Source organism: Canis lupus, chromosome 13 (assembly GCF_048164855.1).
Source record: "Canis lupus baileyi chromosome 13, mCanLup2.hap1, whole genome shotgun sequence".
Classification (NCBI taxonomy): domain Eukaryota; kingdom Metazoa; phylum Chordata; class Mammalia; order Carnivora; family Canidae; genus Canis; species Canis lupus.
This window is the reverse complement of record NC_132850.1, coordinates 18,118,629-18,259,556: the sequence shown is the minus strand read 5'-3', so window position 1 is coordinate 18,259,556 and position 140,928 is coordinate 18,118,629. Positions and strand designations below refer to the sequence as shown.

General features: G+C 47.9%; 5 protein-coding genes across 33 annotated transcripts; 3 read left to right on the top strand and 2 right to left on the bottom strand.

Annotated features, from left to right (window-relative positions):
• The first annotated feature begins 9,261 nt into the window (after window positions 1-9,261).
• Window positions 9,262-18,538, top strand: CFAP144 (cilia and flagella associated protein 144). Of its 8 annotated transcripts, none has more exons than XM_072772627.1 (8): window positions 9,262-9,325; window positions 10,143-10,323; window positions 10,454-10,588; window positions 12,519-13,058; window positions 13,759-13,915; window positions 14,422-14,481; window positions 16,331-16,430; window positions 18,347-18,538. In XM_072772627.1, exons 3-8 carry the CDS (start codon window positions 10,585-10,587, stop codon window positions 18,455-18,457), a joined length of 972 nt encoding a protein of 323 aa, XP_072628728.1. In that variant the 5' UTR covers window positions 9,262-9,325; window positions 10,143-10,323; window positions 10,454-10,584; the 3' UTR covers window positions 18,458-18,538. The 8 variants fall into 8 exon arrangements, with proteins under 8 accessions (XP_072628728.1, XP_072628732.1, XP_072628730.1 ...); XM_072772631.1 differs by lacking the exon at window positions 9,262-9,325 and adding an exon at window positions 11,112-11,228 and having other exon boundaries at window positions 9,332-10,323; XM_072772629.1 differs by lacking the exon at window positions 9,262-9,325 and having other exon boundaries at window positions 9,332-10,323; window positions 10,517-10,588.
• A 4,879-nt stretch (window positions 18,539-23,417) lies between these two features.
• EBNA1BP2 (EBNA1 binding protein 2) lies at window positions 23,418-31,749 on the bottom strand. The gene is made up of 9 exons (XM_072772634.1): window positions 31,545-31,749; window positions 31,379-31,462; window positions 31,039-31,208; window positions 29,900-30,023; window positions 28,729-28,818; window positions 26,791-26,866; window positions 26,222-26,315; window positions 23,708-23,870; window positions 23,418-23,599 (listed from the first exon to the last, which is right to left on the bottom strand). Exons 1-9 carry the CDS (start codon window positions 31,608-31,610, stop codon window positions 23,549-23,551), a joined length of 918 nt encoding a protein of 305 aa, XP_072628735.1. The 5' UTR covers window positions 31,611-31,749; the 3' UTR covers window positions 23,418-23,548.
• CFAP57 (cilia and flagella associated protein 57) lies at window positions 31,748-105,774 on the top strand. 6 transcript variants are annotated; one of them, XM_072772620.1, is made up of 23 exons: window positions 31,751-31,939; window positions 32,160-32,334; window positions 37,319-37,635; window positions 39,012-39,298; window positions 41,002-41,209; window positions 44,291-44,443; window positions 52,151-52,290; window positions 53,068-53,233; window positions 53,937-54,050; window positions 62,145-62,357; window positions 63,605-63,778; window positions 67,273-67,434; window positions 71,672-71,827; window positions 73,181-73,274; window positions 73,847-74,037; window positions 77,212-77,385; window positions 78,222-78,380; window positions 80,716-80,859; window positions 85,937-86,053; window positions 88,083-88,217; window positions 88,304-88,447; window positions 95,538-95,670; window positions 105,396-105,774. In XM_072772620.1, exons 2-23 carry the CDS (start codon window positions 32,178-32,180, stop codon window positions 105,608-105,610), a joined length of 3,753 nt encoding a protein of 1,250 aa, XP_072628721.1. In that variant the 5' UTR covers window positions 31,751-31,939; window positions 32,160-32,177; the 3' UTR covers window positions 105,611-105,774. The 6 variants fall into 6 exon arrangements, 5 of the variants coding, with proteins under 5 accessions (XP_072628725.1, XP_072628721.1, XP_072628722.1 ...); XM_072772621.1 differs by having other exon boundaries at window positions 32,157-32,334; XM_072772622.1 differs by lacking the exon at window positions 44,291-44,443.
• Window positions 105,775-112,081: 6,307 nt separating this feature from the next.
• Window positions 112,082-121,761, top strand: TMEM125 (transmembrane protein 125). 7 transcript variants are annotated; one of them, XR_012005600.1, is made up of 6 exons: window positions 112,924-113,355; window positions 113,794-113,908; window positions 114,696-114,844; window positions 115,082-116,448; window positions 117,227-117,298; window positions 117,771-121,761. XR_012005600.1 is itself a non-coding variant. In XM_072772635.1 (5 exons), the coding sequence occupies exon 5, from the start codon at window positions 115,223-115,225 to the stop codon at window positions 115,868-115,870; it is 648 nt and encodes a 215-aa protein (XP_072628736.1). In that variant the 5' UTR covers window positions 112,082-112,703; window positions 113,135-113,355; window positions 113,794-113,908; window positions 114,696-114,844; window positions 115,082-115,222; the 3' UTR covers window positions 115,871-116,524. The 7 variants fall into 7 exon arrangements, 5 of the variants coding, with proteins under 5 accessions (XP_072628736.1, XP_072628738.1, XP_072628740.1 ...); XM_072772635.1 differs by lacking the exons at window positions 117,227-117,298; window positions 117,771-121,761 and adding an exon at window positions 112,082-112,703 and having other exon boundaries at window positions 113,135-113,355; window positions 115,082-116,524; XM_072772637.1 differs by lacking the exons at window positions 117,227-117,298; window positions 117,771-121,761 and adding an exon at window positions 112,084-112,703 and having other exon boundaries at window positions 113,243-113,355; window positions 115,082-116,524.
• A 2,908-nt stretch (window positions 121,762-124,669) lies between these two features.
• On the bottom strand, window positions 124,670-128,906 carry C13H1orf210 (chromosome 13 C1orf210 homolog). Of its 11 annotated transcripts, none has more exons than XM_072772651.1 (6): window positions 128,771-128,906; window positions 126,929-127,023; window positions 126,626-126,722; window positions 126,194-126,246; window positions 125,945-126,061; window positions 124,670-125,819 (listed from the first exon to the last, which is right to left on the bottom strand). In XM_072772651.1, exons 5-6 carry the CDS (start codon window positions 125,961-125,963, stop codon window positions 125,512-125,514), a joined length of 327 nt encoding a protein of 108 aa, XP_072628752.1. In that variant the 5' UTR covers window positions 125,964-126,061; window positions 126,194-126,246; window positions 126,626-126,722; window positions 126,929-127,023; window positions 128,771-128,906; the 3' UTR covers window positions 124,670-125,511. The 11 variants fall into 11 exon arrangements, with proteins under 11 accessions (XP_072628752.1, XP_072628747.1, XP_072628753.1 ...); XM_072772646.1 differs by lacking the exon at window positions 128,771-128,906 and adding an exon at window positions 128,232-128,368; XM_072772652.1 differs by lacking the exon at window positions 126,626-126,722.
• Window positions 128,907-140,928: the final 12,022 nt, after the last annotated feature.

Genomic DNA, 140,928 nt, shown 5'->3' with positions numbered 1-140,928 from the left:
AACAAAAGGCATCAAACGGGGAGGGGCCCCCGCCCCAGGACAGGTAAGCTTCGTCTTGGAGAAGCAGGAGCTTCCCCAATCTTCCCGGGCGGAAAGATGCTTGCAGGGAGTTAGAGCAGGACCCCAGGAGGGCGGGGATGCCCTCAGGCTCCCTGGGACACTAACAGACACCTGCGCCCCGGGGAGAGTGCGCGGAGCTCCGCATGCATTGACCCGGGAGCAGCTCGGAGGGGCTCGGGCAGCGGCTCCGCAGAGGGGGCTGCGCGGCCGAGAGCCCCAATCCAACAGCGCAGACCGGGAGCACAGGGCGCCGGGACACAGCCCAGGATCCGGCCTCCCCCGGGACAGGCAGAGGCCGGGAGGGCCCAGGACAGCAAGGACGCTCCTGCCCCAAGCTGAGATCAGCGGCCCCGCCCCGGAGCCTCCGGGTCCTGCAGACAGAGTAGTTCCTGCGGGAGCTGAATCCAGGTTTCCAGAGCTGCGGCAACCACTGGGGTTCTTCCTCCTGGGGCCTCACGGGGTAAACAACCCCCACTGAGCCCTGCACCAGGAGGGGGCAGAGCAGCTCCCCCAAGTGCTAACACCTGAAAATCAGCACAACAGGCCCCTCCCCCAGAAGACCAGCTAGAGGGACAAGTTCCAGGGGAAGTGAAGGGACTTAAAGTACACAGAATCAGAAAATACTCCCCGTGGTTTTTTTGTTTGTTTGTTTCTTGTTTTTGTTTTTTTGTTTTTTTTTTCTTTTTTCCTTTTAGATTTCTGCTTGCTTCCCCACCCTTTTTTTTCCTTTCTTTCTTTTTCTCTTTCTTCTCTTTTTTTTCTTCCTTTTTTCTTTTTTCTTTTTCTCTTTTCTTTCCTTCTTTCTCTCCTCTCTTTTTCTCCTTTTCCCAATACAACTTTTTTGGCCACTTTGCACTGAGCAAAATGACTAGAAGGAAAACCTCACCTCAAAAGAAAGAATCAGAAACAGTCCTCTCTCCCACAGAGTTACAAAATCTGGATTACACTTCAATGTCAGAAAGCCAATTCAGAAGCACTATAATAAAGCTACTGGTGGCTCTAGAAAAAAGCATAAAGGACTCAAGAGACTTCATGACTGCAGAATTTAGATCTAATCAGGCAGAAATTAAAAATCAATTGAATGAGATGCAATCCAAACTAGAAGTCCTAACGAGAGGGGAGGGTTAATGAGGTGGAAGAATGAATGAGTGACATAGAAGACAAGTTGATGGCAAAGAGGAAAACTGAGGAAAAAAGAGACAAAAAATTAAAAGACCATGAGGATAGATTAAGGGAAATAAACGACAGCCTGAGGAAGAAAAACCTACATTTAATTGGCATTCCCGAGGGTGCCAAAAGGGATAGAGGTCCAGAATATGTATTTGAACAAATCCTAGCTGAAAACTGTCCTAATCTGGGAAGGGAAACAGGCATTCAGATCCAGGAAATGGAGAGATTCCCCCCTAAAATCAATAAAAACCGTTCAACACCTCGACATTTAATAGTTAAGCTTGCAAATTCCAAAGATAAAGAGAAGATCCTTAAAGCAGCAAGAGACAAGAAATCCCTGACTTTTATGGGGAGGAGTATTAGGGTAACAGCAGACCTCTCCACAGAGACCTGGCAGGCCAGAAAGGGCTGGCACGATATATTCAGGGTCCTAAATGAGAAGAACATGCAACCAAGATTACTTTATCCAGCAAGGCTCTCATTCAGAATGGAAGGAGAGATAAAGAGCTTCCAAGACAGGCAGGAACTAAAAGAATATGTGACCTCCAAACCAGCTCTGCAAGAAATTTTAAGGGGGACTCTTAAAATTCCCCTTTAAGAAGAAGTCCAATGGAACAATCCACAAAAAAAGGGACTGAATAGATATCATGATGACACTAAACTCATATCTTTCAATAGTAACTCTGAACGTGAACGGGCTTAATGACCCCATCAAAAGGCGCAGGGTTTCAGACTGGATAAAAAAGCAGGACCTATCTATTTGCTGTCTACAAGAGCCTCATTTAAGAGAGAAGGACTCCTACAGCCTGAAAATAAAAGGTTGGAGAACCATTTACCATTCAAATGGTCCTCAAAAGAAAGAGGAGTAGCCATCCTTATATCAGATAAACTAAAATTTACCCCGAAGTCTGTAGTGAGAGATGAAGAGGGACACTATATCATACTTAAAGGATCTATCCAACAAGAGGACTTAACAATCCTCAATATATATACCCCGAATGTGGGAGCTCCCAAATATATCAATCAATTAATAACCAAAGTCAAGACATACTTAGATAATAATACACTTATACTTGGTGACTTCAATCTAGCGCTTTCTACACTCGATAGATCTTCTAAACACAACATCTCCAAAGAAAGGAGAGCTTTAAATGATACACTGGACCAGATGGATTTCACAGATATCTACAGAACTTTACATCCAAACTCAACTGAATACACATTCTTCTCAAGTGACATGGAACTTTCTCCAGAATAAACCACATACTGGGTCACAAATCAGGTCTGAACCGATACCAAAAGATTGGGATTGTCCCCTGCATATTCTCAGACCATAATGCCTTGAAATTAGAACTAAATCACAACAAAAAGTTTGGAAGGAAAAAAAAAAAGAAGTTTTGAAGGACCTCAAACACGTGGAGGTTAAGGACCATCCTGCTAAAAGATGAAAGAGTCAACCAGGAAACTAAGGAAGAATTTATTTTTTTATTTTTTTAAGGAAGAATTTAAAAGATTCATTGAAACTAATGAGAATGAAGATACATTCAAAATCTTTGGGATGCAGCAAAAGAAGTACTGAGGGGGAAATACATCACAATACAACCATCCATTCAAAAACTGGAAAGAACTCAAATACAAAAGCTATACTTACACCTAAAGGAGCTAGAGAAAAAACAGAAAATAGATCCTACACCCAGCAGAAGAAGAGAGTTAATAAAGATTCGAGCAGAACTCAATGAAATCGAGACCAGAAGAACTGTGGAACAGATCAACAAAACCAGGAGTTGGTTCTTTGAAAGAATTAATAAGATAGATAAACCATTAGCCAGCCTTATTAAAAAAGAAGAGAGAGAAGACTCAAATTAATAAAATTATGAATGAGAAAGGAGAGATCACTACCAACATCAAGGAAATAAAAACGATTTGTAAAAACATATTATGAACAGCTATCTGCCAATAAATTAGGCAATCTAGAAGAAATGGACGCATTCCTGGAAAGCCACAAACTACCAAAACTGGAACTGGAAGAAATAGAAAACCTGAACAGGCCGATAACCAGGGAGGAAATTGAAGCAGTCATCAAAAACCTCCCAAGACACAAAAGTCCAGGGCCAGATGGCTTCCCTGGGGAATTCTATCAAACGTTTAAAGAAGAAACCATACCTATTCTCCTAAAGCTGTTTGGAAAGAGAAAGAGATGGAGTACTTCCAAATTTGTTGTATGAGGCCAGCATCACCTTAATTCCAAAACCAGACAAAGACCCCACCAAAAAGGAGAATTACAGACCAATATCCCTGATGAACATGGATGCAAAAATTCTCAAGAAGATACTAGCCAATAGGATTCAACAATACATTAAGAAAATTATTCACCATGACCAAGTAGGATTTATCCCTGGGACACAAGGCTGGTTCAACACCCGTAAAACAATCAATGGGATTCATCATATCAGCAAGAGAAAAACCAAGGACCATATGATCCTCTCATTAGATGCAGAGAAAGCATTTGACAAAATACAACATCCATTTCTGATCAAAACTCTTCAGAGTGTAGGGATAGAGGGAACATTCCTTGACATCTTAAAAGCCATCTACGAAAAGCGCACAGCAAATATCATTCTCAATGGGGAAGCACTGGGAGCCTTTCCCCTAAGATCAGGAACAAGACAGGGATGTCCACTCTCACCACTGCTGTTCAACATAGTACTGGAAGTCCTAGCCTCAGCAATCAGACAACAAAAAGACATTAAAGGCATTCAAATTGGCAAAGAAGAAGTCAAACTCTCCATTTTCGCCGATGACATGATACTCTACATAGAAAACCCAAAAGCCTCCACCCCAAGATTGCTAGAACTCATACAGCAATTTGGCAGCATGGCAGGATACAAAACCAATGCCAGAAGTCAGTGGCATTTCTATACACTAACAATGAGACTGAAGAAAGGGAAATTAAGGAGTCAATCCCATTTACAATTGCACACAAAAGCGTAAGATACCTAGGAATAAACCTAACCAAAGAGGTAAAGGATCTCTATACCCTAAAAACTATAGAGCACTTCTGAAAGAAATTGAGGAAGACACAAAGAGATGGAAAAAATATTCCAAGCTCATGGAATGGCAGAATTAATATTGTGAAAATGTCCATGTTACCCAGTGCAATTTACACGTTTAATGCAATCCCTATCAAAATACCATGGACTTTCTTCAGAGTTAGAACAAATTATTTTAAGATTTGTGTGGAATCAGAATAGACTCCGAATAGCCAGGGGAATTTTAAAAAAGAAAACCATATCTGGGGGCATCAAATGCCAGATTTCAGGTTGGACTACAAAGCTGTGGTCATCAAGACAGTGTGGTACTGGCACAAAAACAGACACATAGATCAATGGAACAGAATAGAGAACTGAAGTGGACCCTCAACTTTATGGTCAACTAATATTCGATAAAGGAGGAAAGACTATCCATTGGAAGAAAGACAGTATCTTCAATAAATGGTGCTGGGAAAATTGGACATCCATATGCAGAAAAATGAAACGAGACCACTCTCTTTCACCATACACAAAGATAAACTCAAAATGGATGAAAGACCTGCCCTACGACTCAGCAATTGCACTGCTGGGGTTTTACCCCAAAGATACAGATCCAATGAAATGCCGGGACACCTGCACCCCGATGTGTCTAGCAGCAATGTCCAAAATAGCCAAACTGTGGAAGGATCCTCGGTGTTCATCGAAAGATGAATGGATAAAGAAGATGTGGTTTTTGTATACAATGGAATATTACTCTGACATTAGAAATGACCAATACCCACCATTTGCTTCAACGTGGATGGAACTGGAGGGTATTATGCTGAGTGAAAGGAGTCAATCGGAGAAGGACAAACATTATATGTTCTCATTCATTTTGGGAATATAAATAATAGTTTAAGGGAATAGAAAGGAAGGGAGAAGAAAGGGGTAGGAAATCTCAGAAAAGGAGACAGAACATAAAGACTCCTAACACTGAAAAAAAAAAAAAAAAGACTCCTAACTCTGGGAAACTAACTAGGGTTGGTAGAAGGGGAGGAGGGCGGAGGGTGACGGGCACTGAGGGGGGGCACTTGACAGGATGAGCACTGGGTGTTATTCTGTACGTTGGCAAATTGAACACGAATAAAAACTAAATTTATTATTAAAAAATTAAAAAATTAAAAACAACGATATGAATTTAGTGTCATCATGATATCTATTCAGTCCCTTTTTTTTTGTGGATTGTTCCATTGGACTTCTTCTTAAAGGGGAATTTTAAGAGTCCCCCTTAAAATTTCTTGCAGAGCTGGTTTGGAGGTCACATATTCTTTCAGTTCCTGCCTGTCTTGAAAGCTCTTTATCTCTCCTTCCATTTTGAATGAGAGCCTTGCTGGATAAAATATTCTTGGTTGCATGTTCTTCTCATTTAGGACCCTGAATATATCCTGCCAGCCCTTTCTGGCCTGCCAGGTCTCTGTGGAGAGGTCTGCTGTTACCCTAATACTCCTCCCCATAAAAGTCAGGGATTTCTTGTCTCTTGCTGCTTTAAGGATCTTTTCTTTATCTTTGGAATTTGCAAGCTTAACTATTAAATGTCGAGGTGTTGAACAGTTTTTATTGATTTTAGGGGGGAATCTCTCCATTTCCTGGATCTGAATGCCTGTTTCCCTTCCCCATTAGGACAGTTTTCAGCTAGGATTTGTTCAAATACATATTCTGGGCCTCTGTCCCTTTCGGCACCCTCGGGAACACCAATTAAAAGTAGGTTTTTCTTCCTCAGGCTGTCACTTATTTCCTTTAATATATCCTCATGGTCTTTTAATTGTTTGTCTCTTTTTTCCTCAGTTTTCCTCTTTGCCATCAACTTGTCTTCTATGTCACTCACTCGTTCTTCCACCTCGTTAACCCTCATCATTAGGACTTCTAGTTTGGATTGCATCTCATTCAATTGATTTTTAATTTCTGCCTGATTGGATCTAAATTCTGCAGTCATGAAGTCTCTTGAGTCCTTTATGCTTTTTTTCTAGAGCCACCAGTAGTTTTATAATAGTGCTTCTGAATTGGCTTTCTGACATCGAATTGTAATCCAATTTTGGAACTCTGGGAGAGCGGAGTGTTTCTGATTCTTTCTTTTGAGGTGAGGTTTTCCTTCTAGTCATTTTGCTCAGTGCAGAGTGGCCAAAAACAAGTTGTGTTGGGAAGGGGAAAAAGAGAGAAGAGAAAGAAGAAAAAAAAAAGAAAAAAAGAAAAAAGGAAGAAAAAATGGAAAAAAAGAAAAAAGGACAAGAAGAGAAAAAAAGAAAAAAAAGTGTGGGGGAAGCAAACAGAAATCAGAAAGCAAAAAAAAGGGGGGGGGGAGTATCGTCTGATTCTGTATACTGTAAGTCCCTTCACTTCCCCTGGAACTTTACAGTGTTGCTTGGTCAATAATTTGCTTTTCCCCTATCCGTCCTGCTGGTCTTCTGTGGGAGGGGCCTGTTGTGCTGATTTTCAGGAGTTAGCACTGGGGGAGCTGCTCTGCCCCCTGCGTGGTGCAGGGCTCAGTGGGGGTTGTTTACCCCGTGAGTCCCCAGGAGGAACAACCCCAGTAGCGGCGGCCAGCTCTGGAGCCCTGGAGTCAGCTCCCACTGTAACTATGGAGCTCTCAGTCTGCAGGGGCCTGGATGCTCTGGGGGCGGGGCCGCTGATCTGCTCAGCTCGGGGCAAGAGCATCCTTGCTGTCCTGGGCCCTCCTCGCCTCTGCCTGTCCCGGGGGGAGGCCGGATCCTGGGCTGTGTCCCGGCGCCCTGTGCTCCCGGCCAGGGCGGGATTCGCGCTACCGGCCGCAGTCCCTTCCGCGAGCCTCTTCCTCTGCTGGAGCCGCCTCTGAGTTTATCCTGGAGGGATATCACCTGCACACCGATGTTTCTCGCAGCAGTGTCCACAATAGCCAAACTGTGGAAGGAGCCTCGGTGTCCACCGAAAGACGAATGGATAAAGAAGATGTGGTTTATGTATACAATGGAATATTACTCAGCCATTAGAAATGACAAATACCCACCATTTGCATCAACGTGGATGGAACCGGAGGGTATTATGCTGAGTGAAATAAGTCAATCGGAGAAGGACAAATATTATATGGTCTCAATCATTTGGGGAATATAAATAATAGTGAAAGGGAATATAAGGGAAGGGAGAAGAAGTGTGCGGGAAATATCAGAAAGGGAGACAGAACATAAAGATGCCTAACTCTGGGATCCCTGGGTGGCGCAGCGGTTTGGCGCCTGCCTTTGGCCCAGGGCGCGATCCTGGAGACCCGGGATCGAGTCCCATGTCGGGCTCCCGGTGCATGGAGCCTGCTTCTCCCTCTCCCTGTGTCTCTGCCTCTCTCTCTCTCTATGTGACTATCATAAAAAAAAAAAAAAAAGACTCCTAACTCTGGGAAACGAACTAGGGGTGGTGGAAGGGGAGGAGGGTGGGGGAGGGGGTGAATGGGTGACAGGCACTGAGGGGGGCACTTGACGGGACGAGCACTGGGTGTTATTCTGTAGGTTGGCAAATTGAACACCAATAAAAAATAAATTTATTAAAAAAAAAAAAAGAAACAAAAGGCATCAAGGGGGAGGGGCCCCAGGAGGAGCCAGTCTGAGGCCGGGGCGAGTGCCCCCAGGACAGGAGAGCCCCGTCCCGGGGCAGCACGAGCTTAACCAATCTTCCTAGAAGTATAGGCACCGGCAGGGAGTTACAGCGGGACCCCAGGAGGGCGGGGATGCCCTCAGGCTCCAAGGGGCACTAACAGACACCTGCGCCGTAGAGCGCGCACCACACACCTGGGCCGAGCTCCCTAAAGGGCTAGTTTCGGAGATCTATAAAGAACTTATTAAACTCAACACCAAAGAAACAAACAATCCAATTATGAAATGGGCAAAAGACATGAACAGAAATCTCCCAGAGGAAGACATAGACATGGCCAACATGCACATGAGAAAATGCTCTGCATCACTTGCCATCAGGGATATACAAATCAAAACCACAACGAGATACCACCTCACACCAGTGAGAATGGGGCAAATTAACAAGACAGGAAACCACAAATGTTGGAGAGGATGTGGAGAAAAGGGAACCCTCTTACACTGTTGGTGGGAATGTGAACTGGTGCAGCCACTCTGGAAAACTGTGTGGAGGTTCCTCAAAGAGTTCAAAATAGACCTGCCCTATGACCCAGCAATTGCACTGTTGGGGATTTACCCCAAAGATACAGATGCAGTGAATCACCAGGACACCTGCACCCAGATGTTTCTAGCAGCAATGTCCACAATAGCCAAACTGTGGATGGAGCCTTGGTGTCCATCGAAAGAGGAATGGATAAAGAAGATGTGGTTTATGTATACAATGGAATATTACTCAGCCATTAGAAATGAGAAATACCTACCATTTGCTTCGACATGGATGGAACTGGAGGGTATTATGCTGAGTGAAATAAGTCAATCGGAGAAGGACAAACATTATATGGTCTCATTCATTTGGGGAATATAAATAGTAGTGAAAGGGAATATAAGGGAAGGGAGAAGAAGTGTGTGGGAAGTATCAGAAAGGGAGACAGAACATAAAGACTCCTAACTCTGGGAAACGAACTAGGGGTGGTGGAAGGGAGGAGGGCGGGGGGTGGGGGTGAATGGGTGTCAGGCACTGAGGGGGGCACTTGACGGGATGAGCACTGGGTGTTATTCTGTATGTTGGCAAATTGAACACCATTAAAAAATAAATTTATTATAAAAAAAAAAAGTTAACTAGCTGGAGGCATGCACTTCCCACTTTGCCCACACCTGCTTCCGATGCATTCTCCTGGTGCCCAGCCCCTGACTGCAGCACAGCCCTTTGATCGATCTTTGCCTAGTGAGGGGCAACACTACATGTTCTCCCAAGGTCTAGGGACTCCTATGACATTTCTTCTGTCTGCTTTTTCCTGGGATCACTCTCCAACCTCGCACCCGGGCCGTGTCCCTGACTGGTGAGCCTGCTGACGTGCCCAGAGGGAGGGGCATACACGTCATAATGGGCATTGAGCCAGCGGATGATGCGAGGGCTGGCGTGGGACATAATAATGGGTAAGTGTGAGCTTATGTCCAGTTACTCGTTTGGTCAAGATGAGTAACTAGCCAAACGCCGTTTGGAGAAATGACAAAAAAGCTGCCTCGGATTTCTTCTTCTCGACCCCAGGCTCCACCTACGCACTCTAATCCTTCCTCCTCCCGACCCCAGACTCCACCTACGCACTCTATTCCTTCCTCCCCTCCACCCCAGGCTCCACCTCCCCACTCTAATCCTTCCTCCTCCCGACACCGGACTCCACCTACCCACTCTATTTCTTCCGCCTCTCGACCCTGGGCTCCTCCTATCTACTCTATTCCTTCCTCCCCTCCACCCCAGGCTCCACCTCCCCACTCTATTCCTTCCTCCTCTCGAACCCGGGCTCCACCTCCCCACTCTATTCCTTCCTCCTCTCGAACCCGGGCTCCACCTCCCCACTCTATTCCTTCCTCCTCCCGACCCTGGGCTCCACCTCCCCACTCTATTCCTTCTGCCTCTCGACCCTGGGCTCCTCCTACCTGCTCTATTCCTTCGTCCTCTCATCGTCCAAAGCCGCTTCCTCCTGTGTGTAACTCTTTTCGTCCACAGAACACTCCCCAGCCTCGGCCACCTCTCTCAACTCATAAGCCTATCTCTTTCCCTCCTGTTCATAGTGCTGTCCCTCCTTGCCACCCTAACATACAGGTTTCCCCACCCAAATCTTGCTCTATTCCTTCCAAAACGTCCAGTCCCCGCTTTTTTTTTCTCGCTCCTGTTCCCTGTTACCTCGATTTCTACTTTGCTCCTACTCCCCCTCCCAGCCCTTCCTAGACTTTAAAGTCTTATCCTCCCCAGCATTCCAGCCAACTCCATCCAGACCTCCGTGATTCACAAATCCTATCCTGGAGAGATGATTTCCCTGTGAGTGGGACGGTTCTGATATCATCCAGCATTGCCAGAACAATCGATCCCCAGGAGCTTCACTTGGTGAATGTTGGGAACTCAAGACAATGCCAATCAACATTTAGCTTGGAGGGTAAGCCTTGTCCATGATGGTGTTTTCACCCACAACATGGTTATCATACTATTCTCTGTATGTTAGCTTCATCCTTGTAAATCGCCTTCAGATGCCAGATACCTTTAGCAAGATCCTTTTTTTCCAGTAGCCGGCCTGAATGAATTCAACACTTATAACTGGTTTCTCCATGGAAGTTGGTCTGTGACCACAGAGCAAACAGCAAGACCAGGGACACAAGGTAGAGAAGAGTGAGTGGAAATCATCTCATCTGATCTCTACATGGGTGAGTCCTATTGATCTGCCCTGGATGAAAGTGAATGGGAGAATGGGTGACCCCTAAAAACTCACACACAGAGCCCATGGCCCCTATTATAGATGGAAGGATGGAAGGTTCTTTGGTCTGGTTCCTCCAAGACTCTATTGTTCTGCATCCTAGGATTTGTGGAAATGTACTAGGGACTTTCTGCCTTTGAGAGAGTTCTCCTGCAAAAAGATAGGGGGGGCCCCATTATGTTGTCATCGAAGCTCTGACAGCTGGACCTCTGAATCCCAGGAAATGGCAGGTACCAAAGCCTAGAAGGCAAGGACACATCTTTATCCTTTCCAGATGATTGCATCAGATAAGCAGATGGTATATACATGTGGTTATATATTTTTTATTTTAATTAATACAATATTTTAATATATTAATATTATAATATTAATACTATAAAAATATATAAGGTCTAATATATAAGGTCTTATATTATTATATTATATTTATATATTAGATATATTTAAAGTCCTCTTCTCAAACCAATATATAGATTCAGTGGAATCTCAATCAAAATTCTAGCACATATATCTGGAAACTTGACAAGCTGATTATCATTTGGATGGAGAGGCAAAAGAGCCAAGAATATCCAAGACTCCCTTAAGAACCGGTAGGAGTAGTTTTTCTACCAGATACCAGGACTTACCACAAAAAAATTGTAGTAATTAAGATCGCATAGTAGTAGTGCCAGGATATAAGCAAAAGAATTAGCAAAGTTTTCTGGTAATGATAGATCTGGAGTAGAGCATGCCACAGAGAAAACTTGGGCTAGGGGCTACAGAGTCCAGATGGGTTTTGAAAGATTACACGTGGGCTCATTATAAATAGGTTTCCCTAGACAGACACAGGGGAAAGAGCCCTCAAGAACAAGGACAAGGAGCACCGGGATTCAAAACAAGGAGCCATTCAGTAGCTAGCTGGGTTCAGGAACTGCCCATGTGTTCTGTACAGGTCATTGCTCTAAACTGTGTCCCACACTGACACACATCCTGGACTACGCTGTGTCTTAAGTGAATGAACAGATAGATGATTAAATGAAATATTTTGTGAGAGAGCACGGGCTCTGCAAAGTGTAATATAGGAAGTATCTAGAGTAGTCAAATTCCTAGAGAAAGGAAAATGGTACTTACCGGAGCCGCAGATGGGATGGGGCCATGGGAAGTTGTTCAGTGGGTACGAAAAAATTCTGGAAATTAGTTTCACACAATGCAAATATGCTTAAACCTCCTGAATCACATCCTCAAAATGTTTCTACTGGTAAATCTTTTTTTTAAGATTTTATTTATTTATTCATGAGAGAGACACACACACACACACAGAGGCAGAGACCAGGCAGAGGGAGAAGCAGGCGCCATGCAGGGAGCCCAACGTGGGACTCGATCCTGGGTCTCCAGGATCAGGCGCTGAGCTGAAGGCGGCATTAAACCACTAAGCCACCCGGGCTGCCCTCTAGTGGTAAATCTTATGTGTACTTTACCACAGTGACATTTTTAAAATAAAAAACTGTGAAGTCCTCACGTTACATACATTAGGAAAGGGTTCCTCGGTATATATTATCCCACCTGTAATAAGGGACAGAGTAACTTTTTCAGATTGGAAACCTCCGTTTTGCAAGCTAGACGGGGAGAGTTCTGATCCAGGCAAGGACTTTAAATGGTACAGGTCGGGATCCCTGGGTGGTGCAGCGGTTTGGCGCCTGCCTTCAGCCCAGGGCGCGATCCTGGAGACCGGGGATCGAATCCCACGTCGGGCTCCCGGTGCATGGAGCCTGCTTCTCCCTCTGCCTGTGTCTCTGCCTCTCTCTCTCTCTGTAACTATCATAAATTAAAAAAAATTAAAAATATAAAAAAATAAAAAATAAATGGGACAGGTCTCTGACTCCTCCCCAAATCTCTTTTAGCCAATGACTGTCGAAGGGGCGGTGCAATCAGGTCCCTAACCTCCTGGGCCTGCTGCCTGGCCCTGGGTCCCGTCCCGGCTGCTCCAGGAGCCGACCCAGGAAGCAGGCGGAACCTCGAGAAGCCGAGGGAAGGGGAGTCGCCGGGCTTCAGGCTTCGGAAAGAAGCGAGGCAGGAGAATCGGTTCTGGAAGGAGGGGGTGAGGTGGGCGGCCCCGAGGGCTCCAAGGGACGCTGTGATCATGGACGCCGTTGCCAGGAGACCGCGAGACGCCGTTGCCGGGAGACCGCGAGACGCCGTTGCCTGGAGACCGCGTGACGCCGTTGCCCGGAGACGGCGCCCCGGCCCTCCCGCGGCGGGAGCCGGGAGTGCAGCGAGCAGGAGCCCGACCCCGCCGAGCCCCGCCGCCCTGGCGCGCCGCCCGCAGGAGCCGCTGATGCCCGATGAGGTCCACCAGAACCAGATCCTGCGAGAGGTGTATCTCAAGGAGCTTCGAACCCAGAAACTCTCCACAGAGTATCACGTGAATCCCCTCCGCAAGGGTGAGTGAGGGGCGCCCCGGGGCGGGAGAAGGGACGGGGTGCGGGCCCCGGACAGGAAGGAGCGGGGCCCTAGGGCGCGGGTGGCGTGGACGGAGATGCCTTCTCTGACCTCGCCCCTCCCTCCTGTGTTTCCCGCTGGGACTTGGCAGCGATGGGGGTGAGCTGGAGGCTGGAGGGTCTCGCTCCACATCCCGGCGGAGACTTTAATACGTTAAAATGCACCCACAGAGGGATCAGATAGTATTTTTGTGGCCAAAAGGTAGGAACGCTTTGGAAACTTGCTTTCTCAATAATTCTATTTTCTAGCGTTTTATGCTTGGTTTGGCTGTTTGTGTTTTGGTTTATATGCTAGTTGTGTCTGTGTGTGCCAACCTTCTAGGCTTCTTTTTTTTTTTTTTTTTAAGATTTATTTATTTATTTATTCAGAGAAAGAGAGGGAGGCAAAGGGAGAAGCAGGCTCCATGCAGGAAGCCTGACGTGGGACTTGGTCCCGGGACTCCAGGATCACACCCCCGGCTGCAGGCGGCGCTAAACCGCTGCGCCACCAGGGCTGCCCATCTTTCCAGGCTTCTGATATTGTCTTAGATGCTCGGAAAATTCCAGAGCAGACTCAGGGCCCTCCTGAGAAAATGGCCCTGCTCCCACTGCTCAGGTGGCACGTTTCTCGGGGGTTGCCATGGCTGCCCCTGAATGCCACTAGGTCTCAGATGGAGCCCCAGGCTCAGGCACCCAGCCACTGCCCAGCTCTCTTCCCCTGCACAGCCCATGAGGATCTCAAACTCACCAGTTGGAACACTGGGAGCATCTGCACCTCTCCCCCAGCTGCTGCTGCTCCAGACTCTCTTGTTTGAGCAAAGGTACCGCACTTGTTTTCTCTCCAAAGTGAGAAGCCTAGAAATCCTCCTGGATGCATGTGTGTGGACTCTGCACCTGGGCTTCACCTAGCCTTCTGGGTACATCCTGCTCCATGTCTAGCCTTGTTCGGTGGCCCAGGATGTCTGCAGCACTGTAGCCAGTGCTGTTTGAGAGAACATTCTGTCCCAATCAAATAGTCTCTACAAATCTTTGCTGCCCAGAATGCTGGCCGTTCGCCCCATGTGGCTACTGAGCACTTGAGATGTGTCCAGTGCACATGTAGAATGGATTTCTAATTCTACTGAATTGTAACTATTCAAATTCCTGTAGTTCCATGTGGTTGGTGGCCACTATCCTGGGTAGTGCCACTCTGGATTGTGAAGTCCTTGAGAGCCGAGTTCCTAGTGACCCCCAGAAAATACTCAGCAGGTGTCTGGCCTAGGGTGAGTCTTCAAGAGGGCGAGGCATTAACGTGTAACCTGAACCTATGCCGGTGTTTTTTCTACAGTTCACACAATCACCAGAAAGCCCATGTCTTGGCACGAGAACCTGGAGGAACCTGCAGATGGTAAGTCCCGCGGTTTGGGAACAACACTGAGGTACAGCACAGACAGGCAGGTGGCTAGAGAGACCTTTCAGGGTAGCGTTACCTTGGGCAACACTCTGAACCCCTGAAAACTGGATGGAAACCCACGAAGCTCACAGGAGCTTCAAGCATAGGGCCAGTCCATTAACTCTCAAGTCCAGAAAAATCCTCCTAATGGCCTTCCCAGTGCATTCATATATTCATTCATCAAACATTGATGAAACGTTTAACCAAGTCTGGTTCTGCCACTTGTTAACAATGTGACTTTGAGCAAGTAATTTTAAATGTCTCTGAACCTATCTTCACATAGTGGTGAGGATTAGACAACATCACGTAAGTACTCAGAACACAGAATAGTATTATTGTATTGCTGAAATGGAAATGCGGACTGTTTTGATTATTACCATGTGATAGTCCCTCAGATGGGGCCGGGAGTGGAGACCTCATACCATGATGAAGGAGACAGACAAGTAGGTAAAGAGTAAAATTAGAATGGCAACAAAAGAACACACAGATGCCCCTGGTCAGACAGTGGATTTCTGGGAAGGCTTCTTGGAGGTGGAGAAGGTCAGGGATCAAAGACTAGGAGGACATTCTGAGTTCTTTGGAAAGACAGAGGAATGAGAGATACCAGCATGGCCCAAGATAGGGCGGTAGTTTGGCCTGGCTGGAGTATACTGGTGCACAGGGCAGTGCTCAGAAACAATGGAAGAGAGGTCTTTGGTGGAGAGCCCTATCCTTCCTGGCAGGCTCTCTCCTCCCTCCCTCCTTGGAGTAGAATTTGATGGAGGAAAGATGTGAGGTTGATATAGGAGCACAGGGTAGGCAGGTGGGGTCGGCAGGAGGAGGGTGGATTCCATAGCAGAGTAGAGACAGACAAGTGAATAGACCAATAGAGTATCGGCAGGGGAAGTGAGGATGCTATCCGTCCTGAAGAGAGCAGTCAAGCTCGAGGAAGGGAGAGGAGTCCAGGCCTTGCAGCACTAAGATTAACAGGCAGCGGGGGACCTGAAAGCTAGCCAGGATTGCACTGCTAACTGCTTACCCTGAGGATGCACTCAGCCGGGGGCCAGGTCCTTCATTCTCAGCCATCTTGCTGAGGTGGATATTGGCCTCAATTTACAGATGAGCAAAGTGAGGCCTGGAGAAGGTAAACCACCCGTCAGGCTAGTAGTGGAAGGGCCAGGAAGGGCTGACTATGAAGCCCAGTTTCCTGCCGTTGTCAGGCTGCCACCCTCAAATTGACACTTGGTAGGGTGGAACCTGAAAATGAACCCTGTGCAAGTCCTCAAGCTAGGTAGTTACAGATACACACATGGGGTTGGCAGCCCTAGCTCTTGCAGTACGGAAGATGTGGCCTCTTACAACCCTCCCCTGCACTCCGTCATGGCCATATTGGCCCCGCTTGCTCCTGCCTCAGAACCTTTGCTCTTGCTTCCTGTCCAGTACTTCCGTCTGCCTCTGCCTGTGGCTGGCTGCTGCTTGGCATTGGGAGAGGCCTCCCCTCACAGTCCTGGTCTAGAGTAGCCAGCCCTGCCTGTATCTCACCATCAGGTTCGCTTGTCCCCTTGTGTAGTGTGTCCTCTGTACCCCCAGCTAGACGACCAGCTCCAGGAGAGCAGGGACCGTGCCTGCCACACTCTGTTCTACTTGCGGGGTCCAGAAGAGTGCCTGGACAGAGTTTGTGCTCAACAGATATTTGTTGCAAGATGAGTGTTGCAGGGTCTTGGCAGGCCCCCGAGACCAGCTGCTGAAGCCGGGCCAAAGGACCCAGGAATTCTCGGTCCCAAAGCCTGCTTCCCTCATGACTCATGCCTCTTCTCCCAGCCAGGTTCCTCAATCTTATCCACCATGCCGCTCAGGGGCCACGGAAGAAATACCCAGACACGCAAACAGAAAGCCAAGAAATTGGATGGGACTCTGAGCCCTTGGTAAGTGTGGTTCCTTGCCTTGGGTAGGCCCAGAGGCAACAGAGGCTGTGGCTAAGAGAATGGTATATGAGGCCAGACAGCCTGGCTTTGAACCCTGGCTACCACTTACTAGCTGGGTGACCTTGGGTAAGTCATTTAAGGTCTTTTGTGACTGCGTTTCCGCAGTGGAGCATAAATGGAGATATTACAGCATGAGGTAGTATGTGTAAGGTACTTAGAACAGTGCCTAACCCACAGCAAAACACACCTCCTTTGATTGGTGAGGCTCCAGGAGCACTGAGGAGCCCAGGAAATATAATTGTCAGCACATTACCTCCCTAGATGACATAGGGCTTCTGGTGCTAAGACGTTTCCAAGAACTTCCTGCCACGTTTGTCTCTTACGTTGCTCGCATCTTTCATCACACGGAAGGCTTCAGTTTTGAAGTAGTCAGATGTGCTGGTCTTTTCCATCCTGGTGTCTGGGCTTTGTGTCTTTCTTAGGAAAACCTGCAATATCCAGAGTAGCAAATGACTAGCTTTCCTTTTAGGCTTTTCCTCAAGTTGTCGTGTCTTTTTAACACATGGCTTTTAGGCCATCTGTGTGTTTTGCCCCTGAGGTGAAGCTGGAGACGCTGATCCTTAGCTAGATCAGAACTTCCTTCGTTCTCTCCAAGGCACCAAGGTTTCGGGCCCCCTGTCTCCTTGCGCTTACTGCTCCTGCAGCCACCTCCTGACACCTAGCCTCTAATCCTTGGGGAAGTCCTGCTCATCCTTCAGGAGCAGCCAGGAGTCCCCTCTTTATAAGGTCCCATTAAGGAACGTGTGCCCCATGCTCTCCACCGGGCAGATTTGGGCACCTTGCCCATGTTGTTCTGGAGCATTGGGTGCCTCCTGCTCCCCACCATTCAACCCAATTCCATTATCAATGTAACATGGTGGCTCTGGAGCCAGACAGCTTGAGTTCAGATCCCAGCTCCCCCACTCTGGAGCTGTGAGACCTGAGGAGGAATGGAAGGGAAAGCTTGTAGCCCGACCCGGGTCTAGTCACGGGCTTGTCCTGGCCCCTTGGTCTGTTCCCAGTTGTCTTCCTCTGCTGAGGGTGAACCCTTCCCAAGAACGGCCCACATCCTTAGCTCTTGCCTTTCTACCTTTCCACCGTGTGGCCCGGGCTTCTCACCCCTTTCTACAGCTCTCGTCTGGGGCATGTGGCTCTGCCACAGGGCTGCTGCAGGGGGATTGGAGTAAATAGCTCAGCTCTAATGAAGGAAGAGAGGTAGGGAGGTGGCTTGAAGGGGAGACGAGAGAAAGGAAGGGTGGAAGAAGAAGGGAGGAGGGAGGGAAGAAGAAGAAAGGAAGGAGGAATGATGGAAGAGAGGAAGGAGGGAAAGAAGGAAGGAGGAAGGAGGCACGGAAGGAAGGATGCAGAGAGGGGGGAAGGGCTTAGGAAAAAGCTGCTCATTTACTCCAGCTTCTCTTCGCCTGTGGGGCATCACCCTGGGGAGAGCAGACTGGGAGACCAAGGGGTCCAGCAGGGAAGCCCCACCTCCACAAAGGTTGCTGAGCCTGAGAGAGCTGCATGAGCCCCAGTGTAACTTAGGGCTCCCTGCCCCGAACACGCAGACAACTCCAGTCCCAATGTGAGGACACTGGGGAAGCCACACTCAAATACCTGCAACTTCTGCCCTCCTGGTAAATTTGAGGAAAATGTATCCATTCAGTTAATTGTGTAAGTTAATCTTACAGCTTCTCTAAGATGGACGTGTCAGAGCGCTTGCTGTTGCTTCTCCGTGTAACCACGTCAACAACGTCCATTCTTTCATCTTATGATCGTGTGCTGAGCCCCTGGGGTGTGCTGGCCCAGGCCCCACGGACTTTGAACTCAGGTCACCCTTCCCCCCGGGGGATTCCTTCTGATGCCCACGATCTCCTCTCTAGGTCAGCCCGGAACGTGATGACCGCAGGCTGAACCATTTCAGGGTGCACAGCGACATCACACTCTACAAGGCTAAAGTGTGGAGCTTGGGAGAAGATGATCGCCACACATAGTGTTCAGCGCCCACCTCAGCCTCGTTCCTGAAACCCAGCCTGTGTGCTGCGTGGATAAATAAAGATGACTTTCAAGCGTCAGTCTGACCTTTCCTTTGTGGAGTCTCACATTTTTCTGCCTGCATGCACTGGTTCAAATCCTTAATCTTGGGGATTCCTGGGTGGCCCAGTGGTTTAGCACCTGCCTTCGGCCCAAGGCATGATCCTGGGGTCCTGGGATTGAACGCCACATCGGGCTTCCTGCGTGGAGCCTGCATCTCCCTCTGCCTGTGTCTCTGCCTCTGTGTGTATGTCTCTCATGAATAAATAAATAAAATCTTAAAAAAAACAAACCACACAAATCCTTAATCTTTTAAACTAGTGTCAGAATTCCAGATTAAGATGCCTACAATATTCCCTCTGCCTTTCATGACCCCAATAGTGAATAATAAAGAAACAATATTGTATGAGCGCACAACAGAGAATGGGAGATGATCATCGAAGTCTGAAGATATATTTAGAAGGTGGAAAGCTGATGGAAGAAGGTGAGGAAGCCACAAATAGGATGCACTGAATGGGACACCTCTGAGCAGAGAGCCTTGGAGAGAGGTTCAGGACTCCAGGGGGGGGGGGGCGGTGTGAGGCAGGGAACCAAAATGGATGATAGTAGGGAGACCCTCTCACACACACCAGCCAGGCATGGAAGATCTCCCACACTGGAGGTCTGCCCTTGGAGAAGTGGGAAAGACCAGGGCTCAGGGACAGTGAGTAAAACAGGGTAGGAGTGGATGTGAAGCTCCAAAAATCAATGAAAACTTGTGAAAGCAAGGTTGAACCCCTTACCCCACACATATATTGCATCTTTATCCTGGGATTGAAGGTGGAAGGTTCCCCTCTGGAAAAATGAAATGGCTCCACAGAAAAGCCTCCATGTGGTACCTGCCGAGAAAGAGCCAGGGAGCTCCAGGCTGGTGAGCACATGGAGGTGTTGGGAGGGCGGTGCGCCCCAGAGCGCATGGAAGCCCCCGGCTGCCTTCCCATTCCTCGCTCCATGTAGCTCTTGCGTTTGGCTGTGCCTGAGTCATCCCTGAAAGGGTGAAGCCAGATATTGCTGAGATCACTCTTGCATTTGGAACCTGACAAGGTGGAATGAAGTCTGCAAATATGAGTGGCCTTGCCTTGGGAGACATTTTCATACAAGATGATGATGACTATTGACTACTTGGGCAGCTAGAAATGTGCCAGGATCTCTTAACTATGATAATCCTTTTGCTGTAAGGGACCTGTGGTATCAGGTCCTAAATCCCATATAATTTCCTGAGAGGGGTAGGGGCACCTTTTCCTCTAATGAGGCAACTCTTAGCAGCCTCTCATTAGCTGCTCACTAGAAAGACCAAACCTTGATTAGACACTTGGGAGTTTTAGCCACAACCCCCAACCCCTGGGGAGGGAAGAGGGACAGAAGACCATCACCAGTGGTCAGTGACTTAATCAACCGTGCCTGCATAGTGAAACCTCCTAAAAACCCTGAAACTGGAGTCTGGAGAGCTTCCAGGCTGGTGGATGCATCAAGGTGCAGGGAAGATGTCATACCTGAAGAGGGCATGGGAGCTCTGAGCACCCTTCTACCTTCATAACCTTTAAAACAATTTATCAAAATTTACTAAGATCGCCTTGCATGATTTCAGCAAGCAGCTCATTTTTATGGCCCTGCACTATGGTGCGTGTGAGCACTGCCTGTGTACAGCCTAACAGCATATTCTATTTTGTTTGGTGTTGGGGAGGAGAACGTGCTGTATTTAAAGGAACAGACCTGCAGGAGCAGTGATTACTCTCAGAACCAACAATTCTGTAATGAGAAAGAACCAGGGACCTGAGCTCTTATAATTTACACTAGGATCAGAAAATTAGACTCACATCTCTGCATATCCACTTTATGCTCTCCTCAAAATATGGTGATGAAAAGTTTTTTAAAAAGTTCATCAAAGTACTAAAACCCCCTATTGTTAAATGCATAAAAAGAAAATAGTAAAACTAGTATTTGGTAGACTGTAATTTAAAATATTAAAAACATTGAAAACCAAGTGTTTTATTTATAAAAAAAAAGTGCTTGCCTTTTTTTCCTTGCACATGACACAGAAAACTTGGCAAACTGTCTTACTCCTAAATTTGGATTCACTTCCACCATTTTGTCACCTGTACTTTCAATGTTACAAAATACCTCCATGAGCCCCTTTCACGTGAAGTTTCCTGCTGGTGTCACTTCCTCTGGGACATCTTCAGCCTTTTCATCATTTTCCTGTGTTGCTTCCGCTCCCCTTCTGGCCGTGTACCCAGTCTCCAGGAAGCAAGTGTCACCATGCCCTTGTCACCTCTTTCTCCTAGGGCTCCACTTGTGTCCTATTCAAATTTTACTTCCAACCTGACCACCTGCACTTTCTTGTCCCTCTTTCATCTTTGTTGGTGGATTCTTTTAATAGCCTATTTTTGTAAAATATGGGTCTCTGGGAGACCAGCCACATGCACACACCCTCTTGGCCATCTGTGCATGAACTGAGCAAGATGTGCAGTGACCTGCCACCCAGGCTCTTGCAGGGATGGCTGCTCCCTGGTTATGCATCTGTTATTTTGGTCATGATTTATGGACTGATTTGTGGAGCTAGCAGTAAAGTTTCTACTTTCTGCCCTTACTCAGAGTTGATAATACTTGGGTAACTGAAACGTGAAGTGTTGCTGAGAAACTGCTACCGCGGGAATGGAAATCCACCCAAAGCAAGAACAGCCTATCTTTGGTGCCAGGAACTGCCGGGTCCCCATCTGGGTCCCCACCTAGGTCTTGGTGCCTGGGGTTGCGATATAATGCAATGGGAAGGTTAATCCTGCCTGCACCCTGGTGACCCCGTGAGGGCTGACATGGTAGAGAGGTGACATAAGTGACTTCTACAAAGTATATCTATCTCTGAAATTAAGGAAAGGGATTCCATTTGCTATACAAGAAAAAAAAAAAAAGAAGGAAGGTAAGGTACACAGCTTTCAATGTCTTTAAAAGTGCTGGCAGTAATGACCTACACTTGGCCTTGCTGGTATGAACTGTAAACTTGTGTTCTCCTTTCCTAAAACTCTCAATGTGTTCCACACCTGACCCAAACTCTTGAACTGATTCTGAGGCCCTTTCTTTGAATTCCTATACATTACCCCCACCCACTTAATATTGTAGATTGTCAAAAATAGGTCAGGGTAACACGTTTTGGTCTTCTGAAAACATGACCTGTTTGCTCGGAATTTTGTTAACTGAAATTACTTTACAAAACCTAAATTCGTTCTTTTTGTACTAGAATCATAGGGAACCAGAAACGTCCTTTCTTTATATACCAATGACTCTACAAGAAAGGAAACAATGGGAAAATAAATTATTTTTTCTGCTTAAGAATATACAGTTCTCAGATATCTCTAGTCCTTAATGTATGGTTTCTAAACTGTAATGGAGAAAGGAAGGGCAGGTAAACAAACTTCCCACCCTATCAACAGAATAAAACCCAACATGCAACGTGACCTGCCCATCCATGTCCTACCTATTCCTGGCTTCCAGCCAGAATCGGAGTACCTCTCAAATAGGTACCACTAAGGCTCAGACATTATGGAAAGCCCCCCACCAAAATAATTCCAAGCAGGTAAAAACTCTTACTATATGGCAGGCAATGTTCTAAAGCATTTTACACGTATTAACTCACTTAATATTGACAGGAACTGTATTTGGTAGATTATTCTCACTATACAGAGAGGACATAGCACAGAAAAAATAACACGCCCAGGGTCACACAGCGAAGTAGCAGAAACAGGTGTTAACCCAGCAGTCTGGCCCAGCCAGTGCTCCTGACTTCCATACAGCTCAACATGAAAAACGGGGATCAAAATGCACAGGGAGGGGCTGGAGGAAACCCAAGGAAACAGAATGAAAGGAACAGAATAACTCTCAAAAAACGAAAATCATAATTCACATTCTGAGGTGAAAGAATAAGAACTCTTGGGGATAAAATGTAAAATGAAAGCTAAATATTCACTGAATGATTAGAAAAAAAGAATCAAAGAAATCTTTTCCCTAAAGTGGAACTAAAACACAAACCTAGAAGATCATCAGAAGAGGTTCAAAATTTGACTAACAAACTCCAGAATTAGAACAAACAAACAACAACAACAACAACAACAACAAAATAGGGAGAAGCTATCAAATAAAATTTGCCAGAACAAAAGATCTAGCATCCTTCCAAACACCCTAAGCAAAGAAATAAAACAGGCCCACGCCAAGGCAGGTCATCATGGAATTTCAGATCGCTGGGAGAGGAAAAGCTTCCAGAAGAGAAGGAATGGCAGCAACTTTTCAGTGGGGAGGCTATGCCTACAACATTCTCAGGACAACTCCCACCAGCCAAACTAAAGGCAACTGCAGAGATGTGTAGGAGATCCCTTCTAGGAAGATACTAGAAGATGGTACATGGCAAAAGAAGGCATAATCTAAGACAGAAATGGGATCCAGGAAATAGTGAGTTCAATCCAGATGGTCTAGAAGAGGCAGGGTGAGAGCTGTATGACAGACAGGAAACTATAAGGTGGAAAGAATGACATGTGTCTAAGGAAAAATAAGGATATACAAGGAAAATCAGGCACACAGAAAAATATGAGGTGATAATTAACTCAAGGAAAACCCACAGCTGTATCACAAAGGAAATTTTATCATAGTACACGTAGCTTGACAGTGATGGGTATTTAAATAATCATAATGATACGATCACTGATTCTTGACTTATCTAGAATCGTGATACAATTACTTAGAAGCATGAGGAAGGTGCAAGTTAAGTCTTCATATATCATAAAAAAAAAGACGATTTGGACTCAAAGTCTAAATTATCGTCAATCAATAGCAATCCTACTTAATATATAAAAGTAACTTCTCCATCTTTTAGTCCTGAGTTTTTAACCATGATTGTGTTTCTTTGAAAACTGTTTATTGAAAGAACTTTTTACAAAAAGAAACCAACACAAGAGATCCAACTGTATGCTGAAATCCCAAGTTTGCAACCCTTTTTCTTGGTTCTTTGTATACAAAGATGCTGCTTAGTGTGGTCTGCTCTTCATTTTCTCTCGTGTCCGTTTTCCTGGTCTCTTCTACGGAAAAAGAAATAATAGCACATGTGGTCACAAAGCAGCTTGGCCTTCTGCCCCAAGGACAGGAAGATGCGGGTAGAAGTGGGATGGGACCCACGGCTCACTTACATTTGATCCTTTCTTTCCAGGCCTCTTGAGGCCCTTGCCATGAGCTGTCTTGGCCCGGAAGCTGGATACATCATCGTAGCTCTCACGAGTGTTCCACTTGGAGCCTTTCTTCTTTCCACCAAAACCAAACTTCTGGTTTTTATAGCGTCGCTTAGCGCTGGGCCTAAAAAAAGCAGGCTTACAAGTTACCCACAGCACTGCAAATCCTGATGGATCTTATGGCCCATCAGTATCCTTAGTTTCCTGTCTATAAGCAAAAGCTCTTTGCTTAGAGCTAGACGCTACTGCTACCCAGAATCTCGTCCTCAACCCTGCATTCTTAACTCTTAAAAACTCCCCAGGCAAGCTCATCCACTTATAGTTTTAACCACTAGTGCAAGAAAACAAAGCAAGAACCAGGAAAGGATCCACATAGATCTTGCGGCTCAATACTTATCTCTAGAAAGCTTCTTCTATTCTAACTAACTCTTGCTAGATCATTCTTAGTCGTTTCTATTCCTTTCGAGGGTAGTACAGGCAGTTAACATTCAAATGTAATAAATTTTAAAACTGGTCATTCCGCAGGAATCTCACATTCAGCATATCCAAAATCACATGCCATCTCCCTTTCCCACACTGGTTTCACCTTCCGTATATAAACACCGACTTGAGGTTGGTGGTCCTACCATCTATTCCAGCCTCCAGGGCTAGAAACCTGGGCACCAGCCTTGATTCTTCCTCCTTTCACTCTCTACACCCAACACAATTACTGAGTGCTGCTAATTTATTACTTCTCAAATGTTTCTTCGACCTGTTTTCTCTTCTCTGCCCCCATTACCACTTTTAGCCCATTATCACTGCTCTCTGGACTTTGTAGTGCCCCTTTATTGAATTCTCTGCCTCCCTCGAGTCCATACTATATACAAGTACCACCGTAATTTTTCAAATACATGACTATGATGTGGTCATTATTTTGAGTACTTTACTCAATCAATGTCTCTCCCATGGCCTACTGGCTAAAACCCAAACTTCTTAACAAGGCACACACTGCCTCTGTGACTTGGCCCAGACCCCCCTCCAGCTACATCTCACCTCTCCTTGCCCCACACTGAACTCCCAGCAGTACCAGATCCTTGCTGTTCCTCATGCACAAACCTGTTCTCATCTCTACGCTTTTGTTCATTTGTGTTCATTTTTGCTGAAACCTGTGTCTCTCCTATTCTCCTGGTTAATTCTTGCTCATCCTTCAGACTAAGCTCAGGTGGGGCTCTCCTCCAGGGAGCCATCCTCACACCCTGATCCCCAGAACAGGTCAGCTATTTCTAAAATGTGCTTCTACGCTACTCCTTACATATCTTTATCATGGCATTAATATATTCTACTGAAATTATCATTTCTCCCAGCCCCAGTGTCTAGGGATACATAAAGGTAAACTAGAAAGAAAATAATAATATCCGCCATTAGCCCTTTTAAGTCTGCATAATGCTATGCAGGCATACACTTTTCTCATTTTCACAGATGAGGCAACTAATATTTAGAAAGGGCAAGTAACTGCTGGGGATTTACCCCAAAGATACAGATGCAGTGAAATGCCGGGACACCTGCACCCCGATGTTTCTAGCAGCAATGTTCACAATAGCCAAACTGTGGAAGGAGCCTTGGTGTCCATCGAAAGACGAATGGATAAAGAAGACGTGGTCTATGTATACAATGGAATATTACTCAGCCATTAGAAACGACAAATACCCACCATTTGCTTCGATGTGGTTGGAACTGGAGGGTATTATGCTGAGTGAAATAAGTCAATTGGAGAAGGACAAACATTATATGGTCTCATTCACTTGGAGAATATAAAAAATAGTGAAAGGGAATAAAGGGGAAAGGAGAGAAAATGAGTGGGAAATATCAGAAAGGGAGACAGAACATGAGAGACTCCTAACTCTGGGAAACGAACAAGGGGTGGTGGAAAGGGAGGTGGGCAGGGGGTGGGGGTGACTGGGTGACCGGCACTGAGGGCACTTGATGGGATGAGCACTGGGTGTTATGCTATATGTTGGCAAATTGAACTCAAAAAAAAAAAAAAAAAAGGGCAAGAAACTTGCTCAAAACTACCCAAAATGGTGGACTTTAGACCCTAACCCTAGGTCTATACACTTAACCATTGTGCTGTGAGATGAGGAATCTACTTCTACTAAATATTCACTTAAAATGTGCCAGATGCTTAAATCACCCTACTTTAGTTTTTTGTTTTTTTTTTTAAGTAAGCTCTACGTCCAACGTGGGGCTTGAACTCACAGCCCCAAGATCAAGAGTCAAATGCTCTACTGACTGTGCTAGCCAGGCGCTCCCTAGATCACCCTACTTTAATCTTCTAAGACTGATATGGCTAAAAGGATCCATCACATAGGCCTTTAGCCTTGGCTGCAGGTAGCACTGCGCTCTCTCAACCCTGAGGCCACTCCTATGGTCTCCCCAACTTGCCCCTGGACTGCTTGCCCAGTACCCACCACAAAACCAAACCAGAATCCTTCATACCCCTTCTTCATCTGCTGGCTTTTTGCTCCTTCCTTTGTTTTCCGTGCAACGAGTTTCTGATCCCCCTCAAGAAAATCCAGTTTATCAGAAAAGCCTGGGGGTGAAAAGGTACTTTGATCAGCATTAACACATTTTAAGAAAAACTGAAGCTTCAAAAGAAGGTTGTTACTTAAAACAAAAAAAAAAAAAAAAAAAGGTGGTTACTTGCTAAATTAATTTAAAATTTTTTTTTAATTTTTTTTTTTTTTTTTTTTTTTATGATAGTCACAGAGAGAGAGAGAGAGGCAGAGACACAGGCAGAGGGAGAAGCAGGCTCCATGCACCGGGAGCCCGACGTGGGATTCGATCCTGGGTCTTCAGGATCGCGCCCTGGGCCAAAGGCAGGCGCCAAACCGCTGCGCCACCCAGGGATCCCGCTAAATTAATTTTAAGAGGCATATTCTGCTCCCCACACTGTTCCCAAACCTTAGGTCCAATGGTTCCAAATCAATCAAGGCTCTAGAAGCAGGATATGTTAAAATAGCAGCGGCCTCTGCTCCCCTATATCCTTAGAAGGGAGATATACTGACCTTTCTGATATTTCTTAATGGCATTCATCATATGTGTTTTCTCTCGCTGCCTCTTCTGAAGAACCTCTGTTTGCACCTGGGACATGAACATAGGGCTGTCACACCCACTCCAGACCACCATCATTGCAAGTGTCTACATCCGCTTGGTAACACTATGCTAACACCGCGGCCACTGAACATTTACTGTGTGCCAAAACTATGGTAAAGCTCTAAGTGTATTCTTAGTTTATCTTCTCAGCTACCCCATGAAGCAGAAATTCCTAACACTCCCTGAAATTGAAGCACAGAGAGCCTAAGTAACTTGCCTGAGTCACACAGCAAGAAAGTGTACAGCTGAATTCACACCCAGGGGTCTACACTCTTACCTGATTACACAATTCTGCCTACAAAACCATAGCAAGTCACATCTAGATCTACAATCAATTCTCAGGTTCTGTATCTAGCCCCTACTGTTAGTAGGCATGAAAGTATCAACAGAAACAATCCCCCCAGAAAACGAAAAGCAAAACAGTTGTAAGGATAAAAACAGATGCTTCCATTCGAAGGCAGCGTTTTTTTTTTTTTTTTAATTTTTTATTTATTTATGATAGTCACACACACAGAGAGAGAGAGAGAGGCAGAGACACAGGCAGAGGGAGAAGCAGGCTCCATGCACCGGGAGCCTGATGTGGGATTCGATACCGGGTCTCCAGGATCGCGCCCTGGGCCAAAGGCAGGCGCCAAACCGCTGCGCCACCCAGGGATCCCCGAAGGCAGCGTTTTCAATCTCAATACTACTGATAGCTTGGACAGGATCACTCTTTATGGAGGGGTGGATGGCCTGTCCTGGGCACTGTAGGACATTTTGCAGCCTCCCTGCCCTCTATCCACTAGATCTGAGTAGCTCAGTCCCCATTGAGATGTGACACCAAAAATATCTCCAGGCATTGCTGAATATTCCCTGCTAAGCAAAATTATCCCCAACTGAGAACCACTGACATGATGTTTCCTCAAATTAGAAGCAGTGAGCTAACAGGCCCAAAGGAAGTTTTTCTTCGCCTTTGATCAATTAGGTTCCGTTACTACCAACCACTTAGGCCCTTGAGTTGACCTCAACCATCAACTACCAGATCAATCCAATAAATGCAGAGCTGCCCTTCTGCAGAGAACAGGATGCTAATCTACTCTTACTCTGCTGAGGACTTGTCAGTGAAATGACTCCAAATGTGGACAGCAGCACAGCACCCCAGATCATGAATGTTTATGTCCAAAAATGCTGACAAAGTCTGAACACTCATGTTGATCCTCCTTACACTCACTTCTTCCCACTACCCTGACTTTAATTCCTGTCATCGTCTTTCCCAAAGAACCATGAAATAAAGAGGAAAAACCAAGGACACTTTCCCTAGATTTTAAATTAGAACTCAGACATCCACAGCAGTTCAAGCACACAGGTGCCATTTGTCCTCTCACTTGGGTGACAATCAATGATATGGTTCCTTCAAAGACTTAACAAACATCTAGGCCAGCGATTCTCCAAAGCAGGATGCATTTCAGAATCATGTAAAAAGTTTTGCGGGGAAGAGAAGACAATACCTGCAGATTCCCTGACACCCTGAAGCCTAGAAATCTGTTTTGAAAAATTTTCCCAGGTGGTTTTGCTGTAGAGTGGGGTTTGGCCCCACTGATTTGAACCCAACTCTTCACTGTACAGATGTGCAAATGAATGACACACCTGCAGTTACCAGGCTACCTCCTCCCACCCAGCCCTGCCCCCTCAAGACTCCAGTGTCAAGGAAAGATGGTGTTTACGAATCCTAGCACACATCCCCCCTCTGCAGTGCAATAATCAACACAAGATGGAACAGACACAGGGCACAGAACCAGATCGGACCCCGGCACCCCGGGCTGACAAACACTCAGCAACATCCTATGCCCACCACACACTTTCCTTCTCACCTTCTTCCCATATTTCCTAAGTGCTCGCAGTTGCTTCGCCTTTTCAGACTTCTCCATGGCTGCCTGTTTAGCCTGCAGCTTCTGTCGAATCTAAAACACAAAATGTTGTCAGCTTATGTTATTTGGATCTGGGCTGACCACTACTTAGGGCGCACTGGAATGGGAACAGATCTTCCCAGTTCTGCAAACTGGAGCTCAAAGGAAACTTATAAATCGTGTTTTACACATGAGGACAAGAAGCCCAAAGGCTGAGTACTTGGTCCAAGATACCAAGAGTATTAGGGGTAGGACCTGAAAGCCATCTCCCTCTTGGTGTGCTGGCTGTCCTGTTATGCAAATAGGCCTGCTTGCCATTTTACCAGGAGGACAAACTTCTCCCCAACCCTACAACCTTGCTGACTGAGGTCAAACCAGTATGCAGCCTCACTTCCCTTCTCTAACATGCCACATACACGTTAAAAACTCAAGCAGGCATCAGGAACCCAGGCTTCTCCATTAGACGCACACACTTTAGTCACACTTGTCAGCGTGAGTGTCCAGAGATGTGCCCCAGCTCATCTCTAAATTAGCTTCCCCAAGTACCACGGAGACAAGAGCTCCCTAAAACCCAGTTTGAGACCTATATTGGAATATAGATCTTGGATTAAATGTTGGCAATTCCCTTCCTCCCATAGTTAAACGAGGACCAAGTTCCACCCAACTTTAAATTATACTACATCTGCTATTAATTACTACCTCATCTTAGAGAAAACTGAGACCCAGAGAAAAAGAATCGTGTATCAGTTGGTTATAGCACCACCCCCTGGCAATGGCAGGACAAGAAGTGTATTTTCTCTATACCACATGCCAGGACCACACAACCAGGAAATGCAAAAGGCCATCTTTATCTCAGGAACCACAGTTCTTATAGAACTTCTCCTCTCCTTAAATGTCTAAATTAAGGGGAAAAAAATCATCTTTAAATTTATCAAACTGGTGGTAACTAGCACACGTTTGAGGTAGACGGTTAAGACAGCAATTGTCCTCTGAAAACCACTTCCCTAATATTGGGCTTAGTCTTTTTTAAAACATTATTGGAGATAAGCCAGCTGACCAAAAAAAAAAAAAAAAGCCAGCTGACCACACGTAAGTATAAAGCCTCAGCTTTCCAGAGAAAACCTTTGTTTCTTACCTTCTGCATCTGCTGATCAGACTTGGCCATCTCTGCAAAATAGTCAGTGGGCCTCTTGGTAGGAACTTTGAGCTGATGGAGGCGGGGTAATACCGCCAGCACTGCAGCCTGGGCCTGCCGGTAGCTGAGGATGCAAGACAGTGTGATGTAGGACAAGCTGGGAATAAGCTAAGGGAGAGACCTTCTATTCCTTCTCACTTGCCTATCCATCAGGGATAACCTTGGAGTTATCCATGGTCAGAAAAACTCTCAACATCTGACCTCCACCAGCAAGCACACACACACACAAGTAAAAATGTAATAAAACCTCATGAACTTGGTATCTAGGAGAAATTTAGTCATATACACTTTAAAGAAGAAGGGGAGTTCTGCTAAAAATAAATCAGTTTAAGAGGATGACCACATTGAAAATACCCATGAAAATGGGGCACCTGGATGGCTCAGAGGTAGAGCATCTGCCTTTCGCTCAGGTCATGATCCTGGGGTCCCACATTGGGTTCCCTGCATGGGGCCTGCTTCTCTCTCTGCCGGTGTCTCTGCCTCTCTCTGTGTGTCTCTTATGAATAAATAAATAAAATCTTAAAAAAAAAAAAAGTACCCATGAACTGATAATGAATTCTTATGCAGTCACTGAGAAAAGTTCATGTAAGAACCTTCCAGAGACAAGTTTTTGTTTAAATATCTGAAAGTCCAAAAAAACCTTTAAAACTGAATACTTCAAAATAAAATTTAAAAATAATCTTTTTTTTTATTAAAAAAAAATCTTAAAAAAAATACACTGGGCTTTCGATTACAACTGGTGGATCAAAGGACTCTTCCCTCGATTAGAACTGGTGGACCGAGGGGCTCTTCCCTGACTGCAACTGGTGGACCGAGGGGCTCTTCCCTCGTTGCAACTAGTGGACCGAGGGGCTCTTCCCTCGGTTGCAACTGGTGGACCGAGGGGCTCTTCCCTCGTTGCAACTGGTGGACCGAGGGGCTCCTCCCTCCACCAGGCACAATCTCCTTAGCTCTCCTGAGTATAAAGAAGCCCTTCCTACCCTCAGGCTGAGGCCAGCTTCCGAGAAGTACAGGCTCACGACCCGCGCCCCCACTCCAGTACAGGCACCCGAAACTCCCACCCTTGAAGACAAACCTACAAGCTCATCTCCCGCTTGAAGTCGTCTTCTGGATCAACAGCTTTCTGATCCTTGGTCTGGGGTGTTGACTGAGGTCCACCGACTTCCGGCACGGGACCCAGGGTCACATCGAGCCTTTCAACCCACTCCAGATCCCGCTTGAACTCAGCCAAACACTGCTTCAGGCCACTCTAGGAAATGCAGACACCGAGGCTGCATGAAGGACGCGGGAGGGGAACTGGCCCGCCCGGCAGCGCGCAGGCCGAGTCTTCCCGGGGACGAGGCCTCGGCCCGACGAGCCCAACAGCGCCTGGAGAGCATCCCGTGTCCCAGGACCCCCCGACCCGGCGCCCGAGCTCACCACGTCGTTCACAGCCTTCTTCGGCCCCTCTAGCACGACGTTGAGGCCTGGCTTCAGGAGGCCTCGGGAAAACGCATCCTGCAACTGCGGGGCACAATCGGCAGTCGGCACCGGGGAGCGGGGACCGCCCCCCGCGCCCGGCCCCGCGCGCTCGGCTGACACCCACCTCTCGGTCCGTGACCAGAGAATCCTCAGATTCCGAGTCCGAACCCGACAGCGGGGGGGTGTCCATGTTGGAGCGAGGCGGGCGGCCCGAGGTCCGCGCGGCCGGAAACCAGCGCCTGTTGCCTCGGCCCACGTGGGCCCGAGCCGCACCTGCGCCGCGGGCTCGCAGCCGCCGCCGAGACCGGGACTTCCGCTTCCGGCTGCAGAACCACACTTCCGGTTTGCCGTTGCTATAGGAACCGCTCAGGCGTCCGAGAGAGCCCGGGACCTGTTGGGGGTTCTACCGCTGGATACCCCAGTAGTCTGGTGACCCGGAGGGAAGGAGCGAAAGGGGGCGCCCGTAGCCGGGAACTGAGGAGAGAGGAGAAGTAGGAGACGCGGCCGCGGCGAGACGGGGTGAGGAGTGCGCTGGGGAGGAGTGGGGGGAAGCGGAGGTGGGCTCCGGGGCGGGGCCTCGGGTGTGGGCGGGGCCATGGGCGGGACGCGATCGGGTGTGGGCGGGGCCGTGGGCAAGATACGATGGGGCGGGGCGGGGCCGGGGGCGGGGCCGGGGGCGGGGCCGGGGGCGGGGCGACGCGTACCTCCAGGCTCACCCTCTGCGCTGGACGTTCAGCAGAACCCCGTGCCTGGTACCATGTCGACCGTGGTGGCTCAGTCGCTGCACGTTTTTGGTCTTCGAGCTCACGTGGCCAACAATATCTTCTTCTTCGATGAACAGATCATTATATTTCCTTCAGGAAATTACTGTGTGAAGTACAACATGGATCAGAAGTGGCAAAAATTCATTCCAGGTAAAAACCCTTTCCGTCCTGACACATTAACTGTACGTACCAAATATAACCCCCTAAAAAAAAAAAAAAAATATATATATATATATATATATATATATATAATCTCCTAATCCCAACAAGGTTATTGAAAGGAAGATATTTTTCACCAACTTAAATGTGGGTATAGTTTTATAAATGTAGACGGAGTACATGTCTACCTGCATTGTTTGGCATACAGAGTAATCACACATACATAGTGAAAATCACTGTAAAATAATGTTAATTTAAAAGTAGTTTTTTTTCCACTGTGATTTAGTGAAAAAAATATTTCATTTTTTAAATCTATTTTTTATTGGTGTTCAATTTGCCAACATATAGAATAACACCCAGTGCTCATCCCATCAAGTACCCCCCTCAGTGCCTGTCACCCAGTCACCCCCACCCCCTGCCCACCTCCGTTTCTACCACCCCTAGTTCATTTCCCAGAGTTAGGAGTCTCTCATGTTCTGTCTCCCTTTCTCATATTTCCCACTCATTTGAAAAAAATTATTTTAGAGTCTCTTTTCATTGTCTTTGTCATCAGCAAGACCACTTTTTGAATTGTCTAAATACAGTTTTTTCCAGAGATCATTAACTTCATTACAGCACCTTTTGAATCCATGTATGATGAAGACCCTGGAGATTTTATCACCAGTCACAAATAACCATCTGTATAGTGTTAACATTTATTCACACCGATCCTTTTAATGTTATACACAATTTCCACAACTTAATCACTCTTTTTCCAGTCTTTGTTGCATTCAAAATGTTTCATCATGACATATGCATACAAAAGAGCATTCACTAGAAATATGTAATATCTAAAAAACCATAATAAAATGTAGGTCTGTGAACCCACCACACAGGGTAGGAAATAGAACATGGCCAATTCCAGTGTTTCTCCCTGATTTCGTTCTCACACATGCATATTCACACCCCATCCCAGATATTGTAATTACTCCTTTATTCTTTATATAGTTTTACCACACTTATGTGTGGCCTTATATAAGTGATAGTTTTGTCTTTGCTACTTACCAACTTTATATAAATGTAATCATAGTTGTACATATGCCACTTGCCTCTTGTTCAACATCATGCTTTTGAGAGTAATACATCTTAATACATATAAACTGAGTTATTTTATTGCTATATAGTATTCTATCATATGAACATCTCAAATATATTTATCCATTCTAGTGTGAATGAACATTTGGGAAACAACAGTTTTTTGCTGTTACAAAGCATGCCACTATAAAGTTTCTTTCATTGGTATGTGCTCATCCACTTGTGCAGGGCACACTGCCAGGACTAAAATTACTGGGTAATGTGGTAGTGCCAATTTACACTTCTAGGGACTGCATGAGAGTTACCATTCCTTTCCAACCTCTTCAACCCTTAGCATTGTCAAGCTTCTTAATTTTTTGCTAAGCTAATTGTTGAGAAAGAGTATCTCAATGTAGTTTTAGTGTGCATTTTTCCATTACTAGTGAGGATGAATAGGTTTTCACGTTTATAAGCTGTTCCTACTTAGTCTTGTGTGAATGCCTTGTTCCAGTCTTCTATCCATTTTTCTTTTCTTTTTATTTATTTTTTTTGTAACTTTATTATTGATTTATGTACACTTTATATATTCTCTATAGAATTCTTTCCAGTTTGGGACTTGTGTTTTCTCCTTCTTTATGGTATCTTGATGAACAGAAATACTTAGTTTTATTGAAGTGAAATTTATCAGCCTTTTCCTTTTTTCCCTACCCCAAGATTATTAATATATTCTCCTTTTATGCTTTATACTTTTGCCTTTGGTGATAGGCTCTGAGTTAGGAGGGTGCTTAGTGTGTGCAAGGAGGTTGTGTGGCTGGAGTGGAGTGAATGGAAGAGTGGGTAGAGGGAGGCCAGATGGGGCAGTACCACAGTTTTGTAGGTCAAAGGCTGTGGTAGTCTGATGAAGTGGGAAGCCATGGGGGGCTTCTGAGCAGAGTAACAGGATCTAACTTATGTTTCAGCAGGCTCTTTGGCTACTGTATAGAGAATAGATTTAAGGAGGGGCAAGGGAGGAAGTAGGAGACCAGGTAAGAGAAGACGTTGGCTTGGAGTGGGGGTAGTGGCAGGCTGTAGGGATAGTGATAGAAAAGACTGAAGTAGGAGCAGGTTTTGTGGGGAGCATGAGGAGGTTAGTTCCCGGCATAGTAAGATTGGGATGCCCACTAGGTAGGCAATGGAGATCTTAAGTGAGCAGTTTGATTGATTTTGGATCTGGATACAAGGGAGAGAGGTCCAGGCTGGTGATAGAAATTTGAGGGTCATCCACACAGAGATGAAATACAAAGCCATTCAAATGTCAGAGATTCCGGGATCCCTGGGTGGCGCAGCGGTTTAGCGCCTGTCTTTGGCCCAGGGCGCGATCCTGGAGACCCGGGATCGAATCCCACATCGGGCTCCCGGTGCATGGAGCCTGCTTCTCCCTCTGCCTATGTCTCTGCCTCTCTCTCTCTCTCACTGTGTGCTTATCATAAATAAATAAAATTAAAATTAAAAATAAAAATAAAAATAAAAAAAAAATGTCAGAGATTCCCTTAGGGAGTGAATGTATTTATAAAACAGAAGAAGCCTAAAGAGTGAACTCCGGAGTACTCCTACATTTAGTGCTGGGGAACTGAGGAAGAGCCAGCACAAGAGTCTTTGAAGGAATAACCAAAAAGATTAGAGGAGGTCCACACAGGAGGGAAATATATTTCAAGAAAGAAAGAGTCCATCATGAATGGAGCAGAACTCGGAAATGAGGAGGACCAATGCTATGCCAGGTACCGCCCTGGCGCGAAAGCACAAAAGGAAGGAGGGAGAAGCTTTCCTTTCCCTCTTGGAGGCAATCTCATTTCTGCTCAGTTTCAACTCCCCAGTGTGACTCTTACCTCAAATCTGCATTTTCAGTCCCAACCTGTCCCCGAGCTTTAGAATCACATAAACTGTCTGCTAGGCCTATGCCTAAATGTCCCACAGTGTGTAGCTCCCACACAATATATCCAGAATGGAATTTGTGCTTTCCTTTTCGCTCCCTCTCTTCCCTGAAGGCCCTCCCTCGCCAGATTGGGAAATACGCGATAAAGCGATGATTACAAAAATAATGTGGTGCTGGTATAAATATCTCAGAAACCCAGGTACCTATATTTGTGTATGTAAGTGAATTTGATATATCATAAAGGGTGGCATTAGGAATCTGTGCTGGGACAACTAGTTAGGTATTTGAGAAATGAGAATCAACTTAAATCTTCGTTTCATACCTTTTACCATCCCAAACACAAGATGAAGTAAAGACTTTAGGGTTAAAAAAAAAAAAATGAAATAGGAAAAAAAAAAACTAGCAACCCTAAGAACAGGAATAAAAGTAAAATCCTTGGATGAATGGATGGGCTTTTCAGCAAAAAATCAGTAAACATTATCCTCACCATGACCCCTAACTCCCTCTCTGTGTTCTTTCCCAGCTGTCACCCCTTCTCCTCGTCACCAGATGTCAGTCATAGCACATTTCTCCCTTTCCCTGCCACACCCAGGCCACCACCGGTCTGACTTAGGATTTCTCTCATCTCCCATCCCAGCTTTCATATTGCTTGTCACTACCATCCTGTTTTTGAAATAATCTGCCCCTCCCCCCTCTGGTGTCCCTCCATCCAGAACTGTCTCCCACACAATTGCCGGAGGGTTCTTTCTACAACACACATCCAACCCTTCCAAGTTTTTCTGTGACAGTCATTTGTCTTCATGGTAAAATCCAAACTCTCATGCAAGGCTTCCAGTGACCACAAACCTGAGTTCTTTGCTGAGGCACACTGACTCCGTGCAGCCCTTCCAGAGAGGTCCTGCTGCTGGCCAGACTTGCTGCAGCTCATTTTGGAGCACAGCACAGAGCCCGTGGCATCACTTGCTAGCGCATCCCCCCTGCCTCACTCACCCTCTCTTACCCTGTGCTGAAACCGGGCCAGTTTATTCACAAGACATGGGAAGCATAGAGCCTAGGGCCAGTGATGCATTTAGAGACCCAGGAAAATGAATATAATAATAATAAATCAAGTTGGCATTATATCCTTCTTTATACCAATGCAGTCATAAAATATAATTTTACTCATTTTTAAAGCATTTTATTAATTTTTACCACTAATGGAAGAAGGGGCCCATGAAAATCATAACATGGGCTTGATTTTATCTCCCTAATAAAGTATTTGCCGCTTAATCTCTGCCTCAGCCTCTGCTTTCTAGACCACAGCTTTTATTCTCATGCTTGTTACCTCGTGTTTGCAAGATGACTGCTCTGTCACCAGTTATCACCAACATATTCCAGGAAAATTAGGGGTAGCCTGCATCCATCTCTGGTTTTTGAGAAAGCACAATCTTTACCCTAAGGTCAGTCCAGCAGATGTCTGTGGCTCTCATAACCTGAGTGTCACATAGATGACCTAACTGCGAGAGAGCCTGAGGATGCCAGTAGTTGGCCTCTCGGCCTCAAAAGTAGAGGAGTATTGAGTGCCGGCTGTGCAGAGCATAAAGGCCTCCCTATCCCTCCCCTCTAGACCCAGCTTTGGTTTCCCCTGGCTCACATGCGATTCTCCAGCCATACCCCACTGTTTGCGGTTCTCCGCCATCCTGTACCCTTCCTCACATCCACACCTTTGCTCTGCCCACCTGCCCACCCCCACCCCAACCTGCCATCTGCGCATCCCCACCCCAACCCACCTTGTCCTCCTAGCATCATTCCCTGACTTCTCCTCCCACCTCAGCCGCAGTGAGGTACCCATTCTCATCATTTTCCAAATACCCCGGACACAGTGGTACCACGGAACTGCCAGGAGTGACATTTAACCATTTCTGTGCCTTCCTCCCATGTGTCAAACCTGCCACCACTGTGCCTGGTTCATGTTGAGTCATGATGAAAGCATGATCTGCCCTCATTATCCCCCTTTACCTCTGTTCGCAGGCTCAGACAAGAGTCAGGGCATGCTGGCCTTGTCCATCAGTCCCAATCGGCGATACCTCGCTATCTCCGAGATTGTGCAAGAGAAACCCGTCATCACCATTTATGAACTGTCATCCATCCCTTGCCGGAAGCGCAAAGTCCTTAATAATTTTGACTTTCCCGTACAGAGATTTATTAGCATGGCTTTTTCTCCGGACTCCAAATACCTGTTGGCTCAGACATCACCTCCAGAGTCAAACCTTGTTTATTGGCTGTGGGAAAAACAGAAAGTAATGGCTATTGTTAGAACCGACTCTCAGAACAATGCTGTCTACCAGGTACCTCCCAGCATAACAAGTATCGTGCAAGTTATAAAACCTAAGAAGAGCTTTATTGAATGCTTTCCATGTGCCAGGAACAGTGCTGATTTCTTAATGTGCATTTTAAAATTTAGTCTCTCAACAACCATATGTGTTCTTTTTTTTTTTTTTTTTTTTTACCATATGTGTTCTGTATAATTATTATCTTACTTTTATAGATGAGAGAACTGAGGCTCCAAGAGATTAAGCCACTCACCCAGGATCACACAGGTAGTGTGAGTGGCAGGGGCAGAAGTCCCCACCCGCAGTGCCTGTCTTCTTTCCTCTGGCCCAGAACTGCTTTCCCAGGTCGGGCCCCGAGATGGATTGAGAACTCACTTCGCCTTGCTGGTCCTGGCCTCTTCCTAGCAGCACTGCTGGGCAGTGGGAAGATTTCAGGAATGTAATGTGAAGTGGTAGGTCTTGAGGAACAGGTCCATGAAATTGCAGTTAAGTGGGGAATGGAACTTTCCATCCTGGTTTGAGAGCAAAATGAAGAGGACCTATGGGAAGGCTGGGTGACTGCTTAGGCAGTGGGTCCCAAGGAGGTTTTATCTTGGTGCAGTCACCTCAGGCTAGGATCTGGCACTCAGCTCTACAAGTTCGAGGACTCAGATGGGCTCATGTTCAAAGATATTAGCCAGTCAGTGTCCCAGGAATGGATTCCCTTATTCTCACGAGAGGCTGGTGAATAACCCAGCAGGTGACAACCAGAACGCTCGTATCATTTATCTGGTGTAGTTCTTCCCTAGTGATCGAGAACCTGGGAGGTGAAACTAGTAATCAGAGCATACTTGGTGGCCACAGACTCAGATCAAAAGCAGAGAGAACTGGAAGATTATTTCACCTTGGTGAGGTCGGGTCCAGCATCCCTATTCAGAGTAGAGTACATCCTCTCCAATAGATTCAGTAAACACCTGGTGCCTACTATGAATCCAGCCTCAGGAATACAGAAATGAAGAAACTACAGCCGGTCAGTTGCTCACCATCTAGTAGGTTGACTGCCATTACTGTCCATCCCAGTTGATGAGACTGTGTAGCTCTCACTGATGTGGTCCCTTTCCCCCTGGACAGGGCACGTAAACCCTCCTTTTGCAGCTGAGCCTTCATTCCATTTTGTCAAGATCTGCTTATCCTCTTTTTGGCCTTTGTAAAATGATTTCTGTAGGTTTCCTAGCTTACGATGCATGGGTCCTACAAATATAGTGAATCTGTGCTCTTATCAAATATGATATCAAAATTTATCATGACTTAGTGATGTTTAAAGGATATGCTGAGCTACCTGAAATAAATATTCATTCATAGAATGAGAAGTAATTCCATCAAGATTAGTTTTATCCTTTCATATTTTACAGGTGAGCTTCAATCCCCAGGATAACACTCAGGTTTGTGTCACTGGAAATGGGATGTTTAAGCTGCTCCGTTTTGCCGAGGGAACTCTGAAGCAAACCAATTTTCAGAGGGGAGAACCCCAAAACTTTCTAGCCCACACCTGGGTGTCTGAGGACAAGATCATTGTCGGCACTGATACAGGCAGGCTCTTCCTCTTTGAATCTGGAGACCAACGCTGGGAGACAAGTATAATGGTCAAGGAGCCCACCAGCGAGACCAAGAACCTGGAGAAGATCCAGGAATCGGAGAGGTAATAACATCCCTCTGCACTGGTGCTCTTGTGAAAATATGCTCATCATCCCAATAGCATTATACCAAAAACCATATTTTTTTACAGTCACTCAGAACCCCTCAACCTTAAAATCGACTCTTTTCACCTTCCCTCTGCCTTTCTCATGTTCGTCTATATTTACGCACAAATTTGACACCTATGACCCCAGCCTAGATACATTTCTTTTTATTTATATATGTAATCTCATTTTTTAGGCACTTCAGCTTGACCGGTCTTCAAAACTGCAGATTTTCAAACATACATTTTCTAGTGGCTGCCTAATTTTCTGATTCAATTCAATAACTGGCCACCAAGTTCTTGCAGTGTGCAAGGCACCTTGCTAGGTGCTGGGGACATGGGTCCTCAAGGACCTCACAATTTGGAAGGAGCCAGCAGACCCACAAAGAAGTGCAGGGAAGTTGTAGGTAAATCTGACAAAAGCCTATGGGGCAAAGTGGGGGCTCAGGTCAAGTTTACCTCTACTATGGTCAATAATAGTCATATCTCACACATATTAGAATGTGCCATCGTATGTCCTAGATACTGCGTTAAGCACTTCATATGTATTCTCATTTGAGTCTTTCCCTATATGGTATATATTATCGTCATGCCCATTTTATAGACAGAACAGTGAGGCTCAAATAGGTTAAGTGACTCACCCAAGATCGTAGCCCTGTCTGCCTGGCCCTGGAGCCTCAGCCCTCCAGCACATGGCATATGGTAGATCCTTCTTTCTTGGTAACTTCCAGTTCATTTTTCACCGAACCCCACAGCCATGACCTCTCCTTTCCGCTCATGATTCTATTAGGAGCTTCTTGATGAGTCCCTCTGCCCTCCAGTTTGCCGTGTTCCTAATCCTGCAGTGGGTCCAGTGCTCTAAGAATAAAGCCCAGATTCCTGAACTTGGCCCACATATCCCTGCTGCTTTGACCCATCTTTACGTCTGGAGCATTGGCTCCTGCCTCTATCTCCCACATATGTCTCTCGGACTCTTGCTTCTGGGCTTGATCACAGGTAGTTCCTCCTATCCCACTCCTCTGGACACATTCACATACCGACGTACTCATGTTTGTTCATCAGATCAGCTGAGGGCTCTCAGCCTCTGCTCATCTCAGATGGGTATACCTCTTCTGTAACTGTCCTCTGAAACCCTGTTACCGCTGACTGGCTGCTCCCATCCCACCCACCTGCTCCCTAACTGTCCTTAGCATTTGTCCCCTAGACTCTAAGCTTCTGAGGGCAGAAACTGTGCCAATCTTACTTCTATTGTTTCACAGAGTTGTTTACACAGTGTAATTCCAATAAATATTTGTAATGTGGGAGGAAGGAGGGAAAGAAGAAAGGGAGGAAGGAAGGAAATGGAACCTTGGATTCAAATCTCAGCCCTCCCACTTACCAGTTGCATATCTCAGAAAACTCTCTGAGCCACTTTTTCTTAAACAAAAGGAGGATGACAATGCACACAACAACCACAGTAATAATAGTGACTGCACAGGGTGGTGAATCTCTCCTTGGAGTTTGTGTACCAGTCCAAGGCCCAAGGGTAGCATTTTGGCTCTGGGGCTCACAGTGGGCGATTTCTCCCACCCCCAAAGACAGCCAGCCCTTCTTTCTCATCCCTAGCTGGACTCACCTCGTTGGGATTGTCTCCGTAAACTTTATATGCTATTTTCTCTTTCCAGCCTGATTGAATTTCCAACCATCAGTTCCCCGGTCCCTTCCCATGAACAGGTCATATTGGCCAGTGGCCACAGCCAGCTGGTCTTACCCCAGGTGTTTGCCATCGCAGCCTATTCAAAGGGATTTGCCTGTTCTGCTGGGCCAGGGAGAGTTTTGCTGTTTGAGAAGATGGAAGAGAAGGATTTTTACCGGGAGAGCAGGGAAATTCGGGTAAGGAGGGGAGGAAGAAGCAGAACTGGGGTCCTCCTGGCACGTGTTCTCCAGCAGCAGAGCACTGGCGGGGAGTTTGCTGGGAGGAGAGAGCTGTTGCGCTGAGTGGAAATGAGGACTTGAGCCATTTGTGCCGTGGGGAGTTTTAGGACGGGGTGGCCAGAGTGGGGTTTAAAATTGGGAGGATCTGGATTTGAATTCTGGAAGAGAACTCTGGCAAATTAGATTTTCTCTTTGAGGCTTAGCGCTCCCGTAAAAAATTGTATTATGATATATACTGATATTTAATGTCAAGCATATACTGGCACATAGGAAGCATTCAGCAAATGTTTGTGGAATCAGGGATACAAACTGCTATGAAGAGAGATCGTCTGTGCTTGGGGAAGATCCAGGTGGGCTCTGGGTGTTTGGTGGTTATCTTTAGGGTAGGGCCCTAGAGGAAGGGTAACGATTGACAGGAGGGAACAGGTTAGGAATTGCAGGTGGGAGGAACAGGTAAAGCAGAGGCACCATGGATGAGGAGCAGGTGGTGTATCTGGGAGATACTCTGCTCCCCCCCGGGGGACAGGAACTGAAATCACTCGAAAGAGCAAGATGGGAGCTGAGGCCGGTGAAGGATCTCCAATGCCAGCCTGAGGAGCATGTGTATGATTCAGACGGCCTGTTTTTGAGCGGAGAAGCATTACACTTAAGAAAAGCAATCTGCCTATGGTGTGTAGTGGGGGGGGGGGCGGTATTTGGAGGCACTAGATGTGCGGTGGCTACAAACACTGCAAGAGCCAGGCTTGATTCTGCCCTTATTGGCGGAGTGACTCGAGATGCGTTGCTGAATCCAGCACAACCTCTCTTTCTTCACCGAGAAAGTAGCCCATCCCTGGTGGTTATCAAAGGATGAACCAGACCTGAGTGAATCATGTGTGCTGTGCTTGGTGCTCCACCCGTGAGAGCAAGTACTATTGCCATGCTTAGGAATCAGTTAAGTGGCTTTGTCACTCAGGCCAAGAAGTGGTGAGGTCTTGTCACGGCAGTGAATGGCAGGGAAGGTGGGAAGGGAAAGAGCTTTGTGGAGGTTATGCCTGTAGAACTTGCCCTGAGTAAACGTGGACAGCTGGAGATAAGGAGCTCTCAGAGATGATGCCTCAGCTTTGGGACTGGATGCCTGGGGAAAAGATGCCAGAGGTAGGAAAATCGGGGGTAAGAGCAAGGCGAATGGGAACCAAGGGGAATTATTATGAATTTACACCGCCTGCTTTCAAAGCAATTCATTCTTTTGTTTGCTTATTCACTTCACAAATATACACTGAGGGTTTACCAGGTGCCAGGTTCTATGCTGGGGGCTGGGGATGCGGTAGGGAAGCAGGCACATTAAAAATTCTGTCCAAAGAACACAGCCAACAGGCAAACAAACAAATATTAACTGATCGACCCCCGGGGATCAACGCTGTGAAGAAGAGAAGGCCAGGAAAAGGACAGGGAGTGAGAGGGGGTTCTGTTCTAGAGACAGTGGCTCTGGTAGGCCTCGTTGAGGAAGTTGACATTTGGCCAGACACTGGAGTAAAGTAAATCAGCTGGAAATGTGGGTTAGACTTTGGGAGTGAGATCAGTACGTACACACAGACACACATACACAGTCCTTAGCTGGTGTCTGGCACAGAGCTGATGCTCTGTTTTTACTATTTTAAGGATTTATCATTGTGATTACATTCACTGTATGTAAGCAATGATTACATTGCTTTCGTCGAAACCCTCGTATTAGACAGAATCACTGACAGATAAAACAGAGACAGAGAAAAAGAGGACTGAGGACAAAATCTCGCGTTTCCTAGTGTAGAGTCTGAGACCGAATGAGGACCCGGCAGATGCTGAGAAGTGGTGACCGTTCACTTCTCATCTAACAAACGGCTGTTGCATGCCTACCACAGCCCAGGCTCCATGCTGGATGCTGAGATAGCTGAATCAGCCACGGCCACTTCCCCAAGGACCTCACTGTCTCTGGAAGAGAAGAGCAAGGCAGTGCTTCCTCTTTGAGCAGTGCGCTGCGCTAGGCACTGTGCCAGGCCTTGGGACACTGACAGGGTCCTTGGCCTGTGGCTTCCCCATCCTACTTTACACAGTGTGATGAATGTGGAGCAGAGGGCAGCTCCCTGGCAAGCACATTGGGGTGCTGTGGGGGCCCACCCGGCCCAGGGCAGGGTGAGGCAGGGCGAGGCAGGACGCTTCTCCCTCCCAGAGCCCTCACCGTCCTTGCAGAGCCGGGGGGTTGACGATGGGAAGATGGAGGAGCAGGTGTACAGGAAGACAGACCTCCAGGCCAAGGGGAGAAACTGAGAGCCTGGTGTCCTGGCCCCTGGGAGGCAGGTACTGCCATCACCACTACAGGATCTAGGAAGGTCAAGAAGGCAAGGATTGAGCAGGAGCCTCTGGCTCTGGTGATAAGGAAATTTCCAAGGTTGATGAGGACATTTCAATAAGTGATGTAGTAGGAGGAATTAAGAACCAAGGGGGTGGAAGAAAGTGGGTGGTATGTGCAGGCCAGCCTTTCAAGAAGTCTGGTTGTCAGCAGACGAAGAGCACTGGGGTGGGGAGGAGGGGATATAACATTATCATGTCGACTTGAGAAGTCCAGGCCCTCCCAGAGACGACAGGCTGGGCTTCTGTATGACCCCTTCTCTTTTCCCTGCCCTGTCACCTCCCCATATGGAAGAGGGACTGCGACCTTCCCCTCTGCTGGCCCGAAGTGCGCATTGCTGCACTTGATGAGGTGGCTCCCGCACTGAGGTTCTGACAGATGGGCAGGAATGGGGTTTAAACCAACACTCATCTTCAGGGGGAACCTCAAACCGAGATGTGGAGAGTGATCATTTTTACACATGCTGCTGTCTCTCGGTCAGCCGCTGATCACTGAAAGGTGACACACAGGGACTCAGGGCCCTCCCTTCTCCCCATCTGAGGAGGATCCTTGCAACCATACTGGTCTGGGAGTCTGCAAGCTAAAAGTATCCGCAAGAACTCTGAAAGCCCCAGGACGCACCGTTTGGCAACATGGGGACATCACTAAGAGCTGCCTTGCCTCTTGGGCAGATTCCTCTGGACCCGCAGAGCAACGAGCCAAGTCAGTCTGACAAACAGGACATCCTCTGCATGTGCTTCAGTCCCTCAGAGGAAATCCTGATTGCCAGCACCAGCAAGAACCAACTCTACAGCATCACCATGTCCCTGACAGAGATCAGCAAGGTAAGTCTTCCCCAGCAACGACTGGCTACCCTGGGGGCCAAGTCTTACTCTAAATTTGCTGAGCATGGCTCATTCAGCCCTTTCATAAGAGCAAAAGAAACTCCAATCTTAAGATTTCGCTGTAGAAGCACTCTGCTCTCCTCAGTGGGATGGCGGTTGGCTGCAGCCTCCTTGGGGGACACACTGCAGTTGTCTGTCAGGTTTAAATGGTACATCTCCTTTAACCCTGCAGTTGCACTTAAGAGACTTCAACCTACCATAGACGTTGCACAAAGACGTATGCTCGTGTGCACAAAGATGTATAAATCAAGAAGTGTGTTTTTCCTTTTTTGTTCTTAAATAACAAGGAAAGATAGCATGAATACACTGCAGACATTGCAGCAAAAAAAAAAAAAAAAAAAACCACCACTATTAAAAAGAATCACTTTGAACTTCTAAAAGGTTCGCTGCATTAAGAAGATATTGCGATCTTAAAACTGTATGTATCTGATAGCATGCACTCCAAATATATGAGGCAAAATTTGACAGAACAGCAAGGAAAATAGACCATCTACAATCATAGTAAGAGATGTTAACATATCTTTCTCAGTAATGGTGGTTTCTTTTAAATGATAGTTCTTTTTTTTAGTTTAAATTCAGTTAGTCGACATACAGTACATCGTTAGTTTCAGATGTAGTTTTCAGTAATTCATCAGTTGCTTGTAACACCCAGTGTTCATCACATCATGAGCTTTCCTTAATGCCCGTCACCCAGTTACCTCATCCCCCACCCACCTCCTCTTCAGCAACCCTCAGTTTGCTTCCCAGAGTTAAGAGTCTCTCATGGTTTGTCTCCCTCTCTGATTTTTTTATTAAAATTTATTTTTTATTGGTGTTCAATTTGCAAACATATAAAATAACACCCAGTGCTCATCCCATCAAGTGCCCACCTCCTCTCTGATTTTTTTAAGACCCATTTAGTTTCCCCTCTTTCCCTTACAGTCCTCTGCTCTATTTCTTATATTCCACATAGTGAAACCATATAATTGTTTTTCTCCAATTGACTTATTTCACTTCGTGTAATACCCTCCAGTTCCATCCATGTTGATGTGAATGCTAGATATTCATCCTTTCTGATGGCTGAGTAATATTCCATTGTGTACACAACATCTTCTTTGTCCATCTGTAGAAGGACATCTTGGCTCTTTCCACAGTTTGGCTACTGTGGACATTGCTGCTAGGAAGATTGGGGTGCAGATGCGCCTTCATTTCACTATATCTGTATTTTAAAATAAGAGTTTTATTGAATATATACTGGTATTTATTCATATGCCATACAATTCACATATTTAAAGTATGCAATTCAGTGGTCTTGAGTGTATTCAGAGAGTTGTGCAACCATTACCACAATTTTAGAACATTTTCATTGCTTCTGGTTCTTTTTGTTTGTCCCTGTGGATTTGAATCACTACCTGAAATCACTTCCTTAGGGGATCCCTGAGTGGCTCAGTGGTTGAGGGCCTGCCTTTGGCCCAGGGTGTGATCCTGGAGACCCAGGATTGAGTCCCACATCAGGCTCCCTGCATGGAGCCTGCTTCTCTCTCTGCCTATGTCTCTGCCTCTCTCTGTGTGTCTCTCATGAATAAATAAATAAAATATTTTTTTTAAAAAATAAGTCACTTCCTTAGCCCAATACAATTTGCTCCCACCTACCATCTTTGTGCTATTATTGGCAAATACATTTCCATGCACCCAACAATGCATAATATACATATTGTTTTATACAGCAGCTTTTTCAGTAAGGTTAAAGAAGAGTGGGACTGGTACTTGTGTGCATGCATGTTTACTTGTGCTCTCTTTCTCTCTCAAATAAATAATCTTTTTAAAAAAAAAAGAGTGGGGATGAAATATGTGTTTATCTTATTTTTTATAATGACGTGTGCCTTTATTGGTGTTCTTTGTGGGTTTTGGTGAGTTCATATTGCTCTCTTGGGTCACTTGCTTTCAACTTGATCAATCATTTTGCTCTTGGTGCTTTCAATTTTTTTTTTGTCTTCAGTTTTTGATATTTTTACCATTATGTGTCTGTGGATCTCTTTGTGTTTATCTTTCTTGGAGTTCGTTCAGCTTCCTGGATGTGTACATTATTTTTCAGTAACCTTGGGAAGTTTACAGCCATTATTTATTAAAATATTTTTCTGCTCCTTTCTCTCTCTCCTCCCCTCTGGTACTCCCATTGTACATATGTTGGTATGTTTAATGTTACCCCACATTTATCTGCAGTTCTGTTCATTTTTCTTCATTCTTTTTTCTTTCTGTTTTTCAAATTGCATAATCCTCTTGATATGTCATTAACTTCTCTAATTCTTTCTTCTGTTAATTCAGATCTACTTTTGAGTCCCTTTAGTGGGTTTTTCACTCCTGTTATTGTACTTTTTACCTCCAATATTTATTTATTTATTATTTATTTATTTATTTATTTATTTATTTATTTATTTATTTATTTTGAGAGAGACAGAATGGGAGAGACAGTGTACATGAGCAGAGGTGGGAGGGAAGAAGGGGCAGAGGGAGAGGGAGAGAATCTTAAGCAGGCTCCAGCGTGGAGCCTGACTTGGGGCTTGATCTCACAACTGAGATCATCACCTGAATTAAAACCAAGAGTGAAACGTTTAAGTTGAGTTGAGTCATCCATGTGCCCCATGAATTTCTATTTTTTTAAGCAATTTTTGTCTCTTTTTGATGTTCCCTATTTGTTATCAGAAGTTTCTTTACTTCTCTAATCTGTAATGGCTGCTGTGGAGTCTTTGTATGTTAAATCCAATATCTGGTCACTCTCACAAAGAACTTCTGTTACCTGGTGCAGAAAAATGCAAATTAAAACAAGTCTGAGATCTTTTTTTTCTTTTCAGTGACACTTTTCCTTTAATATTTTTTGTCTTTTTCTGCTTTTGAAATGAGCCTTCAATTACAGAATATCAAACTATACTCCAAAATATGAGCCATTGGCGGTATGGAGTAACTCATAAGTAAGGACAATTGAATAGCAGCAGCAGGTGGCAAGAGGTGGGAAGTAATTGAAGCAGAGGTTACAAATGTTCACAGGAAGCTAAAATTATCCAACAGGTTGTGCCCTAATGTTAGCACAGGTTAGACTCATCACTACCTTGGTGGGCAGCCTCAGTGTGTTTGGGTTCAGATTCTACATAGTAATACAGTTTCTTCCAGTTTAGAGTTCTTGGCTTGCACCAGTCACAGGGTGGCCGGATGGCACTGGACCAGTCTAGTCTATTAGCTTTTCAAAATGCTGTTGTAGATGTACTGAGACTTCAGGAGCTCTGCACTTCAATAATAGCATGTAACTTTGGTTTCCTGGCTGGATAGCTCAGCTAACATCCAAATGCTATCAGTGAGCTTCAGGGATTGGTACAGCATGTCCTGCCCTTCTACATTCCTCTTGGCAATAGTGTAACATTATTGTTTTGCAACTTGCTAGTGTCAGTATTTTAATGACATTCCTTAATCTAAAACTGAGGTTTTCGTTGGGAATATCCTTCCATGTTGCAAGGAAGATCTGGCAACTTTGCTTTGCTCTCTCCTACAAAAAGCACATTGAGTGGGGTGAAGTGGCTGAAGTTGCCTCAGGGTTACACCTCTGGCTCCTCAGACAACAAAGTGACAAGTAGAAGGGCCAACTTTTTTTTTTTTCTTTTTTTTAGGGCCAACTTTTTCAGTAGCATATTACAGTAGTCAGAGTCCTTGGGTGACAACCCTAGAAACTTCATTAACTGAAAGCACCAATGCTGAACTGGCAGGAGATAGCCAAGGAGTTACATGCCCACAGATGCTCTAACGTGCCAGTCATCTTTAGGGTTGTAATTAGGTAGTCCAAGATGAAAATCTGGCCCCATTCAGTGCACTCATCTGGGGTTGTCAGCAGCTTAATGATGTTCTGTTGGTTCAGATCAAGCAGGTTGCTGTTTAGGTAAGATTCGCTGATTTCAGATAATGCTACTATAGCATTAGCCACCACCATTGGGTTTGAATCTGTATGAGATCCCATAGAGAATCCAGATTTCCCTGATCTTCTACCATTTGGGCATTGTGTTATGGAATTTTGCCACACAAACTTGCTGCTGCTGTTTTCCAAACATAGGGATCTTCATGCTTCAAGGACTTGCAGAGAGGTTCACAGGGATATTGAGTAATATTGTCCACCCAGATGTACCCCATGGTTCTGACTGCCAAGGCCCAAATTAGAGGATAGGGATCTTCACAGTCCTTCATGAAGCTGTTGACAGCTTGAAGTAGTTCATCAAATAGAGATACATGAGCTTCTTTAATTCCAGATTGTCTTTGCATATAGTTCACCACACCTGGAAAGAGAAGACTGACACCTTTCCCCACAGTCAGGGCAACAATCACTTTCTTCACAGTCTCCTCCTTCTTTTCTTTCTTTTCCTTATTGAGTGCAGCCTTCAATTCAAAGATTTCTCCTTTTTTTTTTTTTAAGATTATTTATTTATTTATTCATGAGAGACACAAAAAGAGAGAGAGAAAGGCAGAGAGACAGGCAGAGGGAGAAGCAGGCTCCATGCAGGGAACCTGATGTGGAACTTAATCCCAGGACTCTAGGATCATGCTCTAAACTGCTGAGCCACCCAGGCGTCCCAATTTCTCCTTTTTTATTGATTTAAGTGCTTGGAGTCAGTCATGGTTTGGGATCTTTTTTTAATTATTTAAATTCAATTAGCATATAATGTATTATTAGTTTCAGAGGTAGAGTTCAGTGATTCATCAGTCTTACATAACACCCAGTGCTCATTACAGCACATACTCTCCTTAATATGCATCACCCAGTTACCCCATCCTCTGACCACCTCCCCTCCAGTAGCCCTCAGTCTGTTTCCTCTGATTAAGAGTCTCTTATGGTTTGTCTCCCTCTCTGATTTCATCTTGTTTTATTTTTCCCTCCCTTCCCTTATGATCCTCTGTTTTGTTTCTTAAATTCCACATATGAGTGAGATCATATGACAGTTGTCTTTCTCTGATTGACTTATTTCGCTTTTCACTTAGCATGGTTTGGGATCTTTAATGTGCTCCAGAGGTAAGGGCAAGGGTGGCCGCAGCAGCCAGAGAGCATGGCTTGAGTGGTGAGGTAATGATTTCTTGCATGTCACAAGTGAGAGGCTTTTTTATAAGAATTATTTTTATCACACTACCAGAAATTAGAAAGTCAGATCCCATGAGAGATTTCTGAGAACAAGGGAAAATGAGAATCCTAATGTGATGATGATGGATGTGTAAACTGGCACAGGTATTCTAGAGAGCAATCTGGTAGTTCTTGGTCAAGTAGAGAATGCATGCATCTTGTTATTCAGTGGTCTGCCCCTGGATTCATACCAGGAACTACATCATGCCAGTCCACCAAAGAACATGCACAAAAGTGTTCACCTTAATGTTCGTAGTAATGGAGAGTTAAAGAAAACCCGGATGTCCATTCCTGGGAGTGTTAGAGAAGTGAAGTAGCTGGATGTATACTACAGAATACCAAACCTAAGTTAGAAGTGATGATTATACATATGACAACACAGATGGTTGAGAGAAAAAGTAAAACTACAGAATGCAATCTGAAGCACAGTGCCCTATATAGAAATATCCAAGGATATAAATGAGACACATTCATTGGTGCCTTTGATAACAAGGGAACAAGAGTGAAAATTAAAGAACAAGGGAATGAACTAAACATAAAATAAAAATTGACTCTACATGAATTGAGTATGACAGTCTACAACTCTGCCCCTGAGATATAAAATAAAGAAAATAAAGATAGAAAATCAAGGAAATATGAGGCAAGTTTGTCAGATGAGCTTTGGGAATGAGAGTCAGAGCAAGAGAGTTTGGAAGACCTGGAAAGAGAATAAATGATATAAAATTGGTATCTCTTAGAGATTTAGAAAGTGAACTTACTGAAAAACATGGTGGAGTTACTGCGTCCATTGGAGGTTTATGGTCATGAATTCTAAGTGAAATCGGTAAGCCTGCTTGTCTGATTCTCCATCATTGTACAGCTTCTCAGGCAGAGGTGCAGAAAAAAGACAGAAGAAAGAACTGCTGTTGTTTTTAAGATAAGGGAGCCTTGAGTGTGCTTAAAAGCTGATAGGAATGTACCAGTAGAGACAGGGAGATTGAAGAGATGAAAAAGGATGGAAATAATTGGGCCCATCCCCCGATCTCAGCACAGAGCCTTTCCTCTGTGGTAGTAGGGAAGGGTGAGTAGATGCAGGTAAGTTGATAAGTGGAAAAGGGCCAGGATTTGAGGGAATCTCCATCCCAGCCTTTGTCTTACTTGTGAATAGACCTAAAATATATGCAACTCATTGACTTTCTCAGCCATCACTCCTCATTCAGGTATCCCAGCTCTAATGCCCCTGCTTACATGTGGAGCCTACACAACATGTATAACAGGATACATTTTCATTTCAAATCATTCACCCAGCTCTCACTGCTGCTGGTGGCAGAGCAACACCATTTCTCTGAAGAGAAATTTGGTGGTACCTATCAAGGCCTTTAGAATTTAGAATTACCACTTCCCCCAGTATTCCACTTCTAGAAATGTGTCCATTTTGTCAGTCTCAGCCTGTTGATAGTGATGCTATTGGCTGGGAATGCCTGAGGCACTTGCCAAGGCCCATGCTACTTCTAGCAAACCCCCAGACATTTCTCCCACTAGGACCAGTGATGTGGCTGGACTGGACCTTTTGCTTCTTATTAGGATTGCAGAAAGCACTTCAGCAAAAAACAACAGGGAACTTTGGGAAGCATAATTTATTACTCAGGCTCTGGAGGGTACACAGCACACGTAGGGTCACAGCGTGAAGTCGTTAGTGGGAGGTTATGGGGTTTTGCCTTTATGAGGCTGTGAGGGTAAGACATCTAGAATTTTTGTAGGTTTACTCTTTGTTGGATAATTTAAAGCCTAAGAGTGGGGGACACCTGGGTGGCTCAGTGGTTGGGCATCTGCCTTCAGCTCGGGGTCGGGGCGGGGGAGGTGATCCCGGGGTCCCGGGTTCAAGTCCCGTATCAGGCTCCCTCCATGGAGCCTCCTTCTCCATCTGCCTATGTCTCTGCCTCTCTCTGTGTGTCTCTCATTAATAAACAAAATCCTTTTTTAAAAAACGCCTAAGAGTGGGATTGAGACCCTAGGAAGGGAGAAGTGGGATCACTCAAGCAGTCAGTATCTAAGTTATCAAGGGCATTCTGAAAAAAGACCTCCATGGGTAGGGGTAGCCTACTACCTTGGTGGCTTTGCCAGAAGCTGGTAACACATTTATTCAAGATGGATGTCTTTTGAAATGGATGCCTACACATTCAAAAGCTTAGTCCTGGACACTCACACTGCAGGATCTAAGGAAGTAATCAGAGAGGTACACAGACATACACACAAGGGTATTTAGTCTAGTGTTACTCCTAAATAACAGAAAATGGAATCCACTGAAATGTGCCCACATCTGGTATATGTATAGAATAAAATATTTTATTGCCATCAAGATAATATTTTAAAATAATAGTGGCATCAGAAAGCATGCATGATGTTCAAGCAGTCTTGCTACAGCCTGATTCCTGTGTACTTGGTCTAACTAATGTTCTTGGGTAGTAGTGAGAGCTGAAGTGCACAGCCTGCCTTCTGCTCACTGTGCCAGAGCTCGCTGTGTGTGATTTCTCCAGGGGGAGCCTGCTCACTTCGAGTATCTGATGTACCCCTTACACTCGGCATCCATCACTGGTCTATCTACGTGCATCCGCAAACCCCTCATTGCCACCTGTTCCCTGGATCGATCCGTTCGCATCTGGAATTATGAATCAAAGTAAGGATGAAAGGCTTTACTACTGTAGTGTGCAAGATTTCAGTTGTTAGATTTGTTCATGTGAATTATTTTAATTAGAGTTTTAAAATGTAATTACTTAGAAGCTTTCAGTTGGAAAAGGTTTTTTTAAAAAACCAAGTCAATCAACTTACCTATTTCTCTGTGCTTGGCCTAGAAAATTGCTTTGTGTTTTATTAAGTGCTTACCACATGTCAGACACCATGCTGGACACTAGGGACATAAAGATAGCACTCCAGTATCTCACCTTTTTATATAACCTCCTATGTTCTTCCAGTTTTCCTATTGCATCCCTCCCACTAGATGTGCTTTCTGCCACATGGAACTCTCTGGAAACACTCCATCTCTTTCTCCTTATCACTGCCTCTAGCCGCCCTTAACTTCCTAGTACTTTATCCCCTTGGCATAGCCTCCCTGAGAAGCTCCAACCTAGTTTGGCCCCACACTGGAATATCTTTGGTCTTTGCGTATAGCTGCTGGGCTGCTGAAAAGAAACCACTATCCTTCTGATTTGGGGAACTCAAACTGGAGCCATTCCTTCAGCATCACTAGACAGCTCATTGATCACTTCCTCAATTTTCCTTACTCACTGCTTGGACACTCTCCTCATATAATCAAAATACAGAAAAAAGAGGAACCAATCATTTTAAGCAATAAAGTATCTCAAATGCTATGATAAAAATATTTGCCAGGTACAGTGGAGGCCTCAAGGGATTTAGCAGGCTAGACTTCTAATTCAGTCATCGATCTTCCTCACAGCACATTGGAGCTATTTAAGGAATACCAAGAGGAGGCATATACAATCAGCCTTCATCCATCTGGACACTTCGTTGTAGTAGGGTTTGCTGACAAGCTACGCCTTATGAATCTACTCATTGATGATATACGTTCTTTCAAAGAATATTCTGTTAGAGGATGCAGAGAGGTAAGATGCTAGAAATAAAACCAGAGTTGAAATATCAAGAACTAACACACTTTGGTGAGCTGGGACCAGTCTGCCTTAGAGAACTTCAGTGGCTTTAAAAGAAGAAAAAGGAAAAGATCAGTTCTTCTCTCACCAAACTCCTTGAGTGTATGGCTCTATCTCATTTTCCTCATACTCATCAAGATATTTCAGTGAGCCCCAAACCTTGTGAGACCCCACCTGTGATTAATCCTTTCCGTGACTGCAGAGGAACAAGAAGCATCAAAGAGGAAATTTATCTTAGACTCAGAGTCCCAGCTGGGAAGGTGAAATTGGAGGTTGAGAGGGGCCAGGGAATATACACATCAACAGGGAGAGACAGTAAGCAGCCAATCACATTTCTCCCTAAGATGACCACAGAAACCAGATAGTTCAGGAATCGCTTCCCCACTGTGAAACTTCTACAGACACAGAATGAGCGCTGTGCTCTACCATCCAAGCAGATTCATGGTCCATGCACGTGGCCGTGACAACATCTTGGCCAGTGAGCTACAGGAATAGCAAAATGTCAGCCAGTGCTTGGTTCTTTCTGTGTCTTCCCCCAATTCCCACTTCTGCACCTGGTTGTAGCCTGAACTCTCTAGGAAAAGGAGCTCTTGACTGTAACCTGCAGACTGCTCATTTCTCTCTTTCATTTTTGCTGTCTTGCTTTGTTTCCTCATAGTGTTCCTTTAGCAATGGGGGTCACCTATTCGCTGCAGTCAATGGAAATGTGATTCACATTTTTTCCACCACAAGCCTGGAGAACATCTCAAACCTGAAAGGACACACAGGGAAGGTAAGTGAGTAAACAGTGTCCAGAGAAACGAGGGTCACAGAGTCCAGCACTATACTCACTGAGTGAACAAAAGAGAAACGATTCCTTTCTTCTTGGGAGTTCACTGTCTACTTGGGGAAAGAGACAATAAAACAAAGCACAGACTAATTACTAATCACAGTAAATGCAATGAAAGAAAAACATGGGGTGTCATGAGAGTCGATAATGAAAAAGTTGGCATAATTTAGATTGGGGTGTTCACAAAGGCTGGGTCCTAAAGGAGTAGGGAAGTATTAACCAGACAAAGCTGGCAGAGATCATCATTGCAGATAGGAATCCAAAGACCCTGGGATGAGAGGTTGCATGGCTGTCAGAGGAACTGAAAAGTCTGTGGGGCTGGAACATAGATATCAGGATGAAACCCAGGAGCAAGCTGAGTTTGTTGAGGTTGGCAGGGGCCCACGTGCATGGAACTTTGCAGACCTTTTAAGGACAAAAAAAATAAAGATAGTTTATCCTCCTTGTTCCTTGAAACCACTGAAGACTTTCAGGGCAGAGAATAATATGACCAGATTTTCATTTTAGATTACGTTGGCTGCAGAAAGAAGAATGTATTGAAAGAGACAGGGTGAACATAGTAAAGAGAGTATTGTGAATATCTACACTATTTTGGACCACGGTGGAGGTGGGAGATAGGGAGAAGTAGATGGATACAAGAGATATTTATGAATCACGACCAATAGCTTTTAGACCGAGTGGAGGTGAGGCAGCAGGAGAACGGAGGGGCCAAAGGTTGAAAGACTAAGAAGTAGTCAGTGAAAGAATTTGGAGAGAAAAAGCACTTGAAAAAGAAAGGCATTGTAGGCAGGATGGCCTGTTAAAGATGATGGAATGGGAGTATAAAATAGGATAGTGGTTTGGGATATACATGGCTGGAACCAGGGACACATTCCAGAAGTGATGGAAGGGGCTGGAGAGGTGGGCTGCATCAGAGTGTGTGTACCATGCCAAAAATTGGACCTTAGTCTGTAGGTGATGGGAAGCAATTGAAAGGATTTAAGAAAGGAAGTAACTGGATTAGAAAGGTACTTCTCTAGCGGTGCCTGGGTGGCTCAGTTGCCTTTGGCTCAGGTCATGATCCCTGGGTCCTGGGATCAAGCCCCACGTCAGGCTCCCTGCTCAGCAGGGAAGCCTACTTCTCCTTCTCTCTCTGCCACTTTCTCACTTACTCTCTCAAATAAATAAATAAAATCTTTTTTAAAAAGAGCGAAAGTGAAAGACGAGTCAGGAAATAAACCATGGCTTGGTAGTACAGATAGAAGGAAGCATGATATTTAGTTCCATTTTGTACATATTATGTCTGATGTACCCAAGATGTATGATACATGAGTGTGGAGATCAGGAAAGAAGTCTAGGCTGAAAATGAAGATTCAGGGGGTTAGGCAGCAGTGGAAATCAGAGACATCGATTACATCACCAAGGGCCTGTGTGGAATCTGAGAAGAATCTTGGGCAGGAGACAGGTGGCCAACATTTAAGGGACTGGATAAGAGAAAGCCTGCAAATGAGGGCAGGCTTTGAACTTGGAATCAAGGAATTGTATCAGAGAAGTTAAGGAACTTATTCCCAAAAGGATAAAGTAGTCAGTGGCTTTAAAGGTCAGAGAGGGGCACCTGGGTGGCTCAGTTGGCTAAGCATCTGACCCTTGGTTTTGGCTCAGGTCACGATCTCATGGGTCATAAGATCAAGCCCCATGTTGGGCTCTGTGCTCTTGGGAGAATCTGCTTGAGATTCTCTCCCTCTGCTCCCTTTTTTCCCCACTTGTGCACATGCATACGTACACACATGCTCTATATCTCTCAAAAAAATAATTCAAAAAATTTAAAAATAAAAGTCAGAAGTCCTGTCAAAACTAAAAACTGACAATTGAGTTTAGCAAGTAATAGGTGCATCAGTGCAGGTGCTATGAAAACACTAGCATTATTGAGTTGCTGAGCTTCCTCAGTTTCAACAATGTGACTGGCCTTCAAGTGACTATGGAGATACAGATGAAAGCACACCAGGTGATTCTGATGCTCTTTCTAGAACTATGTGTACCTCCATGGGAGGCCCTCCCTTCACCAGTACAGAAAAGCAACCATCTGTTTCACAACTTTGCAAGTATTTATAACCCTGGTCTCTAACCAGAGATATATGTTAGATTTACATCTGCAGTATTTAAAAAAATACAGATGGAGGATGCAATAAAGCTATGCCTACAAAGAAATTTATAACCTGAACTATATATATTATAAATATAAAAAAGACAGAATATCAGTGATATAATCATCCATCTCAAGAAATTAGAAAAGTAACAGCAAGTTAAATCCAAAGAAAATAGGCGTACCTGGGTAGCTCAATGATTGAGCATATGCCTTCGGCTCAGGGGTCCTGGGATTGAGTCCCACATCAGGCTCTCTTGCAGGGGCCTGCTTTTCCCTCTGCCTATGTCTCTGCTTCTCTTTCTGTCTCTCATGAATGAATGAATATTTTTTTTAATTTCAAAGAAAATAAAAGGAAGGAAATAATAAGAATGTGAGAAAAAGTTAACAAAATAGGAAATAAACACAATAGAAGATAATTAAAGCCAAAACTTGGTGTGTGTGTGTGTGTGTGTGTGTGTGTTTAAGTAATCTCTACCCTCAGTGTGGGGCTTGAACTCGCAACACAGAGATCAAGAGTTGCATGCTCTGCCAACTGAGCCAGCCAGGCACCCCTAAAACTTAGCTTTTTTAAAAACACAAAATGGACAAGCCCCTGACATGACTGATCAAGGAAGGAAAAAAAGAGGAAAGGTAAATAACCAGTACGAGGAATAGAAAGGGAATATTACTACAGCTCCTATATATAATTTAAAAAGATCAAAATAGGATATTATGAACAAATTTATGTAAATTGGATATATAGATGAAACCAACAAATTCCCAGACAAATTGGATCTGTAAAAGAATCTGTAAAGAAAACTCTAGGCCCAGAGCATATCATTGGAGAATTATATCAACTACTTGTAAGGGGAAAAAATGACACTAATCTTGAAGAAACTCTTACAAAGAACAACAACAAAAAAGAGCAAATACTGCTTCAACGTGGATGGAATTGGAGGGTATTATGCTGAGTGAAATAAGTCAATCGGAGAAGGACAAACATTATATGGTCTCATTCATTTGGGGAATATAAATAATAGTGAAAGAGAATAGAAGGGAAGGGAGAAGAAATGGGTAGGAAATATCACAGAGGGAGACAGAACATGGAAGACTCCTAACTCTGGGAAACGAACTAGGGGTGGTGGAAGGGGAGGAGGGCGGGGGTGGGGGTGGGGGTGACTGGGTGACGGGCACTGAGGGGGGCACTTGACGGGATAAGCACTGAGTGTTATTCTGTATGTTGGCAAATTGAACACCAATAAAAAATAAATTTATTATTAAAAAAAAAGAGCAAGTACTTCCCAATATTTTTCTATGAGGCCAGCATAATCATGATACCAAACCTGCCAAAGATATCACAAGAAAGAGAAATGATTACCCATTATTTTTCATGAATATAAAAAAAAATCCCAAACCAATCCATCAACATATATAAAGAACAGTACAGCATGGCCAAGTTGGATTTATTCCAGGAATCAAGGTTGTTTTATAATTTGAAATCAGTTAATATGCTATACCACCTCAACATAAACATATGAATTTTCATCCTTTTTATCTGTGTAAGTGCACATACAATATAATTGTTAATATTTAATATCCATTCATGATTTTTTTTCCATTCATGATTTTTAAAAGCAACAATTTACTAAAAAAATGGAACTTTTCATTTTATTTGTTGAAAATCTTATGCAACATATTTAAGAAAACCTACAGCAAACAGCCTGCTTGATTATGAAATTATGGAAGCCATATTTCTTTTTTTTTCACATATACATAAAAATTTTATTTTTTTATTGGAGTTCAATTTGCCACCATATAGCATAACACCCAGTGCTCATCCCATCAAGTGCCCCCGCTCAGTGCCCATAACCCAGTCACCCCCACCCCCCACCCACCTCCCTTTCCACCAACCCTTGTTCGTTTCCCAGAGTTAGGAGTCTCTCATATTCTGTCTCCCTCTCTGATATTTCCCACTCATTTTCTCTCTTTTCCCCTTTATGCCCTTTCACTATTTTTTATATTCCCCAAATGAATGAGACCATATAATGTTTGTCCTTCTCCGATTGATTTATTTCACTTAGCATAATACCCTCCAGTTCCATCAACGTCAAAGCAAATGGTGGGTATTTGTCGTTTCTAATGGCTGAGGAATATTCCATTGTATACATAAACCACATCTTCCTTATCCATTCATCTTTCGATGGACACTGAGGCTCCTTCCACAGTTTGGCTATTGTGGATATTGCTGCTAGAAACATCTGGGTGCAGGTGTCCCGGCGATTCACTGCATCTGTATCTTTGGGGTAAATCCCCAGCAGTGCAATTGCTGGGTTGTAGGGCAGATCTATTTTTAACTCTTTGAGGAACCTCCACACAGTTTTCCAGAGTGGCTGCACCAGTTCACATTCCCACCAACAGTGCAGGAGGGTTCCCCTTTCTCCGCATCCTCTCCAACATTTGTTGTTTCCTGTCCTGTTAATTTTCCCCATTCTCACTGGTGTGAAGTGATATCTCATTGTGGTTTTGATTTGTATTACCCTGATGGCAAGTGATGCGGAACATTTTCTCATGTGCTTCCTGGCCACAAATATGTCTTCTTTGGTGAAATGTCTGTTATGTCTTCAGCCCATTTGATGATTGGATTGTTTGTTTCCTTGCGGTTGAGTTTAATAAGTTCTTTATGGATGTTGGATACCAGCCCTTTATCTGATACGTCATTTGCAGATATCTTCTCCCATTCTGTAGGTTGTCTTTTAGCTTTGTTGACTGTATCTTTTGCTGTGCGAAAGCTTCTTATCTTGATGAAGTCCCAATAATTCATTTTTGCTTTTGTTTCTCTTGCCTTCATGGATGTATCTTGCAAGAAGTTACTGTGGCCCAGTTCAAAAAGAGTGTTGCCTGTGTTCTCCTCTAGGATTTTGATGGAATCTTGTCTCACATTTAGATCTTTCATCCATTTTGAGTTTATCTTTGTGTATGGTGTAAGAGAATTGTCCAGTTTCATTCTTCTGCATGTGGATGTCCAATTTTCCCAGCACCATTTATTGAAGAGACTTTTTTTCCAGTGGATAGTCTTTCCTGCTTTGTCGAATATTAGTTGACCATAAAGTTGAGGGTCCACTTCTGGATTCTCTATTCTGTTCCATTGATCTATTTGTCTGGTTTTGTGCCAGTACCACTCTGTCTTGATGACCACAGCTTTGTAGTCCAACCTGAAATCTGGCATTGTGATGCCCCCAGCTATGGTTTTCTTTTTTAATATTCCCCTGGCTATTCGGGGTCTTTTCTGATTCCACACAAATCTTAAGATGATTTGTTCTAACTCTCTGAAGAAAGTCCATGGTATTTTCATAGGGATTGCACTGAACGTGTAAATTGCCCTGGGTAACATTGACATTTTCACAACATTCATTCTTCCAATCCACGAGCACAGAATATTTTTCCACCTCTTTGTGCCTTCCTCAATTTCTTTCAGAAACTACAATGTTCTGTGGTTTTTAGGGTATAGATCCTTTACCTCTTTGGTTAGGTTTATTCCTAGGTATCTTATGCTTTTGGGTACAATTGTAAATGGGATGGACTCCTTAATTTCTTTTTCTTCAGTCTCATTGTTACTGTATAGAAATGCCACTGACTTCTGGGCATTGATTTTGTATCCTGCCACGCTGCCAAATTGCTGTATGAGTTCTAGCAATCTTGGGGTGGAGTCTTTTGGGTTTTCTATGTAGAGTATCATGTCATCAGCGAAGAGGGAGAGTTTGACACTTTCTTTGCCAATTCGAATGCCTTTAATGTCTTTTTGTTGTTTGATTACTGAGGCTAGGACTTCCAGTACTATGTTGAATAGCAGTGGTGAGAGTGGACATCCCTGTCTTGTTCCTATCTTAGGGGAAAGGTTCCCAGTGTTTCCCCATTGAGAATGATATTTGCTGTGGGCTTTTCATTGATGGCTTTTAAGATGCTGAGGAATGTTCCCTCTATCCTTACACTTTGAAGAGTTTCGATCAGGAATGGATGCTGTATTTTGTCAAATGCTTTCTCTGCATCTAATGAGAGGATCATATGGTTCTTGTTTTATCTCTTGCTGATATGATCTATCACATTGATTGGGAAGTATTCTTTCTGAGATACAGAACAAAGCATAATGCCCTCTGTTCGCCTTGTACTGAGTCCTAACCAATGCAATAAGGTAAGAAAAGTCCATGGGGCTCCTATAACAAAATAGCACAGATTGGGTGGCTCATAATCAACAGAAATCTTTCCTCACAGTTTGGAGGGTGGGAAGTTCAAAATCCAGGTGCCAGTATGGGTAGGCGAGGGCCCTCTTCCTGGCTGCAGATTTCTCATATCTTCACAGGGTGGAAGGGGTGACCTAGCTCTCCAGGGCCTCTTTCATAAGGGCACTAATCCCATTCATGAGGGCTCTACCCTCAATGATCTGATCACTCCCAAAGGCCCCACGCCTCCTAAAACCATCATCTTCAGGGGTTAGGATTTCAACATATGAACCATGGGGGAAATGGGATGGGAGGTAAGAGACAAACATTCAGACCATAGCAAAATAAAAGGCATAAAGTTCAGAAATGAATAAATAAATCATCACAGATCACATTATTGAGTATGTAGGAAACTCAAAGAATTTTTAGATAAACTATTAAAATGAATGAATCTAGGAAAATTGTTGGAAATAATGTTACTATATTTTTTCAAGCATGTTTTTACATAATAGTAACAAACAGAAAATGCCATTTAAGAGGTGGAGAGGGAGCTGAGGAGGTGGGTAAGGATGTGCCTGACAGGGTTAGAATCCTGGAAATATCAAAAGAGGTGGCCAGTAGGTCAGGAGGTTGGTTACTTATGAAGAGATCGAGAAAATAGGCAAACATACTGAATTTGATGGGAAGATCTTTCACTACTGGAGAAGGGAATTACAAATATAACAGGGGAAAGCCGAGAAAGTTGTTTCTTTGTTTAGTGACCTGGCTGAACTAATTCTGAGAAATCTTTCTTTCCCCTGCTGTGTGCAGCCTTGGTGTCTCTGCTCTTCCCTTTGTTCTTTTTTTTTTCTTAATTTTGTTTTCTCAGTACCTAGGGGCTGCACCTGGGTTGACCTGAGCCACTTATTAGTCACAGATTGTGCTCAGCCCCCTTAGCCAGTTAGACTTTTACCCTTTACTGTTGGATTTGTGTAGCTGGGAGACTGCTGTCACGGTGCATGGAGTTCACTTTTTTTTTTTTTTCTCCTGCTCCTCGTTCAGCTGGAGACTAGTAGGTTGGAGGTTCTCTCTCTGATTGTACCCAAGGGAGTGCAGCCTTCGTCATGCACACAGTCTTCCAGCTGCCAGGAATAAGTGTGATTTTAGCTCTAAGCCTGGCTTCCTGGGAGATGCCAGTGACCCAGAGGAGATTATTATTCAGTTAGCGTTTGGTCAGATGTAATATTTCAACCCCTTGTGCCATTGAGGCCTCTGCCCTGTGTTAATGGGTCTCCGTGCAGCTTAGGAGATGCTTTCAGGTTTTCCCCATATCCCACTCTGATTGCTCTTGAGTGGGCATGGCTTAGCACATGCACACAGCCCTTCCGACCCCCAGAGTTGTCTCTGTGATTGTGGAAGGGCCCCTCTTGACCGTCTCTCTCCCTTGTTCTATAAAATTCTTATGCTCTGCTATTTTGCTTATATCATGGACCTGTCGGCCTTCTCTTACTTGCTCTGCACCACTATCTCCATCATTGTAGACAACGCCCAGAGGGTGGACCTCTTCATGCTGTGTTCCAAATAAAGTCAGTTCTGTGCTTGCTGAAGGACACGCACCAGCAAAGGACATTCGGCCTCAGTCTAGTGGAACGCATGAGGGGTTCATCCTCCTTTCCCAAATGAGAGGCATGTATGTGCACATGAGTGCTTTTAACTGGATATGTCTCCATCCTGTAGGTTCGTTCAATTGTGTGGAATGCAGATGACAGCAAACTGATCTCTTGTGGCACAGACAGTGCCGTGTATGAATGGAATCTGTCCTCTGGAAAGAGACAGACCGAATGCGTCCTGAAGTCCTGCAGCTACAACTGTGTCACTGTCTCCCCTGATGCCAAAATTATCTTTGCAGTTGGGTCGGACCAGACCCTCAAGGAGATTGCTGACTCTTCGGTGAGTCTTCCTGGCCTACCGCCCAGCCACTGTACCCATCCGTGGGAGACAGCCTCCATGTGCACAGCAGCAAGTGTGATGGGAAGAGGGCTCGGGAGAAGAGGGCCCCTTCTTCGTGGGATAACATCCGGCCTCCCGTGCCTTTTGAGTCAGCTCAGTCCTTGTTACTCCTGGGATTTCCTGCCCAGGGCCCTACCTGACCAGGTTAAACTGTGGGGCCCCTTTCCACTTCCACTTTGCTGGCTGATGTAAGGTCTCTACCACCTTCCCAGCCCACAAGTCAGCAGCATCCCTAAACTGCGTGCTAACCCCGGGGTAGAAACACAACCATAGTTCCTGCCATCACCTCGGCTTGCCACCATGTTCACTTGAAACCCCCAATCTCTGAAATTTAGGAACTATCCCATTTGGCTCCAAAGACCAAGGACACTTCTCCCTACAAATGTGGCTGTGTCCTTCTCCAGGTGCCCAGTGACAGCTGACCTCCATTGGCTCCTCCAGCCTCTCTTTGGTGCTTGTCGCCGTCCTGGTGCTGGTGCCTGGGAAAGTGTACAGAAACCACGGCAGCCAACTGGTCTGAGACGGGTTTCCCAGGATTGGAACTCAGCTGAGAGTAGGGGTTCCCTCCACTATGCCCCTGAGTGGCTTAGTCCTAATTCTGTGGTGGCTTTTCCAGTGCTGGACCCGAAGGGAGCTCCATCGGGGCAGGCCCACTGCAGTCCCCACTTCTTGGTATCCCCACTGGCTGGCACAGCCTGCATGACCCACGCAAACACTCAATAACTGTAGGGCCCACATCCCATTCTGAGTTTGAGATGCAAGGTAGCACAGTAGTCAAGAGCAGTGACACTGGGCCCTGACTGCCACTTACAAGGCAGGTTGACTACTTGCTGTCCCTGTGGCTATTTCAACATCTTAAGATAAGGGCGGCAGTAACTAGTCAGAGGGTGTTCATGAGGACTGAATGAGTTACAACACGAGGAAGCTGTAAAATGGTGCTACTTGAAGGCTTCCTTTTATTAGGGTTGCTCTAACTCCTTGCAGTTTGTCCACTAGTCAGGCAGCCACGATAGACTAATCTGTGCCTTTTCTGTGCTCCACACTATGCCAGGTGCTTTAAGGAATTGAAAAACATCTTTTCAGTACAGAACTTGTCCTTGTGTTGCTCAGAGGAGGGAATGACATGGGGACCCTGAGGGTATGTATGGCTCAGCCCCTCACTCTGAACAGAGCCGTCTGTGTTCCAGGTCCTTCGAGAGATATCAGCATTTGACGTCATCTACACGGCCGTCGTCATCTCACATTCCGGGCGCATGATATTTGTGGGCACCTCTGTGGGCACCATCCGTGCCATGAAGTATCCACTACCTTTGCAGAAAGAATTCAACGAGTACCAGGCCCACGCAGGTCCTATCACCAAGGTGAGAAGGGTCGCTCTCCGCAGGGATCCAGGCCCAGACCTAGCCCTGCCCTAGATCTATCTGATCTGCCCTCCATACTCCTTCTTCATCCCTCCAACCCCCTCAGTGGCTTTTCTTTCCTTATTCGTCTCTCCTTCTTAATTCATCCAACCACCCATTCAATGAACATTTATTGGCTACTAATATCCTTTATTTTAACTACTCCCAGGAATATACCCTAGGAGAGAATCAGACATACACCTAAACATCCCTGTGTGAGGTTACTTACCATAATATTATGCATAATAATGGGCCATTTAAGAGATGCCAGGAGCATCTCACCCAGATCTCCGATCTGCTGAGTGCTGGTTGTGGCACCCAGCTGTCCTCCCCAGAGGAAGTGCACTTGACAGGATGAGCACTGGGTGTTATTCTATATGTTGACAAATTGAACACCAATAAAAAATAAATTTATTTAAAAAAATAAATAAATAAATAAAGTCAAAGCCCCAGAGATGAGCCCCTGCCCTTCCCTGGAGGTACAAAAAGTCTCCCCTGGGGAACTACCATGGGTACACATCTGGAAATTGTCCCCCCAACAACATCAAAAGCTAAGATTTTGAATGATGTCCCAAACTCAATACTGGCTTACCTTCAGACAGTATCCTTACTAAAGAAAGGATTTTCCATTATTAACTGGAACATTCCTATGGTGAGCTTGAGTCTCACACTCAAAGTAAATTTATTTATTTTTTAAAAGATTTTATTTATTTATTCATGAGAGACAGAGAGAGAGAGAGACAGAGACACAGACACAGACACAGAAAGAGGGAGAAACAGGCTCCACGCAGGGAGCCCAATACGGGATGTGATCCTGGGTCTCCAGGATCCCTTCACATCCTGGGCCGAAGGGGGCACCAAACCACTGAGCCACCCGGACTGCCCTCAAAGTAAATTAAAAAAAAAAAATTCCCTCTCTTCTTTTCATAGCGTTTTGTACATAAGGTATTTATTTTTCTGATTATGAAAGCAATGCATAGTTACTTTAGAAATAAAAATCTTCATGAGGCACTGGTGTGGCTCAGGTGGTTGGATGTCTGACTCTTAATTTCGGCTCAGGTCATGGTTTCAGGGTTGTGAGGTGGAGCCCTGCGAGGGGCTCCATGCTACGCGTGGAATCTGCTTAAGATTCTCTCTCCCAGACTCCTAACTCTGGGAAACGAACAAGGGGTGGTGGAAAGGGAGGTGGGCGGGGGGTGGGCATGACTGGGTGACAGGCACTGAGGGGGGCACTTTATAGGATGAGCACTGGGTATTATGCTATATGTTGGCAAATTGAACTCCAATTAAAAAAAATATGTAAAAAAAAAAAAAAGATTCTCTCTCCCTCTGCCTCTCCCCACCTACTCTTATATGCTCACACTCTTTCTCTCTAAACCAAAAAAGAAAAAGAAATAAAAATCCTCTTCATAATATCATTAATATTTTGATACATTTTCTCTTTTGTGTAGATTTTGTGTGCATTTTAAATAAATTGAGACCATACTGTATATATTCTTTTGTAGTCTGCTTTTTAAAAATTAATGCTATTATAAGCATTTTTGTACAATTAAATATTCCTCGAAAACATTATTTTAGTAGCTATACAAATATCCCATCAAGTGATAGACCACAGCTTATTTCTTTTCCTACAACTGGGCATTAAATGATCATATGAGAAGCCCTAACCAGGGCTTCTCTACAGAATTCCGTGGGCATCTCTGATTATCCCAAAGGCTAACTTGCTAGACAGAGGAAGAATTCCTGAGTGCAAGAGCAACGCCATTAGTAAGGTTTTCGACACATATTGCTGACTGCGAGAAGGCCTTTTTCATTATTGATTCTTTTGCCTTTGCTTTTTGTTTTGAGATCATTATAGAGTCACAGGAAATTTAAAGAGAGCATAGAGGTCCTGTGTGCCCTCCTCCCAGTTTCCCCCAATAGGTACATCTATCGTAACTGTGCAACGGTAGGTGTCACACCAGGAAACTGACATTGGTGCAAAATGTGTGTGTTTCCATGTCATTTTATCACATACATAGATTTCTGTAGCTGGCATTGCTCTGTGGCCACCAAGGATCCCCTCTTGCCTTGCTGGTGACACCCACCCCCCTCAGCCACCACTGACCCTAGTCCTAAGAAAACACTCATTGGTTCTTTATTTCCATCATTTGTCATTTTGAGAATTTTATATAAATGGGATCATACAGGGGGCACCTGGGTGGCTCAGTGGTTGAACGTCTGGCTCAGGGCATGATCCCAGGATCCTGGGATTGAGTCCCACATCGGGCTTCCTGCATGAGCCTGCTTCTCCCTCTGCCTGTGTCTCTGCCTCTCCCACTGTGTCTCCATGAATAAATAAATAAAATCTTTTTAAAACAAAACAACGGGATCGTACAGCATGTGATCTTTTGACAGTGGCTTTTCGATACCCCCTTGAGCTCTGAGTTATTTCACATATCAATACTTAATTTCTTCTTACTGCTGAGTAGCTTTCCATGGCATGGATGCACCATAATTTGTTTAACCATCTACCTATTGTAGGATAGCTCACGGCCCCGCCCCCCCCCCCCCCCCCCCGGTTTTTGGCTATTACAAATAAAACTGGTAGTAGTTCTATTGGCTTTTACCAATCATATACAGGCTTTTGTGTGGACCTTAATTTCTCTGGGAATCATTGCTGGATCATAGGATAAGTTTATGTTTAGTCTTTTTTTTTTTAAGATTTTATTTATTTGACAAAGAGAACACAAGCAAGGAGAAAGGCAGGCAGAGGGAGAAAGAGAAGCAGGCTTCCTGCTGAGCAAGGAGCCTGACATGAGATTCCCAGGACCCTAGAATCATGACCTGAGCCAAAGGCAAACGTTTAACCACTGAGCCACTCAGGTGCCTCAATTTATGTTTAGTTCTTAAGGAAACTAAAGTAAACTGCCAAGCTGTTTTCTAGTTCTACCAGCAATGCATGCAAGATCCAATTTCTCCACATCATTGCCAGCATTTGGTATTGTCACTATTTTTTATTTTAGCTGCTCTCTAACATGTGTGCAGTAATATCTCACCATAGTTTTAATATGCAATTCCCCAGTGGCTAATAAGGTTGAACATCTTTTCATGTGCTGCTTTGCCATCTGTATACTCTCTTTGTCATCTGTATACCCTCCATATTTCTGTACCATCTTCTAGTTGGATTGTTTGGGGTTTTTACTGCTGAGTTCTGAGAGTTCTTTTTATAATCTAGATAATAATTAACTCTCAAGATTCCAAATGCACAGAGAATATAAACACAGTCTTGTTTCCTTTATTCATTAACAGAAGCTTATGAGAGCTCCCTGTCTTATTCTTACCCAGGATCCAGTCTTCCTGCCCCATGAGGCTGCACCCATGGTTGCCTGAACAGAGGCCTTGCACATAGCCAGCTCAGTTCTGGTTATCTGAGGCCTCAAAAAGCCTCCTTGTTGTGCTTTTTTTCTCCTCAGATGTCGCTCACCTTTGATGACCAATTCCTGCTGACCGTTGCTGAGGACGGCTGCCTGTTTACCTGGAAGGTCTTTGATAAGGATGGTCGGGGGATCAAGCGAGAGAGGGAAGTAGGCTTTGCCGAGGAGGTGCTTGTTACTAAAACTGACATGGAAGAGAAGGTAAGAACCAGATCAAAGGAAGAGGGACATGGAAATTCCTTACCAGACTGTCCACAGCCCTAGGACCAGCATTCAAGGCCCTATACGCCTGGCTGCACAGTGCCCCACACAGACTCCCACACTCCCCTGAACATTTCCCACCCACACCACCATGCTGCTCTCCTCTGCGTGGCTGGATCTCTTTCCACCCTCACCCCTGCCCATCATCCTGCCACCTGGTCATCTTCACTTACACTCTGCTCTACTTTTAGCCTGTGAACTAGCTTTCCTCTTCCCACTCTTTGAGGGCAGGAACCATGACATGCAATTCTCTGTGTGACCAGCAGTTTCTAGCCCTTGCTAGACACATGAAAGACAGTCAATAAATATTTACAGAATTGAACTGACAAGCTGAATATGCCAGTTGTATCTGTGAAACTTAACTGCTAGTGGAGCCTTCTTCATTTAAAAAAAGAAAATAAAGTATTTAGAAAACTTTCCTGAAACCTAGTCTTCCTAATAATAAAACAATAAAAGTAATGGTAATCAGCATTTTTTTTAGATTTTCCCTGAACCAGGTGCTATACTAATTATAAGTATTTTCTTATTTAAATGTTACATCATCTCAGGCAGCCTGTGTGGCTCAGCAGTTTAGCGCCACCCTCAGTCCAGGGCGTGATCCCAGAGAGCCGGGTTCGAGTCCCATGTCCGGCTCCCTGCATGGAGCCTGCTTCTCCCTCTGCCTGTGTCTCTGTCTCTCTCTTTCTCTCTCTGTGTCTCTATGAATGAATGATGAATGAATGAATGAATGAATGAATGAATAAATAAATAAATAAATAAATAAATGTCACATCATCTCTATGAAAAAGATTCTATTATTCTCCCCATGTTTCCAGAAGTGGCGTTGGAGAAGTTAAGTGACATAACAGGACTAGAGTTTTGCTCCAGATTTAATCTAGAATCCTCTCTCTTAATCACTTCCCCCAAAGGCCCCTCCCTCCTGCGAAAGCATTAAACACTCCAGGAAGATGTGTTTTGAGAGTTTTGAGGGGACAGCTAGCTCTGCACCGCGCTCCCTAAGGGAGACACCGAAGGGATGGGAAACGCACAAGGCTTACAGAGAATGGCAGAGCTATCCATTCATTGCTGTTCATCCAGAATCTAGAGTGAATTTATTGAATGCCTGCTGTTTGCTAGGTACTGGGGACGCATGTGTGAAAAGACAGCCCTGAGCTCTGTGATCAGGAAACTCACAATCAGGTAGAGATGAAGAAAACCATCAGAACAGCATTGCAAAAATGGCCCCAAAGCAGGAGGATAAGACCCAGGCATTTCCAGAGATCCATGCTAGAGTTTCCTGCTAGGAACTTTCTGCAGGAAAGGTGAAATGAGAGGAAAGGATGAGGGAGAGCCTGTGAGAGTCAGGGTCTGACCTACTCAGGCAGGCAAGTACATCTCCTCCTTTTCCTTCTCTCTGTTTTCTCCCCCATTCCTCACGGAGGGTAGGGGAAGGGAGCAACTAGGAGACCCCAGGCTGTGCCAAAGGCCTGGCTCCCCACCCAGCCCCCAACTTGGCCTGTCAGAAGTGCTGCCAAGTTGGAAAGGGCTAGAGTATGTTCTGCTCCCTTCCTGGAGCTGCCCCATCTCTGCAATTGTGAGACTGTGCTCTTATTCCCTGTTGGCCTCTCTATCCTTCCCGGCTCTGTCTCCACCTATCCTCTAAAAGTCACATTTCCCTGGGGCACCTGGGTGGCTTCGTGGGTTAACATCCAACTCTTGGTTTCGGCTCAGGTCGTGATCTCAGGGTCATGAGACTGAGCCCCGTGATGGGCTCCACGCTCAGCAGGAGTCTGCTTGGATGTTCTCTCCCTCTGCCTCTCCCCACCATTCCTGCACTTGCATGCGTGCTCTCTCTGTCTTAAATAAATAAATAAATCTTTTTAAAAAATTAAAATAAAAGTCATATTTCTCAGAATTCCCAGTTCTCTTTTTTTCTTTATATTCTATGATTTTCTATGTAACTATCTCTCAGGACATAATTTACCTACTCATCCATCCATCCATCCATCCATCCATCCATCCATCCATCCGACTAGTGGTCACAGAGGGGTCTGTTATGTACTAGATGCTGTACCAAGGTCTAGGATGACAGAAGTGAAAGATATATAGAGGCCTTTAGCTTGTAGCCTGGGAGGAGGTACAGGTAAAATTAAAAAGGGAAATTAAGTGTGTTACGGGTGTTATGACAGAATGATGCTCTGGGGTCACAAGCCAAGTGGTGCCAGAGGAAATGAGCTTTGGATGGAGCCTTCAGGAACAGATGGGAAAGGCTATTCCACACCAAGGAATGAGTGTGCAAAAGGATGAGAGAGGTGCTCTGGGGAAGATGCTCCTGGCTAGGTGGGGCTGGAGAAGGGAGGGTGTTTGGAGCTGGAGCTGGAGAGGGATTGTGAGGGCCTTTTACACCATGTTTTAGAATTCAGAATTTGTTCCTAAGGACCTACTGATAGGTTTATATTAGGGAATGGCTTGAGGAGATTTGCATCATGGAAAGCTGCCTCTGCAGCCAGGCTGAGAACACACTGAGGAAGGATGATGAGCTGTGTGCCACAAATACAACATGCCCGAAACCAGCACTCCCATCAATAAATCTATTCCACCAGTCCAAGGCAGACCCTGGAGTGACCTCCTCATCAGATAAACGTTCATTTAGTGCTATGTTGCTGGTCCTGTCCTAGGTGCCCAGGATAAAGCCGTGACACAAGATAGGCCAAATGCAATCTTCAGGGAGCACTCTTCCCAGGAGATGGTCTTCATCCATGGCCCTTTACCTTCACCCCATACCCAGTCAGGCACCATGTTCCCTAAAATCTTGCTCTTGAATCTCTCCGTTCCACTCTCCTCCCCCTTCCCCATCTGGACTGTGCTGTTCCCACCCCCCAACTAATCCCTCTGCTTAGTGCTTGATCTAGCCCAAGCTACACACTGCCATCAGAGAGGTCTTTGTGAGACGAAGTCAGCTTAATCAGGTTGGGCAAGGACCTTCAGAGGCCCTGTAGGAGAAAATCCTAATTTCTTATCATGGCTGGCAAGGACTTTGATGGTCTGACCCCGTCTGGGCCTCCTCTCCCTCTGCCTCCCATCCATACCACATCACACGCAGTGTCCTGACCAGACATCCTTGCTCTCATCCCCAACTCTGCCTATGCCCCCTATATTCATCCCTCATCTCAGTACTTCCTGTGTGCCAGGTCCACACTTGTCCACTGGCCAGGAATGCAGAAGTGAGCATAACACATCCCTTATTCTCTAGTTGTCCATGGTTGTAGAGGAGATAGATCAAAAAAGATGAGATAGGGATACGTGAGGAGGCTGGGGGGTGATCATAGATAGGTGAGAAGAAAACACCTGTGTTCTCACCCTCTCTGTCATCAGCGTTACCTTTTTCAGGAAATGAAGGGTATGTGTATCACAGTATTTAGAAAACTTTGGCAACAGAGGATACAACAGAATGAAAGAAGAAGTCACTGGACATAGGAACCAGCAAGGCAGGAAGAGTAAGGACTAAGAGGCATTGAGAGGGACACATTGACAGTCCTGGGAAACCACTGGCTCTGGGCACTTTTCACAATTTGTAATGATGTTATTTGGCTTCTTCAGTAGACCGTAAGTTCCATGGGGGCAGGAATCATGGTTCCACACGTGTTCTTCAAGTACCTCCTATGTGTTAGGCACACTTCTGTGTATCAGTATAAAAAACCAACAAAGATCTCAGCCTTCCCTGAGTTTAAATTCTAATGGAGGAAGAAGACAAAAGACAATAAACAGAATCATACATAAGTTGCATTAGAAAGTGCCTAGATCCAAGAAAATAGTAAAAAGTAGAGCAGTGTGAGCAGGGTCATGAGTGCTGGGAATGGAAAGGAAGGGTCGCAGGATTAACTGGCGTGGTCCAAGTGGACTTCACTGAGCAGGTGGTATTTGCACATATTTCAGGATGAGAGGGTTGTTAGCGTAATGCCTGGTGCACAGCGGGGCTCACTGAACAGATGTCGTGAAGGCAGAGGAAAAAGCTCGTATGTCTCCCCAGTTTTCAGTCCCGGTGTCTCGTGGGGAAAAGATAACAAATTCTAGTGGATACACATGTGTTTGAGGCTGGGCAGAGCTGCAGAGCTCAGAGAGCTCGAGGCCACCAGTTTAAATATTCTAATTCACCCACACTGTGAATGTTCTTGATTCTAGTGTCCTTCTCCCAAAGGCTCAGATGATGTTGGAACTGAAGACTCGTGTGGAAGAATTGAAAATGGAGAATGAGTATCAGCTTCGATTGAAGGACATGAACTACTCTGAGAAGATTAAGGAGCTAACAGATAAGTTCCTCCAGGAGATGGAGTCCTTGAAAACGAAAAACCAGGTCTGTTTGAGAGACTCAGCCAACAGCCACAAATAATAAGATGTTTCCAGTTTACTCAAGATGGAACTGGCGTACACCATTCCAGCTATGCTCAAACAATGAACCATATGATAATGTGTGGTTTTTAAGGATAGCTGATAGCATCAGAAATGCTTACAGCAAAGTGCCACGTAGAACAGAGCAGAATATAAAACTCTAGTGAATGGGATTCATCAAATAAAATAAATACACATAGATCAGTTCATAAGAAAATAGCTAGCAGTGTGATTACCTCGGAAAGTGGGGATGATGGATAATTTAAAATTTTCCGTATTTTTGCAAATTCTCTACAATGAGAATATATTATCTTTAGGATCAAGAGAAATGTATTTAAAAACAGAATGCAGGGCGCCTGGGTGGCTCAGCAGTTGAGCATCTGCCTTTGGCTCAGGTCATGATCCCAGGGTCCCGCGATCGAGTCCTGCATGGGGCTCCCCACAGGAAGCCTGCTTCTCCCTCTGCCCTGTGTCTCTGCCTCTCTCTGTGTGTCTCTCATGAATAAATAAATAAAATCTAAAAACAAACAAAAAACAGAATGAAAAGGTCACAAGAAAAACAAAGTATAGAAAGAAAAGAGGTACCAGAATATCGATTTCAGGATCATCGGTAAATGAAATAAAATTAGTCTAACTTGTCCTCCTGTAGTTAGATTTGATCCAGGACTCCCCCAGAATAATCCCCTTATTCTCCACAAATCTGTCCTGCCCTTCATCCCAAACCTCCTATTTTTGGCTCAGATGGTATTTGTTCTTTTATATTATCTCCACGGGTCAGAGAGTTTGACTCAAAAAAAAAAGCCCCTGGCTTTTAGTTTTATTATTTCCTTCCTCTAGTCAACAAACATTGGTGCGGGGGCCCTCCATAAGCTAAGCACAGAGTTATTCCTGGGGCGGCCCCTCTGCCTGCAAAGAGCTTTCCTGCTCGATTAAGGAAAACACTCCTTAGAAGCTGACACATTAGCACATCCAAGAATGTAGTTGACAGCAATGTGCAGACAACAGAGAATTCAAATGAATCTTTACTTTCTTCCCCCCCAAAATCCATCTGCTACATGTCCAAAACCGAACTCATCATTGACAAGACCCGTTTAGTAGAAAGGATATAAATAAGGAATGTCTAGAACTCTCAGAGCAGAATATAATGTAAATAAAAAGTGATAGCTTGCTTGTTGCTCATGGAACAATGCTTGGTACAAAGGAAGGGCTTGAGAAATGTTTGTGAGTGAAGGGGGATGGCACTCATAACATGTGTTCCTGCCCTAGGGGTGCTTTCAGCAGACATGTGAGAATGAGAACAGTTCACTCTGTGTTTTAGGTTTTAAGAACAGAAAAAGAAAAGCAGGATGTGTCCCATCGGGAGCACATTGAGGACCTGCTGGACAAACAGAGCCGGGAGCTGCAGGACCTGGGTGAGTCCCCAGGGAGAGGCCACACGTCGGGTGGGGGCAGAAGTCTGGGAGTCCCCCGGACCCAACAGAAGTCCCAGGTGACCTGGTTTTGTCTGTAAACAGGCTGCATTTATGCCCTAGATCTCACTGTGGCTTTTTACTCCTGTGCATTTGCTCATTCATTAAACACGTATTAAACACCTACTGCATGCCAACAGGAGATATGAGGAAGTGCAGGTCTGGAGCCTGCTAGGCTGCCTTGGGTCCCAGACTGACCACATTAGGTGCTCTAGGGAGTCACTGGACCTCACCGAGCCTCGGTTTACTCTTCTGTAAAACAGAGGTTTGGCATATTTAGGACATTTTTCTTGGCCGTGAACCCCCAAACATCCCTCCGCCCTTTCCTGGAAACCTTCTGCCTAGCTGACAACGTGGGGGAGTTTGGCGGCCACCTCATGGGGTACGGGCAGGAAGCTGGGCGGGCATGATGGAGGCACCTGCCCTGGCTGGTGCTGGAGGTGGGCGGGAGAACACCAAAGGCTCCTGGGCGGCCCTGAGTCCCACGCGAAATAACGGCCCTTGCTTCTCTCCAGAGTGTTGCAACAACCAAAAGTTGCTTCTAGAATATGAGAAGTATCAGGAATTGCAGCTCAAGTCCCAGAGGATGCAGGAGGAGTATGAAAAACAGCTTCGGGATAACGATGAGACCAAGAGCCAGGCCCTGGAAGAGCTGACTGAGTTTTATGAGGCCAAACTGCAGGAAAAAACCACCCTCCTGGAAGAGGTACTCACTGGAAGCTGAACTGTGCCTCCCTTTCACGGTGCATCCTGCAGGCCTGGCCTGTGACCAGCCCACGGAGCTGTGGGAAAGCTGGCTTCACCTCCTTTCCCTTCCAGTCCCTCCTTTCAGCATGTGTCCCTTGGGCCTCATGTTCTGCTCTTTACCATTTGTTTCCCTCCAGACCCAGGAGACCCAGGGGGCTGGGAGGTGCTTGGCTTTAGGGACTGAAATTCTTTGGACAGACTAAGTTCATATCTGCTGTCCTATCCTACTTGGACCTTCAAGCCTCAAGGACTGGAGAGACCTTTCTAGATGCAGCCGGCAGGGCCTAGAGAGGAACAAGGGCCTCGAACAACAGGGAAGGTGGTTGCCTGAAACCCTTTAGCAGCTCCTTGTGTCTTACAAGATGAAATCATTCCTTCACTGATTTTACAAACCTAGGTTGTATCTTACTGGTTTACCAGCTCGAGTGCTGGGTGACCGTGAAAAATAGAGACCGGGACCTGGTTTTCGGTTGTGTGGGGGAGGCAGGCACACAGACGGATCCCTGGAGGCGCATGCATGGGGGAACAGGGGGGGTGCAGACCTCCCTGATTGCTCAGGGAAGGCTCGCAGGAGCTAATGAGACCCAGGAGGAGTCCGAGCCAGAATGAGCAGGAGACATGGAAACGCGGGAGGGAAGGGCATGCAGGCAGAGCACAGTCGGAGAATGTTCAGGAAGGTTGGGTTGCCAAAATATCTAGTTTCCCGAGATGAAGAGAAAACTGAGAAGAGCCAGATGGCCGCCTTTCCTGCACGAAACGGCAGCAGATGGGGCACCGTAAGCGAGGGCACAGAGTCAGGAAGGGGTGGAATGAGTTTTGAAGGGAATGAGGAAGGAGGTGGCAGAGAAGAGGCCTGGCAGGTGCGTAGCTGAGCACGCAGCTGAGGTTTTAAACCTGAATCCTGGCTGTGTTCATCCTCCGCCCAGTGCTTTTCCTCAGCAGGACTGCGGGGGAGGCCGGCATAGAGCGGCTCTCCTGAGGGCTGCCACAGGCAAACCAGGGCTTCTGGGGAGCAGCCACCAGGGCCAGCCCAGACAGGGGCAGAAGACCAGACGCCTGGAAGACAGTGGAGGACTCCAGACAGGGCTGGGCCCACCTGGGGTCTAACACCGCAGTCACCTGTGCTGAGGGCAGGGCCTGTGTTTGCAGGCCTCGGAGGTGGAGGTGGGCCCAGGCCCGGGGTGGACCTGAGCGTGGGGGTGCCGAGGCAGAGGAGAGACAAAGGTCAGAGCACCCTGGACATTACAGGGTCACCCCCGCCAGTTGTGCCAGGAGGAGGACTGGGCCGCACCCCCACCCCCACGCCCCAAGTCTTCAGGGAGCCGGGAAGGGAGCAGGCCTTGGGCCCAGAGGAGCAGGAAGTAGAGAGCGGAGGTCTCCTCCCAGCAGGCTGGGCTCTGACAGCCCCACGGGGAATGTTCCCGCACAGCCTTGCCGGCCTTCCACCCCTGCCCTGGCCCTCTGCTGCCATCCAGCTCCCTCCCATCCAACCTCATGCAGTGGCCAAGTGTCCCACACAACCTCTGGGCCTCTGCTCTGGATGATTCCCCTTCACCTGGCCGCAGGTCCTCTCCCTTACAACCCCTCTCCCTGCCCACAGGGCTAAGCAGCCTTCCCAGTGTCCTCAGGGTCCCTGGACCCCTGCCTCGTCGGTGGCCTATAGGGTAGCATCCTGCCTTTACTTCCCTTCCCCTGGGGGAGCTTCTCAAGGGCAGGGTCACCCATCAGTGACTTTCAAACCCTGCAACGGGTGGGGGGGCGTGTCCTAGATGCTCCAGAAATGTTTGTCGACCTCCAGTCAACTGATCTAAGCTTTACCTTTCAGGGGGGCTTGGGGGATGGGGGTGCGGGAGAGGAATCTGCCCCAAGAGGAGAGAGGCTAGAGGAAGGCCAGCACCCTCACAGTGATTACCTCCCCATTTCTTCCTTTGAGTCAAAGATTTCAACTCAGAACTTCCCTAGGAAGTTTCCACCTGGCAGGCCCCCTCACCAACCTGGCTGGCCTACTTTCCTTTCCAGGGACATCTCCCAGAGCTAGAGCCGTGGCTGGCGGGCAACTCTGGGCTGCAAACAGAGCACACCGTGCCAAGGCTTCTGTCTAGCAAGGGTCTGGTGACACATGGCGGGGAAGAGAGAAGCCTTTCTCGGGAGCCCAGTATTAAAACCATGTTGTCTCTCTGAGCCCCTGACACTCATCCCAGGGATGGGTACATGCAGCTTATGAGAATGCCAGGGTCAGGACAAGGGGGACACAGTGGACTCTGACCGCCTGAGGGCTGTAAGCAGAGGAATCACACCCGAGTCAACTCTCAGCCTCCCCCAAGCTGAGTTCATGCCTTTTTTTTTTTTAAGATTTTATTTATTTATTCATGAGAGACACACACAGAGAGGCAGAGACACAGGCAGAGGGAGAAACAGGCTCCATGCAGGGAGCCCAATGTGGGACTCGATCCCAGGACCCCAGGATCAGGCCCTGGGCTGAAGGCAGACACCCAACCGCTGAGCCACCCAGGGATCCCAGGCCGAGTTCCTTTTTCCTGCATCCCAGCTCCAGGCTCTGACTCATTCTGTACCAGCTGCTATGCAGATTGTTCTTGGTGAGCAGAGAGATATGGCCCTGCCATCAAGGAGCTTCCATGCCCATGAGGGAGCCTGTCAAACAGGCAATTAGAGTATGATGCAAAGTGTTGGGGGACATGCAGGGCATTGGGTTAAGGAGCAGGAGATCAGAGTTAAAGACTCTCTTTCACTCAGGTAGTGGCCAAGTACCTACTGTGTGCCCCTGCAGGGTGTACTCTGGGACCCTGGGAGTGGGCAGAATAGACTAGGTTTCTACCTTCTAGGAACTTCTGTCTATTGGGAAAGACGACCAAGTAGTTCCACAGATACAAAATTACAACCGTCAGCAGTTCAGTGACAGAAAGACAAAGGAAGCATGGGTGTCAGTGTGAGGAAACCAGAGGTGGAGAGGGTCAGGGGTGTCGGGAAGGTGGTCACTGAGGTGCTGGAGGCCGCAGCCCCATCTGGTAGGGAGAGAAGGGAAGACAGAGGACAGACGGGAGGACAGTGGGAGGTAAGGGGATGCAGGGCCCTGGTTCCCATGTGTGCAGTGACCCCCGGCTCCCCGTTTCAGGCCCAGGAAGACGTCAGGCAGCAGCTGCGGGAGTTTGAGGAGACCAAGAAGCAGATTGAAAATGACGAGGACCAAGAAATCCAAGATATCAAAACCAAGTACAAGAAAAAGCTGCGGGATGAAAAGGAATCGAACCTGCGGCTCAAAGGAGAAACTGGCATCATGAGGAAGAAGGTATGATGGGCCCGGGCTTCCGCCAGAGCTGAATTGCTGCGAGTAGCTCTGTTCCCCCTGCCCCCCAGGCACCCTGCCCTCCCCTCCTCGGGGCTCTCCCTGCTGCATCCTTTTCACAGTGATGGTGATGTTTGCCAGGACACTGGTGGACACCCCCGGCTCTCATGGCTGGGCAAGTAGGATTTAGTCGGTTTTCAGAGTTCAACCTCTGGTAGAGATGGAGATGAGGCTCTCGAGTGGGTGGGAGGCCTGGCGGTGTAGGAAGCTTGGTTTATGAGGCGGATACATATTTGTAGTCACTGGCGGTGGGGTGAACAGAGATTCAGGTCACAGATCCTTGCAGAATTGGGTTTCCCCAACATGTTTAGCCTCAGAGAAGCCAACTTCAAGGCAAAGTCACGTGCCTTCCCGCTAGAAGTCCCACCACCTGTCAATCCAGGGAACAGTGTCATCTTCCCTTCTCAGACTTGGGCAAGGTGGCTCATCCATTACAGTATCGGTGACCTTGGTAGGGCACAGATCCCCACCTTTCAAGGTCGGTGGAGTCATGGAAAAGTCTGGGTCCACCTGGGGCACTGGTCTCCAGAGCTTCTTGACCCGGACAGTCCATCCTTGCAGAGGGGACATGGGTTGGATCTTACCAGATAGAATGCTACGTTACTCACGTGGCCTGGGAAATGCCTGACCTGTCCCAAATCTCCAAAAAGTCACTCCTAGAAGCCCAGAAATATTGAGTGCTGGATGTGTTTGCAGCTCATGAGGGTGGGGAGTCGGGGTCACAGGTTGGTGACGGGGAGGCGGAGACTCTGGTGGTCTCTGTAATCTTGTATCCACAGTTCAGCAGCCTGCAGAAGGAGATCGAAGAGCGAACCAATGACATCGAGAGCCTGAAGGGGGAGCAGGTGAAGCTGCAAGGGGTCATTAAGTCCCTGGAGAAGGACATCCTGGGCCTCAAGCGGGAAATCCAGGAAAGAGACGAGACCATTCAAGATAAGGTGAAGGCTCATCTCCCTCAGCCACTCCTAGGCGGACCCAGGGGAGGAGGACAAAGTTCAGGAGAGGGTCCCCGGATGCTTGGAACACATTCATTGAACCTGATGGGGGCTGAGTGGTCTGTGAAGTACCTGCTGTGCGCTTGGCACTGGGCCGCTAGCGGTAAACACACCACACTCAGTTCTCTCAGCCACCCCAGCAGCCACAAGGGGACCCAGCTGTGGAGCTCAGGAGATGGCATTCCAGGCAGTTTGGGATCTTGCCCAAGGTCATGTCGTCAAGGGGTGACAGACTTGGGGCAAGAGCATGAGTCATCTGACTACGGGGCCCCTGCTCTTCGGTGCTCCAAGCATCCTCGGGAGACCATGCCCATGGGCCGGGGACAGCTCACCTGCCCCATTGCACACTCCTTGTGGTTGGCCTACAACTGCTAGGCCAGCCACAGGAAGCTGGTGTCCCTTTTCAGGATGCCTTTCTTACAAAATACTTAGAAGACCAACATCACATTTTGTGTGGCCTATCAAAATTTTGTATCCTCCTTCCAAGCATATCCAGGCCGTGTGCCCTTTGGCCCATCCCCTCACCATTCCTGGGTCAGGCAGGCAGTGTTCTCCTGAGATCGTGGCCTTCAGCACCGGTTAATTGGGTTCCAGCACAGGCTTTGCCATTTACTGACCACAGGACCTTGCGTAACTTCTCTAAGTCTCATTTTCTCGCCTGTGAGGTGGGATCTGCTAAAGGGACACGTGATGGTGCCTGCGTGAAACTTCTGTATGTGCGTGTTCGTGCTTGTGTCTGGCCATTGGTGTAGGGAGGGTCCAAAGCTCTCTTCAGATTCTCTAAGGGCGGTTGACAAGAAAGAGGGTAAGTCGTCCTGATCTAAAATTGCAACAGTCTCAGCCCAACGGCCTTCCTTCCCACTTCCTGCACTGGCTCCCCGCCACCGGGCTCTGTAATCGTGTCATCCTTCCACTTAAAATTCTCCCGTAGCTCTCCGTTGCCTGTGGCAAGGCAACAAAGTTTTTTCCGTAAAGGGCTAATAGTAAATATTTTGTCTGTCACACTACTGAGCTCTGCCCCTATGTTGTAAAACCAGCCGTAGACCATACACGAATGAGGGGGCTTGGCCATGTTCCAACAAGACTTTATTGGAAACAGGTCAGATTTGACCCAAGGGCCAGAGTTGGCCAACTCTAACCTCCTTTAACCCCAGCACGCAGACCCCTGGCCTCCTCCCCCTCCTATTCTTCAGCCCGATTTCTCACTTCCCCGTGAACCACCGCTTTACACACCCACTAGTTGTTCTTGGCACCCACGGTATATGCTGTGCCTCCCGGGCTGTCCTCCTTTACAACACCTGTAGCAGGGTAGGGCTACACTCGTTGACACATGTGCTTTCCCAGCTAGAACTTTCTCCATTAGGGCAGGGACTGTGTCCTACTTCTATCTGGAATCTCAGACCTTAGCGAAAAGTCTTCCTTCAAGAAATGTTTGATGGACAGATAGATCTACATCCCAGTTACAATCGATTTGTAACAAATTCTCCCAAAATGTAGTGGTGCAGAACAGTAATTGTTTTATTATGCTCTCAGATTCCGTGGGTCTGGCATTTGGACCAGGACAAGATGGCACGTATTCGTCCCCATGGCAGGGACCTTGCTGGGCCTCGAGCAGGGGTGACTGAAATAGTGGGGGAGGGGGGCTAGAAGATAGTATCCAAGGTGGCTTCATCATGCTCATGTCCAGTCCCTTGGCCGGGGGCAGGGGTTGGGAGGCTGGGCTCAACTGAGACTGTCCACCAGAGACCAGCGTGCTCCTTAGCCTGAAGGTCTCACCAGAGAGGGCTTCTTGCCGAGCAGATGGCCTCCCTCAGAGCACAAGTCCCAAGAGAACCAGGTGGAAGCTGCTTGGCCTCTTCTGAGCTAGCCTGGGAAGCCCCCCAGCATCACTCAAGCTGCATTCTTTGGGTTACAAGCCAACCATAAGTCCAGCCGGATGCAAGAGAAGGTTAATTAGATCTTAGCTCCTGGTGGAGAAGCCTACAGTCACATTGTAGAAGAGTGTCTGGGATGAGAGATGCTGTCGAGGCCAGCTTTGGAAAAAACAGGCATTGACAACCTGTATTTGAGTGAGTGAGTGGATGAACAAGGTCCTGGCACAGAAGCCAAGGAGTCCACGCCGCAGCCCAGTGCGGGAGCCGGCCTCTGTAACCCCACCGGCCGGACAGCCGGCTGTGGCAGCTCAGCCAGCTCTCAGGATTTATGTCCTTTGCCTGCAGGGGATTCCATAGACCATGGCCTCCTGCTAGCTCTCACTTCTCTCTCATCTCGCCCACAGGAGAAGCGCATCTATGATCTGAAAAAGAAAAACCAAGAACTAGAGAAATTCAAGTTTGTGCTTGACTACAAAATAAAGGAGCTAAAGAAGCAAATAGAACCGCGGGAGAATGAGATCAAGGTGATGAAGGAGCAGATTCAGGAGGTGAGAGCCATCTGCGACAACGCTCTGGCCTCTTGGACCCAGGTCTCCTCTCCTCCCCACTATTCCTGACTGGCCTGAAAGCAAGGAGAGAAGGCTCTCCTCCCAGGCCCGCCTGCTCCCAAGGTGTGTGGGCCTCCACTCTGCGGAGGAAGCCACAGCAGAGGCCCAGCAGGAGCGCAATGCTTTAAGATTTGGCTTGGGTGGGCCTGGACCCTGCCCGCAGCTTAGGGCCGGCGCCCTGGGTTCTCCGCGGGAAGCCAGCAGGGGGCAGCGTGTCCTCGGCCACCAGATCTGTGCGCCGGGGAGCGCCACCCCTCCCGTTGCACCTTTTTTTCTGTCTGGGAATGTTGGTGGGGGCGGATGCGGAGCTGCCGTGCTGGGACCTGATTTGAGGAGGAATGGGAAGTCGTGAAGGCTCTTGAGCAGGAGAGCGACAGCGTTAAGTGTGTGTTCTGGGAAGCAGACAGGCTGGAGAGAGAGAGGAGAGATTAAAAGCAAGATCAACAGGACGAGGGCTCCTGAGAGTCCCGAGGGATACAAGGGTCCCCTTCCGGCCCCTCTGGCCCAGGTACAGTGCATCTCCTTAAGCACATGGCAGCTGACCATGGGCTCCACGGTGGATGGAAAACCGAATTCCTGGGGCACCTGCGTGGCTCAGTCGGTTAAGCCCCTGGCTCTTCATTTTGGCTCAGGTCAGGATCTCAGGGTTGGGCTCTGTGCTCAGCCAGAAGTCTGCTCAAGGATTCTCTCCTTCTCTCCCTTCCCCCCATTCTTTGTCCGTCTCCCACTCCCCACTTGTGTGCCCCCCACTCTCTCAAATAAATAAATCTTTTTTATTTTTTATTTTTATTTTTTTTTATAATAAATTTATTTTTTATTGGTGTTCAATTTGCCAACATACAGAATAACACCCAGAGCTCATCCCGTCAAGTGCCCCCCTCAGTGCCTGTCACTCAGTCACCCCCACCCCCCGCCCTCCTCCCTTCCACCATCCCTAGTTCGTTTCCCAGAGTTAGGAGTCTTTATGTTCTGTCTCCCTTTCTGATATTTCCCACACATTTCTTCTCCCTTCCCTTATATTCCCTTTCACTATTAGAAATGACAAATACCCACCATTTGCCTCAACGTGGATGGAACTGGAGGGTATTATGCTGAGTGAAGTAAGTCAATCAGAGAAGGACAAACATTGTATGTTCTCATTCATTTGGGGAATATAAATAAATAAATCTTTTTAAAACACCTGAATTCCTGACTCCCCCTTCCTCCCGCTTCCTGTTTCTCAGTAAACGGTTCACAACCCAGGCACTTAAGGTGTAAGTGTAGAGCCTTCTGGACTCTCTTCCCCTGACTGCCCTATCCCATCTGATGGACATCCCAGAGACATCTCAAATCCAGCCCTCCGTCCTCTCCACTGCCTCTGTCATCTGCCGTCTGGACTTGACTCCACCTTCCAGCCTGGTCTCCACATACAGGCCGCAGCAAACCCCTACTGGAGTCCCATCCTGCCTGGAATAAAATCCACAGTCCCTACTGGGGCCCTGCGTGATCCCGGTGCTACCCCTTAGCAGCCTGGTCTGCAGGCCCCCTCCCCGGCGCCAGCCCAAAGGCCTTCCCACAGTTAGGCTCCCCACCCGTGTCCGTGTTCGCTGATCGTGCTGAGCAAGGACACAAGTAACGTGTGTCCGAGCATCCACGGCCTCCGTAGAATGGGATACCCAGGAGCTATGGTGGAGAAAAGCCTAGCCTTTCCTCTCTAGGGGACCCAGGGAGGAAGTCGGGTGGCAGGATCAGTCCAGGGCTAGAGCGCGTCCAGAGGGAGTGTGACTTTCTCCCTGGCCTCTGGGAAAAGGTAGGGTGTCCCCAGCTGACCACAGAGCTGCCTCCTCTGGGCTCCCTGCCATTCGTGAGTGACTTCAGTGACCAGATGTGGCTGTCCAAAAAGGAGCCCCACTCGTTGGGAAGTCAGTGTGCTGCAGGACCCTGAGATCACTGTCCCATTTCCCCTCCTTGTCTGTCAGGGAGATTTACATGCAGGTCACTTACTTTCCACCCCAACACACCTGAAGGATTGCTCCCTTCTCCCATCAGTAACTGGACCAGCCATGGCACTGCTCCTCAGCGGGGATAGGCCTGCACCCCAACAGTGATTCAAACAGGGCTCCTCCTACCCCGACCCCCTGATGCCCGGTGCTGCCAGGGCTGATATCTGGGCCAGATTCCTTCCCAGGTGCCTCTGGGGGTCAGAGGCCCATTTCCCCCACCCACCGCCAATCTCCTGTGAAGTTCCTTTTCCTCCAAGAAGGGAGCTGCAAGCCCGCGGGCTTGTCCGTGGAGCTGAGACCTCCATGAAGGACAGTCTCGTACTCCCTGGAACCAGGTGCCTCCCTGCATGTTTACTTCTCCAGCTGCTCCTTGAGGAGACAGGACTCCTCCCCAGGGAGACAGTGTCCGGAACCTTGTCATTTTTCTTCACACTTTACTCCTCTAGTGCGAGGTTTCTAAACCTCAGCATTATAACATTTTAGGGTGGGTAATTCTGTGTTATGGGGAGCTGCCCCATGCACTGTAGGATATTGAGCAACATCCCTGGTCTCTCACCCATTAGATGCCGGTGGCAATCCTCCCCTTCCCCCAGATGTGACAACCAAAAATGTCTCTACTTGTTGCCAAATGTCCCCTAAGGGGTAAAATGCCTCTTTCCTGTCCCATCCCTTCCCCCCTAGCCCCCCCATTGAGAGTCACTGAGTGTAAGGAGTAACACATGGAAGAGTAGATGGGATTTCCTCACCAGGAAGAGGATGCTTATTCTTGCATGCTGGCTAGTATCCTAGCTGTCCAGCCGGCTATTCAAATTCAGCATATTTCACAATTTTTCTCTGAAATAGGTTATTTTTGTTAGCATATTTTGACACTTTGCCTGTACGCCTTTCTAACCTTATCTGCCATTTCTGGCTTCAAGACTGCAGGGAAAGAGGTACAGGCAGCTGTAGGCACTCAGACATGATCTTGGAGGAGCGCCTTTCTCTCTTCCAGCCACTGTTCCCTTGGTCTGGGCACCCTCGTGCCACCTCCTGCCTCCAGTGTTGCTCTCTCTGGTAGGACCTCTACACCAGGCCTTAGGTAGCACCTGCTAGGGACTCCCTGAGCTTTCAGGATAAAGGCCAACCCTCTGATCCATGTAAACGTCAGGCCAGGATGGAGGCCAAACTTCTCCCCGTTTGAGCCTCTGCCCCTGGGTCCTGCTGACCCAGTTCAGCCAGCCTCTCCGGCCCCAGTCCCCCTCCCTCACATGCACCCGTCCTGCAGCCCCCGGACCACCTGTAGCCCACGGAGATGCACTGGGCAGCCCACGCCTCTGGTCGTCTCTGTGCATGGCCTGTTCTCTCTGCCTGGGGTTCTCCTTCTTGACTTTGTCCTCCAATGCCTATTGGTCTGGCAAAACCTGACTGAGCATCCCTTTTCTGGATCTCACTTCTGGATCCTCCATGCATGCAGGAGGCCCTTTCTACCTGGACCTGCCCTCTTATTCCTCTAGACTTGCGGCCTCCTGAAGACAGAAACCACCTGTTCATCAGTTCTGTATCCCCGTGCCTATGATGGCTGGCCCGCACTCTGCAGGGGACACAATCTTTCTTTAGCTGTGCACATCCCCCCACAAGGTAGCCTCCACGAGGTGGATCAACATAGCTCCACCAGCATTGCGTATTTATCTTTTCACTCCTCTTCCAGAAGGCAGGTTGCTTCAAGCACTCCTCTCCTTCCTCCTTGTGGCTCCCCTTTGCCTTAAACATTTGCCGTGTGCTCCTCTATTCAGACGAATATCTACTGAGTGCTGCCTTCCTGTCAGACATTGGGTCGAAGGGCTATTCCATCTCTACAGAATGCTTCCAATGATTATAACATTCTACAAGCTGCCCCTTCATGTCCAGAACATGGGTGTGGCTCACTAGGGGTCCTGGTATCCCAGAAGATGGTCAGGAGCTTTGAAATCTGACCAAAGGGCCTGGGATAGACTAGAGGAGCTACTCCATCCAACCATGAAAAAAACCTAGTGAACTGTCTCATTCCCCCCCCAAAAAAAGTAGCAAATCTCTCTATCAACAGGAATACTAGTGTCCACCAGATTTGGTGCATCAACCAAACATCATCCCTTTGCTTTTGATAGAAATCAGATCAACTGAGAGCTCACATACGTCTGGTCTCATCCTAATCAGAAGCTCCCATTGTCATTCACAGTGTCTCTGGTTAATACAAATAACAAATCTTTCCGAAGCTCATTGGTGATCTTTTCCTTTTCTTTGAGGATGAGACATTCTCCTCAGTTGTACTTTTGAAGACCTTTTCCACAGAATGATTGAGGTGGAGTTTCCTTAGACTGGGAACACCTACCTGCTGGTCCCTTACAACTTTTTGCTTTGGGATCGACTCTGATGGCCTGTGGCCCCAAAGGGTCATGATCCACTCACATGATTTCACAAAGTAGGCAAGGAAGGTGCTTCTCTGTAGAACCCTGCCTCAGGCTACAGGCTGCAGGTTCCAGTACTTGAGAGTAACCAAGTAATAAAGATTCAAGAAAAGAAGGTAATTAGCGTGGCTGAAGGAACAGGGAAACTAAGGGAAAAATTCAGAGCCTGCTTATAGAAATACATGGTCTGGCTTAATATATCTACCAAAGGGTAGAGGCTTTGGGAATAGCAAGGAGTTAAGAAGAAAGGTTTCAGGGGTGCCTGAGTGGCTCAGTCGGCTGGGTGTCTGACTCTTGATTTCAGCTCCAGTCATGATAGGGTCGTGAGATCAAGCCCCACATCAGAATCCACAGTGTGGAGCCTGCTTGAGATTCTCTTCCTCTCCCTCTGCCCCTCCCCTGCCCACTCTCCTGTGTGTGCACTGGCTCTCTCTCTCTCTCTTTCAAAAAGGAGAAAGAAGAAAGGTTTCATTGCAGAGGACATAGGTAGGAGCTAGAAAAGAAAAGCCTTGGTAGCCAGCGAAACCTTCCCACTGAAAGGCTTCATTCTCAAATATAATTTGCATTCCCTTACTTTCTTATTCTTGACTTTTCCCCCCTTGATCTCTGTAGATGGAAGCAGAACTGGAACATTTCCATAAGCAGAACACACAGCTGGAGCTGAACATCACGGAATTGTGGCAGAAACTAAGAGCCACCGATCAGGAGATGCACAGAGAGAGACAGAAGGTGCGAGGATTTCAGAGTCTGGTAGATCTTGGATTTAGGATCTGGCACCTGTCTGCAGCGGGCAGCTGGCTTCCAAGAGAAGGCGCCAGCCCATTGCTAAGATACATTCCCATTTTAACTCACTCTCCACTTGCTCACAGCCCTGCCTGGTTTCGTGCCCATGCAAATGTACACGACTGCATCCATCTGAGACTATTAGGACTTTGGGTAAAGTGCTCAAGGGGATGGGAAGCCAGTTCCATAAAGCTGCTTGCAGCATTAGCTTGTTGAGCCTGGGAAGGATAATGCTCAGAGAAGCCATTTGTAGGCAGTGGCAAAAGGTTTTGACTATCAGAAACAAAACAAAACAAAACAAAACAAAAACATGCTGAAACAAGGAGAGCCTCAGAAATTGTTTATTCCAGTCTCTTTAGGTAATAAATAAGGTAAGTAAGGCCAGAGAGATTAGAAATCTTAAAAATGTCACCCAGCACCCATAGCTACGTAGTATACTCAGAGCCAGCACCGAGAACTAGGTCCTTTGGTTCTGGGCCGGCACCTGGCTGCACCCCCACCCCTAGCACAGGGCCCCCCATGTTGGTTGAGTGATTTTTTTCCATCCCCCACATCGAGCATCGACAATGTACTAGGTCTTAGGGAAGCTGCAGAGCTACCCACGTGAACTGACACAGACCTTGCCCTTCACAGACTGAACAGTGGTGGCTGTCCACAACAGGCTAGGTGGTTTGTGGTATGGACACACCAATCATAATGCAAGATGAGGGGTTATGATATATGAACAGAGGGTTATGGGAGCAAAGAGAAAGGAGGGGCCCTCCAGGTCGGGGGTACAGGAGAATGGGTATCAGAAAGCAGGATGGAAGAGTAAGTCTCTGGCCCAGGTGTACAACTGAAACCAGTCAGCCCAATTTGATCAGGTTTTCACTCCCCACTCACAGCAGACCCTCCTGAGGGTCAGGAAGGATAAACCCCGGTGAGCTCAGAAGGGGGACGGGGAAGCACTGGCCCAGGGGCCTGCAGGAGAGAAGCTATCCTATCCATCTAGGCTCAGAAAGGAATAGGGTGACCACTCGCGCTTCCTTTCATCTTTCAAGGCCTGTGGTCTTGAAAAGAATCCAGAACCGATGAAGGAAACTTCTGTGTGGCCTTTTTTTTTTTTTTAATAATAAATTTATTTTTATTGGTGTTCAATTTGCCAACATACAGAATAACACCCAGTGCTCATCCCATTAAGTACCCCCCTCAGTGCCCGTCACCCAGTCACCCCCACCCCCCACCCTCCTCCCCTTCCACCACCCCTAGGTCGTTTCCTAGAGTTAGTCTTCCATGTTCTGTCTCCCTCTGTGATATTTCCTACCCATTTCTTCTCCCTTCCCCTCTATTCCCTTTCACTATCGTTTATATCCCCCAAATGAATGAGACCATATAATGTTTGTCCTTCTCCGATTGATTTATTTCACTCAGCATAATACCCTCCAGTTCCATCCAGGTTGAAGCAAAGGTGGGTATTTGTCCTTTCTAATGGCTGAGGAATATTCCATTGTATACATAAACCACATCTTCTTTATCCATTCATCTTTCGATGGACACCGAGGCTCCTTCCACAGTTTGGCTATTGTGGATATTGCTGCTAGAAACATCGGGGTGCAGGTGTCCCGGCGTTTCATTGCATCTGAATCTTTGGGGTAAATCCCCAACAGTGCAATTGCTGGGTCGTAGGGCAGGTCTATTTTTAACTCTTTGAGGAACCTCCACACAGTTTTCCAGAGTGGCTGCATCAGTTCACATTCTCTGTGTGGCCTTTTAAAGATGAAGCTCTGCGGGCAGGTGCACAGGGTTTTGGGTACCTGTCTCTGGCTCTCGGCTATGCGCCCAGCCAGATCTCTGTGTCCACTGTGGGCCCCGGCAGCCAACCCCAAGGCCCAGGGGAGGCGTCTCTCATCTTACTGCTGCCATCTGCCTCGGCCTGCACCCCCTCCACCCCTCCCAGAGCCCCTGCAGTGCCAGGAGCAAATGCCTGTGGTTGCAGGAGCGGGACTTGGAGGCGCTGGTCAAACGGTTCAAGACAGACCTTCACAACTGCGTGGCGTACATCCAGGAGCCCCGGCTCCTGAAGGAGAAGGTCCGAGCTCTGTTTGAGAAGTACGTGCAGCGGGCAGACATGGTGAGCTCTGCTTCCCTTGCTCACCTTCTCTCCCGGGGGTTCCCCCGCCCCCCCGAGTCCCTCGCTGAGAAGCCCTCCGCCCTCAGGTGGAGATCGCAGGGCTGAACACCGACCTGCAGCAGGAGTACGCCCGTCAGCGGGAGCACCTGGAGAGAAACCTGGCCACTCTCAAGAAGAAGGTGGTCAAGGAGAGTGAGCTGCACCGCACTGATTACGTCCGCATCATGCAGGTGCCCGCACCCCTCGCGTGTCCCGCTCGTCTGGGGACCGCTGCCTTTCTCTACAGCCCTCTCTTTGCCTCCCCTCCTCTGGCTTCCCAGAGCTCCACCTGGCAGGGGCCGTGACCAAGAGCCTTTCCACGCTTTTCTAGATGTTTCCTTCCCCACCCCTGTCCTGCCAATGCCCATTCATTTCCACCCCGAACCCCGACTTCACAGGCACCGTTTCTTCCCCCTGCCCCCGCCCATCTCTATCCAAGGCCTCCCCATCTCCTTGCCCCCTCTGGCCCTCCATCCACGTGATGTTATCTCTCCTGAGTCACGCTCTCCTCTTTTTCCTTGGTTTCCAACTGTGATTTCACCTTACTTTTTTTTATTATTATTATTTATGATAGTCATAACAGAGAGAGAAAGGCAGAGACACAGGCAGAGGGAGAAGCAGGCGCCATGCAGGGAGCCTGATGTGGGATTCGATCCAGGGTCTCCAGGATCACACCCCGGGCCAAAGGCAGGCGCCAAACTGCTGTGCCACCCAGGGATCCCCTCACCTTACTTTGTTTTGCTGTTTTTTATTCTGCTCTGTGAATCACACGATCCCCAATGGCCCAGCTCCCTCCAACCACACCTGGCTCCACCCGCCTCATCTGCCTTTTCTGGTGCCTCAGGTGCCTTCCCTTATCTCTTGGGTCCAGGGCCAACCACACCCACAACAGTGTTGGCCTCACTCGGGTTTGATGAACTGCCCACACCCACCTCCCAGGAGCCTTCACGGGGCTGTTCGGAAGTCCTGACCCCATTACTGCCGCCTCCACTTAGCGCATTATCAGGACTGCGCGTCAGGATCCTTCTGCCAGATTTCTGTTTGAGTATCAGTATCGTCTGAGGCAATTAATGTGATTTAATATCAAAAGGGATCATCAGAATCACGTTTATAAGGCACGTACCTTTTTATGTTTGTATTTCTTTAATGCCATAATTAAAATACTGGGATGGGAGGGGCTGCAGTTGGATTGAAACAAACCAGTTACCAGCTGGGCCAGTCCCAGTCCCAGTCCCCCCACAGGCAGCAGAGATTCAGGCCCAGACCCAGGCACCGCGGGCCTTGTGCCATCCCGCAAGCAGCCCCTGCCCCAGAGCAGCCCACGCCGCCAAACCACGGCCTCCTCCTGGGCCAGGGAAGCACTCAGAAGCCCAGAGAGAGCAGTACATCTGGCTGGTGGGACCCTTTTGGCACCAGCAGCGGATACACAGAGCCACTGCTAAGGGTCTCAAGGCCCCCAGCACGGAGAGCCCCCGGGGTTCTGGAAGGCGGCCCACTGGCCGGTGGGACCAGGGTGACTACAGAGGCAGCTGACAGCTGGTGACATTGCTAGGCCTTTGTCTGTGCCCTGCCACCAGAGCACAGGCCTGTCGGGCCCTCCAGGGGCGGGGTCCCTCTCTCTGTGCCAAGCAGATTTGGTAAAGCTAATGTCAGTCCCAGCAGAAGAAAGAAAAGGAAAGACCACAGGCTACCAGAGGGTGCAGGTCCCAGGACGACACCTCTCAGGTCAGGCACAGGTCTTCTTTTGCTCCCTGGGACCCCAGAGGATATGTGCACCCTTGTCCTGGGCAGGGTGAGATGGTGGAGGGAGCAAAGAGATAGAAGCAGCACTCTTGCCCAGCCTTGCCACTCCCTGATGGCTGGCAGAGGGAGCCATAAACCAGGGGAAGTCCCCGCAAGACTGCTTTCTCCAGCAGCTTTGTAAAGCAGTGTGCTGCAGAGGAGTCTGCGGATCCATAGAGGGGGCCCTGGGAGGCAGGATTCTAGGTCCCCATCCCCTTGCCTACAGTAGGCTCTGTGTCAGATTTTGTTTAGAAGAAAGGAAGGGAGGGAGGGAGAGAAAGAGAAAGAAAAGAAAGGAAGCAAGAGAAAAGGGAAGAAGAAAAACTTTCAAAGCCATTGTTTTCAATTATAAAAATTGCTTCCTTCTTTGATCTTAAGCTGAAGGAGAGGGCCCAGGCCAGGACCAGGCAAGGTGTCAGGCAGGAGAAACGAGAGTGGGCACTGTCTGTCTAAACCCAGTTTATCCTGCCCCCGCCCCCCTTACTGGGAGACCTTGGGGAAAGTCCTCAGCCTCCCCAGGAGCCTCCTTCCCTATCCGTAAAATGGGAAAGGAAGTACCAACCTCAGTAAGTTACTCCAGGGATTAAATAAGATGACTAATGTAAAGCATGAGGTACTGGTCTCTGGTCATTACGAACAGGTGCTCTGAAAAATGCTCTCTCCCTTCTGGTCCTCTCACCTAAAGACCTACTCGAGAACCAAGGCAGAAGTCAGTGGGAAAGCCTGGAAGGCCATCCCAGCAAAGACCAGGGCTGCCCGTGGGCTGGGGACATGGGAGGGAGGAATTGCACAACTGCTCCCAGACTCCCTAGCTGGTGGCCTGGGGGCCTGGTGCCTTGCTGTGTCGGTAAGAACCTGCCTCTGCAGGTGCCAAGGTGCTGGCACTTCAGTCCAAAAAGGCCAAGGAAGGCCAGGGCAGAAACACAGAAAATGAGGTCACTGTCTCATTTATTTATTCAGAGAGGAGCGCAGGGCCTCCCCACTCGTTCTCCAGCACGCTTGCAGATACGAAAGTAAGAGTTGCTTTGAATACAAACAACCAGGACACACACTTTATTCATTCAGGAGACAATTTTGAGGGCTTCTTAGAAGCCAGGCTCCACGCTAGCCAAGGAAGATTCTGAGATGAATGTGACAGCATGCCTACCCTCAACAGTTCACGGTAGGAAACTTCAACCAGATACAATCACGGCTCAGTACAGTCTGTCCAGCGCTGTGGGCACGTTGCAGAGGCGGGCTTCAGTGAAGGCAAGAGGCATTTGAGTTGGGCCTTGAAGTGGAAGTAGAGGTGATCAGAGAGCAAGTGGAGAAAGAAGCTTCCAGGCAGAGAGACCACCTGAGAATGGGCAGAGAGGGAAGAGTGAGGCTTCTGGGGTGTCTGGGGACCCTCCTGGGTCCACAGACCTTCCTTTATTGCAGAGCTCCAGAAGGGAAGCAAGGAAAAAAAGTCCTGCTGGTAAGTAAGGAATTTAGGGTCACTTGAGGGAGCTTTCCTTGCCACACCAAGAAGCATAAGGGTTATCTTACAAGCAGGTGCCGCCCAAGGTGGAAGCAGGTAGGGGTGTTCTCTGTTTTGAGATCACCTCAGTTGGCAGGGCGGAAAGGCTGGTGGGGAAAGGCTGGTGGTGGGAAACCCCATGGGAAGATGGCTGCCGGTTAGGGGGAGACAAGGAGGCCTTGGATGGGCCTAAGGCCTTGAAAGGGGCTAAGCTGTGCCCTCAAAGGCAATTCAGAGGGGAAATGATGACATGTCAAGTCGGACGTGAGAGGAAGGTTGAAAGAGGAGCAGAGAGATGCCTCATCTGTGCAGTTAGGCAGGTGGCGGTCCCACCAACTGTGGGGTCCAGAAAGAGGCCACTGATGCAGGGCTTTCAAGGTCACGGGGTAAACAGGCTGCCTGCATTTTCCATGCTGCCAGCCTCTGCCATATTCTTGAAGGTGTCAACACAGGGAAGGCCAGTAGGAGGTGCTAGAGGCATTCTCTTCCTTCTCCCTTCTGGGCAGAAGGCTCTGTCTCCACCTGGTTCCAGCCTCTCCTCAAAAGGCAGTCCTGGACAGCTCAGTGTTGCCCCTTTGTTTAGAAGATTTTCTATGGAAGTGGACTTCAGCATCCCTCCAGCCAGTCATACCCCAAGACCTGGCACTTGATGGCCCCCAGGTCAGGTCACATTTTTCCTACAGCAGAGGAGCTGGGTGGAGGGCTGGAGGATTGGAGGGGTTTTTATAGATGGTCCTGACCAAGGAGGGACCAGGAACAGAAGACTCAGCACACGGTCACGTCCACATTTTAAGCTTACACAGCTTCCCAAAGCACATGAGTTGATCTCAGGGTGACCCCTGGACTTCTCAGAACATAGACCACTCCCGAAAGCACGCTTGAGGAAGCCAAACTTGTTCTTCTGGGGGGCTTCCATGGCCATCCAAATACCATGTGAGATGTTGGAATGGGGTGACGTCAATGAGAGGTGGAACGTAGAGTCTGGGAGGCAACAGTCCTAGAGGAACAAGCACTTGGAGCAGACACAACCAGATTCAAATCCTGGCTCTACCTCACCGCACTGCCTTGGCCTCAGTTTTCTCCTGTGGAAATGAATCTAATAATGCCTTCTTCTGTCATAAGGTTGTCGTGGAATTAAATGAGTTATTGTATGTAAAATATCTGATGTGATACAGGGATCCAATCAATTCTTGAAGTTATGATTACTCTTGTCATCGTCATCATCATCATCAAGCATTGACTGCCTCAAATTGTGTTTGTTCCCCCTTGGTTCCAGGCCTGAAACATTCTTCCCTGTGCCCCACTACCCCAGGAAGCCTTTCTCACACTGGGTGTGGGCCTCTCTTCAGACTCTCATGGCACCTCTAAGCACTGGATCCAAGCTGGACCTCCCATGTCCAACACAGTGACCAGTGCATAGTAGGCTCTTAGGAACTGGTCCTTAGATGATTTTTATGCATGAGTGAGTGAATGGATGGATGAACAAATGGATGAACAGAACCAGGAACCGGGCTGCATTAAGTCATGGGTCTCGATCACACTCTAATAGGGACCATGGCATGTCCTGGAGGCCCATTTAGGTGGCAGGCATCATGGAAGTGACCAACGCAGGTGGTGGAGTTAAAAAGTACCAGAAGCCTGAAGTCCCAGTCATGGTAGCAGGATTGTCAAGTGTGGAGGCGTGGGGAGACACCAAGGCAAGGGCTCCACCTGGGGTCATTAGGGCAGTAGAGAGGAGAGATGCTGAGCGCTGGTGATGTATCACAGCAGGAAAGGTAAATTCAGACCCAAAACTGATGGGATTTAGTGACAGGATGGATGGAGATGACCAAGAAGGTCCTCATGATATGGCCAGAGAGGACTGGGCAATGGTACCTTCAGTCTCTAATCTTCATTCTGATTATTGTTATTTGAATTGAATGAGACAAGAGAAGGGAAGTTAAGTGATGCCCGTGAAGAGGAGGAGTGGAGAGAGCCCCTGAGCCAGAGCCAGTTTGCCCAAGTTCCCTGCGGCCCTCTCAAGTCTCCCTTCGCTCTCATCTCCCCCATCGACCTTTACCCCCTTTTTTATAATTTCCTTGTTAGTAAGAATCTCATCCTTTTCAGCTTGATATCTACTGCATTAGTTATTCATTTGCTATCCATTTCACAAATATTTATTGAGCGCTTCTTACATGCAGGGCAGAGTCCAAGGTCTTAGAACGAAATGCATACATATTTAATTGAGCATGTCATGATTGAAAGTCAGTGTGGAGAGGTTTTGGGGGAGGAGACGCGGTGAGTTTTGCTGGAGAGCATTTGGAAAGGAAACGTGGGAGATTCATCACTAAGGCCTGGGCTGGTTAAAAGAGTAAAAGATCCCATGGAGAAATCTGCTGACTTTATAGAAAAAAAAAGGCACAAAGCCCAGCCTGAAAACAAGGGATCAGCAATAATTGGGCATTTCACCCAAGAGGAGAGAATTTTTTTTTTTTTTTAATGAGGAATACTGAAATTAGGTGATGTACTGAAAATCTGAAGGTATATCTGACCTGCTCAGAGAAAGAGGCTCTGGAGGAAAAGAATATGTTAGTGTCTCCAGTTCATGCACTGCTCCCACCCAGCCCCTATAGGCATGTCCTTGTAACAGAGAAGTGGTTGTTGTGGCTCGTGGACAATAGTGCTTGGGATCACCCTGTTCTCTGGGTTGACTCCATGCTTCCCACTATGGAGAGAGTGTCCCAAGTGGTGGTTGTCCCTAGCACAGGTCTGTTTTATGTAGATTTGGCCTGCATTTGCCTTTTTGGGTACTCTGACCTTCAAGGACTTTGCTACCAATGAAAAGGAAGGCAGAGATTTGAGGTGTGGGAAGGGAAAAGAGAAGCGACTGCATGGTTCCAGGTGCAGAGCTCCTACCATAGGGCCCCCAGCAGACTCTTCATCCTCATTCCTCTGTACCTGCCTCTCACTTTGTGTCTGGTGATACAGAACTGCAGCAAGTCTTCCCTGACACTAGCCATGTCCTACTTCTGTGTCTTTCTCTTGTTCCAGTTGTGTGCGATCCCCATACCCTCTCCTTGGTAACTCCTTGCAACTTCAGCCAGGGATCAATCCCTAGGAATCCACCCTGGTCATTCAGTCAGGGCTAAGTGCCTTTCATCTGTGCCCCACTCCTCCATTACAGCAAGGTGGCTGCCATGCTTAATTACACCCAGATCCCCCACTAAATCCTAAACTCTTCAAGAGCAGAGGCCAGGTCTTACTTTCGTTATACCTTAGGATCAGCACAGTGGCTGGCCCATAGTAAGTACTCAAGTAAATATTGGATGGATGGATGGATGGATGGATATTTGTCAAACACAAGAAAAGTGAACTGTCAATGGATATAGCAAATGTTCAGTATTTGTTTTCTGTGCTCCTCACTAAACAGTACGCTGAATGCAAAAACCATTTCTTATTTCTATCTATATCCCAGGGCCATAACAGATACCATATAAATGTAGGTTCAACAAATGAATAGGAAAAATGAATAAAGGATAGTACAGTACTTAAGAGCTCAGAGCTCTGGAGCTGGACTGTCAGAGTCAGAATCCTGACTCTGCCACTTGCTATCTATGTAATTTGGGCAAGTTATATAACCTTTCTATGCCTCAGTTTCCTCTTCTATAAAATTGTAATTATAATAGAATTTCCTCATAGTATATTATGATACTTCAATGCATTCAATTCATATGAAGTGCTTAGAAAAGCATTGTTGTTGATGCTGGAAAGGCTCTAGATGCTTGGGAATGGTACACACTGTCTGTATCTTATATTGCCAGAGTCCACCTGAAGGTAAGTCAGCTGGTACCTCAAGAGACTGATCCACAAGCTAGGATAAGGGCTCATACTCTGGTAGAGTAATCTGGGTTCAGGCCCAACCCTGTCTGTTCCATACATCCTCAGCCCCAGGCCAGGGCAGGCCCTGTGCCCACTGATCACTCACCCCTCCATGCTCACCCTCTCTTCCTTCTTCTCTACAGGAAAATGTCTCCCTGATCAAGGAGATTAATGAGCTCCGCAGGGAGTTGAAGTTCACTCGCTCCCAAGTCTACGACCTTGAAGCAGCTCTGAAACTGACCAAGAAAATCCGACCACAAGATGTTCCAGAGACAGGTAATGTCACCAGTGGCCAAAGGGGATGAGCATTGGGATCAAGGGACCAATGGGAGCCACAAACAAGTCTTCCTTTGGCTTCCAAGTCTGCCTCTCCCCAGAGTCCTGTATCAGGCCACATCTACCCGATGGCCTTCTGGGAACCTCTTCATGCTGTTCCCCATGCCATCCAAAGGATCTGTGAGGCCCTTGCCACATTCAAGCATGTGAGACCAAAATCCTTGAGGTTATCTCTGACTTTAAAATTCAGAATCTTTCCAGTTTTAGAAAGAACTTACTATATACCGCATATTACATAACATCCCTAGAGGAGTCTGAGGCAGGGCCCCGAAATCAAACACATTCGTATTTCTGTAGTGAAATATGAATATTCACACTGAACTTCATAAATTTTAAAATGCTTCACATTTTTAGGGCTTTTGGCACTTTAGAATTGAAGATAAGGGATTGTGGACCAGTGCGATTAAAATAAAGACAAAAAGAAAGATTAGAAATATTCAAATGGAAAGAGGAAAGAATGACATTAGAGATATTAAATGAGTTAATTACTACAATTATCCTAAATTTCCTCTGAATTTCTGACAGCCAGGGCAAAAAGAGAAACAGAAATATGATAGTTTACATAGTCCTCATTTATGGAAAGAGGAAAACTTGGAGTTTTTTTTTTTATTTGTTTGTTTGTTTTTTTTCCCGAGGAAACAAACCTTTCCATGGCACTATATTTTGTAAAAAACTTAACACACGGATCTTTATGAAAAAGGATGTTGAATAACACAGTGGGCAGCCTTTAACTGTATCTCTTCAGACAATTAAAAAACATTCTTCAGGTATCCATTTCTTATTTGGATGGTCAATAAAGACAGAATATAAGGTATTTCCATGGAAAATTAAGTCAGTGTGGTTTGAGTATATTGTTTTCTTGGGTTTACATTCAGGAATAGAGCTTAGAAACCTCAATGAATGGAAACCTGCCATGGCTGTGGCCTGAGTCTTTCCAATATCAGTACTATGGTCACTTAAGAGGTTATCACTGGGTGAAAGTGACTGAAGTATATGCAGGAACTCTGTACTATTTTCATAATTTCTTGAGAGTCTTAAACTATTACAGATTTATACATATAATTGTATTGTCTCATCTGCCCTTTTCGTTAGAGTTGAGGAGAAGTTGAAACAAGAGTAAACTCTCTGAGTAGTACCGGAAGAGGCAATATTCCATCTAAAGAACTGACATAAGAGCCGAGTATGTGTTATGAAGATTGAGATGCTTGACTTATTGGAGATGAAAGTAAAGCATAGATGTGCCTGTGAACAACTGCAAAGCCTCTCTTTAAAAAATATTTCAAATATGCCCAAATATCCTAGCAAATATCATTGAGACCTCCTCAGGATACTGTATGATATAGCCAAGTTCTTCCTACTATTATTGAAAATTTCAGACATATACAAAAAATGAGAGAAAAACCTAATGAATTCCCATGAATCCATTCCCTGACTTCAACAAGTATCAGTTCCTGTCACTCTTGCTTCATCAGTATCCACAGTCCCCAGTTCTTTCCTCTCCCATCACCATGGATTATTTTGAAACAAACTTAACATCAGATCATTTGTGTGGTATAGTTTTACTCAAGGAAGATTTCATTTATAACAGTTGAAGACAAGTATTACCAACTGTCTGTTTGATCATGAAGAACCTAGCTCTGACTTTTAATTTTGAACAGGGGGCCACCAAGACAAGTTAGCTCAAAATATACATCCTCAAGTTGTTTAAAATTGACCAATTCAATTGGTTTTTAAGAAGTCTTTATATGGGGGCACCTGGGTGGCTCAGTCAGTTAAGCATCTGACTCTTGATTCCAGCTCAGGTCATGATTTCAGGATCATCAAGCCCTGTGTTGGACTCTGTGTTCAGCAGGGAGTCTGCTTGAGATTCTCTCCCTTTGCCCCTTCCCAACCTGAGAAAATAAATAAATATTTTTTTAAAAAAGAATTTTTTAAATTTTTATTTATTTATGATAGTCACACACACAGACACAGAGAGAGAGAGAGAGAGAGAGGCAGAGACATAGGTAGAGGGAGAAGCAGGCTCCATGCACTGGGAGCCTGATGTGGGATTCGATCCCGGGTCTCCAGGATCGCGCCCTGGGCCAAAGGCAGGCACTAAACCGCTGCACCACCCAGGGATCCCTAAAAAAAGAATTCTTTATCTGAACAGCACAGGTTGCCATCCCCAAACCACTGAAAATAAATATTTTTTTTAAAAAAAGAATTCTTTATCTGAACAGCACAGGTTGTCATCCCCAAACCACTATTTTAGTTTTAGCAGCATTTAAGTTTTTATTCACATAACAATTAACTAACAGGTCTAATAGACACACCTGCATATTTTTCAATTATTAAAACCATATAATTAGAACTTCTAAATAAAGATGGCTAATTAGAAGCCTACTAAAATGGCATAAATAAACCATATGATCAAAGAAAACACGAAAGAGACGCAAAATTTTGAAAGCTGGAAAACAGATAAGTGGTAACTGGCTCCATAGACTCCTAAGGCAGGAGTGGGGAACCTAGAAGAAACCTAATGTACATTACAGAACCTTCCCAAGTCTCTGGAATTAGCAGAAGAACATATCTCAGGAAGTAGGGGTGAAGGTGGGGCTGAAAACAATGGAAAGACTTTAAGAAGGTGTTAGATTTACCTACTAACCAATACAATGGCTAAAAATAGATGGATCAAGTCCATCATCATGGAATATCCAAAGACCAGAGAACAAAGGAAAAATCCTTCAAACTTCTGAAAATAGGGAGGAATTTCATGCAAAAGACCAAAAAATCCCAATTGCAGGATACAAAATCAATAGACAAAAATAAGTTACATTTTTATATACTAACAATGAACACTTTAAAAACTAAATTAAGAAAACAATTGCATTTATAATAACATCAAAAAGAAGAAATACTCAGGAATAAATTTACCCAAGCTGGCAAAAGACTTGTACATTGAAAACTATAAAACATTGCTGAAAAAATTAAGATACCAATAAATGGAAAACATCTTATGTTTAGAAGACAATACTGTTAAGATGTCAATACTACCCAAAACAATCTACTAATAGTACAATCCCTATGAAAATCTCAATGATTTTTTGTGGAAATAGAAAATACATCCTCAAATTCATGTGGAATCTCAAGGTATCCCAGTCAAAACAACGTTGGAAAAGAAGAACAAAATTGGAGGTCTCACACTTCCTGATTTCAAAACTTAATGCAAAGCTATAGTAATTGAAACAGTGTGGTACTGATATAAAGAGAGATATACAGACCAATGGAATTGAGTAGAAAGGCCAGAAATAAACCTGCATATATATGGTCAAATGATTTTCTTTCTTTTTTTTTTTTTTTCAAATGATTTTCAACATGGGTGCCAAGACCACTCAATGGGGAAAGGACAATCTTTTCAGTAAATGGTGCTGGGAAAACAGGATACCCATATACAAAAGAATGAAGTTGGACCATACCTCATATACAAAAATTAACTCAAAATGGATCAAGGACCTAAATGTCAGAGCTAAAACTATAAAACTCATAGAAGAAATATAGGAGAAAAGCTTCATGACATTGGATATGGCAATGATTTCTTAGGTATGGCATCAAAACCACAGGCAACAAAAGGAAAAATAAATAAATTGGACTACATCAAAATTTAAAACTTTCATACATCAAAGGACACTTTAAGCAAGAGTGAAAAAGCAATCCATACAATGGGAGGAAAATATTTGCACATCATATATTTGATAAAGAACTGAGATCCAGAATGAACAAAAAATTCCTGCAACTCAACAGCAACCAAAAAAAAATTTTTTTTGATGAGCAAAAGACTTAAATAGACATTTATCCAAAGAAAATACACAAATGTCTAATATGCATATGAAAAAAATTCTGAGCAGAAATCATTAGATATATGCAATTTTTGTTTGTTTTGAGGGAGAGTGTGCACATATGTGTGCATATGCACACAAGAGGAGGAGAAGGAGCAGAGGGAGAGGGAGGGACAGAGAGAATGCCCAGCGCAGAGTCCAGCACAGAGCTTGGTCTCATGACCCTGAGATCATGACCTGGAGCCGAAATCAAGTCAGATGCTTAAATGACTGAGCCACCGAGGCACCCCAGAAATATGCACACTGAAACGATAGCAAGATACTACCTCATGCCCATTATGATGACTATTATCAAACAACAACAACAACAAAAACTACAAGTGTTGGTAAAGATGTAGACAGGGAAAGGAAGGGAAAGAAGGAAGGAAGAAGGAAACAATGGAGTCAGATCAAGATAAAATAAATTGGGAAACTATAAGCTAACTAGAGAGGAAAACCTACCTTACAGAGGGAGATAGTGAGATAAATATCTGTCTGTCTTAGCTCTGGATGAAGGAAAGAAAAAACAAACAAGAGAAAAGATCTCTCCCTGAGAACTGCTAACTGAAAGCCCATACTCAGGCAGGTTCAAGTCCAGAATTTACACTTAATTTGTGGCTCAAAGAAACCTTGGCTGAAGATTTAGTTTAACTAGTAGTATCTCTGGGTCCCAAGCAGAAGCAAATGCAAATTTCCTATCGAAGAACACATTTTAAGAATGTTGTCAAAGAATTCCTATAGATAATATCCTAAGGAACATGAACTCACAATCAAAAATCACTAAATCCAGGAGGAAACCTACTACTATCTACTACTGTTTTGTTACTACTAAATAACAATATTTAATATGTTTAAAGAAATAAAAGAGAAATTTGAAAACAAGGCAAAATAAGAGTCTCCCAAAATTGGCTAAGTATATTTGAAAAAAGAACCCAAAATATTCCTAGAAATGAAAACCATAAATTGCAATTAGATTCAATGGACAGACTGAACAATAGGTTAGATGTATCTGAAAGGAGACTTTGTGAACTAAAAGAACAAAGAAATTTCCCAGATTGCAGCCCAGAGGGACAAAGGTATAATAAACGACAAAGAAGATGGAATGGGAAAACCTAACTCATATCTAACTGAAGCTTGAGAAAAAGAGGATGAGGAGAGGCAACATTATGATAAAGAATAGCTGAAAGTTTTTCAGAATTGACGAAAGATGACAATCATCAGGTCTAGGAAGCCGGTGGATCTCAAGTAGGATAAATAAAAAGAAATCTATATCGAAACTACAGAACACCAAAGACAGAGATGTTAAAAGCAACCAGGGAACAGATAGATTGCACATAGAGGAATAACAAGTCAGCTGATACCTAACTTCCCAAGAGCAACAGTATAAACCATGTAGAAATTATGAAATAGTGTCTTTCTGAGTGCTAAGAGGTAATAACTGTCGCTTAGAGTTATGTAACCAGTGAAACACATGAAAAAATTTTCTTATAAACAAAAACTGGGAGAATTTTTCACCAAGAAAATCTCATTTAAGGAAATTTTAAAGAATATATATCAGGAAGAAAAATTATTCCAGAGGGAAAGTCTTAATGCAAGAAGAAACAATGTGTGAGGAAAAAGCAAATATGTAGAATCTAAACAACTGTATAAGCCAATACAAAAAAAAAAAAAAGGTCTAAAGTGTGGACTCAAATACCAAGACAGAGTTAAAATACTGAGCATTTAACCAGGGGACTCAGAGCTAAAGCATTCTAAGTCTTGTATTGTTTAGCCAGAAGGTAAAAATATTGATTTACTTTACACTCTTTTAAATTAAATATGCTTGTTAAACTTTTTAGGATAACTATTAAGAAAGAAAGAGTGTATACACCTTCCAGACGAGTAAAGGGGAAAACCCTCTAAATTCTGAAAAGACCAAAAAAGAAAAGGAAAAAGTGACACAAACATAAAATGCAAATAAAACAGTAGAAATTAATGCAAATGTATTAGTAATCATATTCTTATTTCCCATCATTTAAAATCAGAACTCAGGCGCCCCTGGATGGCTCAGTCGGTTAAGCACCTTCGGCTCTGGTCATGATCTCAGGGTCCTGCTTCTCCCTCTCCCTCTGCAGCTCCCCCAATTGTGCTCTCTCTCTCTCTCTCAAACAAACAAACAAACAAACACACTCTTTAAAAAATAAAAGAAAAACAGAACTTAATCTCCCAAAAGAAGCTTGTGGGCAGGATGTGGAGAGATTGCCCAGTTCTGGCAGATGGCAGGATCAGAGCAGAGTACGGACCAATAGGACACGGAGGTAGGGGGTGGGCTGGGGCATGGAGGAGAGAACTGACAAGGGAGAGACAACAGCCAAGGGGCCATGAGGAGAGAACTGACATGGCACAGCCATGGAGAAAAGGACAGGACGGTTTATATACCACAGCACACGGTAGAAGGACCATCAAAGGGAGGACCCTATAAGACAGAACCAAACTCTGATGAGCTGGCAGGTCATTATCAAAGGGATGAGAAAAAATTGGAGCAGTGAAGAGAAGAAACAGGAAAAGCCTAGCCCATACCCTCAAGATGCTCAGACCAAGGAAGGAGAAAGACGGGGAAAACAAGTGCCAAAGCCCCACATTGGGCCCACTGGCCCATCTTCTGTGTGAACTGGTCTCAGGAAGCAGAGCTGCACCCTTAAGAACATTCATGGACAGTGTCACCCAGGCCAGGGATGTTTCAGGAGACAACTGCTTCTGGAGGTCAGCCACCAGCCAGCAGCTGTGTCAACCCTGAGCTTTCTTATAGTTCTGCAGTATCTGACTTCCCTATTCCTTGCATGTTAGGATACTCTGCATCCAGGACATCCCAGTCCATTGACTTCACCCATGGATTGCAGAGCTGAGGGGACCTTAAAGCCACAATCTGCATCAAGATGCTTATAGCACCTGGTGAAGCACCGAGGGGTTGGTATGGCCAGCGGCAGGGCAGAAGATGGAAAATTTTGAGTGCTGGAATATTTCCAGGTTCAGTCTAGTATGGACCTTTAGGACCGTGGCCTCATAAACACAGGTTGGATCTCCCTGGGCAATGAGACAATAATTGGATAAGTGTAAAGGCCAATGGGGAGGGCACTAAGTTTAGTCCAAAGACTATGCTGGTAACCAGGAAAGAGGAAGTAGCTAAGGGAGCAGGTGGAAAAGCAAACAGAAACTGGGCAGAGGCATGTGACACTGGTGGATGGGCTTTTAGGCTTGGGAATGCTGTACCTTCCCAGGGCCAGGCCACAGCTTGACAGAGAGGATGGTTATCAGGGGCAACCAATAGCAGCAGGAGGATGAAGGGTCAAGAGCTAGAGAAAGAAGAAACACTAAAAGACCAAAAGCCTAGAAATTGCCAAAAAGAAGAAGAGTAGAGGAGCATAGGCAAGAAGAGAAGGGTCTAGACTTCCCTTAGGAAGAGTAGGATGTCAGTCAATCTGAATGCTGGTCCCATCTTCAGACCAATTAGAAGCCTAGGGCAAGGCTGGCCACTGGGCATTGCTGACAACTTCCTCCTTGCAATACTCTCTTCCTTGGCTTCCAACATGTGGTCTTTTCTAGAGTTAACTTCTGATATACAGGGAAGAGATTGGGAGTGGGTAGGGAAGAGACCCCTCTTCTCCTGAGAGAAGCTTGACTGGGAGTTGAAGACACAGATTGGCAGCCAAGTGGTGGTAATGTCATCTGTGAGGAGTGGAGGAGAGGATGGATTTGGCAATAATTTCTTAAATGGGACACCAAAAGCAGAGGCAACAAAAGGAAAAATTGACTACACAAAAAACTGAAAACTCACGTGCATCAAAGGACACAACCAAGAGTAAAAGAGCAGCCTGTGGGATGGGAGAAAATATTTGCAAATCATATACGTGATAAGGAGTTAATGTCTAGAATATGTAACAAACTCCTACAGCTCAACAGTAACAACGAAACAACCAGATTTAAAAATGGACAAAGGGCTTGAACAGACATGTCTCCAAAGAAGATACACAAATGACCAACAAGCACATGAAAAGACACTCAACATCACTAATCATCAGGAAAATGAAATCAAAATCACAATGAGATACCACCTCACAGGAATTAGGATGGCTGCTCTCAAAATAAACAGAAAATTATGGGTCAGGATCTGGAGAAAATGAGACCTTAGTGCACTGCTGGTGGGAATGGAAAACATTGCAGCCACGCTCTAGGGCAATTTCTCAAAAAACTCGAAAGTAGGATTGCCACATGACCCAGAAACTCCACTTCTGGCCGTATACCCAAAAGAACTGAAAATAGGGTCTCCAAGAGATATTTGTACCCCCATGTTGATAGCAGCGTTATTCACAGTAGCCAAAAGGCAGAAGCAACCCAATGGTTCATCCCCAGATGAATGGATAAACAAAATGTAGTACATCCATGAAATAAAATACATTCCAGCCCTAAAGAGGAAAGATTCTGACACATGTGGTAACACAGATGAACCCCGGGGGACACGGTACTAAGTGAAATAAACCAGACGCAAAAAGACAAATACCGTATGATTCTACTTATGTGAAGTTTCTAGAGCAGTCACGTTCTTAGAGACACAAAACAGAATGGTGGCATGAGTGTTCTTGCCAGAGTCCTGGAGATTGCACAACGGTGTAAATGCACTTAACACTACTAAACTCTGTACTTTAAAATGGTAAAAGGATAAATTTTATGTTATATTTGACCTTAATTTTCTTTAAAGAGTTGGGGCGAGCAGTTAGAGTACAGGCCGAAGTTCAGAAACACAGCCAGAAGGGAGGCATGAGAGTTCTCTATGGACAGGAAGTCTGCCTAGGGCTGTAAACCAAGAATTTGAATCTCATATGTTACTTTTTTCAGTGGCACACAACAGGCCAGGTGTGAATGGAGCCACCAGGTGACTGGGTAACCTCAGGTTCAGGCCATGCATGGCTCATGGGGCAGGAGGAAAAGGCATCTAGAGTATCAAGCGTGCTCTCAAGAAAATGGCCAAAGAAAAAGAAAATGGACAAAGAGACCCCACTGTGGGTCTAACTGCACAGAATAGGGAGTGAATCTAAAAGGAACCCACTTGGTAGGTAAAAAAAATAGAATTGTCCAGGAATAAGAGATCCACGTTCAGTCAAAGAACAGATAACTTGAGCAGAAGGCAGTGAGAGAGATGGCAGACGGAGGATGGGCCACTACAGCAGAGATGTAAAGGTGCGGGGTCCTGGCGCCGGGAGGGAGGGGAAGCCACAGAGTGGGTGCCAGCATGGCATGGAAGCCAAGGACATGGGTGTTGAGAGTTCAGCCAGTGGGGCCAGGGAATAGGATGAGCCGTGGACCCTGGAGGACACTGGCATTGGGTGGGATGATGGCAGCACCTGAGACAGGAGGATGGAGCTGGGGGAAGGTCCTCAAGGGGCATGAGTGAGTGGCCAGCCCAGGAGGGGTAGAGAGGGGTGTGCCTCCTCAGGGTTTGGACACCAACCTAGGTCAGCAGGAGAGCACCACCCTGCTTGGGGAATGGGGAGCAGGGGAATGAGCAGGGCCTGCTGGGGAGGCCTGGGACAGACAGACTGGGGGGCTCAGGAGACAGGCTTTCCCACTCTGGAGTGTCTCTTCCTTCCTCCATCTCCACCAGATGGTGATACGGCCTGTCTCTTTCCCTAGCGTCTGGGCTTGAGTGTCTGTCCCATAGTAGGTGCTCAAGAAATCTGGGGATGATGGGGAAAAGAGGGACAAGCTGGTTTCCAAACAGCTTCACGGCAGTCCAGCAACAGGCCCACAGGAGTCCTGCTCTGTGCCTTCCAGTGCCCAGCGAGGACGTGTGCAGTGCTGCGCCCACCATGAGACTGAATGAGCAAGAGGAAACTGGGAGAATCATCGAAATGCAACGTCTGGAAATCCAACGCCTCAGAGACCAGATCCAAGAGCAGGAGCAGGTCCCAGGCTTCCACCCCCTTGCTGGAATTCGGCTTCCTTCCCTGGTCCGGTCAGAAGTGGATTTTGAGGTGCAGACCAACTGATCCCCCCTGGGGAGCCATCTGCAGGTACCCTGGGAGCCTGGCACCTCTGCGCCCAGGCCAACTCTGTGCTGTCCCTGTGGTCCCCACAGCACTGGCCCTACCAAGCTTTTTCTCCTGCCTGGCAGAACTTGGGACATGGTCAGAATAAAGATGTTTGCCCATCACCATGTCCAACTCTCTGTTTAGCCAGGGAGCCAGAGACGGGGGTAGGGAAAGAGGGGACCCTGAGGACTGGGGGGTTCCAGCTCATCCAAAGCCATCGCAGCTTGTCCCTGTCCAGGCCCAAGGCCGCCTGTCACCACGGAGATCACATTGCCCTTGGGCCCTGCTTCCTGCTGCCCCTCTGCTCCCTCGGGGGCCACTGGGATGGGACCACACCCTGTCACAGGGGCCAGCTCATCCACCTCAGACCGGTGTGTACCCAGCATGTCCTGTGCCCTCTAGGACACCAGGCCCGGGGAGCAGGAAAAAAACTCAGGCACCCTCTGATCCAACCACAGAGACAACAACCCGTTACTTCATGACGCGGGGCAGGTGGGCCGGAACACAGCCCTCATTCCCAACTAGCCTCTGGGCTTTGCCTCTGAAGAAGAAATGGACTTGAAATGAGGTCAGGGAGGTTAGTGGAACCAGACCTCCCTGCAGGGTCGTGAAGGTGCATTGCAGATCTGTCACTGTCCAGGGGCCCGTGCAAAGCTCCTGAGAGTCACTGCTCTCTGCTCCCAGGCTCTTGCCGCACTGGCTTCCTTTCAGTTCCTATAAAGGGTCAAGTTCTCCCTGCCTCGGGGTCGTTCCACATACTATTTTCTCTGCCTGGAATGCTCTCGTCCCCACAATTTCATCCTTCAGATGGATGTAGCTGAAATGCCACTTCCTCAGGAAGATGGTCCCCAATCCCCCCTCCACCATCTAGATCATGCGCACCATTTGGTTTCCTTCATAACCCTCACTATGACATTTCCATTTGATGGTGTGATGCTGCCTCTCCTCCAAGGCTCTCAGTTCTGTGGGTGCAAGTGCTGTGTCTGTTTTTAAAGTTCTGCTGGGTGTCTGGGTGGAGCATTGGTAGAGGCACCCAACAGTGGAGGCTGGGGGCCGTGGGGAGGACACTGTGGCCAACCACAGGTAAGAGGACAGCTTCTGGGCCCCAGATGGTGGTAGTGGAGGTGCAGAGATGTGAATTCTTCTGACTTCAGCCCCAAGGGAGTTAGCCTAGCACAGGGAGAGGGAGAAAGCCTGGGGAAGAAGGCAGGCACAGAGCAAACTTGAGCTCTTCGGGGGCCAGAAGGGGATTCACCATGGTAGGATGCAGCAACATTCAAATGACAGGGTTTCCAACCTAAAAATGCCTTAGAATCAAGACCTCACATTTCACCTACAAAGATGGGCCTCAGGTTACAGGTGAGGAAATCAAAAGGGTGAAATAGCTGGCACAGGTTCCTCCCGCCGGGGCCAGGATCACACCCAACTTGGGGCGCCAGCAGCCTCCACATCCCAGCCCCTGTGAGGCTGCCCTGGAGAAGCACGGAACAGAACCCCAGAACCCCAGGCCAGGTGGTGGAGGGGAGTGCGACGCCAGGAGAATCTAAACCAGAAGTAATGGAGCTCCCAAGCCAAGCTCAACCAAGCCAGGGGCTAGCTGTGGCCCAGTTGCTGGGAGGGCAGTGGGAGCAAGAGCTCTGGCCGGGGGAGAGCCCTGTCCCAGCAGCATCTGGCAGCCGGAGCCAGCGGGAGACAGGGTGTGTTTTCAGCTGCCCACGGGGGCATGGGGGTGGCCTCTTGCTGGCAAAAATCTCACCATTTTGTGCAGGTCTCCACCTACCAATAATCAGTGTTGTGGCTGGACTGACCCTTGGGGTTCTTACTAGGATTCCAAGACACCCTGCAGCAACCACCATCAGGCAACCTCGAAAGAAAGGAAGGTTTATTACTTGGGGACCTGGAAATTACACCTGGGGCTCTCAGCAAGGTGTGGGGGGGGGGGGGAGGCAGAGGAAGCAAGTCCTATTTGGGGTACGGCTCTACTGGGGTTGAGTGTGGGGGCCTAGAGTTTGTGGGCTCAGGATTTAAAACATAAGAGTGGAAAAAAAATAAAATAAAACATAAGAGTGGGATCTAACAGGTGAGGGGGAGGAAGGTGGGGGCAGTGGCTCAACGGGTCCGGGTCCGTTACCAAAATCAACCAAGATCTCTAAAATCGAGAAGACTCACTGGCTGGCAGTGGGATTTTTGAGAAAGTCTTTGAAGTGGATGCCTCCGCAATCAAAGCAGACCTCAGGTACTTGCACCGCAAAGTGGGGCTTAACTCCACCAGTTGATGTCTCCCTTTTCCTCTGTGTTCCTACATCAAGCCGGTGGCTGGCACAGCCTGGGTGGCTGCTGTAGCAGAAACCTCCCTGACTCCTCCCTCCTGACTCCATGGGGAGGTTCCCACCCCACTAGTGAACCTCCCCCTTCACAGGGTCCCTGCAGCCGGTTGATCCCTCATTGATAGTGTGGGCCTGACGGTCACCCACTCCTGCAGGACCCCGTGTCACCCAAGTGGCTAGGCCTTGGCATATGGACTCCACGTTTGTGCTTCTGGTTGGGGTCCATTATTAAGCTCTGGGGACTCATGCATTTACGGTGTGACAGCTGGTGCTTTGGGGGATTGCTTTCTCTCTGGGCCTCCGGCCATCCATTGGCTCCCCTGCCCTTCTTCTGGAGTCAGCATCCGCTGTGGTCAGGCAGCGTGAGCTGCCCCGCTGAGCCTCCTCTGCCAGCCTGTTCTCCTGCACTGAAGACCCTGCCCCACAGGAGTTCTAGCATTAGCATCTACCTTTCCCCACTGCTTTTTACACAGAGCATGACCAAACAGCTGCTCCCAGGAAGTGCCTGGGGGCCCTGGGAGGCCTGGGTACCTCTGTGCTTCCAGGTAGGACTCCCTTGTAATCATTGCTCTGGATTTGGAGTAGTGAGAGTTTAGAGAAAAGGACGTGAGACCCAGGAATGGGGTTCATTCTTCCTGAAGTCTCTTGGGGCAGCTCCCCTAGAACATCGGAGGTCCAAGGCCTGCTTATGCTCTGAGCACACCTGAGATGAGGACTCCCCAGAGCTGGGCTGGGCTGGGGGGCAGATTTACAAGGAAGTAACCCTGCCATGCACCAGGCAGCCGGAAGAACTAACCTTCCCTGATCACCTACGTTGACCAATCACAGACAAGAATTGGTGTGTATTGATCATCCTGTGTGTGTCACATGCTGGGATTTGGCAGGGGTGGCAGGTGTAGGACTCGCCTAGCACTTCCTATGTGTACTGATGTAGTAAATATATTGAAGTTGGGACTACGAGAGTCTAGTTCTGAACAGAAGAACTCTGGATGCCTTTCTTTAGCTACAAGTAATGAAACCCAACTCCAGCCAGTTTAAGCCCAAAGGGGAAGTTTATCACTGGGCCGGGCAAGGGTGTGTGTGTGTGTGTGTGTGTGTGTGTGTGTGTGTGTGGTTGTGGGGGAGGGGCAGGGGGTGTCTCAGGAATCTCAGGACAGAGATACAACCAGGCCTCAAGAGAAACTTGAACCAAGGCCTGGCTGGAGCCACCCCTCTCTCTCTTTCATCCTCCCTGCAGACCAGTTTCCATTCCCAGTTGGGGGAGCAGAAGATGCCTCAGCATCTTATTAGCACACACCACAAAGCTGAAATGGAATCTCTAGTCCGACTTTAAAATGACAAATGAGAAGTACTTTTGGCCTTGCTTGAGTCTGGGGCTCACCTCTATCCACACCCAGGGGATGGGTCACAAAAATTAATCCTGGTTGCTGGGGTTCATCCCTGCCGTGAAGGTGGTCATTGTGAGCAGGGCAGACGCTCCAAAACATGTCCCTCTGAGGCAGTTGTCACTCAAGGAGCACGGAGGTCAGGGAAGGGGTGGGGTGTGTTGGCTAGAGCTGCAGACAGTAGTCTATGCCTCTTATGCTCCAGGCTGCCCTTCAGGATAGCAGAGACAGCACCTCTTTTGCTCACCACTATGTCTCTAGCACACCTGGTGGGAAGACAAAGAAGGGAAATGGTAACTGTTTGCTGGAGTTAATCAAGATTATAATTATATTATTTAATCTCATACACACAACTATTAATACTAATTCCCCATTTTACAAATGGAGAGGCTGAAACACATAGAGTTTAAGCAGGTTTTCTAAGGTTGCACAGCTGGAGCGGGGGCTTGACACTTCAAGGTCAGTCTAGCTCCAAAACCAGTGGGCTTTCCACCATTTACTCCACAAGCAGTCACCAAGCACCTCTTATATGCCAAGCCTATTTTAGGAGCTGGAGGGGGACACGGATCTTCGGTCATGAAGCTTACATTTTAGGGGAGTAGAAAGACAATATTCCAGACAGGTAAGAGAAATACATAGCATGCTGCGAGGTGGTAATTACTACCAAGAAACTTAAGAGAATAAAAGAAATAAAATAGGGCCAGGGGCTCGGAGGTAGGAGAAGGTTGTGATTGTAGACAGGGTGGCTGGGAAGGCTTCTCGCTGAGGTGATGTTCGAGCACATACATCCCTGACCTAAGGTGCAGGAGGGAGTCATGTGGAGAGAAAAGCATGCCAGGCAGAGAGAACAGCCTATGCAAAGGCTGTGTCACAGCAAGAGCAAGTCGGGGAGGGACAACTGGATGAAATCAGAGAGGGCCCTAGCCATCCAGGAGGACTTTGCTGTTTCTCTGCGGAAGATGGGACACCGGAGGCAGCAGGAGTGACATCACGTGCTCTGCATTAGAAGGGGGTCAGCCCAGCGACCAGGGCGATAGTAGCCTGCGGTGGGATTGTGGCAGCAGGGAGACGGGGCCACAGGGCCTCTCTTTGGAGAGTGGGCATCTCAGAACTCCCACCGTCCAACAGCCATCTGATCCACATCCTGCACTCTGTGCCCACTGCCACCTCCTACTCCCGGCTTTCACTACTGCCCATCTGAGCTGCCCCCAGTTTGGGGGACAGAGTTCAAAAGCCCTGCAAGGAGCCTGCCTATCCACTTGGACTGCAGCCTTACTTGACAAGACCCAGACCGAGAACAAAGACTCACTCCATCAATGTTTAAGCTGAGGAATCTTTTAGGCTTGGTTACCACTATCCAAAAAGTTCTGTTTAAACCCCTCAGGGGAAAGGGAGGGAAAATTTCATGAGTTCCCCTGCCCTAGCTCCATCCAGGACATCTGGACCACAGGTCTGGCAGGGCTGACCCCTCCATGGGACCAGGAGGGTAAATAATTGCTAGAAATCAGCAAGTCAGCAGGAGGAGTTCATAACCTGGAGCCCTGACCCTCCCCGCTCTGCGCCCCAGGGCAGGGGATGCCTTTATAAAGTTTTGCCCAAGTGGCATACGCACATGGTCCTCCCTGAGAGCCAGCCGGCCTCACAGCAGGCAGCTTGACATGACTTTTCCTTGAGGGGAAGAGCCATCTGGATCTGCACTATCCCCGTCAGGGAGCCGTGAGCCGCATGTGGCAATTGCACGTTTGCCACATAGCTAGTCTGAACTGAGAAGCACAAAATAAGAGTGACGTAGCTTAGTAATCGTGTGTCATCCTTCACTAAATGAAAATCATAATCATAAATCATAATCATTCCCTAAAATGAAAAATATTAGGGGGTTAAATAAAAATTTTCATAGATTATTTTCACCTTTTTTTTCTTTTTTTAACCTTTGTAACAGGGCTACTAGAAGATTTTTATTTTTTGTTTTATTTTTTTTATAAGAATAAGGTCTGACTTTCTTTTTTAAGATTTTATTTATTTATTCATGAGACACAGAAGAGAGGCAGAGACACCGGCAGAGGGAGAAATAGGCTCTGTGCAGGGAGCCCGACGTGGGACTCGATCCCGGGACCCCAGGATCACACCCTGGGCCCGAGGCAGATGCTCAACCGCTGGGCCACCCAGGCGTCCCTACTAAGATTTATAAATCACATCTGCTGCTCAAGTTATACTTCTCTGACAGCACGGCTCCAAGGCTGTGGGCTGGCTCCTGCATCATCTCCACAGAGCAAAGCGAAGAGAGGCACAGAAGGGTCAAGCATGAGTATTTCGTGAGCTGGTACTGGGAAGAAAACTTTGACTTTGTCTTTCTTGTCTATTTGATACACATCAGAAGGAGAGGGCAGGGGGCATTACAAGGGACCCAATCCAGGAAATGGGTGACAGCCTGCAACCACCTCCAAGTGGGGGCCCCCCTGCATCCATCCAAAGTGTGTGCGGTAGGCGCTGCCAGGTTCATCTGTCAGAAGCAGAGCCCTGGCCACGTCCCTGTTAGGCTTCAGAATCTTCCAGGGGCACCTCAGAGGAGCCCAGAAGCCTTGCCACTGCATGCACGTCCCCGTGCAACCTGCCAAACTTGTCCTTCCAGCCTTATTTCACGGGCTGCCTGCCCCTATCACTTCACATATTCATTCATTCAACAAATATTTATCATTACTTCCTCCGTGCTAGGCAAAGTGCAAGCTACGAAAGTCACGGTGGTTAGCAAACCGGACACTGAGACCACCGTGTAGTGGGGGATGACGAGTGAGTAAATAGTGGCAATTACGGCGCACACTTAAGAGCAGCTGTGGGGGAGGCACGGGGCCGTGGGGGCACCAGAGGCCCCTGGGCCAGCCTGGAAGTCAGAGAGGGCTTCCTGGAGAAGATGATCTCACAGTTGAAGAATCTCAGTTGGCCAGGCCGAGGCAGGATGGTGGTAAATACCAACGTGCATGGGAACTCGGAGTTCAAAAACCAGCCGGAAGGACAAAGCAGTGGACAGAGCACGGAGAACTGAATGACATGCCACCCGGCTGGAGGGCAGGGGCCAGTGGCAAATGACTGGCGCGTGGTGCAGATGGCAGGGGCTATGTGAGCCTGCAAAGGAGTGTGGCATGTATCCTGAAGTGTTTATTCTGCAAGAGTTTTAAGCCAGGAAGCTCCTGTTTCACACCTGAAAAGCCTTTGCCCTCTTCTGGGGGAGCTGAAGCCCCACCTCTCCCAGCAGGTGCCACATCCAGGAGGCCAGCCCATGGTGTCAGGGCTTTAAAGGAGACCCAGCAAGGGGCCTGTGGGAGCTCCAGTCCAAGGATGAGGGTACTGGGCCAGGGTTGGGGGATCAGCTGGTGTTGGGATTTGGGACTGGGATTTGGGGGCTGAATTCAGGAACAAGGATCAAGGTCGTGGTCTAGGGTCTAATTCCAGAATCTGGAGCTGAGGTTTCAAGCCAGATTTGCGGTTGGGATTTGAAGCCGGGGCAGGAATTGGATTTGGAAATGGGGCTGGGGGTTGGGGCTGAGATATGGGGTAGAGGTTGCAGTCGGAGCTGGGAAATCTAGTTAGAGTTTGAAAGTGCAGCTGGGGTCGGGTTAGGTTTAGGCTGGAGCTAAAGCTAAACTGGGCTTGGAGCGGTGGGATGAGTTAGGGTCCAGGCTCTGGAGCAGATAGAGAACATTCCTCCTGCTGCCCGGATCTGGGAATTGTGTTCGAGCCCTAACAGCGGCGGACAGAAGCCCCTCCCTTCCCAGGAATGCCTCCAGCCCAGCAGATGGAGCTGTGCCACGTCAGCCAATCAGCTCAAAGCCCAGCCTTGGAAACACCTGTTGATCCCCCTCCCCCCCCACGCACACCCCCAGGGCTTACCTGGACCAGGTTAGGCAGGTGAAGCACCTCCCCGGAAACGGAGCTGGAGCGCCCCACCTGCCTGGCCCTGTCTGCTCTGATCGGATCCAGCGCTTCCAGGCTTCTTGTGAGTGCCCCATGGTCCCCTGACCCCCACCGCCCCCACTCTCTCCCGCTGGCTCTGCCCAAGAACCTCCGCCCCACCCGAAGCCTGGCCCCACTGCCCCAGCACACCTGTGCGAGCACTTTCAGACCAGTGAAGTCACGGACCTGGGGAACACTGGGACTGACCCCAGGTCCCCTCCCAAGACCCCGCCCCCACCTCCCTTAGGGGCATCTGCACCTGCTCCTCCCAGCCTGTGTGCTAGGCTGTTCCTGCGGGGGGGCGGGGGGGGGCGGTGAAGAACAGACTCCTCCTGGGGCGGGGTGGGGGTGGTAAACCCTTGTACAGCACGGCCACGTTCATCACATTCCTGGACCTACGTATACAGCAGGAGTCCTATCCTGAATTAGGAGAACATTGTATTCTTTTATTCAAGGAGGTATTCTTTGGGCATCTATGCAGGTCCTAGAATGCCCATTGGAATTTTGAAGCGGAGATGTCAGATGACTCGCTCCCATCCTTCAAGATAAATGTTATTGTCCTCATTTTTCCAATAAGGAGACTGAGGTTCTAAGAGGTGAACTTATCTGGGGATTCTCTGACCCTCCCCTAGGCCCCTCTTCCCCCTAACCCACACCCGGCATTTATCACATATATGCACCTGCTGCAAGCCAGAGCTCCTTGAGGGCAGGGACCACAGCTGCTTTCTTTTGCCCAGTTGAGTCACACTGATTGGCCTGTAGAGGAAGGTTAAATGTGAAACGAGTAACCACCATCAGGTCCTTTGCCCCAGTCCCATGGGTGGTAAGGACAGCAGCTGGGGTTCCCGTACAGAACCCTCCTCCCTTCGCCCCACTTTAGAGAAATCATGGAGGAGGGTGGCATGGGGGCGTTGGTGAGAGGGAGAGTGGAGAAAGACGGGAGGCAGGAAGATGGGCGTGGGTGGGGGTGATGAGGCAGGAGCCATGGGGATGGAAGCAGGGACTGTTTACAGGTGGCCTCCCTGGGACGTGCATTCCACGAGGAAGTAAGAAACATGAGAGGAGGAGGGGGAGGTCCAGGCTAAGGTGACAAGCTTGGGTTGGGACCTGTTGCGTCAGAGATGACTTGGGAACAATTGGCTTATGGGTCTGGAGCTTAGGAGGGAGATCTGGGTGTGAGGGAGAGAGGGATTGGGGCACCGACAGCCACAGGTGGGAAATCCTATGAGATGCTGGGGAAGGAGAGAGGTAGGGATTAGATCCCCACCCCCAGAGAAGTAGCCGCAGCCCCCAGAGAGAAGGCTCATGGTCAGGCTGCTGGTTCCAGAAGGGTTAAGTCGTAAGTCCCCCCTGCCCCCACCCCCCCACCCCCGCTGCCCACAGCCCTCCCCCAGGAGCCAGCGGTGACAGCTGAGGCCATGTGAGTCCGATCCTGAATGAGGCTTTATCTCTGCTCTTGGTCCCATCATCCACTGTGGCACCAGCTCCTTCGGGCCGCCGGGATGGGACAGGCACCTGAGAGAACCAGAGAGGTCAGGGGCTCCCCTGGCGGGGTGGGGGACGTGTCATGTGGGGGAACCCTCCTGGGGTCACTGGAGAGGCATTCCCAAGTGGCAGTGCTGGGGAGGGGGTGTGGCGGGTGGAGGGACGGAGTGGAGTGCGGGGGGGGGGGGAACACTGGGGCGGATTCCCAGGGATCATCCCCGAGGCTCCCAGGGAGGCCCCCCAGGTTGAGTGGGCTGGGCAGTAACAGCGTGATCCCCCTGCAGGTGCTGGAGAGTGCGCCCTGGGCTGGGAGAGGACCGGGACCCCAGGCCTCTGGCTGCCGAGCAGCTGGTGGGGGCTCTAGGCCATGACCCGCGCCCCGGGCCCCCTGGCTCTGCCCTGCGCCCTGCACCCGGCCCCCTGCCATGTCTGAAGGGGAGGCTCCAGCCCCGCCGGGCCGGGGGCTGCCCCCCGACATGCTGGCCGAGCAAGTGGAGCTCTGGTGGTCCCAGCAGCCGCGCCGCTCGGCACTCTGCTTCGCCGTGGCCGTGCTCCTGGTGGCGGGCTGCGGGGCGGGCGGTGTGGCCCTGCTGTCCTCCACCAGCAGCCGCTCGGGTGAGTGGCGCCTGGCGGCAGGCACGGTGCTCTGCCTGCTGGCCCTGCTGGTCCTGGTCAAGCAGCTGATGAGCTCGGCCGTGCAGGACATGAACTGCGTCCGCCAGCCCCAGCACGTGGCCCTGCTGCGCAGTGGCGGGGGCGCCGACGCACTGGTGGTGCTGCTCAGCGGCCTGGTGGTGCTGGTCACCGGCCTGACCCTGGCCGGGCTGGCCGCCGCCCCCGCCCCTGCGCGGCCGCTGGCTGCCATGCTCTCCGTGGGCATCGGCCTGGCGGCCTCGGGCTCGCTCTTGCTGCTGGGCCTGCTGCTGTACCAGGTGGGCGTGAGCGGCCACTGCCCCCCGCTCCCCGCCGCCGCCCCCTCAGCCCGCAGCGACGGCAGCGTCCTCAGCATCTCGGGACAGCTGTCTGCTGGCCAGCGGCACGAGACCACGTCCAGCATCGCCAGCCTCATCTGACCAGGCGCCGGCGAGCTCCCCCTTCTCACGAGCTGCCCAGGACCCACAGGGTGGGTGGGAGTGGGGGCGCGCTTCCGGGACGCGTGCAGGGAGTGCGCGTGGACATGCACGTGTCCCCAGGACTGCCCACCCCCTGTGGGGTTGCATGACCTGTGCCGAAGAGCCCACGTGTCCCCACACATCCATGCCGCAGGAAGGCGTGCGCAGGTCTCCTTGGAACTCGGGGTTTGTGACCATGGAGCAGTTGGAGTCTACCTGTCTGTCACCGGGGTCCCTGAAGATCCTTGGCACCCACTCTCAACAGCCCTCGAATTCAACCCTGCCTTGTAGCACCGATGAGGGGTTTCCCAGGAGTGACTGTTTCCCGCCCCCAGAGACCACACCAGTGACTCTTCACGGACCACGAGAGTGGTCACCTAACTGGTGACCAGGTGGAAAGAACACAGGCTCCGCAATGTGACAGGACTGGACTGGGATACCCCATCCACGACTCCCCAGCTGGGGGCCCTGGGCAAGTGACTTAACCTCCCGGAGCCTCAGGTTCCGAAGAGTCACAGTCGTGATCGTGGTGACCAATGGTGAGGACCACGTGACATCGTGTATAGGAGGGGCGGGCACCTGGCAGGTGTGAAATAAAAGCAGGGGTCACCGTCATTGTGATTGTCCCTCACCATCTCACTGAGAGACCTTCCTTCCCCTCCTGGGCCCCCCCCACCAGCCATCCCTTCCACTGGGAACACTGTGCCTAACTCGAGCTGGCAGATGTGCCCTGCCCGGCTCCCAGCCTGGCCTGTGGCTTCTCCTCTAGGTCCTGTGGAGGGGAGGGGGGTGAGGGGACGCTCAGCTTCGGGAAGGTGGAGGGTTTCTATTTGGGGGGTGGAGGAGGGCGTATACCCTGAGTCCTTCATGTTTGCTCCTGTGCTGATTTAAGATAAAGCCTTAAGAATTGGGGGTTTATCAGCCGGTTTCTCTGGAGGCTGCAGCTCCCTATCCCACCTCTAGGATCACACCGTCTGCAGTTGCTCCACTGGCTGACCCTCCTCTGCACACCTGCACCTCTCCCCACTCAGGCATGGGAGGGTTGTCCGAAAGCCCCCTGGGTGGGAACAGTCACTTCCTGCTTGGGGTCAGCCCTGGAAGGCATCGCCCACCTCCAGCGCAGAACTTCCTGGGTGGCAGTGATCACGATCACCTCCCGCGGGAGGGAGAGCGCCAGGAGCCGCCAGGTTTCATCACTCCCTGCTGCTCAGGTGGGGTGTCCCCCGTCCCCCACCAGGGCCCCCAGAGAGGCAGGTGTCCAGGGGCACTGAGCGTAGAGCACCTGTAAGTGCTCTGACAGAAGGAAATTGCTTTCAGGGACCAAGATCTGGGGGCTCCTCCTGGAGAAACCTGGGAGCTGATGGATGGGGGAAGGGTGTTGCCAGCAGGGTGAGTGGAAACAAGAGGCCATGTCCGGGAGCACCAAGGACAGCAGAGCCTCCCCCGGGAACTGTGGCATCTCAGACCCTGCATATTCAACCTGGGATCCCCTCGTCCTCATCCCCACCCAGCTCCTCATCTCACCTGGGGGGTATGGCCTTCGCCCAGCACCTCGCTCCCTCCCCACCTCGTGCCCTGGGAACACATCACCACCTGCGGACTCCACCGCCCACTCCCAGCGCCCTCCCCGGCTATGCGTGATTTGTGCAGCCTCCCCTGGGGGGGGGGCTCCCTACTTCTACTCTTTTCTTCCTCAGTTCACCTCCCCCCAACCCCACCACGTACATATACTTGAGCCACAGTGTTAGAGTAGGTGGGGGGGAAGGGGATGCAGGGGGATGTGCCCCACCCCCATTGACCCCGGCACCGGGAGGCTCTTCACCCCTTCTCTTGTCCTTGAAATGTGTGTCCCACTTGCCAGCCTGGCTCCTAGAAGCTGCCCCAAGGATACAGCCTCGAGACAGTGATGTCGCGAGGAGACTATCTGGGTGGCACAGGACACTGAACCCAGTTAAGGCCTCGGTGTAAGATCTGACAGGCAGGTGCTGAGATCTACTCACCCCCACCTCCCCGAGAGTCACCAGAAAAAGCCTCAGAAGTAAGTTCCCGTGCCCCTTACACCTGCCAGCCCCCAACCTGTCCCCGTCTTTGTCTTGGGTCTCTTCCTGCCCCCCAAGGGCCAGGGCCAATTTCAGGTTACACCCAGGAAGCTCCAGGTTGCAACCCAGTGCTGTCCTTATAGGGAAACTTACAGTATCCCCCCCACGACACACCTGTCCCCCTAGACTAACAAGGTGCCCATTTCCTACGTCCATACATACCCCCAACTGTAGACGCCAGTCTGCACTTCCTTCCCTGCGCGCCTGTCTCCTTAGTCAGGTGGTTAGCTCCTGCTGGCAGGACATGGGTGTCGCTTCTCTGCACATCCCTTATTCCCAAGGTGGGCCTGACGCATAGTGGGTGCTTTACTGGGGGGGTGAAGGGCTCAGCTTGGTTGGATGGCAGTGTGTATACCCTACCCAGAACAAGGACAGGTCGAGAACTTAGGCCACTGTCCACTCCTGGCCCTGAATCTTTCTGTCCCTGAATCCTCCCTCTTCCAGGGCTCCCAAGAGGGAGCCGCCATTCTCATCAGAGGACCACAGACTGCCTCTCCATCCGTTCATGTGGGGAGAATTCCTGTTTCTTTTTAGCTGAAACAGGGTTAGACTCTTTCATGAGATTTCCTTTAAAAAAAACTAAAGGAAAAAAATAAAAATAAAAAAAACTAAAGGAAGGGAGACGCCTGGGTGGCTCAGTGGTTGAGCATCTGCCTTTGGCTCAGGTTGTGATCCCGGGGTCCTGGGATCAAGTCCCACATTTGGGCTCCATGCAGGAAGCCTGCTTCTCCCTCTGCCTGTGTCTCTGCCTCTCTCTGTGTGTCTCTCGTGAATAAGTAAATAAAATCTTAAAAAAAAAAAAAAAAAAAACTAAAGGAAGGGCACCCGGCTGGCTCAGTTGGAGGAGCATGCCACTCTTGATCTTGGGGTCATGAGGTTGAGTCCCATGTTGGGCCTAGTGATGACTTTTAAAAACCCAAATAAGGAGCAGAAGGTTTATTTGAGGAAAACAAACAAATAAAATGCTACAAAAAAACTAAAGGAAAACAGAAGCACAGGTCTAAAGAAAGGGCGGGGGGCCAGGTTACATCGCACCAATGTCCCAATAAGCAGCCACCACAGGCAAGGCCTTCCTTGAGCTCCCCTGGGAAGGACGCCAGGTGAAGACCATGGCCCTGCCCCCAGAGGGCCGTTCCAAAGGGCAGTGGAGTAGTACCTACACACCCAGTAGGACGTGGGTCTGGGTAGGAGCTGGGTGGACGCATGGGCAGGGCAGAAATGTCGCTACTTCTGCAGTCACTACAGCTGACTTCCCAGGACCTGGTACCCCCAGCTTGTTGGCTCAGAGCATCTCCCTAAATCCCATCTCAGGCCACACTACAACCAGCCATCCCCTGGCCCCTCCTGTCTTCATCTCCCTTCTGGTTAAGTTTCCATGACCCATCATTTCACCTGCTCCTTGACAGAGTCCTCAGCTCCTTAGCCCCCTGCCCCCTCCCCGTCCTTTGGTCCCAACCAATCCCTTCCCGTCTGCCTTCACTGTACCTGCTGCCTCACAGTGACTGGTTATTGGAGAGACCTGCCTTCACTGCACCTGCTGCACAGCCAGGCAGCCTGGGGTCACCATGGGTCCCTCATCACCCACCTCGACTGGTCTGCAATGCTACTCATCGCTTACACTGTTCCTCCCTGGTGGGCTCCTGCTTCCACAGCGGCTCCCAAGTTCTCTCCACGACCTTTCACACCCCAGCGTCACCCCCAGAACACCACCCTCTGCAGGGGGCTTGGCCTCCCTACCACGAGAAAGTGAGAGCCCCGTGGTGGGAAGAGCCCCGTGGTGGGAAGCCTTCCCCTTGCTCCTGCCAAATAGCTCTCCCTTCCCTCCCCTTTGTGGAATGGCCCTGTCAGCCCAGCCAAGGAATTTGGACTTTGTCCTCAGGACAATGAGAAACATGGAAAGCTTTTAATTAGGGGAGTACTCTGGCCAGAATAGGATTGGAGACCGAGGCTGGCCACAGTGCAGAGCCAGGAATTGGTCATCAGAGAAAAGAATCAGAAGAAATGTCCAGTCAGTCCCAGAGGTGCCATTTCTGCAGGCCCCTGGGGGATGAGAAGCAGCGGCCAAGCTAGGGAGGTGGAGAAGAAGGAGTATCCCAGAAAGAAGGGAGGGTCCAGAGATGAGAGAACTTGGGTCCTTCCAGGAAACACAGTGGATTCGTGTGGCCAGAACTGGAACATTCACTGGCAAGAGGCAAGGGGGCAGCCAGGGAGGAGCCCTGGGCCAGTCCTGGGCTCAGAGGCTTCAGAGCAGGTGGTCCCGTTTCTTAAGGTGAAGAGGAAGCTGGTGGAGGGTTTTAAGGAATGGACTGGTCAGAATTGTGCTTTAGAACGGTCATTCTGCCTGCAGCGTAGAGAATTAATTAGAAGGGGCAAGACTAGGGACGGGGGAAGGTGTCGGTTGATGAATGCCATCTCCGGCTTGAGGCAATGGTGGCCCCAAGAGGTGGCTGTTGGGACGGAGTAAAACACGACAGATCTGATGAACGTTCAGAGGGTGCGATCAACATGTCCTTGTGACCGAGGAGCTCTTTAAGATGAGAGAAGTGTGATGGGTTGAGAGAATGTTGAGGGAACGAGAGGCTTAAGACGGGAGGCAGAGAAGAGGCTGTTCTTTTTTTTTTTTTTTTTTTTTTTTATTTATTTATGATAGTCACAGAGAGAGAGAGAGAGAGAGAGAGAGGCAGAGACACAGGCAGAGGGAGAAGCAGGCTCCATGCACTGGGAGCCTGATGTGGGATTCGATCCCAGGTCTCCAGGATCGCGCCCTGGGCCAAAGGCAGGCGCCAAACCACTGCGCCACCCAGGGATCCCCAGAAGAGGCTGTTCTTAAAGGCCCTGAGTGGACAGGCAGGGAGGGTGGCTCCAGGGCACGTGACGGGGGCCAGGGCTTACGATGCCACATGGACAGGGGAGAAGCAAGAATGTGGGCACGGGTAAGTTGGAGCAGGAATTGAGGGAGGCCCTGACCAACAACTGACCCCAAAATGCAAGGCGGTGTTGGGTACAAAGCAAAGAAGGGGCTGAGGGAGAGACAGTGGGGTGGTCTGGGCCTAGACAGAGGTCTCCCTGGGCAGCAAGAGGAGGTAGAGAGAGGCACTTGCCAATGTGCCCCCAGTGCTCCATAGTCACATTTCAGGTCCTTGGCCATGTCACCTGGACCCTCAGATACTGGAAGAACATGTTCCAGCAACTTCTGGATGGTTCTTACATCACATCCAGCTACATCCCACATGAGACGTCACCCCTTCTAGGGACACTCAGGTTTCTAGAGGGGCTTTCTCGGGTGTAATACATGCTCCCTGGCACTCAGCTTTCTGCACGCGGATGGGGGGCTGCCTTCTGGAGTGTTCCCCAGGACCTGTAGCTCCCTGCACGTAGCTGTGGAAGTCAGCCTCCGGGACTTGATTGGGGCATGCCACTTGTACCCTCACAGCCCACCCTCCCAAACCTGCAGCTTGCACCCTGAAACGTCTCAGCTCCCGCTCCCTCGGGGGAGGGGAGTGCCAGCCCAGGCCGGCTGGGAGCAAGTCCAGCTACCAAGACCAACGATCGGTACTTTGGGGTGAGATTGTGGTGCGGTTGCTGAGTGAAGTGGGCAAGTTGCAGTTAACTTGTGGGAGCCTCAACTTCTCAGTCTATGGGGGTGCCCACCCAGCGGGGCTGTCATAAAGAAGTGCTAGAGCTTCAGTGTCATAATTGTTGATGTTGTTACTGTTACCATGTTTTACAGGATCAGAGATTCTGATTCAAGTCCTTTGCTGTCCTTACTGGATCTTTTTTTTAAGGATTTTATGTATGTATGTATGTAGTATTTATTTATTTATTTATTCGTTCATTCATTCATTCACTCATGAGAGAGAGAGAGGGAGAGCACACATGTGTGTGCACACATTTAGCCATACAAGGAGAGGAGCAGAGGGAGAGGAAAGGGGAGGGGGAAAGAATCTCAAGCGGACTTCGGGCTGAGTGTGGAGCTGGACAGGGGGCTCAATCTCACAATTCCAAGATCATGACCTGAGCTGACATCAAGAGTCGGCCGCTTAACTGACTGAGCCACCCAGGTGCCCCCTCACCGGATCTTCTGACCTGAATCCTGGGATGCAGACACATCTAAATCTCCAGCCCAGAGTGAATGAGGAGGAGGGAGGCTTGGCAAGCTTCCGCTTCAAGATGAGCAGAAGCCAGCCTCTGCCCCTGGAAACCCCACATCAGGCATGGACTCCACGGTCACCCACAGCCAGCCCCTCGTCAGTGCACCCAGCCACCCAACCAGATACCAGGGCCACTTCGGTGCCTCCTTCCTACTCCCCACTTCTGACAGCAGGAAGCCTGCCAATGCCACCTCCCTCCTGTCTCTGGAATCTCTGTTCCCTGCCACACCCTAGGCAAGTCTTATCACCTCTCTCTGGGGCTCTCCCCTCCAACCCATTGGCACAGCATCCAGAGTGACTTTTCTATCACGATTACATCACTCCCTGGCCCAAAAAGTCCACAGACAAGCCCCAGCTGCTCTCATATTGAAGTGCAAGCTGCCTTGGCACCAAAGCCCTCGCTGATCTGACCCTCCCTCCAGCTTCATCACTGCCCGGGGCACCCCTCGATCCCTGCCTTTCTCTCAACCTCCTTCCTGTATCAGTCCTGCCCTCCCCTTTCTTCTCGGCTTGCTCTTTCCTCAAAGGCTAGCACTGCAGCCAGTGGCCACATGTGGGGTGGCCACCCGGCTCCTGAGGACTCCCTCTTGTCTGGGAATGACCTGAACAAACAGGCAGGCACCGAAGTCACATCCGCACAGCAGGAGGCTGCCCCCATTCATAGCTGGGTAGGTACTTGACCCAAATTGGGCTGATGACATTCTGACATTCTCCCCCCCTCCCCACCGCCGAGTACTTGAAACTTGGAACCAAGAACTCGGAAGTCCCAGGCATGGAGTCTCATGAATGCCCACAGGTGACAGAGCATGAGAGATACTGTTCCTGTCCTCAAGCTGCTGGAGCCCTCTGCTTCCTGCCTTCCTGAGTCCGTTGTCCCTTTAATTCTCTTCCCATTGTTTGAGACCAAAAAAAGCTTAAATTTCTCCCTTCTTTAATCTGCCTCCCTTGGTTGGATTATTTGGGTTTTTTTTGGTATCTCGTTATATAACTTCTTTATATATTTTGAATGCTAACCCTTTATTGGATATGTCATTTGCACACCTCTTCTTCCACTCAGTGGGTTGTCTTTTAATTTTACAGAAGACAGGAAAAGACATTTCTCCAAAGAAGACATACCAAGAGACACATGTAAAGATGCTCAACATCAGTCATCATCAGGGAAATGTAAATCAAAAGGCCATGAGCTATCACCTCCCACCTGTCAGAATGGGTAAAGTCAACAACACAAGAGGATACAGAGGATGTGGAGAAAGGGAAACCCTCGTGCACTAGTGGTGGGAATGCAACCTGGTGCAGCCTCTGTGGAAAAGTGTGGAGGTTTCTGAAAAATAATTAAAAATAGAACTAGCGTATGAGCCAGCATTCACACTACTGAGTATTTTTACCCAAAGAATTCAAAAGGATACACGCACCCCTATGTTCATTGCAGCATTATTTACAACAGCCAAATTACGGAGTCAGCCCAAGTGTCCACTGATAGATGAGTGGATAAAGAAGGGGTACATATGCATACATACCATATGTATATAATGGAATATCACTCAGCCATAAAAAAAGAATGAAATCTTGCCATTTGCAATGACAAGGATGGATCTAGAGAGTATAATGCTAAGCAAAATAAGTCAGTCTGAGAAAGATAAGTAGCATATGATTTCACTCATACATGGAATTTAAGAAACAAATGAACAAAGGGGGGAAAGGGGAAACGAAGAAACCTACTCTTAACTACAGAGAACAAGCTGATGGTTACCAGGGAGGAGGATGCGGGGAAATGGAGGATGAGGATTAAGAGTACACCTGTCATGGGATGGTTCCAGCGGTTGAGTCTCTGCCTTTGGCTCAGGGCGTGACCCCACGGTCCTGGGATGGAGGCCCAGGTCGGGCTCCCTGCATGGAGCCTGCTTCTCCCTCTGCCTGTGTCTCTGCCTCTCTGTGTCTCTCATGAATAAATAAATAACATCTTTAAAAAAAAAAAAGTACACTTGTCATGATGAGCACTGAGTAACGTATGGAATTGTTGAATCACACACACACACACACACACATACACACACACACACAGAACAGGACAAAACTGCCTCCCTTGCCCCAATCTCCCCAGCAAGGATGAGCCTGTCCTTCTCCTCCTCATCAGCTTGATAAAGTCTCCTACATTCGACTCATTCCCTCACCTTTCATCTACTCACTCCTCAGTCTGCAGTACAAGCTTGACAATTATTTATTTAGCATCTGCCATGCACAAGAATGAGGACACAAAACTAGACACGGCCTGTGGCTTCAGGGAGTTCACAGTCTAGCCGTGGGGACCCGCACAGCAAGGGGGACATGCAAACTCTAATACAGATTAAAATCAACGGGGCCAGAGAAAGGCAGAGGAACTCACAGTGCGTGTTGGCGGGGAGGGGGAGCAAGTCTCCGGAGGAGGGGCTGCGTGAGCAGTGTCTTTTCCAGCGACAAGGGACACTTTTAAGCACGAGTCCCAATTCAGGAAAATAAAAATCAGTGACTCCTTTTTACTTTCATTTAAGACAAAAATAGGTTTAATTAGTACCTGTGAAAAATGTAATATAACCATTTCAATCACTCACTTTATTGAAAAAATTTCAACAAGATACTTGGCACACTGGATTTTACCTACTAAAATGTCATCATCTTGGTACATCTGAAATGCTGGCAGGTAGGCGGGTCATAGGGGGTCTGTTGGCCAGGGATTTCATCACTGTCATAGAGGATTTTTTTTAAAGATTATTTATTTGAGGGGGGGAGAGAGAGAGAGAGAGAGAGACCTTGCACGCGCACACACATATGTGTGAGCAAGCTGGGGATGGGGCAGAGAGAGAGAGAATCCCCGGTGGGAGAACCTGATGTGGACTCCACCCCAGGACCCTGAGATCATGACCTGAGCCAGCTGCACAACCGACTGAGCTGCCCAAGTGCCCTCTGTCATGGACGATTTGAGAGAACAGAAGGGCAGTGTAAGCCAGGGAGACAGGGTAAGCAAGAAGTGCATGGGAAAACACCTTGCAGGAGAAAAGGAGTAACAAATAACGAGTTTTCTAGGGAGTGAAGTTGAGAAAGGCAACTAAGGGAACCAAGAGGCTGACAGAGGCCCTATTTCTCCAGCCAGGCCCTTGGTAGTTGTCCTGAGAACTGCAGGGAGCCATTGAGGGTGATGGAGCAAGAGAAGGTTTATCACCGTAGTGCTAGTGTCAGGGAAGGGAGGATCGCTCTACCCCTGGTTAGCCCTTAAGCCCCAGACACCTCTGGCCCCGAGGCTTGTGGCCTCCACGTGGTATCCTCCACCCTAAAGTTGTCAGGTATGGGGAGGGAAGGGGGTGTCCAAAATCAGGGCTCAGAAGGAAAAGTTGTCCCTGTTCCCCTCTGTCTCCAGCCCACCAGCCCCAGGCTGAATGTAATTGTCCTCGATGAAGCCATCATCATCCTCTTCGCCCACGTCCGGGAAGGCTGCCTTCCCTATCCTGGGCAGCTGGTGGTGCTGGTAGCTGGTATGATATTTGCGGCAGAGGTAGCATTTGGCAGCAAGCGCTATGAGGAGGGAGAGGACCACAGCGCCCAGCACAACCCCGACCAACACAGGCCATGCCCGGGCCCCGGTGGCCAGTGCAGGGGACACGGCTGATGCTGAGGGCCCCACAGTGGCTGCGGAGAAAGGGACAGCATTAGGGTTGGGGGCCCCAGATGGGTTCCCTGGGGAAACCAAAAGGTCCAGCGGGGACAGGGTCCTCCCCGCAACCGCCTCCTCGGCCTCCTTCCCACTCACTCACTTTGGTTCAGCTCACTCATCGAGAGGCCTGAAGACGCCGGTGAGCCTTGGCTTCTGCCAGAAGAGCTGGGGCTCCAAGGAAACCCCTAGATGCCAGGCAGCCCTGGAGCTCAGAGTCCTAGAACATACACATGCACGTGGGTGTCCGGGAGGCCGCAGGAGCACATTAAAGGGCAGACTCACGGCCACGTTAGGGCACGGAACAATTGACCAGAACCAGTCATGCACAAAAGGGAAATAAGCTGAGTACCTGGAAATTGGCTATTTGTAAGGGAATGCTATAGGATCCAGCTCTGCAAGCTCCTGAAAAACATCAACACTGGAACTTACTAAGCACCATGTGTGATTCAGGCACCAGGCATGTGCTCATGGCACCCTGTGATGTGGGGATAAACATTATCCCCTCTCTGTAGATGAGGACCCTGAGGCCCAGAACAGTGAACTAATTCAGCCAAAGCCCCAGGACTTGAACCCAGGTCTCTGATACCAGGGCCCAGACCCAGTCTGCTTTGTGAGCAGAGGCTGGGACGTGGGGCAGAGGCAGTTCTGGCCTCAGGGGTTAGGCAATAGCAATTGCTTCAAGCTAATGAACCAAAGTAGAGACCACATGTGGAGGACAGCACCAGTCCCTAGGTGGGCAGGGGCCCCACTCCTCCTCAGTCAGGAGCTCCTGCTTCCCCACCTTGACCCGCAGCTCCTCAGACACATCCCTTGTCCATTGACCTCTGTCTGCCCTCAAGAGGGAGGCAGTCTTCAGGGAGGAGCCAACTGTGGATCACCTGGATCAGGAAATCATCTGGATAAGAACTACTAGGGCTAGGGCGGAGCTAGAGGAGGAGCACCTGAATTAAGGGAGTATCTGGAGGAAGATCATCTAGGCTTGAGAATACATATGGGGGAGCGCCTGAATCAGAGGAATGTCTGGGGGAGCAACACCTGAATCTGAGGAGTAACTAGAGGAAGAGCACCTAGGTTAGGGAAGTACCTGTTAGAGGAGCAGCTAGGCCTGGAGATTATCTGCAGGTGGAGCACCTGAATCAGAGGAGTACCTGGGGAGGAGCATCCAGGCTAGAAAAGCACCTAGGAGAGAAGCATCTCATTTAGGGGAGTACCTCCCACATTCTTTGATACAGATGTCTTAATGAAACCCTCCTTCCTCCCCTCCAACCTGTCACCAAGCCCCATCAGTTCTTCCTGGAACTAAATATCTCTAGAATGGCTCTGACCCTCCTCTGCACCCCACTGCCACTGTCCCCATCCAAGCTACCTTCATCTTGTACCTCGAGGTCTTGCATGACCTCCTAACCCTGTCTTTTCCCACTTTCCATCCATTCCTCATGGTGATGGGCCTAACGCCCCCATCTGACTCCATCACTCCCCCACTCTTAAAAATTCTTCAGAGCTCCCCAGGCCCTCTGGGCTGCACAGAGATTCCTCAGCATATTCTTCAAGGCCTCACAACCCAGCACATGTCCTCTGACCCACTCGTCCTCTTGTCCACAGTCCCCTCCCCCACGCTCCACACACACACACACACACACACACACATGCACTCACATGCACACACACACACACACCCCATCACCCACCCTCTTGTTTGCCACCCACCCCCTCCTCTGTACTTTGAGTTCCCCATCCCTGATGGCCAAATCAGACCATACCTGCTTGTGAGGTTGTCCCAGGACCACCCCCCTTCCATGACCCCTTCCCTGGCCTACCCAGTCAACTGCCCATCAGAATCAGCCAGTGACTAACTGGGCAGCTGCCTGGGGCCAAGGACCAGGCTGATTAATGTGTCCCCCGGTGCTGGCAGAGAGCCGGGTGCTCAGGGGCTCGCTGCGGGTCAGAGTAGGGGACAGCTGGAGAGTGAAGAGGGGAGCGTTAGAAAGGAGAGCTCCGAAAAAAAAAAAAAAAAAGAAAGGAGAGCTCCGTCACTCATCACTCACTGGGGGCCTACTCTGGGCCCCACACTAGGCACTGGATCCTCAGAAAATAAGATTTTGATCAATGGAAATGAATTGTATTCATACTGACCTCTCTAAGATTTTACTCCTACTTCCTTCCTTCCTGCCCTCTCCCTGTGAATTCTTCTCAAGGACACACACACCTCCACAGGCCGTCACCCTACCCCCACAGGTCACATCTGTCTCTTCCATCCACAAACACACACCCTCTGATCTCCCAGACATACACCCCTGATTTGTGGCTCCTTTCAAAGCTCCCAGGAGCCCTCAGGGATCTGCGGGATCCCCCTCTCAGGCCCCCCTGTCTCCCCCTCTGCTCCCCACCTGTAGGAACTGTGCACAGTCCAGGGAGGACGCTTCCGGCTGGAGCGGGCAGGACCTGGACAGGTGGGCGGGCCACTGACTCACCTGGGGACGCCGCCGGCGGGCGGGGCCGAACCCGCAGGTGCGGGCGGAGGGCGGGGCGGCCGGCAACGCCTCCAAGCGGGAGGGCTCGGGAGTACACTCCTTCCCGAGCTGTGGCGGGGACCCTCTGGGCGCAGGTCCCACCCCCACCCCCAGGGCGGAGGGTGGGAAGCCAGTGGCGTGGGAGGGGGCGCGGGGGGCGGTGCTGGGATCTGAGAGGGGTGCAGCGGGCCCTAGAAGGGGCGGGCAGGCACTTCAGCAGGCGTGTGCTCGGGCTCCCAGCCCTGATGTGCCAGTGAGTTTCTCGTGACAGGTGCAAAGTCCAGAGAAGGGGGGTGGGGAGCTCCTCCCTGGCAGCAAAGCCGCCTGGCCAAGGACACGCTGAACTGCCTGCAAAAATGTGTGCGAGCCTACGCTGGGGGTCGGGGGGTGGGGTGGAGGTCATTGGGGGAGCTTACCTGTGCCCTTGAGGTCTGCTGTGTGCCTGAGCCCTGAGCGTCTACCTGGATAGAGGCTTCTAGGCTTCATCTGGTCGCAAGGATCCTGGGAGCCCACAGAGCTGAGCTCTGAACCTGTCGCCTTACTCCTCAGCTCCAGGCCTGGTGCCTCCTGGCCTTTAAGACCCAGCTCTAGAGTCACCTTCCCCGGGGCATTAGGTCCTCCCAGACTAGCCCTCCCCCCCGACCTCTCCCACCCCCCCACCCCCACTCCTCACACACACACACACACACACACACCCCACCCCACCCCCCAAGCCCCACCTTCCGCAGGAGCTTTTTCACAGGGGCCGGGTTTTGACATCAGAGTTCCCAGCACCTGATGCAGGGCAGGCTCAGTAAATGCTTAAAGGAAGACGTGTTAGGAGCTAAGCCACGAAGCACAAGCCTTCACGGGGAGCCACAGGGCACAGCCAGGGCAAGAGCTGCTGCGGGGCTTGGAAGTGGGGCCCACAGAACCAAGGACCTGGAATACCTGGGACTCCTGCTGATGGCCCCCTCCCAACTCTCCTGCCTGGTCTGGCACCCACCTGGCACACTGCTCCAGCCGCACCAGAATATTCTCTATTCCTAGGACCCACCGTGCTCTCCTCTCCCGGGCTCTGAGCCCAGCCCTTCCCTCCAGCCCCTTCTCCCACATGTCCATCTCCCACCTGCTTGATTCCTCCCAGGCCAACTCATCACTCAGGCCCCAGCTCCAGTGACTCTTTTTTTTATTTTTTAAGATTTTTTAAATTTATTCATGAGAGACACAGAGAGAGAGGCAGAGACACAGGCAGAGGGGAAGCAGGCTCCATGCAGGGAGCCCGACGTGAGACTTGATCCGAGGACTTCAGGATCACACCCCGGGCTGAAGACGGCGCTAAACCGCTGAGCCACTGGGGCTGCCCTGGGGTCTCGCTTTGATTTTTGAATCAAGGACATCACAGGATTCAGAAGCTATTCATTGAACACCTACCAGTCCCCACCTGGAACCTACCAGTCCCAGGCCCTGTGCTGGTTCTTTTTTAATTACGGTATTCGTATAACATAATCCGATTCACAAAAAAAAATTAGCCGTTTTCAGGGCACAGTCCAGCGGCATGTAGTACATTCCGAACCTTGTGCAAACAGCTCTCTAACTAGTCTAGAACACTCGCATCACACCAGAAGGGTACCCCAACCCATTAAGTAGTCATTCCTCATTTCCTCATCCCTCCAGCCTCCAGCTACCACTAATCTACTTTCTGTCTCCGTGCATTTGACTGTTCTGGATATTTCGTACAATTCTAATCATATTTGTGCCAGATTTTTTAATGAACTATTTCATTTAAACCTCATAACTCTGAGATAGATGTTAATTATCCCTTTAACAGATGATGAAAATAAGGCCCCGAGAAGGTAATTTGGATGAAGACTCACAGAAGAAAGCAAGTAATGGTCTGCACATCCATCAGTCAGTCATTTATTTAATGAATATTTATTGAAGGCCCACAACCAGCCCATACAGCATGCACTGCAAAACAGCAGAAAGCAACCTGCTGGATGCCCCCAGCGCGGGGAGAGCAGAGAACAGGCTGGATGTCTGCACCTGCCCCATCAGCCAGGAGCTCTAGTGCAGTAAACAACCTTTACGACCTTCCATGGCAGCCCTGGAAGCCATGTGGTAAGCTCAGTGCTAGCACTGAGGACAGAGTTCCCACCACCGTACAGCTCTCATTCTGGTTGGGAAGGCAGACAATACACAAGCAAAGAAATAAATAAGATTAGTTCAGATAATGATGAGTGCTGTGAAAAGTATAATAGCTTCCTGTGATAAGGAGTTGTAGAGGTGACCGCTACTTTACATCAGATAGTTAAAAAAAAAAAAAAAAAGGGACTCACAGAAGAGGAAATGTGTGAGCTGAGACTTGACTCAGAGTAAGATAGCAATCACACCAGTATCTGGGGTAAGAGCATTCCAGAAAGAAGGAACAGCCAGAGAAAAGACCAAGAGGCAGGAGCACAGCTGGTTCATTCAAGCAACAGAGAAGAGGCCAGCTGGAGGGAGTGCAGCCAGTGGGGAGAGTGAGAGGGGCAGTGTGAGGGGCCTATGGGAAGAGTTCACGGGGCCAGGAGCGGGGGGGCCTATTCTTCCCTCCTTCGGTAAGAGGGGCTGACCTTCTTTCACTCGGTGTGAAGGATGGACTAGAGGAGACCAGAGTAGAAGCAGGGATGCCAGCTGGGAGGCCATTGCTGTCATCCAGGAGAGAGGGAAAGTGACACCAGGATAGTCAGGTAGAGATAGAGACAAGTGCTCAGGCTCCAGACATATTCTGAAGGTAAAACCAACATGATTTTCTGACTGGATGTGGGGGTTTGCAAAAACAAGAAAAGGGACCAAGAATCACCCCCAAAGTTTTGAGCAAGCAGCCAGTAGGATGGAGTTGTCATTGACTGATACGAGAAGACTCTGGAAGGGGCAGAGTTTGCAGGGCGATCAGGACCTCAGTTGTGGATATGTTAGTTGTGAGATGCCTGTGGGACATCCGGGTGTCCCCCTCAGCCTGCATGCAGCAAAGTAAGAGCTAGACATAGACATTTGAGAATCAGCAAAATGTGGATGATTTTTTTAAAAGATTTTATTTATTTATGTGAAAGAGAGAGAGAGAGACAGATAATGAACAGGGGGAGCAGCAGAGGCAGAGGGAGAAGCAGGCTCCCCACTGAGGAGGAAGCCCAACCCGGGACTTGATCCCAGGGATCACACACTGGGATCACAACCTGAGCCGAAGGCAGACGCCTAACCGATAGAGCCACCCAGGCGCCCCAAAAATGGGCGATTTTTAAAGCCAGTCATCTAGATGAGATTCCCCAAAGGGAAGTGTGGAAAGAGAAGAGGGCTGAGCCTTGGAGCTTGCCAGGCACAGAGGTCAGGGAGGGGAGGAGAAGCAGGAAAGGAGGCTAGGAGTGGCCTGGAAGGAGGCTGACACACCCGGAGAGGTGTCTGGGAGGCCAGAGAAGAAAGCATTTCAGGAGCAGGAGCTTGGGGAACTCTGGCGATGCTGATAGGTCAGCTAAGCTATGGACTGAGAATTGACTTTGAAATTGGCCACGTGGAGGTCACTGGCATCCCTGGCAAGAGCAGTCTCATGGTGTGGTGGGGACAAATGCCCAACGGGGCACGATGTGTGACATATGAGCGATGCACAAGCATGGGAGCAGAGGGCAACTCCATCAAGGAATTTTGCTGTAAAAGGAACAGAGAATGGGGCAGACTCTGGAGAAAGGTGTGGGATCCGGGGAAGATTTCTTTTTTTTTTTTTTTTTTTAAGGCTGGGAGCTTTTAGACCATCTGTGTCTGCTGATAGGAATAATCCAGGAGAGAGAGGAAACTGATGACACAGAGAGAAGGAACAATGGGAGTGAGTTCTTGAGGCCTGAAGGGGTGTGGGGTCAAGTGCACAGGTGGAGGGTCGGCATTGCACCGGAGCAAGGACAGTCCCTCTGACGAAGGTGGAGTGTACAGGTGAAATGATGGGAGCGTCTGGTTTCCCAGAGAAACAGGAAGCCATGTCACCAGCTCATAGTGAAGAGTGGGGGAACAGGAGGAGGTACTGGGATTTGAGAAGAGGGGAATCCCTCACCCCAGGGCTTGAGAGAGAGAGCATGGTCTGGCCAAGATTGGGGATTTGCCTGGCAAATCTGAGGAAGCTAGAGAGGGCCAAGGGAGCCGAGCTGTAGGCAAGGGAGTGGTTGCCATGCTGGCCCATGCAATCTGGGTGGGGCAAAGAGGAAGTGAGGGCCAAGTGCAGGAGGTGTGACGAGCCCTGGAAAAGTGGTAGGATGGGTGCGTTTTAGGAGCCATTGCTGGTTGTGCCAGAGAGAGTAGGTTGAAAAAATAGGATGCGGTCAGGGCACCTGGGTGGCTCATTTGAGTGTCTGCCTTCGGCTCAGGTCATGATCCAGAGGTCCTGGGATTGAGTCCCACATTGGGCTCCCTGCTCAGCAGGGAGTTTGCTTCTCCCTCTCTCTTTGTGTTCTCTTCCTTGCCCTCTCTGAAATAAAGACATAGAATCTTAAAAAAAAAAAAAATAGGATGTGGCCAGCAGATGGTGGCACATGGAAATGGAGGTTACCCAGGGGATGCAGGTCTTGATACAGACACGGCCTAGGATATGAACCAGAGAGTGGTCCTAGATGAGGGTCTGCAGACGGATGATGGTCTTACTACGCCCTGAAGTATGTTAAACTCAACCTGCTAACCAGAGGACTAAAGAAAACATGCCGATAGCTCTCTTAGTAAATGGAAGAGGTAGGATTCAAACCCGGGTCTCTGGACTCTAAGCCCAGCGCCTTTCTGGTTATATCCCAACTAGATTCCTCTTCTGTGTGTAACACTTACCATCAATGGGTTAGATCCCTCAGAATCACTTGTAGTGATAAACAGCAGTTGCTTCGAAGATTTTAATGTATCTCCCAAAGGAAATTGAGGGCGCTGCTAATAGAACAGAGAACGGATGCTGAGCAAGCGAAGAACAGGGTGTTCTGCTCCCATCCTGCACTTGCTCCCTTCTTCATTTGACCCAACCCTTCCCTGGGGCAGTCCCGGGGGTCTTAGCCTTGGGGTGGCTGAGGTTCCCTTGTTAGAAGCTGATGAGAACAGGACAGTGCTTGTGAACACAGTCACAAATATGTTCACAATTCTGTGTGCAGTAGGTGCTCAATAAAAATGTATCAGGTCAATGAATTGTGGGAATTCCGGGGGCTGACCTGCTCTTTCCAGGTTAAAGCCTGGTGTTTGCACTCTGTATGCAGGAAGCTATGTTCTGTTGTAAATGGGTGGCCCCTTGAATTGGGTAGAGGACCCTTCTTCTTGCAAGGCCCTGGAGGGTGGCTGCCTGCATCCAGCTCGGTCACCACCAGCCTCCCAGAGGTGGATGGAGTCCCACCTCCCGAGGACCAGCCTACATTGCTCCTCTTCCATCCAACCCCCACCATCCCTGGAGGCTGGCCTGTCCCCACTCCCGGTCTGCCACGCTGACCTCCCAGACACGCCCTGGCATTGGGAGCACCCCTGAAGGGGCCCCAGGGGGGAGTGGCCTTTGCAGCTCAGTGAAACAAATCCTCTGACCTGGTCATCTCCAAGAAGTCACGCTTCACCGACAACGCAAGCTCAAAAGGATACGTCCCAGCAGAGCTCCCCAGGCCCAGACCTGAGACTAGGGAAACACTGGAGATGGAAGCTTCCCGTGTTTTCCTCACTTCCTCAAGGCGGACAAGCCTGTCCAGGGCCACAGGATTCCACGAAGCCCCGAGGGAGAGCTTACCAAGCTTCTTGTAGCCCCAACCACACCACCCTGAAACTCCAGTATAATTACCTCAGATGGTTGCTACATCCATCCAACATCCGGGTTCACGGGATGACTTCTTCCCAAGCTGGCAGCTCCATCCAGCCATGTTGGGTATCTAATCAGAGATGGCGGGTACCCAGTGTCATGAGGTAGCGGTCTGGAGCCCCCCCATGATCAGTTATCTCTGGAGTAACTGGGTCCAGGGAAGCAGAAGTCAGTAGACCTGGCAGGGGATGACCAGACCCTCTCCTGAGGGGATGACACAGCCAGGCAAGTGGCCGAGGTGGCAGCCCAGGGGGACAGAGCGGCCCCATCATGCTGCGCTCACCCAGCCCTGCCTCCCCAGTCCCCGTGCAGTGGGAACAATCACCTCTCCCACATTCTTGCTTTCTCATAGGGCTCTGATAAGAAGGGGGAGAGGAGGAAAGTTGGTGTCCACCTGAGCCCCCCGGGGTGTGGAGGCAGCTCCTATGTGGAAGTCCTCTGGTGGCAGGTGCCATGCAAGGCTGAGAGGAGGCATGTCTCCCACAGGGGCAGGGAGCCCTCCCCTCGTATGGTTGTACCAGGGTCCCTTCCTCTGGGTGGCGGCAGGATGGAGCTGGCAAAGCACCAGGGCACCTTCAGGGAAAAAGTGTGGCAAGAAAAGAGTGGGAGCGGTGCCTGGGTGACTCAGTTGGTTGAGCGTCTGCCTTCCGCTCGCTTGGGTCATGATCCCGGGGTCCTGGGAGGTGGGCCACCTTGGGCCTTCCAGCTCAGGGGGGAGCCTGCTTGTCCCTCTGCCTCTGCCCCTCCCCCTGGCTCATGCTCTCTCTGTCTTTCTCATAAATAAATAAAATCTTTTTTTTTTTAAGATTTTATTTACCTATTAATGAGAGACAGAGAGAGAGAGGCAGAGACGCAGGCAGAGGGAGAAGCAGGCTCCCTGCAGGGAACCCTAAGTTGACTCGATCCTGGGTCTCCAGGATCAGGCCCCAGGCTGAAGGCGGCGCTAAACCACTGAGCCACCGGGGCTGCCCTAAATAATATCTTTAAAAAAGAAAAAAAGAAAGAAAGAAAAAGAAAAGAATGGGAGTTGGGGCCCCGCCTTCAGCCGCGTCCTTGTCATCCCTGTGTGACCAGCGCGGGATCATGGGAGTTAATGGACTCATGCTGTCATTACCTCTTACCCTCAAACAATATTTGAAGTGACATTGAACAAGTGGGAAGCGCCCACTCTGTTCAGCCAGGCTGTGGTCTCTGGTGGCAGCTTTCTCTCATCAAACGTGCTTTGTCTTCTCAGGAGGCGTGCTGTTGTCGGAGGCACAGGGACAATGAGTCATTTGTGTTGTGCGCTATTGGTTCTAGGATTTCAGGGTGACAGAGGTGAAGCAAGGGCCCAGTGGGCCTTCAAAGCCAGACATCCAGAAAAGTCATGCCTGCCCATCTCCGCGAGGCCCCCCACCCGCTCAGAACCCAGCACAGCACTGAACTCGTTTTTCCAGAGTTAAACCTCTCATGCCTTCAGAGTACATACGGCAGAGATGGGAAGCCACTTGCAATCCAGTAGGATTGTCTAGCCAGCCTGGTTCACAGTGAGCACATGGTCTGGGGTCAGGGCTGAGCCCCAGCACTTAGCTGACTTTAAGAAGCATCCAATTCCTCCCCCGTAAAATGCGGATAATAATAATGAAATGTACCTCAAGGGCCGAGAACCCACAAGAAGGCATCAGCACCTTTCTCTGGCACCTGTAAATGTTCAGGAACTGTTAGTCGTGGTGATGGAGGTTTGCTGCTGTTCTGAGTAAGGCTCCTGCTTGTGTTACTGGGTCATCTTCATTCTGACCGGGGTCCATAAACACCTGTTAAGGTTTTTTTTAAGATTTTATTTTTATTTATTCATGAGAGGCATAGAGAGAGAGAGAGGCAGAGGCACAGGCAGAGGGAGAAGCAGGCTCCATGCAGGGAGCCCGACGTGGGACTCGATCCTGGGTCTCCAGGATCACACCCTGGGCCAAAGGCAGACACTCAACCACTGAGCCACCCAGGCGTCCCAACACCTGTTATGTTTTAAGTGAGTCCCAAGCTTTGCACTGTTTGAACCCTCCGTGGGGTGTTCATTCTGGCTTCTGGCCTCATAGGGTTTCTTGGGCCAAATGGCCTTTGTCAAGCAGTGTTCGTGAAAAGGACTTCATTCAAAGGCTTGTTGGATTAACTGGGGCTTCCTTTAAATACGGGCTTGCTTTCCGAAGCTTGCTTTTTCCAACAAGGAGAAAGAATACAATGGGTTCCAAGTAATCTGCAGTCCTCATCACAGCTTGTCACAAACACCTGGCACATCTTTTCAGCCCAGGGTGAAAACACACACTCACTCCCTTACTCCAGGAACACAGCCTCAGCCTGGTGTTCCAGAAGCATCTGCTGACAGACTTCCTCTCAAATATACTTATTTCCTGGAAGAAGAGCAAAAACTGTTTTTGAATTGACCATATGGCTTTGGTTGCCGCTGAGGGTAAGTGAAGGGATTCTTGTTACTTAACGACTCACCTAAGAAAGAATCTTAAAAGAATTACTTTCTTTGTTTTTTTTTCCCCCTTTGTTTATGAACACGAAGAGTGATTTACTGGTAAAGTCAATTTTAGGCAAAGATAGGGACTTAGGAATTGGGTGAACATGTTGCTTATTTCGGCCAAAAGAAAACCTCATCAGTTCTGTAGGCAACATTTCACTTGGTTTTTCAAAAAAGCAATTGTGACCAAGAGGAGAGAGAGATAAAGCACTTATGGAATATATAAAGACACCAGCATTGGGGGTTGCACATAACAAAGAAATATCTTAAATACTTTTCAAAATTTTCTAGGAGCCAATACACAAGGGCACGCTTTAGGAGAAGATAGGAATGTAACGGGGAGGGGCATATTGGGACTACCCATCTCCTTTAACATCAGTGGGGAAACAGAGCTGCATTCAACTCCACATACTGACTTTACACAGCCGTTATATGACAGCGTGACTGAAATCCAAGAAACAAAGATGGAATTCTCACTCTGTTTATTATGAAAAATAATTGCATGGACACGCAGGTAATCTACCCTTGTCTTGCAGGTTTCCTTAGGAGGAATCTCTGTGACTTAGCAGAGGGCTGATCTGATACATTCCTATGGCCTTGATGTCAATTTTGAGGAACAACTTAAAAAGATTCATTTTCCTCACCCTCCATCGACCCAGCCCTAAATTTCTCCAATAGTTTTTTGTGCATAATTTGCCTAACAGTTTCACCCAGATGGATCTTGATTCCTTTTTTTTTTAAGATTTTATTTATTTATTCATGAGAGACACAGAGAGAGAGAGGCAGAGACATAGGAAGGAGGAGGAGAAGCAGGCTCCATGAAGGGAGCCCGATGTGGGACTCGATCTCGGGACCCCAGGATCACGTCCTGGGACGAAGGCAGATGCTCAACCACTGAGCCACCCAGGCATCTGGATGGGTCTCAACTCCACCACCATTTCTGTAGGAAGACTGGGAACTTATCTACATAAAAAATTTAAGTCGACTTCGTGGGCATTTTCATGGGAACCTGTAGATGTTTCCATACATATTTACATGCAATCTAAAACTCTCAGGGCAGTTTAAGAAGCCATGTGGAACATCATGGAAGACCACGGGAGACCAGGGAAGAGGCATAAATCAGTATGTGGTCTGAGTGACCAGTTAGGGGAGGGGAGTCTGGTGGGCCTTGGAGGGTTGGGCTTTCCTATCCCTCTTAACCATGAGGCTCACTTGGACAACAGGGGGCCCAACCCATTGGGGTGACCATAGAAAGTGGTCTTTTACTTTCCTAAACTAAAAGTCAAGAAAACAATGCTTTGATCACTCCCTCCAAAGTAGGACTTAAGGGCACCTGGGTGGTTTAGCGGTTGAGCTCCTTCGTCCGGCCCAAGGGATAATCTGAGGGTCCTAGGATCAAGTCCCACATGTAGCTCCTTATGTGGAGCCTGCTCCTCCTTCTGCCTGTGTCTCTGCCTTTCTGTGTCTCTCATGAATAAAAAAAAATTAAAAATGAAAAAAATGAAAAAAAACAAAGTGGTACTTAAGACCACAGCCAGACCTCATGTTCTTAAGTTGTCTCATGTAGAGTGCTTTTTGCCTTTTTTTCAAATCAAGGGAATAAATATGAAGAACTGGATTCCCTTTAGGTCACATGAATTTTCTTTTATTCTCAAATATGGGTCAGAGATCAGAAAAAACAGAAAAGGTAGACAGTGACAGCCCTCACTCCCAGCCCCCTGCTCCCAACTACCTTACTCCTCTCACCCAGTTACTTACTTTTATGAATTTCTGGTGTATCTTTCCATTCCCTTTATGCAAATACAAGCACTAAGAATATACATACGTATTTTCTCCTTTCGTACCCAAAAGCCAACATACTGTCCACGCTGTTCTGCATCTTACTTTTTTTTCACTAATTAGTGTGTCTTGGAGAGTCTTATCTAGATTTAGAGAGTTTCTTCAACAATTTTTGCAGTCACAGAATATTCCATCATATGGCTACCTCAAAATTTATTTGACCAGTCCCATGTTGACTAACACTTGGGTTTTTTTCCAATCTTCTGCTATTCCATATAGTGCTGCAAGGATTAAGTTCCCAAGAATGTAAGTCGGAGAGCCAATGTATTTGTAGTTTTGACAGATATTCCCAAATTGCCCTCCGTGGGAGCTATACCAACATGCATTATATGCGAGCACACCTATTTCTCCACAGCCTCATCAAGACTGGGTTTCTGCCAAGTTTATGGATGAAAATGGTACTTAGGAAGAGTTTTACTTTGAATTATTCTTACTACAAGTAAGGAGAGCACATTTTCATATTTTAAAGGACCATTTGTATCTACTTTCCTATAAACTGTTCATAATTGTGAAATTGTGTGTTAACATATTTTTTATAGTCTTTGCCCATTTATCTATTGGATTTTATGTGTTTTTATTGATTTCTAATCTGTACTATGAGTTACAAATTTTTTCAAGATTGATTTCAGAACAAGAGAGAGAGAAAGAGTGAGTGTGAACAGAGAGAGGGGCAGAGAAAGAAGGAGACAAGCAGACTCCCCATTGAGCAGAGACCCACCCACCACCAGGGTCTCAGTCCCAGGACCCTGAGATCATGACCTGAGCTGAAACCAAGAATTGGACACAACCAGCTGAGCCACCAGGTGCCTAAGTTACAAATATTTTTGACATTTGTCTCTTATTTTTGCCTGTCAGCTTTTTCTTACCTACAGTAAATTTGATTAACTTTTTCTTTTAAGGTTTATGGATTTTGAGGCTTAGTAGAAGGGCTACCCAATCCAAAGTTAGGAGGGAATTCACCCACATTTTTTTCTAGTTTTTTTTGGGGGGGCAGGGTTCTTGATTTTTAATGTTTAAATCTTAGGCTCATTTGGAGTTTTTCTCTTTTTTTAAGATTTTATTTATTTGAAAGAGAGAGAGAAAGAGAGCACTAATGGTGAGAGGGGCAGAGAGAGAGGGAGAAGCAGACTCCCTGCTAAGCAGGAAGACTGATGCAGGGCTCAGTCGCAGGACCCTGGGATCGTGACCTGAGCCAAAGGCAAACACTTAACCAACTGAGCCATCCAGGCACCCCTAGAGTTTACCTTGATATATGATGTACAGATCCAATTTCATTTTTTACAGACCACTACCATTTGTAGCAACACGATTTATTAAAAAGACCACTTTTCCAGGGAACCCTCTTACACTGTTGGTGGGAATGTGAACTGGTGCAGCCACTCTGGAAAACTGTGTGGAGGTTCCTCAAACAGTTAAAAATATACCTGCCCTACGACCCAGCAATTGCACTGTTGGGGATTTACCCCAAAGATACAGATGCAATGAAACGCCAGGACACCTGCACCCCGATGTTTCTAGCAGCAATGGCCACGATAGCCAAACTGTGGAAGGAGCCTCGGTGTCCAACGAAAGATGAATGGATAAAGAAGATGTGGTTTATGTATACAATGGAATATTACTCAGCTATTAGAAATGACAAATACCCACCATTTGCTTCAACGTGGATGGAACTGGAGGGTATTATGCTGAGTGAAGTAAGTCAGTCGGTGAAGGACAAACATTATATGTTCTCATTCATTTGGGGAATATAAATAATAGTGAAAGGGAATATAAGGGAAGGGAGAAGAAATGTGTGGGAAATATCAGAAAGGGAGACAGAACGTAAAGACTCCTAACTCTGGGAAACGAGCTAGGGGTGGTGGAAGGGGAGAAGGGCGGGGGGTGGGAGTGAATGGGTGACGGGCACTGGGGGTTATTCTGTATGTTAGTAAATTGAACACCAATAAAAAATAAATTAAAAAAAAAGACCACTTTTCCTACTGATTTGAAATATCACTTTTTATCTATGGTAAGTTCCTGTATGTATTTGGGTCCATTTCTGGATTTTCTCTTCTTTTGATCTATTTTGGGCCAGTTCCACGTTGTTTTAAGTACTGTGACTTTATATTTAATATGTTTTATGTTCTGGCAAATATTGCTGTGAGGTAAACCATCCCAAAAGTTAGTCATTTCAGGGAATCCCTGGGTGGCTCAGCGGTTTAGCGCCTGCCTTTGGCCCAGGGCGTGATCCTGGAGTCCCGGGATCAAGTCCCACATCGGGCTCCCTGCATGGAGCCTGCTTCTCCCTCTGCCTGTGTCTCTGCCTCTGTGTGTGTGTGTGTCTTTCATGAATAAATAAATAAATAAAATATTTTTTAAAAAGTTAGTCATTTCAAATAAAATTCTTGTATTATATGTCCCAGTCTCTGTAATTCAGAACTTCA

Bases quoted from the DNA above. Each gene is read 5' to 3' on its own strand.
- CFAP144 (XM_072772627.1), top strand. The intron at 13,916-14,421 runs GTACCGCACTTG...TTTTTTCTACAG, and splicing joins ACTCTCTTGTTTGAGCAAAG to TTCACACAATCACCAGAAAG. The intron at 16,431-18,346 runs GTAAGTGTGGTT...TCTCCTCTCTAG, and splicing joins GATGGGACTCTGAGCCCTTG to GTCAGCCCGGAACGTGATGA.
- EBNA1BP2 (XM_072772634.1), bottom strand. From the start codon at position 31,610: ATGGACACCCCCCCGCTGTCGGGTTCGGACTCGGAATCTGAGGATTCT. The intron at 28,819-29,899 runs GTAAGAAACAAA...TTTGTGTTTTAG, and splicing joins CTGATCAGCAGATGCAGAAG to ATTCGACAGAAGCTGCAGGC. The intron at 26,316-26,790 runs GTCAGTATATCT...TTTCACCCCCAG, and splicing joins CATTAAGAAATATCAGAAAG to GCTTTTCTGATAAACTGGAT.
- CFAP57 (XM_072772620.1), top strand. From the start codon at position 32,178: ATGTCGACCGTGGTGGCTCAGTCGCTGCACGTTTTTGGTCTTCGAGCT. The intron at 71,828-73,180 runs GTCTGTTTGAGA...TCTGTGTTTTAG, and splicing joins CCTTGAAAACGAAAAACCAG to GTTTTAAGAACAGAAAAAGA. The intron at 78,381-80,715 runs GTGAAGGCTCAT...TCTCGCCCACAG, and splicing joins ACGAGACCATTCAAGATAAG to GAGAAGCGCATCTATGATCT.
- TMEM125 (XM_072772635.1), top strand. From the start codon at position 115,223: ATGTCTGAAGGGGAGGCTCCAGCCCCGCCGGGCCGGGGGCTGCCCCCC.